This window comes from Notolabrus celidotus, chromosome 6, assembly GCF_009762535.1.
Source record: "Notolabrus celidotus isolate fNotCel1 chromosome 6, fNotCel1.pri, whole genome shotgun sequence".
NCBI lineage: Eukaryota > Metazoa > Chordata > Actinopteri > Labriformes > Labridae > Notolabrus > Notolabrus celidotus.
This window is the reverse complement of record NC_048277.1, coordinates 13485054-13629232: the sequence shown is the minus strand read 5'-3', so window position 1 is coordinate 13629232 and position 144179 is coordinate 13485054. Positions and strand designations below refer to the sequence as shown.

The 144179-nt window shown below is 39.5% G+C and overlaps 7 protein-coding genes, 1 long non-coding RNA gene and 1 other non-coding gene across 12 annotated transcripts in view; 2 read left to right on the top strand and 7 right to left on the bottom strand.

Annotated features, from left to right (window-relative positions):
• washc4 (WASH complex subunit 4) overlaps positions 1-74 on the bottom strand; it is a 14028-nt gene extending 13954 nt beyond the window's left edge. Inside the window, exon 1 of the mRNA XM_034686686.1 lies at positions 1-74. This exon is cut by the window's left edge and continues 64 nt beyond it. The gene's annotated coding sequence lies outside the window, so the exon portion shown is untranslated.
• A 2109-nt stretch (positions 75-2183) lies between these two features.
• On the top strand, positions 2184-11459 carry slc41a2a (solute carrier family 41 member 2a). Of its 2 annotated transcripts, none has more exons than XM_034685663.1 (12): positions 2184-2305; positions 5114-5544; positions 6142-6249; positions 7006-7077; positions 7205-7349; positions 8009-8155; positions 8332-8479; positions 9253-9332; positions 9660-9791; positions 9949-10097; positions 10180-10373; positions 10489-11459. In XM_034685663.1, the coding sequence occupies exons 2-11, from the start codon at positions 5173-5175 to the stop codon at positions 10354-10356; spliced, it is 1530 nt and encodes a 509-aa protein (XP_034541554.1). In that variant the 5' UTR covers positions 2184-2305; positions 5114-5172; the 3' UTR covers positions 10357-10373; positions 10489-11459. The 2 variants fall into 2 exon arrangements, with proteins under 2 accessions (XP_034541554.1, XP_034541552.1); XM_034685661.1 differs by having other exon boundaries at positions 2193-2305; positions 10520-11459.
• Positions 6382-10597, bottom strand: LOC117814377. Of its 2 annotated transcripts, XR_004631568.1 has the most exons (6): positions 10456-10597; positions 10267-10360; positions 9994-10088; positions 8355-8508; positions 7988-8147; positions 6382-6603 (listed from the first exon to the last, which is right to left on the bottom strand). It is a non-coding gene; the product is annotated as an uncharacterized LOC117814377 (long non-coding RNA). The 2 variants fall into 2 exon arrangements; XR_004631567.1 differs by having other exon boundaries at positions 9994-10360.
• A 201-nt stretch (positions 11460-11660) lies between the features above and the next one.
• On the bottom strand, positions 11661-19319 carry tmem170a (transmembrane protein 170A). The gene is made up of 3 exons (XM_034685664.1): positions 19046-19319; positions 17155-17325; positions 11661-16207 (listed from the first exon to the last, which is right to left on the bottom strand). Exons 1-3 carry the CDS (start codon positions 19158-19160, stop codon positions 16077-16079), a joined length of 417 nt encoding a protein of 138 aa, XP_034541555.1. The 5' UTR covers positions 19161-19319; the 3' UTR covers positions 11661-16076.
• Positions 19320-23142: 3823 nt separating this feature from the next.
• Positions 23143-46972, bottom strand: ppp6r3 (protein phosphatase 6, regulatory subunit 3). The gene is given in 26 exon segments (XM_034685660.1): positions 23143-24092; positions 24433-24507; positions 26568-26672; positions 29173-29368; positions 29520-29617; positions 29707-29923; positions 30338-30453; positions 30876-31006; positions 31769-31823; positions 33837-33934; positions 35391-35477; positions 35688-35773; positions 36170-36285; positions 36513-36577; positions 36986-37135; positions 37676-37828; positions 38035-38161; positions 38450-38528; positions 38531-38562; positions 38850-38962; positions 39888-39953; positions 41031-41168; positions 41354-41540; positions 42589-42822; positions 42945-43111; positions 46763-46972. Coding segments are annotated over 24 exon segments (2766 nt in total). The 5' UTR covers positions 42816-42822; positions 42945-43111; positions 46763-46972; the 3' UTR covers positions 23143-24043.
• Positions 26137-26263, bottom strand: LOC117815141. The gene has a single exon (XR_004631720.1). It is a non-coding gene; the product is annotated as a small nucleolar RNA SNORA71 (small nucleolar RNA).
• A 6476-nt stretch (positions 46973-53448) lies between the features above and the next one.
• On the top strand, positions 53449-70192 carry ric8a (RIC8 guanine nucleotide exchange factor A). The gene is made up of 15 exons (XM_034685924.1): positions 53449-53718; positions 58776-58823; positions 61590-61803; positions 62034-62170; positions 62444-62524; positions 62840-62939; positions 63623-63810; positions 64019-64113; positions 64643-64793; positions 66176-66271; positions 66382-66526; positions 66643-66787; positions 67061-67180; positions 68520-68678; positions 69602-70192. Exons 1-14 carry the CDS (start codon positions 53623-53625, stop codon positions 68659-68661), a joined length of 1758 nt encoding a protein of 585 aa, XP_034541815.1. The 5' UTR covers positions 53449-53622; the 3' UTR covers positions 68662-68678; positions 69602-70192.
• A 1057-nt stretch (positions 70193-71249) lies between these two features.
• Positions 71250-127681, bottom strand: carmil2 (capping protein regulator and myosin 1 linker 2). Its single transcript, XM_034686627.1, has 41 exons — positions 127410-127681; positions 126709-126809; positions 125166-125216; positions 124996-125055; positions 124697-124818; positions 123379-123476; positions 123209-123279; positions 123020-123093; positions 122854-122929; positions 122017-122105; positions 120782-120876; positions 120612-120698; positions 120368-120477; positions 120149-120226; positions 119582-119658; positions 118931-119035; positions 113462-113531; positions 113217-113298; positions 112569-112665; positions 112195-112249; positions 111824-111996; positions 110370-110438; positions 109252-109345; positions 108850-108936; positions 105284-105412; positions 104776-104892; positions 103532-103707; positions 101447-101534; positions 101054-101140; positions 100890-100941; positions 98072-98574; positions 85923-86026; positions 82163-83048; positions 80584-80688; positions 80457-80493; positions 79502-79570; positions 78114-78367; positions 77080-77215; positions 76560-76649; positions 75177-75299; positions 71250-75060 (listed from the first exon to the last, which is right to left on the bottom strand). Exons 1-41 carry the CDS (start codon positions 127435-127437, stop codon positions 74516-74518), a joined length of 5550 nt encoding a protein of 1849 aa, XP_034542518.1. The 5' UTR covers positions 127438-127681; the 3' UTR covers positions 71250-74515.
• A 2128-nt stretch (positions 127682-129809) lies between these two features.
• Positions 129810-143438, bottom strand: ctcf (CCCTC-binding factor (zinc finger protein)). 2 transcript variants are annotated; one of them, XM_034686232.1, is made up of 18 exons: positions 143232-143438; positions 140441-140472; positions 140193-140326; positions 137942-138122; positions 137709-137827; positions 137442-137555; positions 137161-137340; positions 136680-136887; positions 136408-136572; positions 135881-136051; positions 134682-134815; positions 134443-134563; positions 134166-134315; positions 133902-134062; positions 133537-133719; positions 133304-133436; positions 132954-133193; positions 129810-132784 (listed from the first exon to the last, which is right to left on the bottom strand). In XM_034686232.1, the coding sequence occupies exons 3-18, from the start codon at positions 140223-140225 to the stop codon at positions 132537-132539; spliced, it is 2541 nt and encodes an 846-aa protein (XP_034542123.1). In that variant the 5' UTR covers positions 140226-140326; positions 140441-140472; positions 143232-143438; the 3' UTR covers positions 129810-132536. The 2 variants fall into 2 exon arrangements, with proteins under 2 accessions (XP_034542123.1, XP_034542124.1); XM_034686233.1 differs by lacking the exons at positions 140193-140326; positions 140441-140472.
• Between the last annotated feature and the right edge of the window lie 741 nt (positions 143439-144179).

The window sequence follows — 144179 nt, the reverse complement described above, 5'->3', positions numbered from 1 at the left end:
TGCCAGGAATACTGACCCAAAACCCTGCTGCTAAAAAGTGGAGCAATACAGTCCCATGATGGGTCTCATGATTTGAGGAAGACCGCTAGTGCTCATGGGAAATGGAGTCCGGAGGAGATATCGATTGCTTATGCTTCAGAACCTTTTTATTTACAGTCTATGTTCAGAACAGACAGGCAGACAGAGAGAGAGAGACAGACAGACAGACAGACAGACAGACAGACAGACAGACAGACAGACAGACAGACAGATCTATGCAGGTTGCAGGTTGGGTTGATCATAGAATTATTTTACAATAGGACAAGTTATTGGAGGGAAACCACTTGTACACACAGGGCCTCAATACTGGATCCTCCTTTAGGATGCATCCCCTCACATCTAGACATGGGCACAACTTCAACACCACCTTTATTAGGCTGAACTATCTGACATAAAATAAGTATCTGACATAAAACAAGTCAAGGAGAAATCTATGTTGTTTCAGACTCTCAGGGACATTTAGATAGAGACCCCTCTCCTGTTTTGTGACCTTATTTACAGTCTGTTTGTGACTTGCAGGGACACGTTTTGGTGACCCTTAAGTCAGCAGAGCTGAAGGACAGTATAATAAACGACCAGATGTTAAGATAAGTTTGCGCTCTGTAGTAGGCTGTCACTGGCTCTCAGACCCATAAAGGGTGTTGGTCAACAACAGCCTTCTGGGAGTCAGCAGATTTGCAGAGCTGTTCTCCCAAGCATTCCAGGTGCTTGTTCAATACTGGTTTTGATTCTTGTAATAAACATATTGCTATGCAAGCAAGCCAGTGTCAAGAAGATTCCTTCTGCAGCTACACATCATGGGCGGTCAAGAAACGACAGGGCTCATATCTGGTAGAACTACATCTGAGATATGGACAATTTGATGACCTGGTTGCAGTCTTAACAACTTGGAGATCAGTGCTGCTAAGACATTATAGAGGAAATAGCACACTCACCACTCTCTGTGATTTAAGTTATCACTCAGGAGTCCTTTTACTTACTGAAAAGTCTGATATTTCACAAATTAAAAAAAACATCATAAAGGGTTCAAGTTCAACCTTCCAAATGTGCAGGCCCAGTTGGTTTTTAGTATTTTAGGTAAAACGTTAAAGTGTGATGTGATCTTATTCAATCTGGAGCATGTGTTTAAAGCGCATAACAAGATGATTACATCATGTATTTGTTTTCTATAAAAACTACTTGCACCTTCCAGCACTAACACACCCAGAACAACGTCATTAGCACATGTGTGATCACCTTTCTGAAGTTGGGTAACCACAGCTTTCTCTTACGTTATTGGCCTTAAGTGTATATTTGCAGCAACATATGTTCTCAAGTGTATGTGTATGAAAGGAGTCATGAAGTAAACAAATTAAATGCACACATTTATTTTTGAAACATTAGAAAAATGACTGTGAGCAGGCTTTTTCAACGTAATGTGTTTGAACCTGTTAATGATGATTGAGGTTTTTATATGGAACATTTTGTTCTATTTGGGCTTTAAAATCAAACTAATGAAGCATCTCTTGCTCTATGTGAAGATGGCTGATGGTGCTCTACATCCCTATAATTGAATCCAACCTCACCTCCACCACCATAATCTGGTGTGCTGGGCAAGACACACAAAGCCACTGTGTCCTAATAGTTTGTATAGTTGATTCTCAACTTCATATAATAACCCACATTTTTTCCATATTTTACTTTTTAATGCACAAACACTCACAGCAGTAATACTTTTTCTGATTATTACTTGTTTTTCTGTTTGATTCCTCATATTTATCTCCAAAATAGCCTCATTTTGGCACTAGTGCTGCAACAAGTATAGGCCCATAAGTACTCTGGTATATGCCATTAAATATAAAAACAAACACCTTGTTAGACAAGAGTGACAATAACAACTAATTGACAGTAATACAGTGAGCAGCAGTCGGCTGCTGTTACCAAAAAGGTGTCAAATATGTGAGCGTATCCTGCTGTCTGTCTGATTCAGGCTACATGCAGGCTGTCTCTGTGTTTGAATATGCACGCACAAGACATGATAGAGGTTGGGAGGGCTGTGTGTGTGTGTGTGTGTGTGTGTGTGTGTGTGTGTGTGTGTGTGTGTGTGTGTGTGTGTGTGTGTGTGTGTGTGTGTGTGTGTGTGTGTGTGTTTTGCAGTGTTAAGTAATGTCACAGTGGAGACTCAGCTCACCATTCAGAGGACGACAGAAGCTTCGAGGAAGAGTCACGGTTGGCGGTGGAGTGTGAGAAAAAACGCCAGTACCTCTCTTATGCTTTCATAACAAGGGTAAGGCACTTTTTTATTTGTCGAGTTTAGAACAGATTAAGAATTGTTGCTGAAAATATCACATTTGTATGTGTATATAAATTAATGACACTGGTTGTAGCATTTGTGTAGAGATGTTGGAGAAACAGAGACAGAGAGAAACTAGGCATTGCAAACTAACTGAAACGAGTTGAAACTCCCTCTGGAGATGTATTTTGATTCCACTCTATGACTATGAAGTTAGAGAATTTGATTATTTGTATTATGAACTGTTTGTTCAGCTTACCATGCTCTGCTTTAGATAATCTGGTGCATCTTTCAGCTTTAGAGAAAATTATTATGTTTACATTTAAGACTTAGCTTTATGTGATGTGTTTTTTACTCTAGTCAATATGGTACTTCAACTTTTCTGACTATCATGAGGGTTTGAAGGTTTGAGGATTTGAGGATGCGTATTCAATCATCACTCTGAATACTAATCACAATTTAATAATGTGTAGAACCATCAACATTTCTGATACCAAGTGTTAAATTACACACAGCTCAGACTGTAGTTCATATAAAAAATAAATTACTTTCCATAAAGCTGTTTTGAATTTTTTTATATACTATAGTATAGACACATCTTGGATTATGCACCAAATATAACAGCTTGTATTCAAAAATAATTTAGACATTTTGTGCAGAGTCTTGCTGACTTCACTTAAGTACCTGATCATCTCTTAGGAATCTTAAATGAGGGTCATTGTCTCGGTCAGACAACGCAGCCTCAGTGTTGCTGATGGGAATCAGGCATGAAGAATGATAATGTAGCAATCTGAGGCATCAGATGACTCGGACGAGCCAGGCTCCATACATACCAAACACAAACACTTCATTTCTCATGGGAGTAACTTCAGAATCAGAATCAGAAAAATACTTTATTTATCCCGGGGAGAAAACATAAGACATATAATATCTCAAGACTTCTAACAAACCCTAAAGAAATGCTGACCTTTGAAATGTTACTTCAGTGGGGTTTTATGCAGACGATAGCCCAGGAAAAAAGTAAAGAAAGCTATAAGTTTGGACATCTTTTGGTGTGTTGGTATACTACTTTAGACTCTATGAAGTGTACTATAATCATTTATATACAGTGGATATCAAAATTCTACACACCCTTGTTAAAGTGCCAGATTTTGTGATGTAAAAAATGGAGACCAAGATAAATTATGTCAGAACTTTTTCCACCTTTAAAGTGAAAAAGAAAATCTTTTAGGGGGAAGAATAAAAAAAAATAAAAATTAAAAAAATGTGGTTGCATAATTGTACACACCCTTCAACTAATAATTGTTTGAAGCACCTTTTGATTTCATTACAGCACTCTGGTTTTTTTTGTAGGAGTCTATTAGCATGGCACATCTTGACGTGGCAATATTTGCCCATTCTTCTTTACAAAAAAAGCTCCAAATCCATCAGATAGTGAGGGCATCTCCTGTGCACAGCCCTCTTCAGATCCCCCCACAGATATTCAACTGGATTCAGGTCTGGGCTCAGGCTGGGCCTTTCTAAAACTTTAATCTTCTTCTGGTGAAGCCATGCTTTTGTTGATTTGGATGTATGCTTTGGTTTGTTGTCCTCACCATCTTCAGCTTTCCAACGGAGGCCTTGAGGTTTTGTGCCAAAACTGACGGGTTTTTGTAACTGTTCATATTTCCCTTCACCTTGACTAAGGCCAGATGGTTCCAGATGAAGTAAAACCTCCCCAAAGCATGATGCTGCCCCCACCATGCTTCTCTGTGGGTATGGTGTTCTTTATGTGCAGTGTTGTTTTTATGACAAACAAACTTCTTGAAATTATGGCCAAAAAGTTCAACCTTGGTTTCATCAGACCATAAAACATTTGCCACATGCTTTTGGGAGACTTCATGTATGTTTTTGAAAAATGTTGCCCGGCTTGGATGTTTTTCTTCAGAAGAAACAGCTTCCATCTTGCCACCCTACCCATAGCCGAAACATATGAAGAATAAGAGAGATGTTGTCACATGTAGTACACAGCCAGTACTAGTCAGAAATCCCTGCAGCTCCTTTAATGTTGCTGTAGGCCTTTTGGAAGCCTCCCTGAACAGTTTTCTTCTTGTCTTTTCATCAGTTTTGGAGGGATGTCCAATTCTCTGAATGTCACTGTTGTGCCATATTTTCTCCACTTGATGATGACTGTCCTCACTGTGTTCCATGGTATATCTCGTATGTACGTTGCTTTGGATAAAAGCGTCCGGTAAATGACATTGTAACATTGTAACATATCTAATGCCTTGGACATTTATTTGTACCCTTCTCCTGACTGATACCTTTCAACAATGAGATCCCTTTGCTGCTTTGGAAGCTCTCTGTGGACCGTGGATTTTGCTGTAAGATGCAACTGAGGAAATGTCATGAAAATCCTCCTAGAACAGCTGACCTTTATTGGGATTAATCAAAGTCACTTTAAATTATGACAGGTGGATACTGACTACGTTGTGTCATGAGTTTGAATGTGATTGGTTTATTCTGAACACAGCCACATCCCCAGTTATAAGATGGTGTGTACACTTATGTAACCATATTATTTAATTTTTAAATGTTTTATTTCCCCCAAAAGATTTCTTTTTTTTCAATTGAATTCTTCATGTTATAGGTCACATTAAAGGTGGAAAAAGTTCTGACATGATTTATCTTGGTCTCATTTTTTTTTACATCACAAAACCTGGCTTTTTATCAAGGGTGTGTAGACTTTCGCTATCCACTGTATGTATAGGAACACGCTCCATAGAAAATGTAACTGAGGTAATCTTTCTCTGACCGATGCAGGTGCAGCTGTTTCTCAGGAGCAGCAGGAAACACATCCTGCCAAATCCAAACTTTTAACCATGATGGTCCCAGGCTCACAAGATGAGCACCTACACCCCAATGGATCAGCCAGCAGAGGCAATAGAAAAGAGTATGGATCCAATCAGTCCTTATCTCAACACTGTGGAGCTCATCTCAGCTCTGATGGGAATATTTCACCAGCTGAAACCAGTCCCCATTTGGAGCCACAGGAGTACACAGAGACGGACTATCTGCTGCCAGATAAACTCTATGGCAGATCGAGACTCAGTGCATCCACAAGGTCAAATGCTGCTTGTGGATCGGATGCACCAACAGAGACAGTCTGCTCCATGGTGCTGCAGATCCTGGTGCCATTTCTGCTGTCCGGCCTTGGGACGGTCTCTGCTGGGATGCTGCTAGATGTTGTTCAGGTGAAGAAATAAAGACTGAGCAAGACAAAAATGCAGCTCAGAGTTTGGTTGAACTAATAAGTTCTCATCAATTTACATCCCTCCAGAACACTAGAAGGTAGTCCAAAAACACTCTCATTTGTCAGGAAGTAAAAAGATAAGTAGAGGGTGATTTGTGACTACTTGAAGAAAAATCTCCTATCTCTGACTTGTTAAATGTAAAACGAGGAGAAAGAGATCAAATTAAAAATAATTTTAAGAGTTTTTAGCTAGCTATAAAACACATCCAAATTATTTCCTCACAGAAGCTTTTGGTTGGTACCACACGAAGAGGAAAATTGAGACAGACATTTTTAGGATGTGGTGTACAAAGGTGAAAAGAGGACAGGAACTCTGTCAGGACAGGATGCCATCCTGAGGATGGGGTTTGGCAAGTATGTTGATGATGTAAAAATTACAAATAGACCAAAGGTCATTTAACTGTCATTGTCTTTTGTTATAACTACAAGAGCAAATCACCTGGACAGAAAACAAAGATGACATTGTATGAGTTTGTGGTGTTGGTTTTGGTGGTGAATGAAATTGAAGTTTGTATTTGTGTGTATGTTTTCATGTCAGAATTGGGACGTGTTCCAGGAAGTCACAGAGCTCTTCATCCTGGTCCCTGCTGTGCTAGGCATGAAGGGCAACCTAGAAATGACTCTAGCCTCAAGACTGTCAACTGCAGTGAGTGTGTTGTTATTACTCACACAAACAAACAAACAAACAAACACACACACACACACACACACACACCCACCCACACACACACACACGATGTACACACAAAGTGACCTCTGGTCAGTGATCTATGTATAGTTTAATGAATAAATTGAATGAATGAAAAAATGTTGACCGAGTTGGGAAGCTGAGTTGACATGGGGTGAGAGTGAATATTACAAAGCTTGTTCACAGGGTACCTACAACCTCTTTCTCAGAATAATATTTTTGCTCTCTTACACCAGGGGCCTCTGTCTCTGTGTGAAACTCCTCACAGACCTGTGAACAATGCAGCTGCAGATGAACTTGCGATGCAATATCCTGCAGAGACAAAACAGTACAACAGGCCAACATTATATTATTTAAGATGCTGTTTTTTCTAAAAGGGGGAGGGTATAATGATTATTGATTCACCATAATTATGATACATGTATTTAAAAAAATGCCATAGAACTCTTTTTTTAGTCCAAAAGCCATTAATAATAGCAAATTTCTCCAATGCTATGAAAATTAACAATCGTTGTTGAATTTGAGGATCCATACATTTTTCTACCATGACATTGAAGGTTTGTGTACATAATATGTGAGTATGTTAACAGTGTGAGAAACTAGCTTCAACACAAATGTGCAACATTGTCATCAGTACTTCTGAAAGCTTTTCTGATATTTGGTATGAATTAGACCATGGGAAGCTTGGAGTTAATGTGTATTTGATGGTTTCAGGTGAATTCAGGAAAAATGGGGTCCACCAAAGAGATGTGGATGTTGATTGTTGGGAACTTGGCGCTCAAACAGGTACTTGTTTGAAAGCAACTTATTTAAAATGAAATGTAATCTTCTAGTGAACCATTTCTGTATCATCATCTGTTTTTCTGTATGCTTTTTAGAAATATTTCATGGTGCTTTATTTTTCTTACATCAGCTACAGGCCACAGTGCTCGGTCTGTTAGCCTCTCTGATGGCGACTTTGTTGGGCTGGATGGCAGAGGGAAAGATGCCCTTAAATCACATTATGCTCTTGTGTTCAAGCAGTGTTTCTACCGCCTTCATGGCTTCACTGCTACAAGGTAACAGCACATCATGAAGGCACCTTGAACCACCTTCTTAAAGCTTTTCATGAGTGTAAAAAGATTAGGTGTATCACACATACATAATATGTAAGGAATAATGTATAGTGAATGCAAATTAGAATTCAGCAGGGTGAGAAAGGCCCTGAAGCAGAGGAGTCTTGTCACAGACAACAGGATCCTGCTCCACTTTTTCCTATCAGAGATGATTGGGGCCCTGCAGCTCCTCAAGCTGCTCTGACATCTGTGCCCGGTAACTATTTTGTGACTCTCAAGACCAGCCTCAAACAGAAACGAAATGTTTTGCCACAATGTCAACAGGCAGAGGTGATATGTGCCAGATCTTCTTTCCCTAGATTGATTTAATATGAATTGGGTGATCAAGTATGTGATTGCTCTTGTTATTTGATTAATCGCTGTTTAGATGGGTTTTCGACCAATCAGATTCAAGTATTTAACAGAGGCAGGTATTAAGTAAGAAAGCACGCTTATATACTTAGAGAAAAAGTTAGGGGTAATTCAGGTTGGCATCAAGGTAAGGTTTAAGTTAAACAGTTCACAAGTTTCTAATTTATTATCAAATGATTAAATACCCTCAGGACTCAAACCCACGCTACATCCTAGAGTAAGTGCTTCACCTTGTTGTTCCCACTCTCCAGGTATTATTATGGTGGGAGTGATTTTTGGCTCCAAGCGGATGGGGATCAACCCTGACAACGTGGCCACACCCATGGCAGCCAGCTTTGGGGACCTCATCACTCTCGCTCTGCTGGCCTGCTTCAGTCAGTGGTTCTTCTCCTTCATAGGTAAAGACAGAAATGAGGACAACAAGAAGGTCTGGTTTAATATTGCTTATCGTCCTAGGATGGTACTAGAGAAGATAAAGAAGTTATACATACATAAATATGAGGACGATAATATAGTTTAAGACTGATTTGCTGTTTGAAAATAACTACATAAATCACATCTGTTCTCTTGGCAGACATGTATCCCTATGTGCTGTACCTGGCGGATCTGTTATTACTGTGTTTGATTCCTCTCTGGGTGATCATCGCCTCCAAACATTCAGCCAGTCTCATCCTGCTCCGCACAGGCTGGGAACCCATCATTACAGCCATGATCATCAGCAGGTGCTCACCAACACTCACTTGTTCACAGTCTGTCACACGTGGATTGGCTAGCTGAACAAATGGATCGCTTACAGTTGGCAAATAACAACCCCAATACAATACTAAGAAAGGAATGTTGAATGTTTTTCAATCTAAAATTGCATCTACATTACAAAATATCAATAAAGATTTATCTCTATGAGAAAAGACAAGGGTAACAACCAATACTGGATGGCTGTTATATTGCCCTCAGGTGGCACTGCATTGAAAACAGATATGACTCTGCAGTGGAAATCACTGCATGTGCTCAAAATCAGTTCCAAAAACCACTGTCTGTGATCACAGTTTTGTCACTGCATCCACCAAAGCAAGTTAAAACTGCAGCATGCAAAGAAGGAACCATATACTAAACATGATTGATATGTTGGCTTTTCTATATTTCAATTAACTATGGGGTTTAAAGGATTTGTAAACCAAATTCTGTCTAATTAACATTTTATACTGCAACAAATCTTTTTTTGAATTGGGGTTGTATTTTTATCAGCCGAGTTTATGAAGCAAGTAATACTAGATTCATGCAAGAGTGTATTTAAAGTAGTTGCAGGATGTGTTAATTAATTTTGCCATCAATAAATTATGTAGAATAAACAATGTTTAATAGAGTCTCTTTTTATTTGAGCTGGAGCTTTTAGAATTCTCTGTCATCTCAGAAATAAGTTTATTTTTTATTTTTACAGATTGTTCTGTTTATTGTGATATTTTTAAGAGCTCGTTTTTGGTTTTCTGTGTTCTAGTATTGGCGGCCTTATTCTGGATAAGACCATGTCTGATCCAAACCTGGCAGGAATCATAGTTTATGCTCCTGTCATCAATGGTAGGTTGTCCTTTTCATCTTCTCTTCCTCTGCTTTAAGGTTTTTTCAGGTTTCATATCGATGAAGTCATGGAAAAAACTTAAAGTCTGTAATGTCTCAATGATTTCCTTTGATGCAGAACGTACTTAAGCCTTCAAATACTGAGCTGATATCAACATGCTTGTGTGACTAGAAAAACTATTACACAAAAGCTTCCAGCTCAAAGTTTTAGTTCGATATTGCATTTATACATTAAAATCTTTAAAATCACATTTTAAAGTATAGTTTCCTCTTCTAGTAATAGTTTTTTTTAATCCAGCCTTCCCTCATCGTTTCTTTCCTGTTCAGGTATAGGAGGAAACCTGGTCTCCATACAATCCAGTCGTATCTCCACCAGTTTGCATTTAAATTACCCTCCTAGAGAGGTTCCCGAGGACCGTCCGAGCTGCTACAACCCTTGTCGAACTTTCTTTGGTACAGGTAAAGATCAAAAGTTACACACACACACACACACACACACACACACACACACACACACACACACACACACACACACACACACACACACACACACACACACACACACACACACACACACACACACACAATAATCTTCAATTTTTTTCTGCCATTGCAGGAGCAAACCATCGGTCAGCTCAGGTTTTGCTTCTCTTGGTCATACCTGGTCAGCTGGTCTTTATATACGCCATCCACCTGATAAAAGGAGGCCACACTCTGCCCAGTCCTCTCTTCATTGTCACCTTCCTGTCTGCTTGTCTGATTCAGGTGAATCAGAGGTGTGGTCATTTAATCTCTCCAGACTCCAACACTGTTCATCTCTATCACTCCTGTCCTGTGTCTCTCTCAGGTCTCCTCCCTGCTGCTTATAGCTGACTGCATGGTGCACTTTCTGTGGCGGAGGGGTAAAGACCCGGACAGTTATTCAATACCTTACCTCACAGCCCTTGGAGACCTGCTGGGGACCGCTCTGCTCGCTCTGTCATTCCTCATACTGTGGTGTGTTGGGGACTCAGGCAGTGTGTAGCTTCCTGCCAAAACAAGGTTTGAGGGAATATAAACACAACAAAAATCACTTCAAACAGTATGAAAATAACTACATGAGCAAAGAAATTTGACACTTTACATTTATTTACTCTTTTTTCACGTCTGTCATCAGTTTCCAGCTAAAGCTGCTTCTCTACCAACAGACCTGAGACTTTTAGTCACAGCGAACCCTTTTTAAAAGGTTCCACCAGCCCATTGCTGTCTGCATGTCCACCTCAAGGTCAAGGGACTGTGAAGATAAGGAAAACTAGTCAACCAATGTGTGAAAGACTCTTCTGAATAACGAGTTTGAGGAGTCTTCAGCTGTGTAATCAGAGATGCTCAGCACTACAAAGTCCACCCCAAACTCCCTGAACTTTCAGTAAGAACTTCTTCTCTTGCATGGACCCAGGACTTTATCTGCAGCATCCAGTGCTCTCTATTCTTGACAAGTGCATTATGTGCGTGTTGGTGGGACTTAAGTTTTCTTATTTTTTAGTACCATTATCTGTTATGTTTTACAACTTGAGTACACAATTTGTATCTCAGAGGACACATTTGTGAAAGTTTCTCAAAACATTTCCAACATAACTGGATACTTACGCTTCCACAGCCTTCTGATGAGTAAAACTCAATATTTATTTAAGTTATTTTTGGGCCATTTTTGCAGCTAAGGAGAGACAGGAAATGTCTGGAGCAGAGAGAATGGAAGGTCAAGCAGCAAAGGGTTGCGGCCATGAATTGAACGAGCGACCACTGGGACAAGGACTATAGCCTCTGTATATGGGCCCCCCCTTAAACCGCTTGCTCAACCAGCAGCCCTAAAACTCAAACTTTTCAATACTTAAACATTTTCTGTGCCCATCTCATTTTTTTTTATAAAGGAATGTCAAAAAGTTTCCCTGAATGGAGGAACAGTATAATGTAGTATAAATAAATAAATAAATCACATGGCACTTGTAAAGCTTTGACATTTTGTACAGTTTTCTGAAAATAAAATATCTCTTTACATGGGTGATGTGCAAAATATTAAACATTGTTTTCAGTGTGTTTTAAAAAATCTATATCGATTTCATTGTTTAAATAAACACAGCTTTCTCATAAGCAGCTTTCTATCTCGTGAGATGTTCACATATTCATTTGACTGTTTATTCCCAAAGCTAGTACAACTCTGAAAATGCATGTTCATTTTTCATTACTAAAGGATGATGCTTTCACATATTGTTACTTCATGCATGCAGTATTGTTTAAGCTCCCACTGACCACCACTAGAGGACAACAAAAATCATGAAGAAGACACCTCGGTATAGTTGAAACATTTTTATTCCATGAAAATATTAACCATTGGCACTTAATTTACTCTGTTAAAATCAACATTTAAATGATTTTTAACCATGAAAAATAAACAAAATCAGTCCAGGAACGTTGGACCAAACCAAACGGTTCTGTTACAGCAGATCATCTGATCACCTTGACATTTGGGTTTCTACTGATATTTACTTTGCCTGCTGCTTGTGTGGCAGTCCACCAGAGAGGATAATAAATCTGACATGTCTGCATTGAAATCAGACCGATGTTTGTACTGGTCATAAATGAAGGCTCATTTCTGCCTGAGAAATAGACAGAAATGTAAAACTGATGCAAATTCTCATGAAAAATCCTGTTTGTGATAGAAAGTTAAATTTGTAAGAACGACTTTTCCCGTTATGATCTAGTTGTATTTCAAAATCTATGGAGATCATCTCTACAAATGTCCAAATTGTAGAAACAGTTTGATTAGTTTGGTTGTTTACACCTCTCAAAACAGTATCTCATTTGGGTCAATCATTAACAAGTAAGTCCACTCAAGCTTAACTTTAGAAAACTAATTCAACTGAACTGCTGGATTTCACCGTAGCAGGCACGTGCAGCTACTTTCCTTAACCTTTACTCTTTTTTTTAGTTCAGATTAGCATTTTTGTGAATCAACACGTAACTACAGTTAACACTAATCTGCTCAGTGGCTCCAAGAACACAATACAATCCCATGTAAAGGGTTTGTCCTGAACAGTCCAGTCTGTGTGTTTAAGCATTTAAAGGTGTCTCTAACAAATACAATTAAGAAATAATACCCAATGATTACCCAAGAACATGGGAATGATTTAATCGTTTTTAACAAGGGCCAGGGTAATGAACTGATTCCACAAAGTCAAAGAAATAAAAGTGCTGAAAGCTCAGAAATCTAATCGTTTTGTTTTCAACTGTGTATCAGGGCTAAATTAGTTAAATTAACACATGGATTAAAAAATTAAACAAATAAATAATCAATGCCAAGGTGTTAAAAGTAAGTGCTGCTGTACCAGAACCAGAGAGCACACACAAACAGTGAAATTACACAACCATAAAAAAATAAACATTCTCCAAATTGTACAGCATAAAAGCAAGGCTGAGGGCTCGACAACAGTTCATCCAAACAAGGCTCATTTGTTTCAGCGACAGCCAGACTGCAATTCAATGAGATGCTGATTTTCCACCGCATCATCAAACATATATGTATACTTTCATTTATGTCTGCTTAAATAAGTACACCTCACAACATATATGCACAGTGCAATGCCACACACTGAATTTTTACACTGAAGAAAACTGAAATGTTCACTGACATTAAAGCTCCAATGATTCATCCGCTAGTGAGCAAGCTTTATATTCATTGTGAACTATTCTGGTAATCTGTAAGATTTGATTTATTAGATAATAATTTCTCTGCTGACGTATTTTTTCAAAACACCTCTCAACATCTCTAACCACTTTAAAGCCCAAACAATAAATCGATTAATCCAGAGAGCTCTGGTTTTGATTGGATGCAGTAGTTTGGTGAGGGATTATATCTGGAGGCTTCAAAAGTCGACTCACAGTTAAAATGTGTCTACAAGGAGTGGGTGCCGAACTTGTGTACACTTTGTTTACAATCTGTGTACGCTCTCATCAAAGTCAACTCATTACAGTATGAACGTGACCTTCCCTCTTTGTATACATTTTAATTCCCGTCTTCATCTAAGCCTACAACTGGACATTCAAGCTTCGATCAGATTTGTTGCATATTTACAAACGCTTTAGAGAGAATTGCTATAGATGTTACACAACTGAAGTGTAGCTTGTGGAGTACACAAAGAAGAATTCAAGCCATCTTTGGTTTGGAGGGTTAGATAAATTCTTCACAGGGATTATGAGGAAAAAAACAGTGAGTTCAGATTACATGTGTGCTGTGAATATTAACACATTTAACATTTACTGGCCCACCAGCTTCCAGGAAACTGGTTTCACTGACAAATGAATGAAGATGAAGCTGCAGCTCAGAGGGTGATAAAGAGACTTCAATGCATTCAGGGTTGCAGGCATATCTGGTCATGTTGGGGCACTATCATAGTGTGTGAGTATTACAGTGGAGGGAGAAACATAAAGGAAAATATTGTAGTTGGAATGTCGGGTAGAAACCAAATTTTAAAAAAAACTCCAAGAAAAGTTATTAACGCTCAATTCAGCATTAAAATGTGTGGTAGATAGGAAAAGCTTGGCCCAGATATATTTTGAGTTAAAATGTCTTTTAGGTAGAAAAAATGTGTCTAAAATGTCTCCAGTATAATGCTTCAGCAAGAAGCAAGGATTTGGGCTGAGAGAGCAGGAGTTGTTGGTCCCCAGCTGATTGGATAGATGACATAAATATTGTGTTTGCTTAAAGTCACACAATACAAACAAATTAACCAATATACAAAGGCTCTGATTAACACAGCATTTATGAAATAAACACTGACAGAAAAAAACTCTCACTGATGGAAGCAGGGGAGACAATCAACCTGTGTCCTCAGTCCTGTAGCTTTAAAAAGAGAGTGCAGCTTTGTCTGATTTAAAAAGAATTAAAAGCCTTGTTTCTGTTGGGATCCTTTCTGCTCTGCTTTCGGATACCAAGAGTGTCGGTGCTGAAAACAAGCACTTTGTTTCAGTGGCTAATTGGGCAGATTACAGGTATTACTTTGCTGTCATTAGACCAAATTAAGGTGCTGCAAACTTAAGCCTTCGAATTGAATTGAGCCTTTCAAAAATTGTTGTACCTGATAGACCCCAAAATATTAAACATGTAAGTAGTAAAAATACAGGGATCTCATTTCAAGTATAGAGGCTGATTTTAATTCAATCTAAATTCAAAGCCCCTTCTTGTTAAAGAACTTTGTGTCACCTTTTTAATTTGACTTCTTGTGATATTAGAGTGACAGGGGTAATATTTAAGCTCAAAACTTGGGGAATCCTGGGTTTCAGAGCTTACTGCTGCCCCTGGACCTCCTGAAAGTGGATCTAACTCTGACAATAAAGAGGAAACTGTCCGAACAAAAACCAGCGTGAATGGAGCTGAATCATGTCAGGCTGATGGCAGAATTATTTCATGTTGTTTGTAATGAAACCGAGGCAGCTTTTTACCGTGTCAAAGTTAAAAAGAAATAAAATCAAAACTTAATGGTGACTCCTGCAAACAATAAGGAGTTTTAACATTTAAAAATATATATATGCAAGTTTCCCATCAGAAACTAATTAAAAGCACTTGTCAATCACCAAAAGCAACTAAACTAATTCAGCCAGAGAAGACTGAAGAATTTGATGAGCCCATAAAAACAATGAGGGAGTGCACTTCTGTTCAAACATTGTTTCCACATTGTGCGCAGAAAAATCAAAAAGAAGTTCATGTTTGGTCTTAAAGATAAAAAAGCTACAAAGACCTGGAAATAATTTAGAATATATACAAATGTCACATCATGACACATCAGTAAAACAAACTATCATTCATAGAGATTTTTAAAAAAATCAAAGGTTCCCGTATTTGGGTTTGTTCAGTAATCGTAGCACATTGATGCCCAGTGTTCAATCCTCTGATCTGCTCAGAAACAAACAAGAGATGAGAAAGAAAACATAAAACGTTCTCTAAAACCTACATCTACGTCTGCAAACCCCTCCTTAGTCGTGTCCTCATAAAGCTTGAAGGGAACGTGTTTCAGGTGCTTCAAACTAATTTGGAATTTTAAAAAAAACACACAGGCAGTTGGACTTTAACTCATTTGAACTAAAAAAAACGAGGAAGAACAAAAAGAGCAGCAAGAGACAGCCCTGAAGATAAAAACCACTTTGGAAGTTAGAAAATAGAAATTAAGGCCTCCAAGGGAAACAGCCAGATTCTTGCATAAAACCATCATCCTCCTGTTTTCTGTCTCTCTGCAGTCATTGCATGGAGTCGAACCATCAGTGACAGAGACAAAAACACACAAACACACAGATCCCCTGAGAAAGGTTAGTGTCATCCTGCTGCTAACCTGTAACCACAGCGTCCTGCTGCCTTCACATCAGGGAACGTTATTAAATCATGACTATTCACGTTTTTTCTTCACTTTGGAATCAACTGAGGACATCGTTTTAAGCAGTGATGTGAACGCAGCATTGTGCTGTCCTGCAGTGGACATCATAATGTCAGAAGGCTTAGTGCTGCTTACACAACAAGTGTGAAAAGTCTTGTCTGGTCCTCATCCATGAGTTGGAAATGACATCATGTCCTGGCCTGACTGGTTTCCATCTTTCCCAGGGTTTGACAGGAATCAAGTCTTGTTACCATGATAAACTCAGGTCATGTTCGGGAGAAGGTGCAACTGCTGTCAGACTGAGCTGGCAGGATCTGAGCCAGACAGGCTGGCCTCCGTGCTGCTAAAGGGTGGCAAGTACCCTGAGGAAGGAGATGACCAGGACACAAAACGACTGTCCGACACCGAATACAAGAGCCTCCAGAGAGATCATCTTCTTCCCCGCTGCTTTGTACACTCCTGCTATGGCTGCACCTGAAGAGAGAGGGTTAAACACATCAGCATTAAGCAGCAGCTTGGACTGATTGTGGAAAAAGATTTGCAGTCATTCAGTTGAGGTGCATTTCGACCAAGAGTTCTGGGGTCTTTTAGCCCCCAGAACTACTTTCCCCCGGAACTAAAAGGTTCCTGTGCCCCCATTGTTGTCTGCGTTTCGACCGCGAGCTGAAGTCCTGATTGTGCGAATCAGGCCAGTGACGTATGGAGAGAAAAAAAAATGTAATAATATTTTGATTTTTATATCTTAATAAAAAAACTAAACTAGTATGCATTCCCCTCTGTATGGAACTCCCTCTGTGTTTCAACAACTGTGTAAACTTCACAAACACCGTTACGTTCAAGCGAAAGTCCCAGGACCTTTAAAAAGTACTACCCCCCAAGCAGGGGCTTTTCAGTGGAGAGATTATCTACCCCTGAACTAAATTTAGACCCTGGTTCCTCCGGTCGAAACGCACATAGTTCAGGGGTAAAGTCCCTAGTTCCGGGGTAGAGTTCCTGCAGTCGAAAAACGCCTTTGTATGCAGTTCCTGGAAAATTATTATAATAAGAAGGATCTACGTTACATATCAAGTGGACTAAGTTATATCTTAGAAGCTTCATATTTAGGATTTATAATCTGAATGATGACTACAGAGGTTAATGAGCTGGAGCCCAAGAGAAAGGGACAGAACCACTAAGATGGTTTTGAAGCAGCAGATGAGATTGTAGCAGACACATTTATTAGCAAGATTACTGTTATTTGTTCCCTAGTTTATTGAACAGCCTCCTCACAAACACTGATCTTTGAATGAACCATCTTCCATCATTTAACCGTGTCATATAGATCAGTAAGTAAGATCATAAGTATTGGATTGGCCTTGGTCTTGGCACACACCCCATACTTGGGGAACTTAGAAAGTAAACATGATTTGCACAAGACTTACTGGTCAGGACTCCCCCAAAGATTGGTCCAACAATGCCCATTAGTAGGATGGCAAGGGGCATGAAGCGAGCCATCTTGTGCTGTCGCAGTGTAGCAAGGGAGAGCAGAGCAGCAGGTAGGTGGAAGACCAGAGAGGAGACGGCCGCCCACAGAAACACTCCATACCACATCTCTGGACAAACACACAACAACACAGTTACACATCAAGTACAGTTCCATAGTTTGAAAAGCTTCATGTAAATACAAAAAGAAGTCAAATGCTTCCATACAGGGGTAACTGACTCACTTTGCTGTTTGAGAAGCATCAAAATGCAGTGACTCGTCCATCACTATAGTTCCTACAGTCATGAAATCTCCACTCAAAGAAACCAATCCTTCCCTTCTGACTTCTGCACTGATTGAACATTAAAAAGCTGCTAAATCAGTGCAAAGGTGGGATACTATTATTTTGATATTACTCTGCAAAGATACTTTGAAGTTTGCTTTCTTAAAACCATAAACTTTTTTTTTTTAATTTGCAACCGTCTTTGGGACAAGGTTAACAACTTCCAGTGTTAACCATCGTCTGATCAGCTGTTTTACTCTGTCACAGAGACCGGTAACTCAAGTAAAATCGACTGAGCAATTGCACTGTGCAGAACAAATGTGGAAAAGTTTCTAAACATACCCCTCAATCATCTTCTGCAATATATTTATGTAAAAAAAAAAAAAAAAAGTGTTCATTTAATCTAAGCAGACAAAAGAAAATGTAAACTTAAATACTGATTTCAAAGTCAGGCTCAATCAACACCTGTGTCAGTACGCCAGACTGAAACTTGTCTGGAGGGTCCTCTGTTTCTCTACTGTAAACATTTAACGTGCAGAATGTCTCATTTAGAAGCTGTGAAACCACAAGCTATAAATATAGTAACAGTATAATTTGTAGATGCTATATTCTACAGATGTTGATAAAAGCTCCTGGGAGGAGAGTTTAGCTGGTAACGAAACAGACTGAAATTGCAGGAGAAGATCAGCAAAGAGGTCAGAGGTATCACTTTGTCTACAGTGGGTACCAACATCAACCCAAATAGAAAGTTCCTCACATGAACTTTAAATGTAACATCTTTGGACGATTCTTTGTCATTAAGTTTACTTTATAACCTTCTGTAGCTGATCTTTTTGTCAGAAAGATATTGTATCAGAGTTACAGGATTAATTTCTAGATGGTATACTTGTATCAATTCGTACAATGTAGGAAAAATTCAAAGCAGACAAAGTGAAGCAACAGCAAGTTACAGAGTCAGAGTATAGAGAGCAGTGCTATTAAAATGAATTATATTCATCTGTTGGTGCTGTTGTGTCACACTGGATCTTATATAACATCAAACACTAATCTGTAGTTTTTCCACTGACAAAGCTATAACGTAATGTAATGGCAGAAAGTAAAGCTTTAGGACGTTTTATCGATCAAAGACTGGATTAACTCGTTCCCTTTATCCCGATTACAAACAACAGACATTTAACACCTTCCGAGAGTACTCAGTCGTTGATCATCAAACACAGCCTTAACAAAATTACACTAATCTCATCCTTTGTGTCAAACCTGGTTTGATATTGTCTCCTTATGTTTTAGTATCTCACATTGCTGGGAAAACACTCGTTTAGATGAAGCAGGAAGTGAGCTAGCTAACGTTAGCTTCACTGATGTCCCTGCACGAAGCTAACTGAAACAAGCCTTACAGAACTCCTCTGACGGTTAGGAGACACATTTGATCATAAACACGTCTTTCTTTGATTCTCATGGTGGTGAAAATAAAACACTACGGGGGAAAGTGTCCAGGTTTAAAAAGTTGACATAATTTGAGCAACAGAAATGAACAACATAGCTTACGAGCCTCCAAACATTAGCCCACCTGAGAAGTCGCTGAGAGATGTGTCGTTTCCTCGGTATGTACCATTTTTTCTCGGCACAAAATTCAAACCGTGTATTTGCTGGGCAAAACCTAGATCACTAAACCTGTCCTGCATGTCTCACACTTGTAGTAAACTCCACATGAATGAAAGATGGCCAACGGACGGGGAAAACCATCAGTGTCTGTCGGTGAGGGATTTGCCTTGACGCAAGACCAACTAGCATCGGGGTATCTGTGCTAGCTGTCAACACAACTTCTAGTGACGTCAGAAAGGAGACAGTTTTACCCCCGTGCTTTGACTGACAGGCAGCATGGAAGGGCTACAGTGATCCTGAGCAATGACTGACAGGCAGCAGGGAGAGGAGCCGGCTACAGTAACCCAGTAATAGCTCTCCACTGTAGCGCTGTGGGGGCAGTGATTCTGAGCGGGGAACAGCTAATGAAGACCTGGATTGCACTAAAAAAGTAGGAAAGTAAGAGGAAAGAAACCCTTTACAATATTTCACGCAACATGAGCTGAAAATGTCGATACAATCATCAATGCAGTTACCTTTTTTGTGATATACATTGCTTTATTTATTCAGAACCATAATTTACAAATCCCTCATGCGACAAAAAAATTACAAATAATCTTGAAAGAATAAGCTAAAATAAAAAATAAAACAGTTGGCATTAAAGCTGCTGTTGGTAGTCCTGGAATAAACAACAGTTCAGTGGGAAGTTGTGAATGTCAACCCTGTAAGCCCTGCCCACAAACAGATCATAGTGCATGCTCAATCAGGACGATGTAGAAGGACCAATTGGGAGAGTGACTTTGATTGGTCAGAGCTGACGGGAGCGATTGGAATTTATAGATTGCTGGAGACAGAGGCATAGAAATATACAGAGATCTCGCCAATTTCTCAAAATACCTCATTTATTGATGGCCTTTGATGAGTGTTATGACTTTTTTGTGAAACACAGTACGAAATAGGAACAGTTTTTTTCCCCCAATCCTACCAACTGCAGCTTTAAATTGAAAAGAAGTGACAAAATTAGACTTGTATCAATGTAAGTATTTCTCTTTGTATCAAATCCCCTAATGTTTTGTACAATATATTATTTGCCTTTGTTTTACTGTAAATACCATAGACTGTATAAAATAGGTAAATACATGCTTTTGTTTTCATTCATTATCTATTCTTAAACTGTTTTTTCTATTTAGGGGAACAGGCAAATGGTGGATTAATTTTCTATTAATTGTTACTAAAAAGAGAATAAAATTGAACTGTAATACTGTTCACAAAGACTAAAATTATTCTTTGAGGTGCATTTTCAAGAACACTTCTGAGCAGGTGTTACAGCTATTTAATGAGGCAAGATTCTCATTCACATTGAAGTAACCATCTTTACCCACAGTAAAACATGTCAGAATGTACTTGTACTTCTTTGCACTAAAACTAAGGGAAACATTTGGAGTTTTTGTTATTTATAGGTTATTATGTTATGATTTTACTGCTCCGGCCCACTTGAGATCAAATTGGGCTGAATGTGGCCTCTGAACTGAAATGAGTTTGACACCCCTGCTCTAACCTGTGAAGATCCTTTAATGCAATATTTACAAAATATATTGTTGCAATCCAAAAAATACCACCACAAACAAGTGCCTCTGATCTATAAAAGTTGTCAACTACTGGCTTGTTTAAAGATGCACCAACTGAGGTAGAAAAAACTGCCTCTAGTGTTGTCTGTTCAGGTGCTAGTACACCTGAGGAGCAGAGGGATCTTAGTTCTTTGCAAATATTAAGGATCTATCACTAAAGGCTAATAATCATATACTTACTTTAAATTACAAAAAAAATACAAGATAGATCAAGCATCAGTAGGTTTTAACCTTTTCAGGAAGTTCCTCAAACATTCTTCACTTCACTTTGATTAAAGTAATGAAAGTAAAAAAAGTTACTGACCTTTTCCAAGTTTTCCAGAATTGAACCACTGAGGACATCAGCTCTCTTTATGGCCACCATTCAATCCATACCAGCCTCTGATAACCGCTCACATCAAATGTAAATTCAGAAGCCAGTGAAATATTAAATCTCTTAAAATGGAATAAAGGAGTAAAGGATTATTAAAAGGGGAAGTAATGCAAACGCTGGACTTTTAGGAGTGTTAATGAAACACCTTTTTAAAGGTAAGTCTGGTGCGTCGGGACATAGGCCTCAATAAACCTCAGATAGAGGACTGGATAAAACAGCCCAATTCAGAGAAAGTTGAATTAAAAATTATACATTAGGTTTCAAAATTGATTTCTTTGGACCCAAATACCAAACACATGATATAAAATATATTTCCACCATCTAATAATGAGGCGGGAAGAAAAGCGAAGAAAGGCTGCTGGAAAGTGAGTTCTTGTGACATGTCTGCATCTGTACCTGGAACATTTAGGGCTCAAAGTTAACACTGATGTTCACAGTTATCAGGTGGCAAAGTTACAACAGATCTGCTGCCGGTCAGACTTAAGTTATGTTTTCTTTTTGCATTTTTCCACCACTACAATTGGTCCTCTTCTCTATAATGGCTACCCACATGGCATTTTAAAACAGAGATTATTTTCTCATGTAGTGATAGAGACCAAACCAAAGCCAATGACTGAGAACATGTGTGACAGTCTCTTTAAAAAGTGATATCTAAACAGGTTACACACCTTCTGTAGGAGGATGTTTAAGAGCTGTAGAACAATAATGTGTTCAGTTTGACAATAGATCCTCAAACTTCAAACATAAATATTCTACCTAACCAAGACTTCCTAGATCAACATTCACTGTTAAATATCCAGGTCTGGTACGGTGTTTTGTTTTAGTCACTACTGAGAAGATAAATACAAACAGGCTGAAAGTTTTAGTCGAACTGTTAGGACCCCTCACAGAGCACCGCTTATTGTGAACAAGGATTTCCAGTGGCGGAGTTCTACCATTCACTGCACTAAATAATGAACCAGCAACATCTGTAGTTTTTGTCTCGCCCTCTTTTTTGGCTGATCTTATAACACAATTTTGAACTGAAAGAAGTGGTTGTCTGTTTAAACAGCCAAACATTAAACACCCATGGTTTTAACTTGGTCAGCAGCGGGCATCACCACTGTCCAAACTTCTCATATTAAGATCTCACCGGATAAATTATGATTATGTGACAGAATCACATCAGGCTCATAAAGACTGGCTCATCTTTCAGGTTTCTCTTCCAAATAAATGTTCCTACATGTTGATTGTATTGCATGGCTCTCTGTTGTAGCTACTTAAAGATGAACCACAGTACTTTTTCAACCTGGATCATATTCCTACATATTTTGTGGTATAAATGACAACTGGGTACATAACGTTTTGGAATTTCCTCTCCAGATTGTTCCCCACCAGCAACAGTGAAAATGGGCTGTAATGGCTACTACACATAATCCCTCAAATCAAAGTAAATCAATCAAAAGTGCTTGTTTTTGCCAACAACATTTGTGCTGTCTTTGTGTTGTACTGCATCACAGTCAAGCCTTAAAACACAACAGCCACAAGAACATAGACAAAGTGACCTATCAGGTTAGTGGTAGACTATAACTGTTTTTCAGGGTTAAATTACTATTTTTGTTAGTTCATTTTTTTGAGACTTTGAGTACAGCGCTGCAACTGCTGTTTCTATTTCTAAGAGAAGGATCTAAGTCATAAATAGCACTGTCTCTGTAGGGATCTTTTCTTTGAAGCTGTCTAACACTTTGAATGACAATCTGGGCCTGGCTGTTGCAAAAACAAAACACTTTTAAGCAGAAGTACTTTCATTTGGGCAATTTGCCCTGAAAGGTTTAGTTACAGCCAATTCAGCCTTCTTTGGTGGATACCAGCTTAAGTGATCTACTGATGCAATTCCAAAATTCAATGTACCCATTAGGCATGAGGACCATGTAATATGAAAAATAGGGCACAGGTAAAAAAAATTGACTGTTTCCCTGAAAATCAGTGATCCCCACGTCAGAAAGCATCTTCACTGTGCGTATAGAACAAACCCTGACCAGTCAGCTGGTCCATGGAGCAGTTCAGATGTTAAAAGAGTGTTGGGAAAAAGAAGAGGACGGGTGGTTCTGAATAAGTTTAGTTGGGACTAAAAACACAAGCTCAAAATGCATTTACAGCTCCCAGTTTAGGCCGCGTGACGCCGTACTGGATCTCTCCCATAAAGCCTTCTAGCTGCGAGGTAAGAACCCAGTTAGCATGAATGCAGCCTGCTAGAAGGGGAGAGGGCGTGTTGGTATGGCTCTTTAGTAACAAAACATCATCTTACTTTCATAATAAATAAAAAAATTATATCAGAAAAGGCTTGTCAAATCTTACTCAATGCATAAGAATACAAGAGAAAAAACATTTACAAATAATACCTGCAGCAAAATAAAACTTTAAGTGGGATTTAAAAACGTGGTTCAATCATGGGAGCAGCTCCGCTCAGAGACACAGACCAATGGTGAGTGAGGATTTAAATAAAGCAACTGCTGTATTAAGTGTCAGACTGTTGTATGCAGAATAACAGATCCAGCAGGAGACAACAGCTCAGTGGTCAGCTGGGTGACCAATTAGCTCATCCTGTGGTGAGTCATCTTATGTTTCTGTATACATTTTTCTTTTTATAAAATATTTTATTCATACAATCATTTCTTTAACTATAGCAACATTACTATTTTAATTTTGAGTGGCAAGTTATCAGTCGCACGTCACCTCATAATAACAATAGTATATAAACAAATGCTGAAAAAAATTATTCTGTATCCGTTTGGGTACATTTTGCAGTTCCTTCTGTGTCTGTACACCTGTTTGTCTGTCTGTCTGTCTGTCTGTGATGAGCTGAAGGGGGTATTGCTGGTCCTGATGGGGGGTTGGGGTTCATGTGATTGGTACAGCTCTGAGCAGTCATCTCCGCTGGCTGGTCAGGAGGAGAGCCCTGCATGGCAGAACAGGCTGGCTATTAGCTGGCTTTCGGTGACCCTCACGCCGGCCCGTTTACAGCTGGCTCTGACACGGCACTCTGGTCCAGTCTGCATGAAACACGAAGACGGAGATGAGGGGAGAAAGAAGAAGAAAAAACATGTTACAATGATAGGTCAGTAAGATGTGGCTTTAATTATGATTAAACAATCTAGGTGGAGTTTGCACCTTTAAAAATCTTATAAAGTAAATAACGTCACTGCGCAGTTTTTGGAAAAGCTTTTTTTAAGCATCTCTTTAAAATGAAAGTGGACATGTTGGTCAGTTAATTCCATCACAGCAAAGATGATCTCTGCAATTAGGTGGAAGATGTATGAGCAAATAAGTCGCGCCCTAGAACATTTTTAGATCTATCTGTAACACAAAGAGCTTGAGGGCAGTGAGACTTACTTGGCCTCCTCTACGGCTGACATATCCTCGAGAGGACCATTGGGAAGCTCCACAGCAGGCCGACACTTGTCACTGCTGACATAACAAAAAGGAAAGGAGAGAGAGAAGTTCACAGACCAGCACGACTGAAACCATTATGAAACATGACTAGTTGGGTCACATTCAGAGCAGGGATGGAACAATATAAAACACAGTAATGCCATTTTGTGAGATAGAAGTTGTGATTGTTTTAGCTCATATAGTTTAACCTAAGCCTTTCAATCATCGGCGTTTGCAGAAATGTTAACAGGCTGCCTGTAGTCCCGCCCCTCTTCAGAGTAGGCTCAATTTTAGAAACCTCATCTTGTGATCATGTGATGCTGATGTGCTAAAAGATTGGGTCAGTTATTTATGAAACCTGTGCAACAAGATGCTCCGTGTTCTTTTAGTTCATGTGGCTGCAGGCTGCACTTCAGATCTGTTCCTTTGAAATAACATAAAGCCAAACCATAACCTAAAAATAAGCTTTTATTTCTCATATATTTCCAGCTTTATTCTTGTACTATTACTTCTTTATTCTTGTACATGTATGACTTTAATCTCATATATTTACGGGTTTACCCTCAAAATCTTTTTTTTTCTATAATGTGGCCCTAAGACTACTTTGTACATTTTAAATCCTCAGCCGATTATATAAATCAATACTGAGAAGGACTTTTAAAGCACTTTACTGACTTTACTGTGGAGTCAAAAAGCTTCTTGTTGTAAATCCACCGCAGCAAACATCAAACCTGTGTTTAGTCCAAAAGCAAAGAACATTTTTGCAGCTGGTTATATGTGCCAGCTAAATGACAGAACCATCGGTAGGACTTTTTAAATTTACATTAGTTTAACCAACCCACTAATGTCCACCCTTTAGATACAGAGGAAAAGCTATCTCTGTCATCAGAAGACAGCCGAGCTAAATTCACTGGGAATTTTTTTTTTAGTTGGGACTAAAACTCTGAGTTCCCCCGTTGCGGGATGAATAAAGAAGTAGCTTATCTTATCGCTTACTTCTGGAACTGGGACTGGATTAACCTCCCTGCTGTTTCAAGCTACTTGATTCTGACCAGTGCCCAGATTGATGACTTGTTAGGATCAGTGTCAGGATTTCTCAGATGGACAACTATCAGCATTCTGTTCCAGACGCAGAGCACCGTCCATCTGTCCCTCCTGAGAGGCGTCAGTCTCCTGAGTGGAGTTTCACTTTGTTATGCAACTCACATGTCAGCTGAAATATAGCTTTCAAGCAGCAAGCACCAAAATACACAAAGTTTGCTCTGATTTAATTGTAATGGGTCAAAAGGGAGGTAGACCAGTGAAAAGAAAAAACTTCTGCAGGTCTGCCTGAAATACAAAAACACCAGTTTTTTTTTTTTAACATCAACAGGTTTTAGTAACAGCGACTTGCGGTTTCTTTTTTTCCTGCACAGGTACACACACAAGTGATTTCAGGATCAAGATGCTGTGTTTCCTCGTGTCAGTAAACTATTAAACAGTCCTTCAGTCACACCTCACACTTCTGGGATTAAACTCCAGCAAGATTAATTTATCACATCCCCAGAATAATCAGCTAGTTTGCTACAAATATAGCAGCATCTATGCACATTTGAGCAATCTGAAACTCCTTTAAAGAACACGAATAATGCTGAAAACAAAGCTTGGAGTGATGAGACTTCAGTTTGTATGAGAGCGCCAGGGTCTGATAGGAACAGGTGATCCTTCAAACACGGGAAAGGCTCTCAGGTTGATTTTCCTGTACTATCAATGACCTGACGATGAGGACGCCATGACCACTTTCGATACAGGAGGACTTGCAATTTTTTTATCTCTTGGCATTGAATTTGCATATATTTCAGCTGTATAGAGACATTTGCTTTGCTTTTGGTCAGAACAAGGCTGAGCAGATAAAGAAATGTAAACTTTTAACGTTCTAATTGTGGAATCTCATTTAATTTCAGCTACGGACACCAAGTATTCTCTACTTATTAAGACGAAGATAATACATTTTTGCTGAACGTTTGTGTTTGAGCAGCTGCACAACACATTTCACACAGGTATTATGTGTGTGTGTGTGTGTTGGGGAGTGTGTGTATCTGTGTGCTGTGTCTGACCCTGTTTTTGGACAGCAGGCTGTGGCTGAGCTGTTGAAGCCTGTTCTCTCGGATTCCGCACATTCAACTACGGCGTATTTCTCTGAAGAACTCTTCTCTTCGTCACTGTAACACAAACACAAACACAAATACCCACAGATATACATTAATAACGCGGTGGATCAAACCAACCTCTCTTCCCACAGAAACACACACACACAAAAACACAGTGAGGAGTGAAGAGTGACGCATGCTGAACTGACTGACAGAGCAAACAGTAAAACAAAGGATGGAGGTGTCGAGATGGAAAACTAGGACCGTTATGGAGGAAAAGCATCAAAATGTACAGCGAATGGAGAAAGTTTGAAAACTCTTTTAGTAACTTGGCTAAATGCTGTTTGTTCAGCGACAGAGCCGGCAGAAAGCAGGCAGGCATACAGATTTAAAACTGATTAGACCAAAATAGATTGTGCCAGCCGTCAGTCTTGCTTTGTCCCAGAGAACCACCAATAATCCTGATGAGGCCTCAATCAAAGCAAAACACCCACAAACATCCAAGAATGATCCAACATTTGAAGAGCAGCCTGACATTTACTAAGAACCTCTCTGTAATGTTGCTAACACGAGACATTTCCATTCCTACCCAATGCAGCATTATATCCTAAAATCCAGTATCCTAATGTAAAGTGAAAAGGAGCATTCTCAGTACCAAGAACTGAACATTAAACTTTAGAATTATAACACACAAGAGGCCTTGAATTTCTGCAAAGAGCTGTATTAAGTGGACCAAAGATGGGCTATAAATCAATTCTAAAACTCTCGCTGATTCATGGTTAAGGACAATTTTGGGATTAAAATCGATTTTCACTCTCACTGAGGTAATTACTGTCCTGAGCAGTCACTGCTGAAATGAACTCCTGCAGTTTATAGCAATGCAGAGCTCTCTTCAGATTCAGGTAAAAACACATGTACTAGTGTTTATTAGAGCAAGGAAATCACTCCCAAAGAAGTCTCTTAAATCATCTGGAAGTACATCATTCTCTGTCAGCTGTAAGGTCGTCCTTAGTCCATTGCATTCAAATACAGCAACAAAAATGTTTAATCAAGCACCTTAATACAGCAATACTGTTAGGTACAGAGGGCAATGGCAGGCCATAATCACCTGCCAAACAGCAGCTAACATTAGGCACCCAATCTGTTAAAGGCCTACATATAAATGTGAAGACCTAAGGTATTTCACCATAATCATTTTAACTTATTCTGTGGTCACAAAGCTGTGTACGCCAAACCTAATCTGAAACTAAAGACTAGATGGCGTGCTTTAATCAATCTCTGTGTTCAAACATTATCAAAATCTATTGTGTTTGTGTGATCCATCACCCAAACATCTCCAGCATCATGACTGTGTGCACATCTGAATTTACCAAGCAGTGACACCTCGAATTGTGCAGTTCAGTCTTAACTCACACACTTAAGACAGAGCTGATTGTATGAGGCCAAAGTCAAAATGAAAAGATGTGGGACACATACTTGACAGAAGTGTTTACACCTTATATAAATCCAACCATGGAGAGGTGAAGGCCTCTTACTTTCACCTCTGATAGTGTGGTCTTACATTTGTTCGCCCTCTTCACATAAAAGCCATTCGAAAAAACGGAATAAACTAAAAACTGCACTTGAACAAAAACACCTTTGGTAGAAAAACATGCAGAATGGAGATAATGAAATAAACAAACAAGGAGCTGAAACCAAAGAAGAAGAAGTTCAAAATTGGGAAAGAAAAGTTGGTGGTTGACGTGACAACAAGACTACATCACGGCTGCAGGCTGATCTCTGATTGGCTGTACATACCGATAAGATTTCAACACTCTGAAGGAGACCACACCCACAACGCACAGCAAGAGAGAGAGGGAAGCTCAGGTTGTAAGTGTCGCTCAGTTCATCAGACAGTTTGTTATTTACTCAGACAGACAGACAGACATCGTAATGCAGCATCAACGAGGGGACAGAAGGACAGGGGACAGGCAACTTAGAAATCGGATTCAAAAGTCTGCAGCTTGTTTATTTGTAGGCTACAGATAGGACTATAAACTGATGTTTCACTTTATATTGAAGCTACCCAAACCTCTTCTGTAACACTCCTTTAAAGAATCCTGCAACGCAAGGGCTTCTTCCAGTGTGCCACCCTGTTAACAGAACGCAGGCTTCTGTTTCACTGAACATCCTTCAGATTCAAACATAAAACCTGACGAGACCAGAGCAGAGACTACTCTGAGACCAAGACAGAATCAGCAATACAAATGTGCTGTCAAAAGGGGTCAGCTGTTCTGTCATGCACATCTTATCTTTTAATAATAAACCATAATAAACCATTCTTTGTAGTAAAGATTCAAGTATGTAGGCTTTTGTTAGAAGTGTTGGAGCACCTCCACAATGTGCCTTATTTTCACGTCATTCAGTCAGTCTGTGTCTGTCCTGTATGACGGAGCAGTTGCTCAGAATTATAAACAGGAACTAGATTAAAAAAGGACTGATATTGTATTTATGTATTATCTTAGTGGATTTTTTTAATGGATGTTTCTCTCGTCCCTAATAATGTGAAAAGATTTCGATGTCTTTGTCGAACCTCTTGAAGACGGCGGTCTCAGTTTTGGCGTCAACAGTGAGACTGACTGTTTCTTTCATGGAGCCGTTGATAACCGTCTCTGTGATGCTGCGCTGCTCAGAACAGGCCGTTTCCTCTGCTGCTTTGGTTCTCCCGCAGTCCTTTGGTGTGGTGGAGGAGGGAGAAGCCTCACCTGTACCCAACCAGCCGTCGCAGTCTGAAGGGCGTTAAGAAAGGCGACAGAAGGCGTCAGATAAGACCTCTTCACGATCACTTCAAATCAAAGTGTGTTAAGCTCGTCACACAAGAGTTTGGGCCACAGATACATTAGACAGAGCCTGTACACGCTATGTATGCACACATCTCACCTTCAGGCTGCATAGGTGCATTAACCCCTAGAGGGTCCATTGCCTCTATGCTTGTTTCCATAGCAACAGGAGAGTTGCACCTCAGAGGGTCTTTTGGACTACAAGAGAATAAATTCAATTAAAGAGAGACTTCCTCAGATATATAAATAGTAACAGTTTAAGCAGTGACAGTCATGTGAGGTTCTACCTGACGGGGGTGAAGTTGGAGAAATCTGCCCAGCCTGTTTCAGAGTTGGAAGCTGCACCAGGAGAGGAGCTCCAGGATGGCTCAGGGGGGGCTTCTGTGGAGGATGGGGGCGAGGCCAGAGGAGATGGGGCAGTAGGGTTGTTGGGGCTGGAGGCTGGAGCTGTGGATGTACCTGTGTCCATGGGGATGTCATCAAAGTTGGCCGTCCAAACTGGCCCTGATAGATTATCACAGATAGACGAAATGTCTAAATTTAAGTCCTAGTTTTATGCTATGACTATGGTTAGCCTATGTGCTATTTTGGAGGGACAGATTAGAAGAGCAGCCTGCCGCTGGCCCATTTTAAATTAGGAGCGCAGAGCATCTTTTAAAGTTCTACTTAAATATACATTTAAGGGGCTCACCTAGTACACAAACATGCATTCATCGGCCTGATCGCAACATGATAAGATTTACAGCAGCAAACTATAAGCCTTTGATGACTTTCCTTATAAAGGAAGATGGTACTGAAGTGTAAATGTTGACAAGTACTGATTGTTGTAGTTAAGAGCAGAGAGGTACAACTCTTAGTTTAGTCCACTAACCAGTTGGTGTGTCCTATGGTTGACATTTAAGACTTGGGTCTACAAACCTGTGTCGACTTCCATTCTGTCATCTGTGATGGGGTTGGAGGCTTCAAATGGATCTCTCTTCACATCCTCCTCCTCTGAGTCTGTGCTCTCCTCACTGTCTGTGCTGCCTGAGCTCCTGAGGAGGACACACACAGCTTTCTTCAACCAGCATTGACAGAGCTCAATCACTCTTTACACTGAGAAATACAATACATGGAGAGCTCCAGAGGTAAGACCATATGAATACGGCTCAGCCGTTAGGGCCCCAGCTACAAAGTGACAAGTAGTGCTGGCCATCCAGATTCTTTTAGTGTCAGTTCATGTCAACTGAGAAGACAACACAAAGTAAGCCAATGACTGTGTTGATTATTCAGATTGGTTTTACAGCAACCTTCTGTTTGGTTGCACAGGGAAAATTTAATGTAGATTTAACAATAGAAAATTATTAGTTGAAGGTGTAGTCACAACACAAGTCTTCTATTGAGAATAAAAAAAGATGAGCTCCTTTAAAAACTGTATAAAAAAAGACAAGAACGTTTGTTTATGTGAGCAGCTGACCTGGGGCGTCTCTGTGCCTCTGGTGCGAAGGTGATATCTTTTTCATCCCAGATATCCTCCTCGTCCGAACCAGCATCTTCAAACTGCTGGATTTTCTCCTTACAGCGAGCCTCAAACAAAGCTATATTCGCCTGGAAGAAACACACACACGCAACATATTAAATTAAACAATATCTACCTTAAATACATAGAAACATAAAATGAGGCCAAACAAACAGAAGATTTTTGGAATCATGTCTATTCTTCTTGAATGAATCTGCCATGATGTGGTGCTTCACAGGTAAGAGGTGAGGAGAGACTGTTTTCTTTAAGACAGGGGCTCTGACACGAGTCTAGGTATGTGGAGCTGAACACAAGCATTCTGTTTGCAGAGCATGAAGTTATACTCAAATGTTAAAAGATCAGCTGTTCTCTAAGATCATGATCTTACATTTTTCTCCATACAAAGCTCTATTGATGGGTATTTTGTAATTAACATTATACAGTTTTATGGTTGGTAACTTATTTTTTCCATTTTACCAGTCAGTAACAGAAAGACCATACACAAACTGGATGTATGTATACATTTACACATGAAAACACGCACACACGCACACACACACACACCATGATGTACACACAAAGTGACCTCTGTAGCACAGCACTGTTGACACATTTTAAACCAATGGCACAATGTTTGATAAAATCAGGTTTGTGTGTTGATATATTTTTTTTCATCTAGGAGCATTCTGCTCAATATTTATCAGAAAGTATGTAGCGCTAAATGAAAATGTAAAACGTCTCATCAATAAAATTATACATTTTCTGATGTTTTCCTTTCCTCGTCTTATCTTTGTGTACACTATCTGGAAATTTTTGTGTGTGAGATCAAGATTAATAATTAAAGTACTTACACTTTCATTTGTATTCAGTGAAAAATTGATGTCTGATATTCTATCAAAGGGAATACTGCAATGTTAAAGAGAACAGAGTTTAGTTTAGTTAGAGTCGTTAGGCATTCACATATATTGCAACTCACAGGCAAACAGGCTCTAGCACATAGCTTTAACACTTCCAATTAAAAACACTTTCTTATCCCATGCCAGGATCATGACAACAGAAATACACTGATGACAAACATGGCTTCTTTCTTCTACACATGCACGTTAAAGTTTGTAACCTGGTCAAAGAAAGCTAAGAACAATACATCATTTGAAGAGACTGTGATTCTAACATGGAAATAAAATGGTTCCCCAAACATTATTATTAACCTGATATTTTAGATATTCATCAACCAAACACCTGTTTGCCTTCTTACCCAAAGTTAGATAAGATCAACATGGAGTCAAGACTTAGCCTAGCTTAGCACAGACTGGGAACAGAGGGAAACTAGAGGCCTTAATCCAAAGATATAGAACAAAGACATTCCATCTTACATGAAGAGCCTTTAAGTCTTTAAGTAATGACAGCTTTTTGCTACCATCTTGATAAACATGTGAGGAAGGTATTTTTCCAAAGTTAACTTTAATGCATGAGCAGTGTCCCTCTGCCTCTAGTTTAAGCACTGAGCAACGCCAATGACCTCAGGGCTTCACTGAGTTCAAATAAACTACCTATCTGCCGATCTGGATAGTTTCCTTTTAATCCAACTTGTCATTGTTAATTAGGTGATTGAGACCAGGTCAGATTAACAGTAAGCTTTAACACAAATTTACTTTACAATTCACATTCAGCTAATTACTGTCAACAAACCCAAATTGTTCAATCAAACCCCCTGATTATTTGATTTTCTCTACTCCACTGCGGTAGGGCCGCTGTAAACCTGTTCAAACTGGTTTGATATGAAGTTCAATCTCAGACCTGACAGACATGGTTTCACATGTTCACTTGTCCAGCTACAAATAAGTATTGATAATATTGTTTGTGTTTTACTCATGCAAAACATTTGTCATTAAGCCGACTTAGGGCACTTTCAAGTTTGCAAAAAATTATTATTATGACAAATGCTGGTTCAGCAAGATTCCATGAAATCAAACCAGTTTAAGCGTGTACACCAGACCTAACCAACATGTAGGCATGAAGCACTTCTATAACCCTGCTACCATAACACAAGCTTAATAATTGGAAAAGGAGATGGGAAATATAGAAGATAAGGCAATTATGTATCCCAAAGTACTTTATCATTAACTCTACCTACCAGCGGTACACTCATGATAACAGTACCTGACCTGCACAGATTTTTCTGGTTGAGACTCAATTATTCTCAATTTTTAATCATGAATGATTTGTGACATTTTCAAGACATCCAGTCTTCCTTTTTCGTAATCAGAATCAACTGCAGATTAATGGTATCCTGGTGAATACTTTATGTATTGTAAACTTTAAATGATTTCAAGATTTTTAGGAACAGATTTTGACCAACCAATTAGAAAGGTTTTCTTCACAGTCTGATTAACCCAAGTCAAAGATATATGTAGACAAATGCTCTAATTCACCACATTGTAAATAACTACTACCAGCTATCCTTCAGCCCACAATCTTTGCACATTAGCAAACCCCCTGCCCCGACCCCCAGCAAGCTTGTGTATAGACTAAGTGACAGCACACGACAATACAAAAGCTGGATATGGTTTCTCCTCTTAAATTTGTATTTTGTCTTAATTAATGCAGCCATAAAAAAAGGGACTTCATGCATATCTTGGTAGTAACGGCATTAGTTTTAGCCATTGCTTTGCAGAAGTAATGGGTGTCCAATCCAATCATAAGGGCTTTCTTTTTTAAGTAGCATTTGCATTTTATTGTCAATACATGTTTGTGTAATGACATGCAACGTGGAAGCATTTTCATTTTATGTTATAATTAAATGAATGAAGGCACTATCCCTCCATCCACCCTACCAGCTTTGTTATGTCTGTACTGCCACATCCCTTCAGTGTTACACAGTAAGACAGCAAGTCCAGTCATGCATGGATGAGTACTCACTCCACAACATCGTCCTGATCAGCAAACTCTTCGTCATTGAAGCCGAACTGCTCAATAAAATTGGACGTCATTTGTTGCATCTGATAATCAGAAAAGGCCTGGCAAACCCAGGACCAACGATAATGATATAGTCTTGGAGCTACACAAATCTTGTCATTACTTGCAGTACAGAAAATGGCAAACGAATAAACTGAGCAGTAAAAACAAAAACTGTTTCACATGTAGACTAGACAGGTTAATGACTTGGAGAAAAAAAGCACAAACATGCATTTGCAGGCAAACGCCAAATGCTTTATCATTAGTTCATTTGATTTTAAGTAGCTATAATGTTTACAAAATAACATTAGTAGTTCAGTTACTCGTAATAATACATGGTAAAAATGTTTGATGTTGTTACTGTGCAGGACCCATAGTCACTAAATACATAGAGATGTATAGCTTTAAGGACAACGAGGGGACTGCTTACATCCTAACACACCTTAGCCGTTTATCAGTTATAAAGGCGAGAGCAAAACAGGCCAGTGTTTTTGTAACAATAATTCAAGATACGAAGCCCAAAACTTCTAAAAGAGGTCATCGTAAGACCTCACATTCTTATGGACAGATAGATATTTCTATGAATCGTATGTGCTTTGGCAACAACATGTCTTTGTTCATGCCAATAAAGCAAATTGAATTGAATTGATAGTTTTTAATTTGTTGGTCTTTTGGGCAACCCCAGTTAACCCTCCTGTTATGTTGCGAGTCAAATTGACCCTTTTTAAAGTCTATTTTAGGCAATATATGCCTTCCAAACCAGCTAAATAAAAAGGCATACAAATCTGGGCAGCATGTGACAGAAGAGTTGTGTTAATTTATCAACATCACTAAAAAATTTAAATGTAAAATTATATAAACAAAAATCCATGTCATGTAAAACTATTGCATTTATATGTAGGGATTTCCAATGTACATAAAAAAAAAGGTTTAACAAGAATGTAATGTAAACGAGTGAGTTATCCTCATTGAACCATGATCTGAGAATTAAGGAACACCAATGGACTAAATCTTGATTTAAATGTTAGTAATGGAGTTAAAAATAAGATTTAAAAAAATGTGTATTGGGATTTATTAGGGTTCTGACACTTTTGGATAATTGAATATGTCCTGGGTCAAATTGACCCAGGACCATTACTGCTGTTCCAGAGAAACGAACATAACAGGCAGGTTAAATAATATAGAATTTGCACTTTGGCTGTTGTTAGACAAGAACTGTTTGATCCTCACTTCAGTATTTTCAGGGACAGGCTTTAAAAGAAAGCTGGTGATGGCAAATTTCTGTTCATGCTGGATTCAGAGTTATTTTGTCTCACACTGACCGATGAGAAATACTGCCCACTTGTACAGCTTAAAAGATTTCTTTCAATGGATTTCCTCAATTAGACTAAAAGAGCTTCTGTTTAAAACCACCATCAACAGAGTGGTAAATATTCGTCCATCAGCTAGGTTTGCGTGGCTATGGGCCTGCTTTATGTGCATGTTTGTGGTCGTGGTGTTAGTGTGTTTGCCTCTTACTTGTTGTAGAGAGGAGTCCTGGTGGAAGCCACTGTCTTTAAAGTCCACCTCATCATCACTTGAAGAATGGATGTGGTGTGTGTTCACCTAAAGAAGAACACATTTTAGTGAAGAGGAGGCTAAAAAAAGGTCAACTGTCTCATTGAGCATTTCACACCAAACTACTGAGCGGGCGTGTAACTGAGCACGTATTGAGTTAGATCTGAACGATGTGACTCAGAACAATGCATCGTACATACGGCATGTGAAGTTAAATAAATATGAAAGCATGACATCAGTGTTTAGGAGGCTACTCACCAGGTCGACAGTGTTTCTCTTGTTTGTGTCGGCCAGCTGCACAGAAATAAAGGCCTCCCATTTCTCTCTGTCTTCTGCTGGAAGATCTGTTACCCATACAAATACAGAACATGTGAACTCTGTCTTGTACATTAACATTGAGTAGATGGAAACTTCCCTCAACAGTTATACTAATGTATATTTTAGCATTTTTGCCCCTCTGCAGTCTGGCAAGCAACAGAATCATATGCCAAGGTCCAACTAGACTGCAGAGCTACTCCTGTCTTCAGTCAACTTGTCCACAGTATTTCAACGAATAAAAACAATGCTTTTCTTGCGACTAGAAAGGGACCACAAGCTGTAGTTTGTTGTGTAACCCCATGATAAAGCCTGAATTAAGCTACCAAGTACTGTGATAGTATCATATTGGAAAACAAGCAATGTATTAAGTGTAACTAAGAAGAAGAACCTTTAAGAGGCCACGTAAAAAGGAAAGTACTTACCAGAGATGAGCTGCTGTATCTGTGGTCCATTAGGGCCTTTGTCACAGTTGTGAACTATTGAATTTGCTATTCTGGTCAGGTGACCCATGTAGCCTCTTCGTCGTCCACCTTCCGCCCTAAAAACAAACAGACACATTGATACAAATGTGAGGCCCTATAGTATGAGCAATGACTAATTGGTATTCCCCTCTTGACTAATGTGAAATGTGACCAGTAAAGATCATAGGAAAGGAATAAAGGAGTGTGAGTGTTGCTGACTTTGCATTCTACTAAATGACAAAACATTACAAACACTGTCACACCCTAATGAAATGACTCGAATGCAGCAGAGCAGAATACTCACTGTTCTTTTTCGTTGGAGCTCCAGGCCTCTACGATTCTCTGTATAAACTGGCACTTTTGAAACAACTGGTGGAGAAAATAAAGGAAATTACATACAACTTATTAACTATGCACATGATGTAGTGGGTCGATGACTTAAACCCCTTTGAGTATTTCAATGCAAAGCCTTCACTCACTGACATATTTGGCCCAAAGTGAGGTTTGCCTTTCACAAGGCATCAAAACATACATGAACCTAGCCATGAAAGTCAACTGATTATGCAAGAAGTTCAGCAGATTGCCAGTAAAAATGTGATATTGTATTTACTTGCCACAAACAGTTGTCAATACTACTACATCTGTCCAACTAAATAAATCAGAAATAGTGGTGTGGGGGGGTATTCAGGACTAATTGCTCTTTTATTATGAGTGGGAATCTTCAGCCTCATTTTGGTTAAATCGATGTAATATCAGTCCCTCATATTCAGAACTTACATGTTTGATAAGAATGCTCTCCCTTGCGTGTTCTTGCTCTGTGTCTGGCTGGGGGTCAGTGGGGGCAGGGGGCATTGCCAGGATCATGGCTGTACAGATCTCCACCTGAATGTGGAGGAAGTTGTTCCAGATGTATTTGAAATACATATCCTGTGGAGAAAACAAAACAAATTAATGAAGGCGTCCTTCACATAAGTAATAGTCACATTCTCTCTGTTATTTTGCTGCCTATATCTGCGGTTCATGGTGACAAACAGCCTTGTTCTTATTCATTGAAGTCAGCAGCTTTAGTGATAACTTCTATAAATTAAAAAAGTAACTGAGCTGCTTAAGTTACAGCCTTACGCTACACTTTGACCAAACTCATAATGACGATCGAACATAAAGACTTGAACGATTTGTACAAGGTAGATAACATGTCAGATGTGACATGTTGAAGTTAAAGCAGCATTCACGTCTGTTTTGCGAGCATATGCAAATGTTCTAATAAATAAGACTATTATATGATTCCATTTTAAAATATATCACATTATAATATACAATTTCACCATTATCCTAGATACAAGTATTTTAATCTGCCAGTTTCAGCGGTGTGATGACTGTACTGATGTTAGGTTGGAATGGGGCATTGAGAGGCAGGAAAACTAAGGATCTGTGAGTATGAATACAAAACCACAGTTGAGTACTCACTAGTATGACTCCCAGTGTGTTGAGGTTGATGAGTTCTGTGTTGATGCTGTGTGTGTTGCTCTGCAACAAGCTGGCCACCAGTCTGACCACATTGAGCCTTGTGTTTCCCACAGGGGGGTCCAGTACCCCCCACGTTGTCTTCATCATGTTCCTCTGTTGGTAGAGAATCAGAAATTCACAGCTGACTGGGATTGTTGCATACTTAATACAAACCACTAATTGTGGTTATATTATGTTGCATCAATCAATTTGCTATTAAGAAGATAAAATAATGCCATGCTGACCACAACTGTATGCATTTGATCGACCAGATACTTCATCATTAAGTAATCACTGACAAATGTCAGACTGGTTGTTACCTTTGGGGGTTCCAGTAGCAGCTGGTGAAAGTCTTTGAGTCGGGGTCTTACAGCCTCTAGGATGCTGTGGTTGACTGAGAATGAAGGGTGGGACATCCCAGGGGGGCACTCCATGTGACCCTCAAACCTAAAGCAGGATGAGCATGATCATATGAACTAGCTCAACAAACATAATGCGGTCTTTCAAGGATACAAATTATTATTATATTTCATTACAAAATACTGTCACTAAATAGTTGTAATGCTTAAGATACCTCAGCAAGCAGTATAAAATCTGTCTCTTAAAGTTTTATGTAAAATATATACTCATAAGTTTAACACCTATTTGCTTCAAATCCTCCTATAATATCAGCATCTCCTTTATATCTAATGTAAAATGAAATAATATAAAAGAGGCAGAGGCCACAGGACATACGCTGGTCTTCTGGTCTCAAACAATGTGAGGAGAATCTGGATAACACTGACAATTGCAGATTCATTTTTCTCCTTGTCAAGATATTAGCCAGCAGCTGCTCCACCGTCTCCTGCCTGAGAAGAACACACAAGGAAATGATGAGACAATAATCTTCAAGGCTATTATTGATCTTCAAGGCACATGTTGTCATAACTAGCTAAATGTATTATCACACAAACATACAAAAGAGGTGGGCTATTAAAAGATACACATCTGATGTTATAAGCCACATACCACATGCTGCAAGCCTAAGAACCTAAATAGATTTGAAGGGTAAGGTAATGTCCAAAACACTACGGAAATGAGGTTCATTCTGTTTCGTATTGACTTTAAGAACTCTTGTAGATTAACACATGCATACTTTTCAAGTGTGGCTAGAAGTGGGTCTGGCTCTGAGCAGCCCTGGACCTGGAACATCTGGTCTCTGCTCAGTCTGATGATCTCACAAAGAGACTGGGAGGCATTGGAGTGTCTCTGTCAAGAAAAGAAGATAAAAAGAAGAAATTAGACAATTTACCTAAAGCCCGCCATCTTTAAACTTTACTTTTTAAAATTTTGCAATTTCAATCCTGTATTAGAAGTCTTTATGTCCATTAAGATGCTTACAATATGTTATGAATATGACTTGGGGATGTGATTGGCAAAGGTCAAAAACACAGGGAGACGGTACCAAGCACGGAGCTGGGTGCATAAGTTTCAACTGCGCAATTATATGACCAACAAATTATGTTCAAATGTCACAATATCTTCATATACAGCTCAATCTGTTTGGTGAATGCCAGTAAGAAGTTGGTTTCATCTAGTTAAATGATGTACAGCCATCCAGCACAGGGAACATAGAGTAAGTTGGGGTCTGGGGGGGTCCTTCCCCTGAACATTTGGGCCATTTAGGTAAATTCTTACACACCAACTTTTGGTTTTTATGCATTTTTTTCTAAAGTTCTCTTTTTTCCTTGTTGAACATTTTGTTTGTATTTATGATCTTTCATCTTTGCAGAGCTATATTGTCATGTTTAATAAGGTAATAATAGCCTAAGTGTGTAACTCGGCCAAGTCATTAATGGCAACGACAATCTTTGTTATTGAAATAACTGAAACACAGCGCCTATCAATATGTCAACACTACAACTTCACCTCTGTCCTTTTAAAACCAGCAGGTTTAGTTTGCGCTAAATACCAACTGACATCCTAATGGATATCTAAAGTCTGGAGGTTCAACTTTTCAGGTCGGAAAATTCATAATTGTAAATAAATCTGGAAGAATCACAAACCTGATTACTGCATGTATGCACGCCACGGGTTTAATGTAAACAGAAGGTTTACTGGTTGTCAAGCTCACAGATGACTTTTACTTTCTCCCGACTATTGAATGAAGTTTTGATATATATTTGGTACTCACGTCCTCGTCTTGACTTGGTTGCACCATGTCCACCAGCCTCTGAATCACCTTTTCCTCATTTAGCCACTGAAAGACCAGAGAGAAGAAGAGGTGAGGACAACACAAAATATAATAAAGAAAATGAACCGAACAAGACAATCAATTTAAAGAAAACAGAGAATACTTATTACTTTATGTATTAAAACCTGTTACAAATACTAAGTCCATTTAAATGTTCCCTGTTAAGAATCCATCATTTGAGTTTCCAGTTTTAATGTAGCCGCTCATCCTCTGCTGTCCAAAACTACTTCACTAGTTCGTTCATCCATCCTGCTCATCTTGTAAAACAAACATGACGTTCCCCAATGACACGGCTGTACATCTCATCACTTTTCTGATCATGACCTGAACAAGAAACCTCAATCTGATTTCTTTTAACTCACTCATTATTAATATTTTCCATGAAAAATGTAAACCAAGACCGTTTCAGCAACATGTTGTCAAGTGCCTTGTCTGACATCTACTGGGTAGCAGCAGTTTTAGGCATAAAAACAGTTGTATAGAAATAGTCCAGAATCTACCAGATGGTCTGGTTGGAATTTGTATGTCAAAAAGAATCATCAGTATTTATTTCAGTCTGTTTTATGTTTTATGACCTGTTAAAACCTCCTCCAGGTTTATAATGAGGCATCCTCTGCTTTTAAATTTTGACTTTTGATTTTAGTCACACTATTATTCCTGACTAAAGGCTGTAGTGATGGCAGGTAGCAGTGCCTTGACCTGACTAACACAGATGATACTTATTACGAGTAATGCATGACTCAGCATTTGCTGAGTGTTTTTTCTCCCTAAAAATATAAATAGTAACACTAGAGAGTGGATACTAAGAACAACTTCTACTAAATAGTACCTTTCATTTTTGAAAAACAGAAACACTCTAGAAACTATTCGTCTTATCCAAGTAGAGAGGCTTCACTTGATGATGTGTCAGTGAAGAGCAGAAGCAGACAGCACCCACTTAATGTTAATAGTGCTCTGAAAATGTTTCCTGAGCCATGCCAGATCACGGTGAGCAAAATCAAATTAGTTGGCCTGTTGCTTTGGTTTGTAATGGTCTAAGAAACCATTTTTAGCACAGCCTGGAAGTGTTGTTCTGCTACTCACATTCAGAACGTCCTGCCGTAGCTGCTGTGGTTCGATGCAGGTGAGCATTCTGAGCAGCATGTCCATGATGGCAGATGTCCCTATGTGTTTGATCATTAAGTCTACAAAGTCCTCCCTCTTCCGCAGGAATTCCACAATCTGTATGAAATAAAAACAAACACATTAAACAGGGCCGAACAACACCTATACAGAGAATAAACTGCTGTGTCAGGAGGGTCTCAAATTTAAGATTTGATCAAGGAAATTTTTTTTACGAGTGATTGTTTTGGATTTACTTTATTCAAACTCTCAGACATACAGCACCCTGGCTTAGCTTTACATACCTGTTCCGGTTTGCGTCCTATCAGAATGGAGAGCACCTTGGAGAAGAAGCTGGCCAGGAGCGGGTTGAGAGGCGGCTCATTCTGGAGGAAGCCGTACAGTTTCATCAGCAGTTTTTCATCTTCTCCCAGTCTGTCGTTGATCTGGCCCACATCTGATGTAAGCAGCTCACAGGATATGTTGGGATACCTTGAAGACAACAAAAATTGCTCTTTTTACTTAACGATACAAAATGTGCAAAGCTGCAATACAGTGCCATGATTATTTGATTGTAAATACTCCACCTACAAACTGCTATTGTATTCATTTGATGTATGTGACCAGCTCTGAAAGGCCCAAAAAAAAAATTTCCTCCAATATTGTGCTGAAACTAATGTCAAGTTAAGATCTGCCTAATTTACATGCCGAAGCAACTTGCAATGAATGGACATGAATATGGTCTGTGAATGTCTAAACTCTATACTGTGCTTGAGTTGACAAATTCCCAACACACAACTGTTTCTACTGATGAACTTTCAATTGATTCTTTTGTGGACTAGCGGCCATTACCAAGTGCCTGTGCAATCATCATAATACGATAACAACTTGGTAAAAAAAAAAGACTTCTTTTACATTTGATTTACTCTTTTAAATATTTACCATTAGCTCAGATATCAGAGCTGCTGTGCTGTAAATACAGTTAACATCATAACAACACACACATTTTGTTTGTGTGTTAAATTTGTGTTGTCTTCTAATATTCTAAAGTGTTACTGACCAATTCTCATGGTATTAACAGGCAAGCACATACTGTATGTAGCCTGTAGATAGGGATGTGGAAACAAACTGAAATGTCAAACAGGAGTCATAAGCTCTAACTTAGTTCCTATGGCTCTGTAGTTTCCATAGCCTTTTTGGTCCAAACAGCAGAAGACCAAAGGCTGAAATGACCCTCCACTACAATGTAAAGCTTTCATTTTTCACTGCAGTAAGCCATAAGAGGACCTTTTCTTAACCGTTTCATTTATTTGAAATATTTAATATCCTCCAAGAAAATCTGCAGTTTTACTCTGTTTTCTGTGAGCTAACATAACCATTAACAACACATTGCAGTTACAGTAAAGTAGCAAACATAAGAGCTGCGTTACAGCACAAAGAAAAGAGAGGCACAGTTGCCAACATGTCAGCATCCAATATCTCCTAAAATATGACAATGCAGGTCGTTCAGTTTGATTTCTCCAGCACAGTTGTCTCTTACTTGTATTTAACCTTTTCTTCAACATCTGTATTGGGTTCCTGTGTGATGTATGTGACCAGGTCCTCCATACACTGTGGTCTCAGCAGGAAGTCGACCAGTTTATGGTTCTGGGCCTTGCACTCCTGCAGGACGTCGTCCTCATCCATCACCTCCGTCAGCGTCACATCCTCCTTCTCTAACAGCGTGTCGATGTGCGACGTGGTATGGAGGTCAAACTTCCAAAACATTTTGGCTCTAAAACAAACAACGCAGGTCGTTAAAATATATACAAAATGGAAACTTTCCACCAGAGGCCATCAGATCTTATAAAAGATGACATCAATGATTAACTGAGGGAGTATTCTTCCTCTCTGTACCTGTGGGTATACTGGAGTCCAAAGGGTGGAGCTCAGGTTATAAAGAGGTGTGTTTTAGTCTTTGGGAGTTGTGGCCCATTCCAGGCTAGCCGGACGGACAGACAGGCAGACAGCGGTGATGGACAGACTGGCAAGCAGCAAACATACAGCAGTTCAACAGCAAACACCTGTGAGGGGCGGACAAAGACACACATGGAGACAGTGTTAAAGGATGGGTTCACTGTTTTCCTTCGCATATTAAAGCCAGTTATTGCCTGTAATTACAAACGGCATAAATCACTGACAAGAAAATTGAGCTACTGCTGCCTGCCTAATACAGGGTCAGTGCTGGTTGATGCAGATACAAACAAAGCACCGGTCTCAACTGCGGACAGGTTTTTAAATATGTAGGAACTAAATTATCAACTTGATAATGGCCAGGGATTAAAGATATATAACATATTTAATGTGATATATCCATAAAGGAGCAATGCTAACATTTTTAATTGTAACACTATAAATCTAATATGGCAGAAAAATCACCTGCAACAACAGCAGGTGATTAAAAAACAATTTTAGACTGCGTACAACTGTACCGTGAGATGACATGATGTAAATGTCAGATCACTTCCTCTCTGAAATGTTCAGAGATACAGCTTCTTTACATGCAGGTATTCTATCACTCTTTGTTTCAACAGACAACTTATGAGTGCTGAGGAGCATAAAATTAAGGTATGAATATACTTTTCTGCAAAAATCTCTCTCACTGTCATAGAGTGAGGGGTGAGGAGGGAGACAAGAGTTTAAGAATCTTCTGATATGCATTTGAAGCTCTACAGATTCAGATTGATCACAGCCAAGCTGTGTATATCTAAAGCTACAGATAACCTCAGGACATGTTCACAAGCTTTTAAAATACGAGAACGTTCCTCTTAGGGTTCGCCGGCAATTTATTATTAAAGCGATCGACTCAACAAGCATGTTGGTCAGTAAATACGGAAGAAAATAAGGAAGTAGAGCATTCTGAGCAGTTTCAATATTAGTTATTACATTTTATCAACAGAATACTTGAGCACTCATAAAAAGGAAGCACTGGTTTAACACCATATTAGTCACAAACAGCACTGACGTGGGCTGCTGTGCAATCAGCAGTGCCGGTCAGTGACTGCTATAGTAGTTTGTACTCTGGCTCAACAAACATCATCAGTTAGTGGAAGATTTGTTCATCCAGAGAGTTTAACAGGACCAAATCTCAAGTCAACATTTTCATGAGGAGCGAGTTAATCTTCTCTGCCCTACCCAACACAGCATGCCAACACTGGGAGCAAAGGAGCTGATTAAGGATCCCCTATCATCTGTTTCCTCCATGTTCTACTTGTGCTTGATAAATGGTTAATCATTGAACTACTGGTCTCATGTTAACACTTTACTGTCACACAGTTTGAACTGCACATTAATTTTGTTTACTTTGTCCAAAAAATTTCAAACATCAGCGTGAAGCCTGCTGGTTAACATGCCGCCATGTTGGGTGAAGGGGTGTCTCACTGAAAACACTTGTGTACCGAGCAGCAGCTTGGATTTATCTTCCTAAATGAATCTGTGAAGACTTACAGAGATATTTTACATTATGTTCAGAATTCTGAGCTTTTGATCACATAGCAGGGTCAGTTATACATTATAAGTATATTACATCACTCTATCCACTTTATGATTACTATTGACCAAAAAGGTGCATGTATGACTCGTGCCCACCCTTAGCAAATATCAAAACAAGATAGATAAAACTACTCACAGCAACGCAACAGCTCTTCAACCATGGTAAGAGACTATATCAATTCATACTTAACACATTGCAAAGGTTTTTGCATTTTATAGGACCATCTATTCACATCTATTTTGTGCTCTACAGATGCAGATACAGTCACATAGGCAGAAAGTCAAATGTGTCACTTTTGATCCGGAATCACAACTTAACTTGTTGTAGAAGGGGAGGAAACGACCTCAACATTCAAACCAGTAAACAAATTAAAGACAGTATTTGCAGCCTTAAGCAGCAACACAAATTATAACGACTAAGCTTCGCGAGAAAATACTTGACGTGAAGCGTGGATTCTTTCATTAGAGCCAGTGTGAGCAATCAGCGTGAGGGATTAAGTGAATCCCAGTAAATACGGCTAGACTTCAACGGGAGAAACGCAATTTCTTAGACAAGCTCATGGGATCTTCTACAAGAACGGGAGGGTAAAAATGTAGAATAAAAGAGATGTGGTCACTCAAATCTTTTACTCAATCGTGACAAGCCAAAACAGGACTTGTAAATGTATCCAAAGACATATTGTATTCCAGTCTTAAACCCCAAACAGAATTACATAAATCATCTGTTTGCTCTGCAGCCTCATTCAACAAATACCCCAGTTTAAAAAAAAAAACCTTTGAAGTTTGATGAAAATCGTATTACTGACAGGTTCATTGACTTTATGCAACGCAGGTTACGAAAACGTGTCAAAATCTGGTCTTAGACTTTCATCTGGAGACAGATTTCTATTTCCTTTGCTGGTGTTTGTAAACACAGGGATTTTCTATCCACAGCATGTGGACATGAGGGGGTGCTCCAGTGCATAAGCCACATTCCTATTTATATTAAAGAAGAATAAGATGGTGTTGCAGTCATTCCTCAGTCATAACAGAAGCCAGCTGCTGCAGGATCCACACCAGCTAGATTTATTTCGTTTTTAGTTTGTCTTTGTTTTGACCCATACATTTCCTCCCCCCCTGAGGCAAAAGTATTTAACCGGAGATATTTTCATGAACATCATCATGCAGAGTCGAGGGTTTCTTTCAGGAAGGATCGAAGTGATACCTTCGTTTGAAAGAGTGACACCGCAGAGGCTAAAAGCAGCGAAATACTCACAGAAGGAAAGCTAACTTTTGCACAGACCTGATATACCCAGACCTGAGCCGCTGTCACGAGACCCAAAATAACATAAAACTCGACATTCAGCAATTAAGACAGTTCAGTTTACCTAAATTATCACCTTCCAGTCCTGATATTTAGCCTCAGTCCACGTAGAAGGAGAAAAACCTTTAGTTACGTAAATTGCTAGAGCTGTGTTAGCACATAAACACCGATTCAAACGATAATACGATTCAGATGCTTCGTCTGAAACAGAGGCTCTGTAAAAGAAGCAATTATCTCTAGAATGTGGTAACTGAGCAACCTCTAATTACATTGATTACTTTCGTTATTTTTCAGCTTTAAACGCGTATATTAACCCGGAATAATCGTGACATTTTGTAAACCTAACAACGTCAGATTATTAGGTGCGTTAACATCATTTTAACGCAGGCTAGCTATTAGAACATCATGAGGTTCAATGTACGATCAAATGCTTACATAAACTAACACAGACTTACGTTATTTGCCCACAGAATCCTACGTCCCCAGTAACGTTAGACCGTTTACATACCAGGGCCCAAAACACGGCTAACACCAGAAACACACCGGCTCAGAGAGACTGGCTAACGTCACTAGCTATTGTTAGCTAACCTGGTCCCTTAAAATCCGGATCAAACTAACGTTAGGGACCAGGTAGGTTTGACCGGTGTCAGTGGGATATGAGACTACCAATTAATCAGTCAGCCAAACAACGCCATAGCCTCCACACTGATATTAGATGGTAGCGTTTCCCCTCCACAGGCTAGAGGTGCACCAACACTGTCTGACAGGATAAGATGGCCAAGTCTGCTTCTTGATAGCCTGCTAACGTTAGCCGGCTACTGAAGACTGCTGGCTAATCTTCAGCACCAACCAAGAGCAGAGGTTGGCTTAGTGTACCTACCGATAGACTACGGTAAACGGCGAGTCTCCAGCATGTAGCTTATCTTGCCATCAGCCCCAGGCCTTGACAAAAACGTACACAGAAATAACACGAAAATCCGGAAAGGAAAAGAAAGCGTTTAAAACTGATTCTGACAGGCGCGAAAAGGCAGATCATCGGAGGGCACTTTTCAAGATGGCGGTTCCGTCAACTTCAGCGACCCCTTCCCCCACTACAGCTACAGCGCCTGTCACTCAAACTGTCAGAGCGCGCTGATTGGCTGGAATCCCATCGCTCAAGGCGGGCCCAGAGACGTGATTGGCTACTGACTGTGTCACTTTGCAGTGCAGTTCGATCGAGGTTATTGTATCTTGTGGCCAGGAAGAGCGGAGTTTATACAGATTTATTAATTACATGGTGACATCAAAAGTGAGGTGTTAATAGAAGTAGTGTGAATTGATTGAAGTATGTGTAGCTTGTTCTTTGATCGTTTTTTAATTAAATTTGGTCGACTTTAAGTATTAACCCCATCTCTAGGTTTGTTATGTAGTATGAATCGAACATACACATATAGTATGAGCACGCCCTTAGTTAATCGAGAAACGCCCATTTTACTAAATGTGGTGGATTCTGGGTGGATTACAGGCAGTAGAAGTGAGGATGTATAACACGTTTGACCAATTCTGTACAGCATATCAGTCCCCTTCTCTTGAAATGATTAATGTATTAATATCCTTGTCGCAGTAAGTGTTAAACACAAAGAAATTCATGGTTGTAATTATGATTCTGGTTTGTTATTTTGACAACACAACAGCTCATGTTATATAAAAGACCATAATTGATACAATAATATCATTTTTCAATAAAATACGCTCCAGTGAAATGCCACCCTCGTTTTGACCTGAATATAAACGTGGCAGGGGATTTTTTCTGACTGTGTCAACAAAAGCTGGTAAACAAGCTTTTTGAAACCGAGTCATGGCAGAGCTCTTCTCATCATGTTAGATAGCAGAAAACCAAGTGACTTTTATTGTCCCTTGGAAAAACTTGTCTTAGATATTAATGTTGCATACATTTGGTCTCTTCCAATCCAGTTAAATTTGTTGTTTTTATTTTCTATTTATTTATTTAACCTATATTTTACCAGGAATATTCCCATTGAGATACAGAGTCTGTTTTACAAGGGAGTCCTGGCCAAGATAGCAGCATCAAACGTTTTACAAAGAGAACAAGACAAAGTAAAATGCAAGAAGAAGTAACCATTACGTCAATTACTAAATTAGCAGTGTTAAGCAGTAAAACATGCACAAGTTGATGAGATGATCCTTTATCCTAGTTTTAAAATCCTCCAATACAATTAAAAAAGAAGGAGTAACATACAAGCAAAGTGTATGCTACACTACTCATTACACATACAAATTACAAATATTCCACCTCATAGCATGCACTGTACTGCAGCCTATATAGACACTTTAGAAATATATTATTGGAACATCTATTCCAAATTCTTTAGTGTTCAACAACTATCATGTACATCAAGGATGTTCAGTACTGATGTAAGAGACAACACCACCAATAAGCTATGTACTGAAGCCACTGGGAAACTGTTGTATACAGGACAAGTACCTGCTAAATAAGTAAATGTAATACGTGTAAAATAAAAAAAACTGTGATCATGTTCTGAATACATTTAAAATAATTTCTCAAAGCCACTATCTGTGCATGCCAAAAACCTGTTCTATTCTGGGTGCGTGTCTATTTTCACATTTCAAGGCAGTGGTCCAATTCAAGTCCAGAGAAAGTGATCTTTGGCAGAAGCTGTGTGCATTTCAAAGATTTTGGAGTGGATGGACATCTGATGTGTCTGAAAATGACTGAACATCTAATCCGTTAGCTTTGGATTCTTACAAAGCTGTTGTAGGAAGAGGAAAGAAGTGGACCACAATCATGACACTGGTGTACGTACAGTGAAAGTTCATACTCCTTCACTTTTTCTACATTTTGTTATGTTACAGCATTATTCCAAAATGGATTAATTTTTTTCCCTCAGCATTCTACACACAATACCCCATAATGACAAAGTGAAAAATGTTTTGTAGAAATTAATTAAAAATTAAACACTCAAATATTGCATGTACATAAGTATTCACACCCTTTGCTTTTAAACTCAAAATTGATCTCAGGTGCATCCTGTTTCCACTGATCATGCTTGAAATGTTTCTAAAACTTGATTGGAGTCCACCTATGGTAAATTCGATTGATTGGACATGATTTGGAAAGGCACACACCAGTCTATATAAGATCCCACAGTTGACAGTGCATGTCAGAACACAAACCAAGCAATGTAGTCAAAGGAATTGTCTTTAGACCTCAGACACAGGATTGTATTTGGCACAGATCTAGGGAAAGGTACAGAAAAGATTCTGCTGCATTGAATATCCCAAAGTGCACAGTGGTCTCCATCACCTATCAATGGAAGAAGTTCGGAACCACCAGGACTCTTCCTAGAGCTGGCTGGCTGGCCAAAATGAGCGATCGGGGGAGAAGGGCCTTGATCAGGGAGGTGACCATAACCTGTCCTACAGTGCTCTGGACCTCAGACTGTGACAAAGGTTCACCTTCCAACAGGACAACAACCCTGAGCCCAGAGGCAAGATGTGTCTTCGGGACAAGTCTCTGAATGTCCTTGAGTGGCCCAGCCAGAGCCCGGACTTGAACCTGATTGAACAACTCTGGAAAGACATGAAAATAGCTGTGCACTGACGCTTCCCAGGTGTGCTAAGCCTGGGGCATCATACCCAAGAAGACTGGAGGCTGTAATCGCTGCCAAAGGTGCTTCAGCAAAGTATTGAGTAAAGGGTGTGAATACTTACAGTATGTACATGCTGAAGTATCTGACATGAAACCATATAAGATGAAGTCTATGTTTAGAATGATTCTAGGAAATAATTAGAAGGGGGCTCCTCTACTTTAATGTGATTGTTGTGACAGTTACACCTTTAGGTATGCAGCCCCTATGTCTGCAGAGCTGGGGTCCTGTAATAATGCAAATCACATGACAAGAGAAGATCAAGTTGGTAGGAGAAGACCTGATGATAAGAGAAGTCCCTGTGTGTTTGTGCCTGTGTTATGTCGACAGCTTCAACCTATAAGAAGGCTGTGTCCAGCAGCCTTTGAGGAGAAAAGACAAAGATTGGCAAGTCGTCCTCCTAAGCATTCCGCAGTGCTTGTTTGATTTGGTCTGCTGGGGAAGCAGCATCTCTGCTGCTGACAGGAAGAAGCTGAACAGACTGGTGAAGAAGGCCAGCTCTGTCCTGGGCTGCCCGCTGTGGAGGTGGTGGCTGACAGGAGGATGACAGCAAAGCTATCTTCTCTGATGGACAACACGTCACACCCCCTCCAGGAGACCATAACAACACTAAGTAGCTCGTTCAGTGACAGACTTTTTCACTTGGGGTGTCTCACGGAGAGATACCGCAGGTCTTTTCTTCCTGCAGTGATCAGACTCTATAACCAATAAAATATATATATATGTGTGTAAGATATGCTTATTTTTTACCTCTTTAATTTTAATTTTAATTGCTCATAACTTTTTAATAATTGTTACTTCATAGGCTATTGTTTGCTTTATTTTTATTTTTTGCACTGTCTACTCTTTTACTGTGACACTTGAATTTCCTCGTTGTGGGACAAGTAAAGGACTATCTTATCTTATCTTATACTGGTGTTGTTTATTATAATAAACGTATTAAAAGCAAGCCAGTGTCACAAAGTTTCTTCTACATCTGCACATCATGGACAATCAAGATACAACAAGTTGGCGTTGTATAGAATGCTGAGGGAAAAAAATAACTTTATCCATTTTGGAATAAGGCTGTAACATAACAAAATGTAGTAAAAGTGAAGGGGTATGACTTTTGCGGATGCACTGTATATTATCCCTTGATTGTATCACTATCACCTGAAGCATCAACATATTTCATCCTTAAGGGGAAAAGCCTGTGTGTACCATAAGTGAATATGTTCATACTTGCAGTTACACATTTGAGTTTACATTCACAGTAAAGATGACCTGGTATAATTACAGTGCATAAAGTGAAGAAATAAATATTTTTTCACAAGTAAATACAATTTGATAAACACTATGAAAACTTCACTACTGAACTCTGGAAAATATAAAATTAGAGCATATCACGTGACCAAACACAAACTTTTTTCACCAAGCACAACAACATTTCATAGGATTTCTTTGCTTGTGATCAAATACAACCTAGTTTATAGTGGGACATAAACTCTGCATACCATTAGGTTCAGAGGTTCCAGAGCTCAAAGTCTTTAATAGTTCTGCTGACAGGAGAGAAAAAGACTCAGTTATAAACGGTGCTTAGTGTTGTCATTTTGTTGTCATGGTTGCTTAAAATGGAAATCGTATGGAATGGTTATCTGATATCTAAGATTCTTGACATTTGACCAAATTTGGTCTTGCAGCATTAAGAACTATCAGCGCACTGTACTTGGAGAAGACTAAACTAAAAACCAAGGCCACACAAAATGTTATAACTCTGCAAAGGGCACAGCTTACCAAATCTTGGTAGACGTCTTCATTGACTTCAAAAAAGGTTAGCAAGAAATGATCACAGATGCACTCTCAGAAATATTACCCGTATAGGGGGAACTATCAATACCAAAAACATGAACTTCTAGGTCAGCAAAATTTCACCTATGCTTTAGCAAACGTTAAGAGAGCAAATATTAACCATATCTGTAGTTTCATATAATATACTTTAGCATGTAGGTGTTGTCTGTATCATCTTGTGTGTCTAATGTTGTAGCTAAATTTGCTGTATTACTACACATATCTAACTTATTTATTTAACTGAGACCAATCTTTCAACATCAACCCCTGTAGTTTTGACATATCAAAAGTGTTTGGTAAAAATGTCCACAATGTTACTCAAGGCAGAAAAATAGCCACTGACGTATTCGGGCTTCAAATGTACAAAATTACAAAAGTAAATGGGACAGTTTAATAAAATAAAATGTCAGAGACGGTCATTGAATTGTAGACATTAGAAAAATACTTCAAGACTCCAAGACACACAAACTGAATCATATATAAGACAAAATGTGAAATCATGTTATAGGAAGTTAATTAATTGCTGGAAAGAAGTGGGAAGGTTCCTTCGGTGGTGAAAGGGCTGCTGCTGACATCACATGAATAGACATGCAGACAGAAGCTAATGAGGAACACAAGGAGCAATATTATTTTTATGCAACTAATAAGTAAATGGAAGAGATCAGTAGGTATACATACACAGTCATATTGAATTTGAGTGGCCCCCATATAAAGTGAGCACTTTTTTCAGTAGAAATGAACCCTGTGGTGGAAATGTTGAAATTACTTCATTTGCTTTATTACATTGAAATAAAGTATTAAACAAAGAAATGACTTCAAAATGTTGACTGTTCTTAGAGAAATGTGAAATACTGAGTCAAATATTTGAAGTAAGTCTGCAGTAAGTTTTATGTAAACAAATATAAAATGCAAGTCATAACTTTGACTTACTTTCTTTTTTAAAACGTTAACTTAAAACAAAACTAGCTAGGGCTTTGAATAGGCCAATGTTTTCTCCCATGCAACTCTTTTATAAACTAAGATAGGTTGACTCCCCAAGTGTCAAAGTTTTAAAAAACGTTTTTTTTTGTTCTTTGAGTTGCATGAAAGGTGGATTGAATCGAAAAAGTGATCCCGGGTATTGGCAGGGCCGGCCCGTGGCATAGGCAAATGCTAGGGGCGCCGGCCATCCATAAGGAACGCTGCTAAATGAGTGAGGAAGAAAATTTGAAGATAATATGAAAAACAATATTGTTTTATCTAATTTAATTTTGGATTAAATTGCTTAGTGATGCCATTAACATTTAAAAGTTTGTGAATCACTTTTGGTTTTTAAAATAATCATATTCAAATCCGTTTTTGAAATGTTCATGATTATCTGTATTTGTTTTGTTGTTGTTGTTTTCTTTACACTTTGGAAGCTGTTAGCTTAATTAGATAGAAATGTAGACTACGCTTAAATAAGCATTTTGCTTCTGCCTTTTCAGTCATCACTTAATACATTACTGTTGCTTTGTTGAAAGTGTCTGCACTGTGAAAATTATTGTGTTATGTAATGACTGCATAAATTCTACTACTATTACTTTATGTATTTTGAAATTGTTTATTCTCCTGCTAAATATCAGTGTTATTACCATTTTTTTAATGTTCTTTTAGAGGTCATTTTTATTTTAAAACAAAGAAAACCTGTAAAACATAAAGCTGGATGTCAGTTGTCTTTCAGTGTATATGTGATGTGACTGTTGGAGTTGGTTACAATAAAAGGGGCACCAGTTAAAATTTTGCCTAGAGCACCAAGTCGGTTAGGGGCGGCTCTGGGAATACTGATTTAAACTTTGCACTATACTCAAGAAATGTCTGTAATAATATAAAACCTTTCAATGCAACTCACTCAGTTAATAACAGCTGAGTTGCCTGAGAGATGGATTGAATCAAAAAAGTGATCCCGGGTTTCAATTTTGGTTTAATAACCTATCAATTGAAACCTGAGATCAAAAGCACTTCCTCCTGACGGTCTTTCCCCGGGACACCTGAACGCAGCACTTGGCTCACACAAATCCTCTCGGTTAATCGCCTCTCGCGGCTGGTGGGAATTCAGACATCATGCAGTCAGTTGCGGGTGGTGACGAACCATAACCTAAACTGTATCTGACTGTCAAATAGATATACTAACATACACAAACACGCACACACAGATCCACACAGATCCACACATACAGAAGCCCGTGGTGTGACGGTGATTCAGGAGGAAGCAGCACAGAGATAAATGGCGATGAAGATGGATTTAAATGTCACCATAGAGCAAATGGAGACAGGAGAGCAGGACGCTGCCCTGACAGCTCTTCAGAGCTTCAACAAGGAGGTAAACGTCAGCTTAAAAGAATGAATGCAAATATGAAGTTTTCCATGCTCTGTAATTGTAATTGCTATGTTCTTATCTAGGCTACTGTTCAAGCGTTAAGCTAACTACAAACACAATTCAGATGATGCTGGAACTATCTGCTGTGATATCTATTAATAACATCTCCAGAAAGCTTCTTCATTGCGTCACCTCTGATAACTAGCGATGGCTTAAGAGAGAGAGCTAGTGAGCTGTTGGTGGGCTGATCATGTAGGACACAGTTTGCCCTGAAATTTCAACATATGATGTATCATACACGAGAAAACTGAGGTATTAAATATTAAACTTTTAATATTAAAACTACACCACTTTTAAAGCTGCATTATTATTATTTTCAGCTGGGGGCAGCAGAACGAATTGCAAACATAACCCACCTTTTAAAACTAATTTAAAATCTTGTGCAAAAACGTGTACATTTTTAGTACCTTTCAGCATGTATGTTAAAACTACTGTAAAGTTAAATCTATTAGTTAACTCAGCACTACATGGAGCCTGAAGTCCCCACACTTCACACTGAGACTAAGGTAGAATATTGTCTCTGTTGTTTCCTCAAGTGATTTTTCCTATCCCATTTGTAAACACACGTGCAGGCCCAACAGTTAAAAAAGTATCTGATTTTATAGCTGTATTAAAAAAAAAAAAAAAAAAGATAACCAAGTGTATTTCAGGGAATTGTGCCTTTATTTCAGGTAGTGACAGGAAGGTGAACAGGAGAGGTAGTGTAAGGTAGAGGAGCAAAGAGCAAATGACCCAGGCCAGAATCAAGCCTGCAGGATAGAAGGACAAAGCAGGGCCCATATATCCAGAGCTGCATCGGATTTGTCAAACGTTTGTTCTCTTAGTAAATAATAATAATAATAATGATAATAATAATAATAACAATAATAATAATAATAATAATAATAATAATAATAACTTTATTTATATAGCACCTTTCAAAACAAATTACAAAGCAATTTACAAACCATTTTTAAAAAGCAGTAGGCAGTAATTAAGAACATATCATTATCCAGCAGTAGTATTAAAAAAAGCATCAAAGCAATAAACCATAAAATCCATAAAAAGCAAGTCTAAATAGTGAGTTTTTAAAAGTGACTTAAAAGACAACAGTGTGTTAGCTCCCCTGATATCCTCCAGCAGCTCATTCCACAGCCTAGAGGCCCGAACAGAAAATGTTCAATCACCTTTTGTTTTTCTGTTTGAGCCTACAATAGTTAGTAATGAGCTACCGGAGGAAATGCATTGCATGTGAATTAAACATGTTAATACTCATTATATAGCTTATTGAGGGAGTGTTTCAGCAGTGTACTGCATATGTTAGTATTGTTAAGGCATTAAAAATTTGATTTATTGTGCAGCCCTTGTCAGATTATAGAGCTGGATCACTGCAGTGAGGACTCAGTTTCAGCATATAGTCCTTATTTCACCAGTCATGTTCTAAAATGAAGCACCAAGTGTTCAGGAATAACACTGTTAAAGTCACTGCATTTCATTTCAAGGGATGTTTGATTATACTGAGGACATTTGACATTATTGTCTTGGTTTATTACAACTTTAAGTCCTGTTTTATGATTTAAGCCTTCTACCGATGATAACAAACAAAACACTTACTTTCTTCTGGTAATGTGCTGACAAAGCAACCAAAGATCAACCAGGCAGTTTGATTTGGACAATACATACATTTTGTTCATTAGCTGACCTATTTGGTTGAAGATGTTTGAAAAATTAATTTCATTTTCACTTGATTAATACAGTTGAGAGCTCAATCCTGAACCCCTGCAGTTCATATGAGCCTGAGTTATAATTATCTAATTAATAAATAATGATAATGAATAATTAAGAGCCACAGGTTAAATGTCAAATTACATAAGTGTATAAAGTGAATAAAAGTAAATAGTTCTATGCAGTGGGTATGGGGGAGTGCACAGCCCTCCAGTTTTGAAATGTGGTCAAAAGGACTTGTGTGTGCACACTGCCTCACAAATGCATCCCAGACTACCTCTGTATGTGGCTTGAGGGATCTCATCTCAATGTGTCCTGAGTGTGTTTACAGTAAAGACTGTCCGCTTGAGATCAGATCACCCAGGAGGCCAGATGACACCCGGTATAAACGGGGCTTCTAATATGCAACTTTCTTCTTTTTTTTTCTATGCCACATTTACAGCTCAACATAAGCTAGAAATGTTTGAGCTGCAACTGTGTCTCAACTAACCTTGAGACAATCAGACAAAATATGGTTTTGTGAGTCTAGTATTCAATGTCTGAATATTCCAAATCACTCTTGAGCCTTGTCCACCATTACTGAGGACCATAGACTGTATAAAATATGGATGTAGTATCCGTGACGTCACCCATCTGTTTCTGAAAAGCTGTTTTGAGGCCAATCGTCGGCGGGAGCCATATTGCTGCTGTCGAGTGATTGTGACGTAAAGAGGCGTGCTTTGAGCCTGGAAAGTTGTTCTCCAGTTATTTCATAGTTGGCAGCTAGACAGAAGAAACATAAATAAGTGATGCTGACCTCTAACATGACAGTTTGTTCTGTAGGATGTCTAGTGACTTAATCTTAAAAAAAGCAGTCATGACAGGATCAGTTATGTTCATTTTGTGCAGAAAACAACAGATTTTCAGTAGTAGTAGTCCTCGCTGCTTAGTTGAACATCAAATTAGATTTTTCTGTCATGATGGGGAACAACTGAGAAGGACCCATGTGCAGAAAATAAAGACTTAATCATAAAAGAACAAAAGGTTCAAACAAACTTACTAAAATGTCCAAGAAAATGAGTTCAAAAGAAAACACTAGAAACACTGGGATAAGGAAACACTAGGAACACAAGGAAGACTAACACTAGGAACACAAGAAAGATGTACAATGATCCAACACAGGACAGGGGGAACAGAGGAACTAAATACACAGAGTAATTAACACAGGTGTGGAACACAGGACACAGGTTAAACTAATTAGGGTAATCAAAAAAGGAGGGAAACACAAGGGCAGGAAGTACAACTAGACTGCAAACATGGGGATTCAGAACTACAAAATAAAACAAGACTAAGAAACACAAGGAAATACAACACAAGACATGGATCACTAAACATATAAGGGAGACAAAGGATAACTTATAATACAGAATATACATAGGGAGAAACCAAGGCAAGAAACAAGGAAAAAACAAAAAAACTCATGACATTTTCTTTGTTATTTCTTCAACATTGTCAACGTCCATGTTTGTAGGTTACAAAGGCATTTATAACAGATTGATCCATGAAACATTCTTCATCACTTAAAACCTCTTTTTCTATTTGAGAATCTCTTCAAGGACTCTGCAGTCACGTCAGTCACCCCCTGTCCCTTTTCCAAAACACTAACTGTGACAACAACTTTTTGCTCCATCTTTAGAACAAATCTGGCTAAAGCTTCCAACAATTTTAACTGCAAAACAGGAACATGTAATGCTGTGAGGAACAGCATGGTAAGGTAGAGGTTGTCACAGTCACATTTTAAATGTTAAAAAAAAGAAAAAAGTTGATTTAAACATTAACATATTTCCAACTTTTTTCAAGTACACTGTGAAGATTGAGTCAACTAGTTAGTTTCCAAATTATCTGCAATTGTTCATGCTTGTAAAACAAATCTAACTTGACTCCAAATTTTTTTTCAAACATTTAAATAATAGAACACAAACTAAACTAACATTATGTTTTGCTTCCATTTCTGGTACCATGGCTGTGTGTAACTGGTTGCATCATTATGAAATACTCTGACCACCATCTGATTTTTGTAGTGTTTTATCTGCAAAACACTCCTAAACTATCATTTTGACGGGGCAGGGAGAAGCTTGTGTTCAAGTTGTAGTTATGATAAAGAGCCTGTAGTCTCAGTGTAGGTGGGCTCAGTTTCTCTAAATTGGCATTTGAGCTTTACCACTTACTGTTTTAGCATCACTGCTGTGAGGTTCTCTCTGCTTCACAGACTTTTAGCTGTGTGGGAGTTGATCATGAAGGCAATAGGATTAGATTGAGTGATACACAAATAGAGTCTGCTACAGCCCAGTCAAATCCTACTGTACTTCAGAGCTCTCGGAGAAGAGGAGCTTAGTGCTGCAGAGACTGTGCCTCTTAATCTTCACCTTTACACCTGCCTCAGTATGTTCAGGTTTTCATCTGCTGTTAGATCACAGAGGCAAAAATGCACATTTTACTCACCAATACCAGAAGTCAAGCATAAAATGAACAGAGACTAAATATACGTGAAATTAAATGACTCTTAACTTACAAATTGTTAAAACTGTTAATTACTTTTTTCTATTTGTATCCTCGCCAACCTAAAAACAACAGTAGTTAGAAGAGTCCTGATGCTAAACTGGCCTGTCTGTAGTCATGACTTGTCATCCATTGAAAACATTTGAAGCATCTTGAAGGGATTTAAAAGACCCTGAACTGTTGAGCTGCTAAAATCCTATGTCAGGCAAGAATGGAAAACTTTCACTTTAAAAACTCCAGAAACTGGTCTCTTCAGTTCCCAAACGTTTTCAGATTGTTGTTAAAGGAAGAGGTTATACAACGCAATAGTAAACATGCCCCAGTCCCAACTTTCTGAGACATGTTGCTGGCATCAGATTTAAAATGAGCATACATTTTCCATAGATAAATAAAAGTTGTCAGTTTTGATGTTTGATACCGCCATATTCTTTATGTTATGCTGCATGCTGGTTGATGTGAACTGCAGTTTCTAGAGTAAAAATTTGACTTGAAAAGTCAATGCTTTACAATGACCTCATTGGTCAGAAGTTTTGAAACACAAACACCAGTCTTCTCCTTTCTTATTATTAGCTTAGCGTTCATTTAATAGCCATTTAACCTGTTTTAACAAGTGACATTATGCTCTTCAAGACAACTTGTGCATAATGAATTCTTTGTCTGCCTCTCTGTTTCTCTCGTTCATTGACGTCCCACCACCAAGATTAACTGTGTTTTTTATTTACACCACTCTTCTTACTGTCTTTTCCTCCTTCCTTCAGATGAACCAGTGCTTCACATTCGGCAAGGAAGAGGAGCAGGAAAGAGAGGTATCAACCTTGAGATTGACTTCCTTTCACTTTGCTTCTGTTGGTCCATAAAAATCTTTGAAATCTTTTAAATTTCTCCTGAAGGTTCGTGTGTATTATCATAGTTAGGTTGGGCAAGGCTTGTTTCCCCCAAAAACATACTTGTGAGAAAAACAACAATAAATTAATGAACTGTTGATTCAACAGGTCATGCAATTGATTGAATAGAAAGCCACATCTCTCAAAAGAAACACACAAAGCAAGGTAACAGAGACAAAAGAAAGCTGTCAGAAAGACTTACTAACACTTAGTTAAAGTTGTGTTAAGGGTCTTTTTTAACCCAAACCCTGTTTTCCTTGAATCCAAACACATGGTCCAAATCTTAAGAAATCAAAAGTTCTTTACATTACAAGTCAAAACTGGCATGAGGGTCTTACATAGTGCCATTTCAAGGCGGGATATTTACACGTTGTAACAAAGGAGGAATGAGGGGATGATGGTGGCGCTGTGTGTGTGTGTGTGTCGTCTGCATGTGTAAGTGGTGGACGAGCTGTCATGAGTGACGAAAGGAGGGGAAGGACCCAGGTGCAGATTCAAAATAAAAAGGATTTAATAAACTTGAACTGATTGAAAACAAAAACTTACTGCAAGCAACAAAAACTCTGGAAACACTAGAACGCAGAAAACAACATCCCAGAACACAGACAAACACACGTCACAAGCACAATGAACAGACACAGAAGGGCGGAAGCACAGAGACTAAGGCTATGTTCACACTGCAGGCAAAAGTGGCCCAAATCCAATTTTTTGGGGGTCAAGTGACCAGGTCAGATATTTTAGAGGCAGTGTGAACACTCAAATCTGGCCCAAATCAGACTTTTTCAAATCAGATTTAGACCGCTTCCATATGTGGTCCTGAATCAGATACAGATCAGATTTTTTTCAATGCGACCTCAGTGTGAATGGCCAAGGCGGATTTGATGCACATTTGATACTTTCACATCACTTTTTAGCGACACGAGTCACAATACTGCGCGGCGGTAGCATTAAAAAATGGAGGGGAGCAACGATGGAGCAAGTCAATGGAGGGACAGAGAGGTCTTGGACCTTATAAATATATGGGGTGACACTTCCATACAAGCAAAGCTTGAGGGTTCATACCATAACCGGTCTAAGTTTGAAAGTATATCGAAAGAACTTGCTGAACGGGGGCACAGAAGATTGTGGCTGCAGTGATAAAAAATAAACGAAAATGCTGACTTCCTCCATGTTTACGTTTGTGAAACAACTGCATGTGACGTCATTGTTACTGTTCCTTAGCGCATGCAGGGCAGTTAGGCACCGCAAACAGTTCACACTGGAATCAGATACAGGTCACATTATAGATGGTAATGTGAACAGGCAAACAAAAAATCGGATCTGAGCAAAAAATCGGAATTGAGCATTAAGCCTTGCAGTGTGAATGTAGCCTAAATAGACACACTTGGTAACGAGTAAGGACACTCAGGTGAGGATAACAAGGCACAAGTGAAGATAATCACAAAGGCGGGAAAACACAGGTAGTAAAAGTAAACTTGATACACAAGACTGTTCTACAAAATAAAACACTGAAAACCACCTCAAGACCACAGGAAATCACACAGGGAGTTACAAGACAAAATACTAAATACACAAGAGCACAAAAAGGGTAACAAATAAAACACAGAACATGAATCACTAAAACAAAACACTGGGAAGACACAAGGATAACTATGAAGTGAAACAAGAAATCAAAGTCAGGACATTACAAAGAAAATACAAAACATAAGCAACCCATGACACCAGCTATGGGTTAACAAGCGGTGCCTATCGTGCCTCCACAACTCCATGTGAAATCCCACACAGGGGCACCAATATAATGCCATTGCGAAAGTGTCCGGGAGCTGCCCTTCCATTGGAGGAAAACTGTTCCTCAGACAGTGTGTGTCCAATGGTTTGAGTCTAGAGGCAAAAAAGCTTGCTAAGTATCTTTCAGGGTTATGTTTAGTTCAGTTGCAGCTTATGTGCCTTTGCGTGCTTTCGTTATCCTACAGACATGCATGCATACTGAGCATATATCTGCACTCTGACTGCAGAGAGGCGTTATGCAAGGTTGCTCAACACACCATTTAATAGTGACAGTTTGAGCTGACTGCAGCTGGGCACCACATCAGCCAGAAGACACATCTCCAAATGTTTCGAATGTTTCTTTTAATGACAGGGTCACTAGGGTGTTTATGAAACAGGAAGATTTCAAAGTTCTATTTTAAGCCTCAAATCTTCCTCTCATGAGCTCCTCTGTCATAGAGAATTCTTAATATATGTAAAATAGTGAGACATGGAGCAGATGAAATGCAGCTTAAACACTACAGCTGCTGCAGGGAAGAATTATGCTTCATGTCAGGAGATTAAAACTCACACTTTCATACCTGCTGCAAGTTTTATTACTTATGAACACATTTTGACCGGCAACGGTGGTGTTTTATAATTTTTCAGTGTTGCACCAAAGACTGTAGTATAAAAACAGAAGTTTATTTTATATTTTAGGCTAAGCTAAATGCTACACAGCATTAATTTAGCATTTGTCATCAATAAATAAGCCTCTAATAGCTTAGGATTTCACCGTTGCCACGACATTTATATATGTATTATATATATTTTGTATAAAATCTCCTGTACCTAAAGCAATAACATAAGAAGTTTATATCCATCCATATGTTGTGATGGATACACCCAGGTCTAACCTGATGTATTTCTTGTGTGCCACAGTGTCTTGGAGAATTGGTGATGGGTTTCTTGAACAGGGAGTTGCAGCCTTCCTGTCTGCTGGCCTGTCTAGAAACAGTCCGAATCCTGTCCAGAGACAAAAACTGCTTGAGTCCCTTTATCACCCACTCTGCCATGACCACCCTTGCCCGCTATGCAGGCATTGCTGTGGCTGGTGCGGCTTCATCTGAGTGCTGCCAACAGGAGGAGGGTCAAAGTGAGTCTCAAAGCTTTGACTGTACTCTGAGTTTGAATGTGTGTGTTCCTGTTAAGTTGTTTATCCCATGAAATAAAACACTTAAATTCAATGTCTTTGTTCAAAGTATGTATCCTAAATTCAGCAAACATTTTGAATGAGTCCATTAGCAGTCTAAAAGGGTCTTATTATAGGCTGAATGGCCTACTTCACTTCACTTCACTCCACTCTGTTGGTTCTCTTCTCCTCAGGTGAGGGAGGAGAGGCAGCAGAAGTATCTAATGAGGTGACGAAGGAAGTCTCTCCTTCAGAAAACGCTGACCAGGAAGTGATCACTGAGGCTCTCAAGTCCATCTGTAACATCCTGCTGCACAACCTTAGGGGACAGGTCTGTCTGTGAAGGATCAGTCATTTAATTTCATCCATCCATTATCTTGACCGCTTATCCCGTTAGGGGTCACGGGGCGCTGGAGCCTATTCCTGCTGGCTTCAGGCGGAAGGCAGGGTACACCCTGGACAGGTCGCCAACCTATCACAGGGCTCCAACCTATCAATGATTGCCAATACATAGATATACCAATTTATGCAAAAATAGATGAATTGATTGACTGATGGTTGTATGTATGGACTGATTGATTGATGGATGTTGTCTGGATGGTAGGTGGTGGCAGCAGATCTGCAGCTGATAAAGGGCGTGGCAGAGAGGCTGAAGCAGAGTCATGATCCCACCTGGAAACATGAGGTATGGACGCATATTTCCTTAAGATGATGTTTAAATGAGCATTTCAAGTAAGTAAAGTGAGAGTTAAAGAAGTATACCTTTAATCAAATACATTTATGTAAATACAGAGACAACTCAAAACAGGGAAACAAGAACATACAGTCAAAATAGTTTTTAGTGGGGCACTGGTTTGGCTCAACGATTAGATTGTGGCAACCCGGGGAATGAACACAAAAATGTCTTTCAGTACACAAAAGTATGTAATTAAATACCTATTAATGCTCAGTGTCTGTCCTTACACAGAAAGGGATAAAGTGTCTGCTCTCTCTGTTGCAGGTGCGTTTCTTTGACCTACGCCTCACCTTCCTGATGACAGCCGTGACAGTTGAAACGAGGGCACAGCTGGCTCAGGAGCTTCACGGCATCAGGCTGCTAGGTATATGATTTCCAGTGTATCTTCTTACCTAAAAAACAAACCTCAGCTCTTTAGGTCACTAGTCTCAAAGGAAACCAACGTAGAGAGGAAACAGACCTTCTAACTCACCAATGTCTGTTTGGCCAAGGATGTCCTGAAGTCTAAAAACCTCATCATGAATCTGTCATAGTTTGAAGAACATTGAAACATTTCAAGATATTTCCAGGAAATGCAGGATTTTTGTAAACAAGAGTTATAAATGCAGTATGCTCAAGAACACATGTATGGTATAATGCATAGTAAGTGGGTTATTATAGCAGATTTGAACCCTGACAGGGTGATGAGGTTCTCTTCTTCTTCTATAAAAATGTATCACTAAACATCAGGGTCAGGGTCAAGGTTACCTTATTTTATCCGTTGGTAGATTAAATTAACAGTGAGTGAGTCTGCCTCCTTTTACCCATAAAAACAGCACAGGACAAGACATGGTGGACAAAGTGATGACCCTTATGTAAAAACACAATAACAATAAGCTATCAGTAAAAACAAGGCAAGTGAAAACAAATGAAATATAGCATGAGTCAATAAAAACATGCTAAATAAAGCAGGCTAATATGAGCCATCAGTAAAGTGACCAATCAGAATCAAGTATGAAACACAGCTGTGCAGTATTATTTTTTTTTTACTTTCTGTGTGTTTTCTAGCCAACCAGTTGGATGCCACACTGGGTGTCTCATGGCCAGATACACTGGAGACGGCCCGTGCCGGATTTGAGGGTGTCCCGCCTGAAGACGTGCCCCTACTGAGCCGGGAGCAGACAGAACTAGCCATGGAGAGCCTGAAGATACTGTTCAATATCACGTTCGACACAAGCAGACGCAAAGTTGACGAGGTACTCGGACAATACACAGTATTTCTTATAAGTTCAGTCTTAATCAATCAATACTTTGCAAACTATTGTGAGTTGTACGCATTTCAGTCTTAGCGTGTATCTGTTCTACAGTAAACCATTAATTTGACAATGTGCTGTGACACATTTACACAAATGAGTGATCCCTTTATAACATGCAAACAACATGTGTGTGTCCTTCAATGTGCAGGAGGAGGCAGCAGAGTACAGACATTTAGGAGCCATTATGAGACACTGTCTGATGAGCCAAGCTGACGGAGAGGAGAGGACTGAGGAGTTCCACAGGTAGGACCAACACAGTCTGTCTGTCTGTCTGTCTGTCTGTCTGTCTGTCTGTCTGTCTGTCTGTCTGCCTGCCTGCCTGCCTGCCTGCCTGTCTGCCTCCCTGCCTCCCTGCCTGTCTGTCTGTCTGTCTGTCTGTCTGTCTGTCTGTCTGTCTGTCTGTCTGTCTGCCTGCCTGCCTGCCTGCCTGTCTGCCTCCCTGCCTCCCTGCCTCCCTGCCTGCCTGTCTGTCTGTCTGTTTGTCTATCTCTCTGTCTATCTGTCTATCAGTCTGTCTGCTTGCCTGCCTGCCTACCTGCCTGCCTGCCTGCCTGTCTGTCTGCCTACCTGCCTACCTGCCTGCCTGCCTGCCTGCCTGCCTGTCTGTCTGCCTACCTGCCTGCCTGCCTGCCTGCCTGTCTGTCTGCCTGCCTGCCTGCCTGCCTGCCTGCCTGCCTGCCTGCCTGCCTGTTTGTCTGCCTGTCTGTCTGCCTGTCTCACTTCTCTTTGAAGTATCTGCTCGACACAATCCCTTCTTTCTTTTCCTTTTCAGTCATACTGTAAACCTGCTAGGTAACCTCCCTCTACCCTGTCTGGATGTCCTGCTGGTGCCCAAAGTACAACAAGGCTCCATCGAATACATGGGGGTCAACATGGACGCTGTCAACATGCTGATGGACTTCATGGAGAAAAGACTGGACCGGGTAGGACATTACTCTGCATATGTAGGGGCATCAAGGGGTGGCATGAGCCCCCCTTGAAACCTGTTCCAGGTGCTGCCCCAAAATCCTTAATTATGATTGGCTGTTTGGACTTATGATCAACAGGCTGCTAGCTGTCTTTGCATTTAAACATGGAACATTTTCTTACGTTGGTACTTTGAATTGTACAAAATTACATAAAAGGGAAGAAAACTAGCAATGTCAACTACAATATGCTGAGGATTCTCTTGCACACCAGGGGGAGCTGTTTGTTAAATGATGAAGGAATGTTGTAGCAGAGTTACAATACTTTGGTGGAATTTGAACGCTACTGACTTCTTATCAAAACTCAGAAACATAATTTGTAAAAAAATTAACTGACTTTTTATGAATACAGATGACTCATTTATATGTAATAGCAATAATAATCAGTGCTTAACTACTGAAAAATACAACTAAACAGGTGAATCGTGGTTAAGTACCAATACATGGCAGTAGATGTTTAAAACTTCCTTTAAATGTATACTTAGATATTTAGATATCCAGATTGTTCACAAAAATTTGATGATCCGAAAATCCATGAATAACATATAGACATACAGCGCACTTAGCATTAATAAAAACACAACTTTATTCTGTTGCCCTGATATGACTCTGCAGGATACTGCTGCCTTCTTAACCCTCTTGTTATGTTCATTTCTCTGGAACAGCATTAATGTTCCCGGGTCAATTTGACCCGGTGCATATTCAATATCCAAAAGTGTCAGAAACCCAAAAAATCCCAATTCACATTTTTTTTAATCTAATTTTTAACTCTATTACTAACCATTTAAATCAAGATTTGGTCCTTTGGTGTTCTTTAATTCTCAGATCATGGTTCAATGAGGATAACTCACTCGTTTTTCATTAGAAATTAATGTTGAAACTTTTTTTAATGTAAATTGGAAAGGCCTAAATCTAAATACAATAGTTTTACATGACATAGATTTTTGTTTATTTTATTTTACAACTTGAATTTTTTATTTTATAAAATGATGTTGATAAATAAACACGACTTCTCTTCTGTCACGTGCTGCCCATATTTTTATGCTGCATTTAGCTGGTTTGGAAGGCATTTATTGCCTAAAATAGACTTTAAAAAGGGTCAATTTGACCCGCAACATAACAGGATGGTTAAACAAACAACTTTATTCAGAATATTTATCATTATTATAAATTATTACTTAAATTAGTTTATATCAAAAAATTATAAATACCATTTGGTTGATCTTTATTCACACTTATTTGACATTGATGTATTTGACAACACTGACCTACATATTGCAGTCCAGCTTACAGGCTGCATTTATTATAAATTTATAAAAGTATGTTTGTCCACTTTGCAGGGAAACAAACTGAGGGAGACTCTCCTCCCTTCGCTGAACCTGCTGACTGAGAGCGCCCGCATCCATCGAGAGACCAGGAAATTCCTCAGGTCAAAGGTCAGCGCTGGGCTGAAGAAAAACTAACCCATGATGCAGAAATTTATAATGAACACTGATGGTGTTTTGAAGGCTCAGGTATCATGTATGCATGTTTTGTGTGTGTTAAGGTGCTGCCCCCTTTGCGTGATGTGGTGAACAGGCCCGAGGTGGGTGACACTCTGAGGAACAAACTGGTCCGTCTGATGACACACATTGACACTGACGTCAAGGACTGTGCTGCTGAATTTTTGTTTGTCCTCTGCAAAGAAAGCGGTGAGTTTGTAGATTTATTTTGTATGATGTAAACAGATTTTTATACCAGACGTCAAAACCAATGCTTACTAAATCAACCAAACTTCCATATCAACAGTCATTTATTCTCTATCCAGTTTCAAGGTTCATTAAGTACACCGGGTACGGAAATGCTGCCGGTCTGCTGGCTGCCAGAGGACTACTGAGGGGCGGCAGAGACTCCGGGATTTACTCTGAGGATGAAGACTCTGAGACAGAGGAGTACAGAGAGGCCAAGAACCAGTGAGAACCACAAATACACTGAGTCTACTTTACAACAGTGACTGTTTAGACTCCAAAATATGTAAAAACAAGGACAAGTTTAAAAACACCAGAATTTCCCTCTAACTTTGAAAAGTTATGTAGATTTCTTTAGTTAATATTAATGCAAATGTATTTAAATTAAAAGTACACATTTAGTCTCTCTCTCTCTCTCTCTCACTCTCTCTCTCTCTATCTCTCTTTCTCTCTCTCTCTCTCTCTCTCTCTCTCTCTCTCTGTCTCTGTTGTCTGCAGTATAAATCCGATCACAGGCGTTGTAGAAGAAGAGCAGCCTAATCCCATGGAGGGAATGACTGAGGAGCAGAAAGAATATGAAGCCATGAAGTTGGTCAGCATGTTTGACAAACTGTCAAGGTAATTGAAACTAGCGCGCACGCACGCACGCACGCACGCACGCACGCACGCACGCACACACACACACATTATGCAAAACACATGCTGGGGGGGCTTGCTCAGGCCCCTAAATCTTCAAATACTGCAGCTTGTTTAGTCACCTAAACTCTGACGCTGTTGATTTGCCTCTAAAGTGATGTCTTGGTGCTGTCCTCTAGCTCAGTGTTTTGATGTGTCATTGAATTGATGTGGCGTAGCATAAGACAACTAAGAGTGGAGGACGAGGGACCATTGACAGCAGCTTTTTTTTTGTCGCCATGAACTTGACTACTTAGTTTTGAAAGTCTGAACGGATGTTGCATGTTTATTATTGTTCACTTGACCATTTAGCCCGGTACGAGTTAAATGGTCTTGTACTTAAAAAGCACTCTCTGGTCTTTCTGACCACTCAAAACGATCTTACACTACTTGCCACATTTATCTGGTCACACCACATTCACACACTGATGGCAGAGGGTGTTTGTGGAAAATCAGTATTATCTAATTCCATTCATGCACACCCACACAGTAATTGGGATCAAACCCCCAACTTTCAGTTTGAGAGATAACCAACTCTATCACTGAGCCACAGCTGCCCCACGTGCAGAACTAGTGCTGAAGCATTTCTTTGATCTTTAAAATTGAAGCCTTGGGTCACAACAGGCTGCCATATTGGAAAAGTTAGGAATGAGAAAGTGTTGAATGTTAATTTTAAAGTGATCCACAGAAAACTTTGAATCATTTCAGAATTGTCTAAGTCCATAAAAGAAAGCTTAATTATATTAAATTAAAACATATATGAATTATAAAAACTTTATTTATATAGCACCTTTAAAAACAAATGTTTACAAAGTGCTTTGACAAACAAAGCATGGTTCAAATAACAAAGTAAACCTTGTGACAAACAGGGAGGAGGAATTTTTACAATGCAAAACAAAATACAACGCCAGGTTAAAAAGAATACACGTAATTTGGACAGAATGAAGTGGTGTGGTAATAGACCAATATATCAATGTTTAAGAGGTTTTTCAAAGATAAATGAATAAAATAAATAAATAAATAAAGATAAGTAAGTACATATTGACAAGTAAATAAAAGAATTAAAAGGACGATAAAAGAGGTTTTCAGAATAAGAGGACAACATAGGAGGAATTAACTACAACCACTACTGCATTTATTAAAAAGTGTTTTGTTTAAAAGTGGAATTTTTTTGACTGAAAAAATAAAATAGGAAGTTGAAAAGGCTAAGCACAACTTCAGTTTTTCACACTGCAGCAGACTGAATTCAGATTTTACTCAAACAATGTATTCCCTCCTATAGGAACAACCTGATCCAGCCCATGCAGCTCAGTATGGACGGGAAGATGCGAGAGGTGACCCCGGACGACCTGGAAAATCTCGTCAAAAATCCTGTGTTCCAGCCAGAGGGGCCGCATAACTCAGAGAGTGAAGATGAAGCTTAGAAAACTGAAACATCAAGGTGACAGGAGGAGGAAATGTTTCTTCATTTAAGTATTCACATCACACAGTCCAAACTATTGTTTATTTATTCAGACAGGAGTCAAATATGGAGAGCTTGGATAAGTTCAAAGCGATAACAGTATGGAGTAAATGGAGACAGCTTAAAGGACCATGTTTGTCTGACTGTCTGTCTGTCTGGTTTAGAATGAGCTTTCCTGTCACCACCATTTCACCAGTACTATGACCACTTTTCAAAGAACACCATCAGCCTGCAGCTGTTTGTTTTATTTCTCTTCAGGACATAAAAAAATCATTCACCACCTGTGTTTATGAAACCTCAACCTCATATGCTTCACAAAGGTAGTGTGAGTTTAATAGGCCTTATTATGTGCATGTTTAAAAGGACTAATGATTACTGCACTCAATTATGTCATGCAGTTCTGAAATACAACAACTGGCTGAATGGAGAGTCATAGGGGTGCTATAAAAATATCTTTGGTATGATGAGAGGAAAAATGTGAAAATGAATTAGAAAATAACAGTAATGAGAATGTATTTATTACACTTAATTATTGTATTTATGTGTATTTAAAGAGCTAATATGTTTGCACATAGTACTTTTATGTCTTTAATTTAATTTATATATATAATTTATATTATTTATGTTTAAATTGTATTTATTGTTGTTGTGATGTAAGTTCAAGCTTCCAATCTGCTGACCAATGACAGGTCTGTTCCTGTAAATTTAATTTAAAAAATGAAAACACAAATTGTAAAGTTGATATTGAGCAAGAGCAGGAAATAAAATTATAAATTTTAAGACAGAAAAAGAAAGAAAAATATTTTAACAACATTTCTATATAAATAAATTGACATTTATTGTTAAAGTTGAATTCACTTATTTAAAAAATAATATATTTACTCATTTTTCTCCTTTAACAGATTTGTTTTCTGGCACTCCTTTGATTCTCAAGCTGAGGTCTAAACAGGTGTAATCTCATGGATTTGATTTGGTTTGATTGCTTAGAGGTTAAGTTTGGTTTTTGATCCAGAACGTTTTGAAAATTAGGTTTAAAAACCACATCAGTGTCACACTCCAGAAACTTTCTCTTCATGTCTGTAACTCAGGATAATGATCCTCAGACCTCGCTATCGACAATTTGCATTGAAAACAGTTTACAGCGCTGTGGAAACTAGTCTGTCTCTGTTTGAACTTAGCAGCAGCATTTTGAGATAAAGATGAGAGTCACTTCTACCTTTAATGAGTGCAGGTGAAAATATGTGAAAGCTAGCCAAAGAGCTGTTTGAGATGATAAAATATTTTTTAAATAATGAATTTTAGATGCCTGTTGTTTTTCATAAAGCCTTCAGATGTTTTATTTTTAGAAGTGTAAAACTGCAGAGAAGGTAACATTTTAAGAAGGAAAATAAAGATTCTATAATCTGAAGCATTATATATTCAATGTATACTCCTTTATATAGCTGCCAACTTTGTCATGGACGGTATTATACATTAAAGGTATTTCAATGACAGAGGTGGCTTGTGTGTGTGTTTGTTTTATTAAGGCAGGTTCTCAGTGGGTAAAGTCTTTTATATATCAATCGCAAGGTTGGGGGTTCAATCCCCGCTCCGGCCGTCACATGCCGAAGTGTCCTTGGGCAAGATACTAAACCCCAAATTGCTCCTGCTGTTGTTCAGCGGTGTGTGAATGTGTACAGATGATATTAACAAATACTGATGGACCCTTACTATATAGCAGCCTCTACCATCAGTGAATGGGTGAATGTGACGAGTAGTGTAAAAGCACTTTGAGTGGTCAGTAAGACTAGAAAAGTGCTATTTAAGTACAAGTCCATTTACCATTTACCATAATATGATGAGTTCCACGTTGTCTATGCACAATCAGTGATCTGTTTTAACTACACCATGCATCTGTACCTGTTGAGAGCTCATCCAGCTTCAAACACTGGGGAAATATGCTATTTTTATTATATTCCATTGTGTCTTTGAATTGTCTTTATTGTTTGAATCAGTCAACCTCTTTGCCTATTTCTTGCATGCAGTATTGACATTTATGACCACTGACTGTATATACTGTGTTAGCGGTGGTGGGTCCATGCCCCAAATGCACTTTGGCCCTGGGGTGTAAAGCATTTGACAAAACAAAACATAAAACACAGAACCTCATGGGAACATACTGCAAATTCAGAGACAAAAAATCAATCCATCAACAAAAGAGAAACTGTAACATCACATCATAGCTGGCAAATAAGCATTTGTGGTAAAACCGACTGACAATACCATACTCAAGTCAAATATGTCTTTATAAGGATTTTGAAAAATAATGAGGCCATTCATCTCAGCACCTTGCTCATTTTGAGTTTGTAATATTTATGGCCTAAATGAAAAGGAGAGCTGTGAAAGTTTTTGGCCTCATCCAGAAGGCTGATCTCACTGCTCTGCATGAGGAGGGGCTAGGTTTCAATTACATTCGCTTGTGAACCTTAGCTAACTGTATGTGGAGCTTAGATAAGATGTAATGATACAAAAAATGTCTTTAAATTGGCAGGCAAATTAGCACACACATGTCAAGGCAGTAAGCTTTTTATTATCTTGAGTCTGAGTCTGAATCAATGTAACTATGACATCATCAGCTCCTCCATAGATGCAGGTGACTTCAAACAAAAGATCCAAAATAAAAACAAGAAAGCACAAACTTTTGACACAACTCATATTTTTAATAATTATTAACAAGTATAGGTATGGATTTACACTCTGTTCATAACTTTGTTTTTGTTTGCTTTCTGTAGTTTTGTACATATTTTGTGCGTGCAAGGCAAAGACAAACATGACTAGAAAATAAATTCTCCCCCGGGGATGAGACGGAGGATCGGGTGCAGACAGCACGGGAGCTGATCTGAGGTCTGCTCTTACAACACACACTCCATTCTGCACAACCACCCTGAGAGTTTGATAGACTGAAACGTTCTCTCACACAACAGCTGATCATATATTGTCTGATATTATTGTCTTATAGAGTAACTGAACCTGGGTTGATATGAATGTCACAGACGAATAGGATTTCACAGAAATATGTAGAAGCATGCAGAGCTTTTGTGTTCTGTGTGTCCATGTGTAAATCTGGAGATACTGAAAGGCTTTCAGTGAAAAGAAGGCAAAACAAATACTTCAAAAAAAAATTCAAACATTGAATGGAGCAATGGGACTGGGAACTTAGAGAAAACAGTAAAACACTTGGGTTTTTTTCTGTAATTGTAAAAGACCTACAAGATCTTAGATCCTCTGCAGCTCTATGCTGAAGTAAAATTTGTAAGAAAAATTGGAGGTAGCGTAAAAACTCTAAACATAAATGAAGACACAATCTTCATTTTTGTGTCAATAACTCTTAGCATTCCTCTATAGTCTTTCAAATTGGCATCCACATTTGAAATTTCAAAAGTCAAAGGTCTGCTGCAGACATAGTCCAAGACTTTACGAGTATAGATTCAGCTGAAAAAATGATCAAACAATCTTCTAACAACAGCCTCTAATATCTGGATTTATCGTCTGACCTCTGGAACACAAAAGGAAATATGTTCAGAGGTTAATGTTGGTTTTTTTACTTCAATTCATCATTATTGAAGGCCAAAGAAATAGCAGTGCCAGGGCTTTGGTACTGAGGTCCTGCAGTGATGTTACATCATCCAACATGCATAGCTGGACAAATGTATTAAGTCGTATGTAGTTATATGATTAATAGTCGGTCAGGTTCTTCCCTGACACTCTGTCTCACCTGAGCATTAAAGAACAAGACAAATACAGTGTAGTGAAAAGGAAAGCCCGGCCTCTAATTAGCTGTTACTGCTCATGTGCCTCCTCCTCATTCATGACTTCAGGTTTCTGTCCCTAAAGTCACATTCCTCAACTTGTTCATCCTTTCATTGACCCTTCAGTACTCAACTGATGACAAATTACATTTTGACCCAGTCACTGTGGTGGAAATGTAAGGTTCCTGATGTTCTTAGGCAAAATTCCTGCAGTGGAAATGAGGCGTTCTTTATCAGTTGTGACGACAGGAAATGTAACATCCTGCAACAAGACAGAATAAGTTACAAAAACACCAGTACACAGGAGTTTCTGGCACAGTCATACTTGTATATGGATATTGAAGACTGCACAAGCTCACTGTACATAAAATAATTATATACAGTGATCTCATAAGGGCAATAAAACAAAGTCACAAGTCATATAAAATAATAATTTCTAATTTCTGTGAACTCTGGTCCCTGAACTTTCATGTTGTTACCTCAGCTCTCTCTCTGAGCATGTCTTCTCTATTAACAGGAAATGGGTTGAAGAGTGTGACACTCACTGCAGGACCTTAGCACGTTTAATAAGTTGAAGGAGAATGCTTAATATGTCAAAATAAAAGATTCTGACATGTCAAACTTTTACATGATGATGCCAAAAACCTCCCAAACTACACCGCTGACAGATATAAGCCCCAGACTGAGGAACAGAAAAGCATATCAGACACAATAACGGAAAAAAAGTCAAATAAAAATAAGAAGTTGATTGAAACGCAGATTTAAACATTAAGCAACAGGGCTTCAAACTTTGACCAAAATAACCTTTATGTAAAATGAATAAGAGCAACTTGGCTTATGTGTTTAATGTTGATAAATCCTTAAAACTAAGTCATGATGATATCTGTGGATGTGGCTGAAGAGAACTTCTACTGAAACCTGGCAGTCTTCTGTAAGTGATGATAACCACACCCTCTCAGAAATCATAAATATAAAAGGTATGAGAAGGTGATATGTGTCAAAACTTGTTGGTATGGAGTCATTATTTTGTGAGAAGTGTAATATAAAGATTTCACAGCCACTAAGCTGAGGTTTTTATCAAAAGAGACAGGGAGCATCAAATTCTACCTGCACCAGAGGGAGAAACAGTTCATGACCTTCATTGACTTCATCCTGCCTCCCTGTCACTTTCCTCTGCTAGCAGATAACATAAAGAGCCTTAAGTCTGCAGTGTGATGGGATGCACTGCCAGCAGAGAAAATGAAAAAGGGATCAAGTTCACACAAACAGACATCTGAACAGTAGAACTGAACCTTAAAAAACAAAACAAAACATAAAGTAGATAGAGGCAACACAACGAGGCATCAGCAGGAAGAAAACGAAAACTCTGAATTTAGTCAGAAAAATCATCATGTTGGTATATTTTTCAGGAAAACATGGTAAGGTGAAGGGAACTGAGACAGAGCATCAATATTGAGTTGTAATGAAACCTTCCCTCTCTTGTAGCCACTGAGGGCTAAAATAATCCTTTGACAATGTGGAATCTGATGTTTACCTACCCACAGGCATGTAATTGGCATTTTGTGGCACTATTTGTTTTCCTCTCTTGTAGGTGTAGTTCCCAAAATGTCTCCAGCAAAATAACTGAATAAAGTTTTGAACACAGATTTCAGACCCACATGGTCAGTGCTTTTGTCGCTAGCTGGCCACAGCTAACGTCTGTACATCTGCTGTTTGGGGTGAATATCAGAGGATTATTGAGTCCCACACAAACTAAAACAGCTGGACGTTAAGTGAACTAAGACAGAAGAGTTAATTTTCAGATCTTAGCCCTCAAACAGGTTATACAGTTTGTCCAGGTACCTTGAAACATTGAATATTTAGACTTTTTCTTGAGTTATTTTGACCAAACACAAGCAGTACAGATGTTAGCTGTAGAGCAGCTGTTTCCCACAGGACTATCAAACAATCAAGCCCCTCTCAGACCTGATCTCAGTGATGTCACAGCCCCCCTCCCTCTTCTCTCTCCCAGGTGTCTCCTCAGGTGAGTCAGTCTGTTTTTTTTTCAGACAAGGGGGGCTCAGTTCTTTGGTCTGCTGGCTCTGCCTTCACTGTGTGCTGTTTAGAGACCGTCTCCTCCCACTCATGCGTGCTCTTTCTCAGATCTGTGCCCGGACCCTTCTCTTTGTGGGACTGAGGACTCTCTACTGGGGGTTCGGATGCAGCTGGGCTTGTGCTGGGGGTCTTTTCTTGAGGTGGTGGGGACACCAGCAGTTTTTCTAGAGTTTGGGTAAATGCAGGGGAGGTGCTGGGGCTTTTTTTCTGGGATGTGGGGGTCACTGGAGGTTTTTCCAGGGTTTGGGTTTGTGCCAGAGACCTCTCTAGGATGGACGGAGATTTGTCGAGTGTTGCCGCCGGACTAAAGAGTCGACTCGATGCTTCATGTTGAGCCTGAGCTGTGGAGGAGGGACACACAAAGCCGGGCGATCTCTCTTTTACAGGAGGAGGGTGCTGCTTGTTTTCAGCTACTGTCCCTGCCTCTTTTTGGACAGCCTTCTTCTGTTCTTCTGCTTTCTGTTTCCCTGTGTCACTGGCTGGGTGGAACAAAGGTAAACAAACACACAGAAGAATTTGTTTAAATCCAGGAAATGAAAAGGAAGTAAATGTAGAGTGTTAAGAAAATAAAGCTATGAACATGTTTGATGAACACCTTTTTTATCATCCTGAGCTCTTTGTGCTTCCTCTCCACTCGACGGATCTTCTGTGCAGGTGGGCAAATCAGCCCTGTTGCCCCTGAAGCGGATGGGTGACCTCTGTAACACGGCCTTCAGCTCTGAGTAAGAGACACAAAGAAACTGCTATAAACTGATTGGACACCAAGAGCTCCAACCATAGATGCTGTCTTAGCTGTGCTCATACCAAAGTGAAATAACTTGTCTTGAGCCAGTTCAATTTATTTTTTATTAGTTTAAACAAGAGCCACAAATCGCCCCTAATTGAATTTGTCTTAAAACCAAACACTGTTATTTTTGTGTTTGTGACATCATCAGGGGGCACACACAGCTCGGTTAATTCCCTTCTCCTGGAGCCGTGTCTTTCCTGCAGCTTCCAGCTATTTTAGGCAGAGCAGTGCTCGGTTTGATGACCTGTGAGCTTGGCTCAGTACCAGGTTTTCTCTGATGAACACTGACTGCTGGTGTTCTGTTTCTGCTGCAAAGCCCCAGTCTCTGTCTGGCTCTCAGTTTCTGTTTCAAGCAAGTCACACATTAGCCACAATCACACTGTGCTATACACCAAGATAAATAGGTTTACAATAAACCAGTCAAGAGGATGTAGCAATAACCACATCGGGTTTCAAATTTGTGCAAAGTCTGAACTTATGCTTTGACAGATCTGTCTGTCAGATGAGAATGAATGGACTTCTGATCTTTTTTTTCTTAAGCAGTGTCTGGACATCAGGAGAATCTCAACGTTGAAAGGCTCTCAAGATGGCCAGCGAAAATGTGTATCTTGGCAGTGGCTTTAAATGAGATGTGTGTTTACTTATCAGATATGATTTAAGTGATTATGAATGAAAGCTGGCTGGTTGGATCCCGCCCCCTCTTGGCTTGCAGTGTTTTCAATGTATGCAGCTACACAGCTTTAGACAGTTGCTGAAGCACACCACAGGTTTAAGCGTTAGTTAAGTCTGATGAAACTGTGTCACACTAAAGCCTTCTTCAGCTCCAGTAAGACCAAGACAGAAACGGCTATTATAAAAAGTGACTCCTGACTTTAGCAGTTCATTGACCGACCATTGACTAGCACAAATGTAACTGTGTCACAGAGATCTAGCCACCATCAGTACCAAATAAACTCATATGATGTGCTGTGACAGCTTAACGCTTCACAGTGCATCATAACATGAAGGTATTCATGCTGTAGCTCAACAGGTAAGGCAATGCAGATTGGACAACTGAGGGTGAATTACTCGACAAGTAATTAAGTAATTCATGTAACAGCTGTTGTATTGTTCTTAGCTTTAGGATTACTGTTTTGAGTACTGGATTTAGTTTTTCAGTTCCTCGTTATGAAACAAATAAAGTGTTCTTACCTTGTGTCATAGTTAGAGTGTCCTCGTGAACAGACACAGCTCTGCGCTGTGGGAGGGGCTTCAAGTGTTGGCGTGGCTTAGGAAGACTCTCTGAAAGTATGAAAAATACACACACAGCCAAAAGTACACACAAATTAAAAATCTAATATTTCAATTTAATTTGCTCAAAATCACCAAAACTTCAAAGGCTGTCGAAGACAGACAGATATAAAAATGATTAATCCCTGAGGTCATATTTTCTAATTTGTTAGTCAAAAGAATAAATTATTACATCTAAGCAAACCTGCATTCAAAAGGAATGCATCACTATGAAATGTGTGTTCATACTGTGGGATCAGATCACAATGAACCTCTCTGATGCACACAGAGTCTACAGCTGACTGTTTCTCTACCCTTACAAACACACCACACTGCAAGGACAACACCTCTCCTGATATCTGTGAGAGCTCCAAACCTCCAATTAGCTTCAATCTAGTTTATAAGAAACATTTTGTGTAATAGTGAAGTCTGTCAGGCGTACCGTCTGTCACTGATTGTGCTTTCTCGGAGCGATCCTGTGTACTGGGACCCCTCCATGGAGACGTAGCCGGAGGAAGCAGCTCTTTCCTAGGGGACAGGGCTGGGGCTACACCCCTGGGACCCTCCTGACTTCCATTCTAGTAAAAAAGATCAGAGAGGGCTCAGTGGGACATGAAAAACATGGGTGTAATGACAGATATGAGATGAGTCTCTGAAAGGTGTCTTATATTTTTGAAACTGGTAATAATAGGGATGTTTTAGGAGAGTGAAACTGTCACTGCAGACTGGATTACATCCTCCACCTTTCCTCTTGTCACAGAATAAAGAGCCGGAGTAGCTTTCTTTTTCCTTTTTCCTTTTTCCTTTTTTCTTCTTGGCTTAGAAAGTGGCAAGTGCATCTCTTCACTTATATCCACTTCTGTCTGGTTACTATACTGCTGTCTTCTTCTGCTATTTTGCTGTCAACCTCTTTTTCTTCCAATTTACTGCCAGCAGCGGGGTGAGTCAAATTGTAAGAGAAATGTTTAGAGTGCTGTATTTTTAGAAATGTAGCTAGTAAAATTTGTGCCGATGAATCAATAACTGTGTCACACAATTCAGGACAATAATATACTGCTGTATTGATACTTTGTCCCACCCCTGGTCTCTAATGGATCTGATCTTGGAGTCAGAGGAACAACAAGGTAATGTTAACAACCAATTAGGTTGCGGATGAGCTGGCTTATTTAGAGTTGACAAGAACACCAAAGAGAAGCCAAAATAGACCCACAGCAGGCATGTAGAATATATATGTAAATACTTAAGATAAGATAAGACAAGATACTTTTGCTCCCTCTACAAGGTCTGGTGGCAGTTTTAATCTTGGATATACACCCCCTCTTTAACTACTACTTACTATGCCACAATAACAAATCTATATCTAAAATATTTTTCACTCCTGCCTCCACTTGCAATATTTTCTATACCTGCGTTCTCATTACTTTTCTCTCTCTGCATATTTCCTGCTGTGAATACTTTTTTCAAGGTTAGTGTTACCTGTGCTGTAGTCTCTGCCGGCCTGCCTTCATGACTGAGCGATCTAAGCTGAACTCTCTCTGCTGAGCTGCTGGACGGAGGAGTAGAGGTGGGGCGAGCTCCTGGGGCACCTGGTGTAGGGAGGGGCGGCTTGGCTGCAACAGCTGGTTTGGGTGGCAGGGGGCCGACTGGGCGCTCAGGGAAGATGGGCTTTGGGTGAAGGGGAGGGTCTGGTCGCATAGGCTCTAGCACTCTTATTGGATGCCTTGGGTCTGCTATAAACAGAGGGTGATGGAGACAGTTAGGGTGTGTTTGACTTGTTTGCCTAAAAAAACATTGTACGCTTTTATACTTGTTTGTGAAATTGTGTGTGAGAAAATAACTCCATAATGTCCAACTACAACTGGTCGCATTTGACATTTTCAAGCCAGTGTATTTTTAGCATTTCCAACCCACACTCGGTGGTAGAACCATTCATCACATTGACTGGACCACAGAGGGAGCACACAGAAGAGGGAATTCACCAAGAATGGGTGAATTGCATCAAGAATTCCGCATCATTTGCCACCACTTTCTACTCCATCTCAAGATCTAACTCACAAAGCAGGTTCTACTAATGATATTCCAGCACAAAAATACGGACAAGGTATTTGTCCGTATTTTCCGTACCATTCGCTCACGTTTAGCATTTTATTGTGACCAAGATGAGCTGTCAGCAGCTCTACTCTCTGCTCTACAGGGCTGCGCTGTACGCTCTCATCCTGATTGCACAAAATTTGAGCCACATTGCAACTTGTATATAAAATTACCAGACTTCCTGTGCAGATATATTATTTCTAGGTCATCCAGAACTGGAATTGTTATTTTGATCGCTGAAGAGTTTGAAGCCTATTCTGCAACCAATAAATGCATTCTTGCTCATTTAAATTTATGTCAACAACACACGTGCACAGGGATGCTATTTGCTCTGCAGTACGGTTTGTGGAGCATGTAACCCTTTGAGACATATCTACTCTTAATAGTAGATGCAATCATCATTGTTAACATTTGACTGACTTAGTGCACCCATCCATTCATTATCTATATCACTTATTCTTTATCTGTCAACTGAGGCTGGAGCCAATCACAGCTGTCACTGGGCAAGAGGCAGGTTCCACCCCTGACAGGTTGCCACACAAACACAAGTCATTCAAACACACACATCTTAATTTAGATTTACCAATTAACCTATTGAGTGTGCTTGGACTGTAGGAGGAGACTGGAGTACCTGGAGAGAACCCACGCATGCACAGGGAGAAATAAACCACAGAGAAAGGTTTCTGCCAGCCCTGAGCTTTAACCAGGAACCTTCCAGCGACATGGGATTATCATTATTATTACCCAAATCTGAGCATTGATAACATTAATACCTGATGACGTAGACATTGTTCTGGGCTTCATGAAGGTCGGAGGTGGTACAGGTTTTTCCAGGATAGCACCTTAGGGATAGAAGCAGCAGACATTTTTACAGCAGAGGAATCCAAGCTGTACAAGTAATTAATGAATCTGAGCACTGGGCTCCACTCAAGCCTCTCTAATTAAGTCACAGAAGTGTAATTATACTGTAGGTCTACAAACAATTATAAGGAAGCATAGCTCGGCGTGTGTGTGACAAAAACAATTGGTTAAAAATCCAGACAGAAGGACAAAAACAGACCAGGAAAACCAACAGGACTGAAACAGATTGAACCGCAAACATTAAGATACTAGATTTGTTTTTACAGGGCTGGTTTGGCCTCATACAACTTTAAAAATCCAACATCTATCATAAACTAATTACTTCCTAAATATATTTTAGCATTAAAGCACAAGCTAGCACGTCTGATATCACTTTTATTTATATGTGGGACTTTACTATTGCTACACAGCTGAGAAAATCAAAGAGTACTTATTTATAATGAATTTGTTCTCTCAAGCTCAGATTCAGTCATATTAGGAGACTCTCAAATTACTTTCAGAAATCACAACACGTACTTTAAGATTTAGAACCTGATTTAAGCTGTAAAGTAGACGTGAATGTACTGTAATTTAACACTTTGTTTTCATTTTCACATTCAATACTTTTTAATTTGTAAACTTACTAAGCTAAAAATAGCTTCACAGTATTTACAGATAAAGCTCTGAACCCCCGGACAACGCTGACATACAGCTTGAGCATGTTCTATCCATACAGTCTGTATGAGAGGTTTATGATCATTCAAGTTACCTCTTCGACTTTGGTGAAACCAAAACAGATCTATAACTTTAGATAATTTCAGTTTAGATTTAATAAGAGATATAAACTGACTTTGGGTAGTTGTGATAGAAAATATGAAGTTTGGTTACCTTCAGAGTTGGCCTTTCTCAGCTCCTCATCTTTATTCTACAACAGACACATGGGACAGAAAGAAATAATATTTAATCACAAACATCCTGTTACGCTTTATAATCACTGATCTTGCGCTCGTCCTACCTGGCTTGTGTTGCCGTCAGCAGGTGGAGTTTTGACTACACCCATCCTGTGCAGCATCACCTGAAGCCTCTGTTCAAAACTGGGAGTACTCTCAGACACATGCTTCTAGAAGATGACAGGAGAAAATTTGAAGTAGGAAGTAAGAATATTAAAGCAGCAGAAAAATATTTGGCTGGTCAAACAGCCAACATATCTGGACACAAGGTTTACGCAGCTGCTGAGAGATTCAATCATTTTTATTTACGGATCAGTTCTTGACTCATGTTTCCTCTTTGAGAGTCTGTTCAGTGCTCAGTCTTTAGGTACTGTGTATGAGCAGTTTTCACATGTAGACCTTGCACTCATAAAAGAGAGTGAAAGTGGAACAAAAGGAGTAAAAATACGCTAGAGTGCATGACACATCAACATACAAAGAATAGTATTTATACATCTATGAGCCATGAAAAGAAATTTAAAAAAAAAAGACAAATATGTGTTTTTTTGAGTCACTGTCATTTACCATGAACTCAAAAATGTCCACTGCAGTAACATTTAATTATTTTACATATTTATTACATGACTATTGTAATACATTCACACACATGAATCAAACTAATGGCAGTGTCATTATCCTTAAAAAGGCCAGGAGCAGGTGTGCCTTCACCTGACACATTGCCCTTTCCTAATAGATGAGGTGTAGGCTGATATCCACTGTACCCACGTACTCACATAATCCACTCTCTGAAAACAACTGGAATTGGCGTCACACACGTGGGGGTGATACAGCTAAAGCAAAGGCAATGTGTTCATCTCTGAATCAACAGACCCTGAGCACACTTTTAAATGAGAGGCAGGAAATTTAACTTAATTAATTGTTTAATCCTCTGAAAAGCTGATAATATTAAATTTCTGTGTCCTATATAAAAAAATGCAGGTCTTGAATAATTATTTACTGATTGTAATTTCATTATTTATCAATATTCTCTGCTGCATATATAAGTTTACTTTACAGTCTGTATAAACTTTCAGGTATGTTTTTGTGGCACTAGTAGTAAGAATTGAGTTGTATGAATCTGATTAAGTGCACATCACCGATCAGTCACATCACGGTGTGGGTTAAAAGAATAACTCACTTTCCATTTCTTATGAGACTAAATCAGATGTGTTCTGGGTTTACATCCTGCTTTGATTGACCCAGTTATGACCCCTAGTATGCCATCCCAAGTATTATTATGTGTTTGTTCTAACCACTCCAGCATGCTGAGCAGCCAGGTCAGTTGCAGAGGTGTTACCATGGATTACACAAATACTATACTGGATTTAAACTCACCTTAAAATGCCGAAGTCATTAAACAACACAAGAAAACTGACAAGCTGAGAAGGTATGATCGATCAATCTTTGCAATAAGCCTGCATAAAAAGGGAGACGCTGCCCTAAAGGGTTTCAAACAAAGGCCTGTTTCTGATTAAATGTCAGGTTCTCAGCACTGTTCAGGAATCAGCCGGTGTTTGTTGAATTTTATACCCAGAGAGGAAAAGTTCCTCTCTGATGAGATTAAGACTTTGTGTTAGGATGTGTTTCGTTTGCTGTCAGACTTACCTTGTGTGCATCCTCCTTGTCATCAGGCTCTAGTCCTGTCAGCAGAATGAGACTCTGGCTCTTGCCCTCCCTAAGAGATCTCTTGGTCACCTTCAGTCTCCTCTCTCCAAACGGCGTCCCTCCAAACTTCATCTCCTGCTCCATCAGAGGGGGAGTGACCACAGGACTGGGGGTGTGATCTGGCGAGACAGGAGCTGCCTCTTCTTCCAGGTGGGTGAGGTCGGGGCTTGTGGTGATGGTGGGGTAAGAGGGAGTGGTCTCACTGGGAGGCGTCATCACGGGTAAAGTCTTGGCAGGCGCCATCGTTGCCCTCACGTTGCCTGCAAGACGCTCGCCGATGGCAGAGGTTCCTTCTGTGATGGCGGCATCATTAGAAACGTTAGCATCCTCCACTGACCTTGCCCCTCTCCCCTTCTCTCTCTCCCTCTCTCTCTCCCTTTCTTTGGCCTCGCGGAGGGGTCGGATGAGGTCTGCGATGGAGGTCCTTTTGACCTTCACCCCCTCTCCTCCTCCCTCTCCCCCTCCTGCCTTGGCTGCTCGGCCGGCTCGAGCTCTCTTGAAGGCAAAGAAGTCGCCAAACTTTTTCTTGATGTTTTTGGTGGGAAGTGGGGGGTTTGTGGTGGTGGTAGGAGTAGGGGTGGTGGTGGTGACAGAGGGAGGGGCAGGGGGAGTTGGGGAGGATGAAGGGAGGGGGGGTACATCAGTGGGTGTAGAGGATGTGTCAGTAGATGGTACAGAGGGGGAGGTGACAGTGGTGGTAGTAGTAGTGGTGGTAAAGGAGGTGATATTGTCAGACGAAGAAGAAAAGGGGGTTGAGGTTGAGGGGGTGGAGCTTGACTCTGAGGGAGTGGCTTGGGCAGGGTATGACTCCTCCCACCGGCCTTTTCTGCAGCGAGGAGACAGCAGAAAGAGCAACACACAAGAAGAGACACTCAGTACTACGACTACCACTACAGGACTCAAGACACATGCTCAGTTCAGGTACAGAACGCAAAAGATCATGCAAACAACACAAAAAGGGAAAATATATCTCAGAGAGTACGTTTATATGCTCGTCTAGAGGCCTGACATGTGTCAATCTGCTCAGCACTCAGGATCAGAGCAAAATAACTAGATGAGAAACTGGCATGATCACCATGAAAACAGAAAAAGGTATTCATTGTGCCAGAACAGTTAACTTCTGATGTTTTCATGCTGCATCACTGTCAAGTTTCTGCACAAACAACAAATACCTCAAAAGATATGCTAAAACTCATCCTTAAAGCTTGGTTTAAATGGCAGTGGTCTTAGTTGAACTCCACTGCTGTTCTACACAGTGTATCTAAAGTCTGTGTAACATTATGTGTAACAGCTTAGTTACAATTCAGAAAAGACCTGTGATCACAAGAGAATTACTCTAGTGTGTGGGGCTATTTTTCTGACTAAGGATCAGACTCAAAGAATGAAAGTTCAGTCAATCAACTCATAATTGTAAATGTTTAAAATGTTGATTGCAGCAGCAGAACAATGTTGTGTTTAATGTCTTAGGCTCTAACCTTGTCAAGAACTCTTCATTCCTTGCAGATTTGTTTCATATGCAGAAGTTTTAGGAGCAATGAGATTATATCTAGATGGAGCCTGCATGTGGATTCTGGGGGAGGTGGTGGGGCAGAAGGTTTGAGTGCAGTGCTGGTGCAGGAAAGATGTGGTGATGACAGAGCAGAAAGAAACATGGAGGCAGGAAGTCTTGCCTCTTAAATAGGCCGTCAAACTGGGAGAATACGTCTGTCTGCTTATTGTGGAGAATGACTCATGTGTGAACTTAGGGCAGCTTGAGTTGCCTGCCTGAATAAGCGCACAGGTGTTGCTCCATTAAAGTGGAGTACTATGGAGAAGCTGTTTGGCTTTAGAAACGCACTTTGTGGGGTCTGTAACACGTTAGGTAAAGAGGGATCAGACATTTTTACTTTCAAATCCAATCAGTCCAATCAGATCTTGGAATAAACTATTCTGGTTCATTCTGGTTCAGGCCCATCATTTTCCAAAGATCTCCAATGTCTTCACCACTGCCTGCCAGAACCTCACAAAATAAGCCCCCAATTTAATTTAACCTACCTATTTTGGTTACCCCTGATCCTGAACAAATACCTCAAAACTTAAAAGCTGAACCTCTGTGAAATTAGACTGAGCTGGTTCATGATGGCTGACCCGTAATCTTCACTGAACTCTGCATACATGACAACCACTTATCTAAAAGTAGATTGCTGTGATGTTTACATAGTGTACTCAGGCCTCCAGAGTGTTTAAACTCTTTGACTTCAGTCATTCAGTCATTCTGTTGAGAGTTTCAACTATCATTAGCTACGATTGAACCTCAAGGGAATATGGAATTCATGGTTTTGGGTTAATCCATGGACAGTATAAAACATAGTCCAAGTCTCGGGGATGTCATTCATAGGAGTCAGAAGCAGAGTTTTGAAGCAAGGCGATGGAGGTCGCCATATCGGAAATGCTGACACAACCTGACTTCCGGTTGATGTAGCAAAGCCCAATAAATACATCATTTCTAAATCAAAGTCATCCTTCAACACAGTTTTGAGTCAACTTGTTTATATCTTTAGTTGATAACCATGTATCAAGAGGGATAATGTATATGTTGGTGGTTATGTGGATTAAAATCCCAACAATGTGACATAAACCCTTACTTATACATCCACCTGTTATCATGTGATCAAACTAACAAAAGCAAAGAGCCGATATATGATGCTTTAAAATTAGATTATTTTGTAACACTTTAAACCAAATGCTCTGTGCCACTGCTCACACAGCTGTGAAGGAGACTGAAAATGCAATCTGGTGAAGACGCATCATGCAATGCACGCCTAACAAGAAACCACCTGACGTGAAGTAAGAGCCAGATTTGCTGAAGGAGTTATTTCTCAACAGCATTTGGCATTTTGTGTTCAGTTCACTATGAGTAAAGCTTGGACAGGTTGAGAAGATTAGTGGAGGGAAGGATATGCGTTTATGTGGCGTAAAACTGAAGGGACTCAGGTTTTTTTTTTTTTTAACACTACAAACATTCACACACTTAAACAAAGAGCAGCTTTCAAGAGGTTGGTGTAAAGTTTGATGCTCTGGGTTTTTAAATGTCTCAATGAGAGCTACCTGCACCAACATTAGTCAAGGCTGTCTGTCTTTGACTTTTCCACATATCCGTTGTCCGCTGAGATGATCACTTTTATTCTGTCTGCAAAGCTTGTAAGTATGTTATGCCACCAAGGTAAACCAACAACCGTGAGTTTCCTGTCACAAGCTGCTGCAAATCTAATTTATGACTTATTGATGTTTTGTACTTTATCATCTTTTTTATGTGTTTTAGGAAATATGTAGGTAATTAAAGCAAGTGATGCAGGTTTTGTAAGTGTAGTGAATGATCGCTATGAAAGCACAATAAACAAGTCATAAAAATAAATCTTACAGCTCCCTCAGCACCTTTTAAGAAAATAAATCGTTGATTTGATTGTTTCGGAGGGAAAATAATATTTACTTTAAAGCTGACATATTTGTCAACGTCAAAAAATCAACAACAAGATCAATGATTCGCCCAGACTGGCTCCCACAATCAGTCTGTTCTTCCTCTCTTTTCTGTGTCGAAGAGAAGTATCTTTTCTGTATTTATTTGTCTTTGTGTCTTTTTTGTGTTTTCTTATAAACTGCCGCATAATGTGTGGGTGTGTGTGTGTGTGTTTGTGAGCGTGCATGTGAAAATGCAACTCACAGTGCATAGTCAGGGATGATTTTCTTGGTGAAGAACTCTTCTACTCCTTCGTCCACTCGGCCCATCCCCTCACTGGCCTCATTCTCTACCTTTGACACAGGCTCCTGAAACAGAGAACACAATATGATTAATCATATGCATAGATTTAACAAGAGCGTGTTTGTTTGTTTGTTTGTTAGTGGGACTTTTACAGCAAAACCAAAATGTAAGATTCAACAAGATATATTTGAAGTTATTTTTATATATATTGGATCATTTGGATTGTTGTTCCAAGCCAAGAACAGACTTATAATTCTACTAAGATAAGATGTACCTCACATGGAGAACATAAGTACCACACAGTACATCATCAGGACTGAGTCTCAAAGACAACAGACAGTGGGTAGAAAGGAGCTCTTATTTAAAAGAGGAGTTACATTTTGTCAGAGTAGTTTTATATAATTTATTGTCTAAATTACTTGGCTACAAAAGCTTTTTGAATTTCTGTAGCAGAATGGTTCATCAGATGATGCTATCTATGCTGCAGGTTACTTCCTTTTATTTCGCTGTGTATTTGGATATTTTAAATGGTACGTTTGTGAGTTACAAGATACACAAAAACAAAAATGAACTGCTCTTTACAGCAGAAGACCAGCAACTCTCATTTTCTCTTTAAAAATGTCACTGGTTCAATTTTTTTCATTCTTCTGTAAGTCTATCAGTGTTTAAGTTTATTGTCAGATTCCTTATATGAGTTGATTTGGCCAATGAAGCAAGTTCTGATAACCATGATGATAGACAATGCTTCCAATATGGATGTCACTGCAAAGAAGCTACAGTGTCTGGACATTTCTCACAACTTTAAGCTATTAGCACAGAAAATCTAACATCAACACAGCTTATATGTGTGCACCAAAGATCAGAGCTACAATCAGGGTAACATCAAATGGTTGTAGAACATCATGATGTCATAGTGAAGTTGACCTTTGACCTCTTGGGTAGATATTTTATTAGACTCTCTTGACTTAGTGTCATGATTAGCTTATAAATCATTGAGTCATAGTACATTCAGTAACATGCTAATAAGCTTCCTTGAGCCTTATCCTGGACTTCTTCTTTTCAAAAATGAAGCAGCAACCTCAGATCTAAAAATATGAGTCCAATGCAGAAGTGCAAAAACCTGCAGTTCGTCGAGGATCCGCTTGAGGCTAGCTCCGGAAGTACCGGAAACCACATACACACCAATTCATAAAAGCCGATCTTTACAGCAAAAATAAACATGTTTACAATCTGGTACAAAAGACGAGTGTAGTCTGGATAGCTCATTTCTTGATCTGCACACACTGTTCGGGGGGTGAATTTTTTTCTAACGCAGCAATTTCGAAGATATTGAGGTCACGAGTCTTTCAATGAGAGGCACAGCTGACTGCGGGAACACTGTAGCTGTTGGCGAGGAGGTTCAAAGCCTGCCTCTTTACGTCACACTGGCTCCACAGCAGCAACATGGCTACCGCCGACGATTGGCCTCAAAAGAGCTGTTCAGAAACAGATGGATGACGTCACGGATCCTACATCCATATTTTATACAGTCTATGGTCAACACTGAATATGAGAAAGGTGATAATACATATCCCTGCATACAATAAAAACAGTACAGTGGTTTCTGATAATCTGTGTGTTTTGATTTCTCACCGACTCATCCACAATGTTCTGTACCAACTAAAAATGATGAGAAACCTGGAGAAAGTGTTATCATCTGACCCTGACCTTTGACCCCATGGTCCAATCAGTTCATCCTTGAGTACAAATTGATGTTTGTACCAAGTTTTAAGAAATGCTCCTCAGGTGTTCCTCAGACATCACATTCACGAATAAGGGTCAGACAGAGAAAAAAAGGACAACCTAAGAATGGCTATAGCTATCCCTGCTGGGAGGAAATTATATTAAAGATTACTTTCCAGACTCAGCTGCTTTGCCACTGAAACTGACATCCACCAAAATGTTTTGAGTAGTGGTTTTCAAAGTGGTGCCCAAGGTTTCAGGAGGCTCCCCCCCAAAATATTTTTTGTTATAATTCCATTCATAGGTAACACAACGAAAGAGTGTATGACTCTTTCAGTAATGAACACTGTTTCTAATAAGATGACTTATAGAATTGACCAATGGTTTTCCTCAAAATATACCGGAAAAGGTGGGACCATCTTATAATATGGGTTTAGTAATTAAATGTCAATATTGTTTACAAGGGACAGCACCACTCATCTGTGAAGTGAGTGTACCTCTCGTGTCTGACCCCAGCTGTGACTAGTCGCTGAGGTGCCAGAGGGGATGAAAGATGTCTTTAGAAAACAATTATCAGTGCAGTATAAACTCTAAACAACTACCAAGAAATATGGCGCCAGCAGTGCCGTCATCCATCCAATAGACTGCAGGTCATTTAAAATGTTATAGTTGTAAATACTGATACAATAAGTGCTTCATTTAAACATTATTACATTATATTTCATTTAAATGTCACCATTTAATGTTAAAAGATTATTGCCAATTAAAATTGTTTTCTTCACCGTTTTTAAAAAAAAGATTTGATCTTCAAAATATCTTTTTTCCAAGAATTAGTCTTGAAATTGGGGGTACTCTTATAATCAAGTTCATCTTATATTTAGGCCGATACAGTATATGGATGAGGACTGTGGGACATTTAATCAAATGGGGGGGGTCTGTGTTGTGATTTGCATAAGTTTAGGGGTTCCTAACAGAGATAAACCAATTAATCAGGCCTATTATTGACATTTTGACATAATCAGCATTGGCCAATGACTGCACTCACGTGGCTGATTTAAAACATACAATGTCTGCAGACACTGCAGGCAGCCTCTTCAGTGTGGCTGCTGTCGAGCCATGTTAGTGTTCCCCTTGTGTCCATTCGGCCTGCATTCTACTGGCAGAGCTCAGGTGCTGTGGAATTGTGGGAAACGCTAAATTTGAAATGATGTTACCTAAGTAAAAACGATAAGAATTAATACCTTTACTGGAGCTTTTCAAGCTTAATATGGACGGAATCAAGAAGTCCCTTGTAGCATATTTTTATGAGCAAACACCATTGATTTAAAAAAAAATTCATTGAAGTTCAGCAATTTTGGTTGGGATTTTATTGTTTTATTGTTGTATTTTATCAAATGCAAACCAACAACAAAAATGTGATATTGGCATTATAAATAGGTTATCTGATCCATAGACTGTATAAAATCTGGACGTAGTATCCGTGACATCACCCATCTGTTCCTGAGCGCTGTTTTGGAGCCAATCGACGGCGGCAGCCATATTGGAAATGCGGAACTCAACCAGGCATAGTGTGACGTAAAGAGGCGGAGTTTGAGCCTCCTAGCCAACAGCTATGTGTTCCCATTCAGGAGTCAATTTAGTCATGTCCTTATTTGTGCAAAAACTAGTAATCGTAATATCTTCTGAACCGTCCTGTTAGGAAAAAAATTGCCCCCGTACAGTGTGTGCCGATAGAGAAATTAGCTACGTAGAGCCAAGCTGTTTTTTGAACCAGGCTGTAAACATGTTTATTAATGCTGCAAAGATTTTTTGAATTGGTGTGTTTGTGGTTTCCGTGTTTTTCTGCAGCCAGCCTCAAGCGGATTCTCGATGAATTGCAGTTTATAACACAACCTTTGACCCCAAGGCCCAAACTGATATCAGCCGACTAAGTTCCTATCCTTAAAAATGTTCAATAACCACTGGGTAAGAAAACATCTCAAAATGTGGTTGCTTTTTAAGAGATAAAAGTCAAACCTGTTGTAATTCTCAGTACGACTCCAAGTGCAAAGAAAAATATCAATCAGTGAGATATAAAGCTCTTATCATCAGATTATAGCTGGTTATCAAACAGACAGTAAAGAGCTATGTCTCTATATGATCTAAGCAAAAGAGAGCTGCAGTAAGAAGCCTGTAATGGTTGCCACCTGTCCTGTTTCAGACAAGGTGAATAACAGATTGCTGCCAAAGCAGGCTTCGTTTACATTCTTCATGGGCAAAGATCCCCAGTGAGTGATACGTCTGAATGTTAAAGGAAGCAGGGTGAGATTTTCAGTCAGAGAACATAATTTTCATGTGCACAGGACAAGATCACCAAAGAGATAAGAGTTACCCTTCTGCTCAGAGGACTCACCGAGATCAAAACAAAATGAAAGTTACTGTCAGAAGCTCTGAGGTGAGGCTTTTAGTGAAATTGGATCACACCGAGGGTGCTGATGTACATTTCCATCCTGTTAAAAAATGGAATCTCAAATATATTCAATACCCCTTACAAAGCAACTTCTTTGGTGTCATTTAATGCAATTTAGCATTTTGACAGAGAGACCCTGTGAATTTATAATTTTTCAATCTAGCTTGACTCTAACAGTTTTATCTTACAGGAGATCAAAAGCATGCCAGTGAGTTTTAAAATGGACCTGCTCAAGCAGCTGTGGACTGAGCAATAAGGAGCTCCAGTTCAGGACAGTTGTCCTGTGTAAGCATTATTCTAACTGGGTCAAGCATAGTCTGCAGAAACACACATTAGCCTACTGGAGCTGCTATTGTGAAGATACAAGGCCTTCTGCTAACCCTTTACACAATGTTGCTTCCCACTGTTTAATGTTACTGTTACTATACAGCAACATTAACAGACTTGTTAACTAATCTGCGATTGTCCCGTTTCAAGGAAAGGACATGGCATTTGTTTCTGGACGGGACCTAAATACTGAAATAAATAACTCACAGACAGATATTTTGGCAAGACCTTGACAGATCTGATCATCTCTTTAAATACTTTTAGGATTATGAGGGGAAATGTGATGTTTGGTTCAATTTTTGTGTTGGCAAATGTCACTCTTAAGAGGTTAAAACATGTGAAAGTACTCTGATTTGAAAGAACTCATCAAGGCTCTTCATGTTTGTGTGTGATAAAATTTCTGCCTAATGTGATATATTCATCTCTTTTGTTGTTGTTCTGCATATTTCTACCTTTACACTGAATCCGCTTTGAGTGTCTTTGTTATTAAAAATTGAGAGAACTACACTGAATGAAATAAGGTGGAGGCAAAGTCAAGACGGTTATGCACACAGAAGGACACCCGCATCACCTTCCACAGGAACAACCTTCAACCCTCACAGATTGAATTTCTTGTTGATAAAAACAGCTGAGAGGACAAAACTGTTCATGAAAACCTCTGAGTCTTAATTATGTGTTGAAGATGCAGCTTAGGAAGTTTCTGTACACAAATTCATTCTTCTTTGTCAGCATTAAATGCAATACTGACTGTATAACCATGAATGCAGCTAATAAGTGGGTGTTATGAAGTAAAGCCACTTTATAAATTATTGCTTGTTGGCATCTTAAATGTGGTGATTTACTGCATTTTGTCATGTGTGGTAGTTTATTTGATTTATTGAACTCCTTCGGAGATTAAGAAACAATCAAGAGAATATCAATGGGTTCTTTGATGATTGCAATAGTTTTTAATGTAGTACTAGTTTGTTGTTCTTGTAGCAATTACTACATTTACACATAAGAAAAGCTAATCTCCATGTGGTGACTAGAGGCGGGCAGTGGGAGTAACTATCTCCAAATCTGTGGGCTCTTAAAAATCGCAGTTTCAAGGTGGGATATTAGCGCCCCCTGTTACGCCTCTACAATGTGTAGCACAGGGAGGCCTTAAGGTGGGGCAAAGTCGTTCCGCCTCTGATCCTCCCTTGGAGATAGTAACAGAGGCACAATGCTGGGAAGATGGTGGGCATGTGTAGTGTCGGAGCTGGCAACGTGGAACAGCGCTGTGTGTTTGTGCATGTCTGAGTGTGCGTATGTGGCCATCCTGCTGTGCCTTTCTCTTGCGCAATGTCGTAATGCGATTTGTAATCTGGGACACCAATCGTATGCCTTTTTGCTGTGCAATGTGTAAGAGCAAAGATGTGTGATGACGGAAATTTGCCCCAGTCGGGAGTCGCAGTATTTAAGAGACTAAAACGACGACCACTCCATGAAACACGAACAAAAACTTCACAGAAAGTAAATAAAAACTTTAGACATGACTGACTAGTTACCTTACCTTTCAATATTACAGTACTGCTCTCTATCACAATTCAAGGAGATTACATGCTGTCTCTTTTGACAGATGCTTGCTGTAATGGCATGATAGTTAACGTGAACTTGGCTTCAGAGCCGTACACACCTCCTGGGGCTGGAAACTGTGTTTTAAACGTAATCTAGAAGTATTTCTAAGAACAACACGTATAGCCATGAGAGCTTTAGGATTTAAAATGTCGGCCACAAATCATACCAACATGTTACTCCCATCTCTTATCACTCTCCCCTCATTTATCTGTTCTTATCTATCAATAATTGGATATATTGAAATCAGGAAATGCATTTTTTAAAGCCCATTTTAGAGAATATTTTTTATCTTTACTAAAACTAACAATGACCAAATGGCTAATATTTGCAAAAAACGCATTTAGCCAAAAGTGAGAAGACTTAAACTAAACAAAAAGTCAGGTGCCAGAATTCCTCCTCATGAATGCAGTGTTTGTCTCCATCTCTCAGGCTTTCCCATCTATCATCCAGTGGAAATACTGTGCCTCTCTTTCATTCTCTGCCACCTCCTTTACAGCCACCTGTCTCTATGAGCTACATGCCAGCATGGCACACAATTGTTGGCATACACACTCTCTCTCACTCCCATGCACAGACTCTCACATAAACTCATACACTTGTTACTAAGGGGCAACAGATCTGTCTCTATTAAATGGATATGTGGAGTGTATGTGGAGTGTATGTGGATGTTCATACACACAGCAGGCTGTAACACCTGAAACGTCTTCGATCAGCCTCATAGTTCCAGTCAGAGGTTTTTACAGTTTGAACTGGTCAGAGGAAGCAAATGTTGATACAGTTTGATTCACCCTTGATGAAGCTGTTCTTTGCTTGACAGCAAGCATGCAAACACACAGCTCCTCCCTTGGGTGGGAAATAGCACACTGCAAATACTGCAGGCCTGACTGGGCAGACTGGAGCAGGTGGAAGAGAAGCTTTACCAAGCAGCAGATGGGTGGGAGAAGTAGCTGTGGCAGGAAGCATAGGAAAGATTGTTGATTACAACACACCATCTTGTTGTGAAGATAATCGACTGTACTTCAGCTGGTCCATAATGCTGCAGCACATGTACTCACAAGAAGCAGGAATAAGATCAATTTTCTCCCATACTAGATCCTTTCCACATCAAATCCGGACAAAATTGTAAAATACTTCTCCTGACCAGCAAAGCTCTTAATGGCCAGGCACCATCATGTCCTACAGAACTCACGGCGCCCCACTGCCCCTCTAAAACACTGAGCTTAGGGAATGCATGCTTTTTTTCAGGAGCTTAAGTTTCAAAAAGTAGCATGGGCGGTAGTGCCGTCTGTACTCCTTTGGGACCACCTAAAACATGGCATCTCACCTGGGGGTGTTGCTTTAAGTGTTGCTTTATATAGGTTGTTATGTGCCTGATGAAGGTTCCCTCCTTTTCATATCTGACTGATAGTATAAAATAGTATGTTATATATGCTGTATATGCTGTATTTCTGTTACAAATGAGACACATAGGTCCCCCCATTAAAGCCTAACAAACATCTTTAATATGACAGTCACAAATCTCAAAGAGGTGTGCACTGCTACATCCTTTCAAAACCACAACCATTAGAGCAAAAACACCACTTCCTGTCCTCCTTTATGTTGTTTCTGTAATTTCCACAGCTAGTGGTAACACCCGAGTCCTGTACACTGACTGCATGTTCTGCCTCTGAGAATCACCTGATTTCTCCATGTGTAATGAGGGACCTTCCTCATGGCTCCTGTGTGTTCGTTTATAGGTCCACAGTACATCCACAGTACAGTGTGAAGGTTTCCTCATGCACTGCCAGATCCTGACATGTTGCCTTGTGTTCGGACCATCTGTCACCTTCCCTGTCTCTTTCCTTATAATGAACACCCTAAGCATGTTTGTTAAGCGATTGTTCTCACTTTAACCAATCTCACTGCTCTGTCATAAGGGACAAGATTCCTAAAATACATTTGCAAGAGGACTTAACTTCCTGGAAGTGCTCATGGGTACATTGTGGGGAGACACCAAGCCCCAAGGATTTGGCATGGTTCTGACATGGTGGCAGACCACTTTGCTCTAAGTTGATGCACACTTTCCCATAAATAGCATCTTTTTAAAGCCACCTGTTCAAACACTTGAATAGCTTTTACTTACATAATTGAGTCTTTAAGTTATGAGATTCTGAATCCAGCCCTTCCCTTGGCATAATGCATCCCAGCCACAGAGATTGTGAGGTGGGTCAGAGGCGATGGTGTGTGGTTGCTTAATGGACCAAACTGTGTGAAAACTTGTTGCAGATAAATAAGTCCTTGCTTTCACAAGCAGGGCCTTGAGTCTAAGGCTGTAGCCATGTACATAGAATATAGACATACATGAAAGATCTCCAATCCATCACATCCACAAAGAAGAAAGTCTTTTGATTTTAACAGTGTATCTCTGCTTTCATACCAGAAGGTCTGATTTGGACAAGATGTAGCATTATGAACATTTTGTGCTGTACCGGAACAAAATCAAATGAACATGCCAAAATTACTCACGTTTGGAACTAACTGGGAAACGCACTGGACCACTGCACCCCACCCACTATGCCCCACAATGCAAAGCTCTGAAACAGTCACGACAACTATTTATATGGATGGCTTAACCATACCAGCTTGGCCACTAAGACGAAAGAAAATCAGCACTTTTTAGTAAAAACACCAAGTATGGATTAATTAAAACAACAATAAAGATGATGCAACCATTCAAATGATCCAGGAACACTGGATCAAGCTTGCTTTCTGTTTGTGTTGAAATGAAAAAAGAGTAGATATGACCAATAAATTGGTAACAGGGACTACAAGAAGGTAAAGGAAGTGGCCAGGGGGAAAAATATAAAAAATGAAACAATTTTCCTCTCCAAATATTATCTGATAAAAATAAACTTAAAATGTTTTTAAAGTACGTATGTATGCATCATTCTGTTGTTATTCAAGTCAGAAAACAAGTTCAATTTCAAGCATCAACTATGTATATTTATGTACTCAAGGATCCTCACTTGACTGTTTGACCTTTACTCAAAGTTCAGAGGAGCTGCTGAGCAAAGCTGGCTACAGCTGATAATTGGGTTAGAAAATATCTATTGTAATTAAAACGCAAAAAAAACCCAAAACAATTATGAACTTAATGGATGAACCCTATAGATAAGGGGAAGCCAATGTGTATTTATGTAGAATCTACACTTTTTTTCTATCAAATCCATCGTTTTCTGATTTTGTTGAAACACAGTTGCTATGTTTGTTGTCTCAAACTCACAGAGCAGAAACTCATCTGTTTTCAACCTTTAAAGCTCAGGTAATGAAAACAAACAATGTTTGTAGACAGTCTATGCTGCTGCTGATTGAGGAAACACAGGAGGGACATGTTTATGATGACATGACATATTAGCTGGACGAAACATTTTTCTTCATGTTTTGAAGAAATCTTGAAACGTGGGAAAGTAAAGCTTTCAGACACGAACAGCACGATATAACGTACCATTTATCCTTTTATAATTAAATGTATGGAATACATTGGAACATACAGTATCTGTTCTATAATATAAATATATATATTTAGAAAGCTTCATGTTATGATGCTAATGCCAGCCCCATTAAAGAAACAGGCTACTGCCGCGCTAATGTTTGCATGTCCTCACTAAAGCTAGTATGCTAACATGATTATGCTAGCCCCTCTTAAATCAATCTAGTTGTAACGTCAGTCCCACGGCTATGCTAGCCAGATCGCTTCTGGGTTTGCCTTGGCTCAACCAGGGAAACATGTCAGCTCCCATCAATGTGGGCGGTATTTTATCTTCATTTCTCACAGACAGTGTCCATATTAATCTTTAGTCAATGCTTATTAGTTGAACTGGCTAACAGCAATAGCATTGTCCACAGCTAATAAGTTATCTACCCCTTCATCATCCTATATTACATTTAAAAAATGTAGAGTCTCAGTCTTACACCCACTATATCAATTTTCAGTCATTTCAAGTATTTTAGATTTTTGCTGAAATTAAGCACTAGTTCACAGTAGCCTTGCATGATATTAGAAAATGACACAATGTGTGATTTCATGTTTAATATTGCAATTGAGATGAGATCTGAATGGTAAACGATCACTAATGAATGCATGTTAGGTATAACTCAGTTTCTAAGTCTATTTATTGTTCTTTATGTTACAACACCTGTATTTGTGTACCCAAAGCATAGACTGCATAGAATATGGACGTAGTATCTGTGATGTCACCCATCTGTTTCTGAAGAGCTGTTTTGAGGCCAATCGTCGGAGGCAGCCATATTGCTGCTGTCGAGCAATTGTGATGTAAAGAGGCGGGCTTTGAGCCTCCTAGTTAACAGCTACAGTGTTCCCGTCTGTCAATCAAGTCAGCTTTGCCTCTCATTGGAAGACTCATAATCTCAATATCTTCGAAATTGCCATTTTAGAAAAAATCCCCCCCCCCCATGTATGTGGTTTCTGGTACTTCCGGAGCCAGCCTCAAGTGGATCAACTGCAGTTTTCAGCACTTCCGCATTGGACTCATATTTATAGACTGGAGGTTGCCGCTTGACTCAAAGCTTTATTTTCATAATTAAACCTGCACTGATTTATCTGATGGAGGCTGATATTTAGCTTGAGCCTCATCTGACTGAAACAAAATGATGTGAAAGAATGGCTATTCTACCCAGGCCTCTATCCAGTATTCCAAATATATACATGCTGAGTGAGACAGCATTGCAAAAATACATGTTTTTAATATATAATGCAATACATTTGGATTTTTTTGATGTGTTTATTGGTAATGGTCATATCTAGATATGATTAAATTGTAATGAATTGTGGAGCCCAAGTCACAGGATTGACCAATCCATGCCAAAGTGTTCAGTACATGATCTACTTCAGTCATTTTTCTGACAGCACTAACACTAATGTGACACTAAAATAACACAAGCTTAAAGTGACACCTACAAACACAAATGTGTCTCTCTAAAAAAAATAAGAAGTCAAACAATTTACACACATGCAAGGTCACTACAGATGAAGAGAAATCCTCTGTTTCCATTAACACACTGACAGCACAGAGAGAGAGAGACCCCCATTAATGGGAAAACATGAATAATTGAGTTAGTAAAAGCATTCCCAGGAGAGAGAGGGAGAGAGAGAAATCAGCTCTGGGAACAACCCAGGGAACACCACTCCCAAAATGCATGGGCCTATTCTCTCTCTCTCTCTCTCTCTCTCTCTCTCTCACACACACACACACGCACACACACACACACACACACACACACACACACACACACACACACACACACACACATACACACACACACACACACACACACACACACACACACGCACACACACTGAGCACGACTACATGTAAAAAGAGAGCGCAAAGATGAAGATGGCTACCATAATTACAACAGCATTATAGAAATTAGATAGATAGATAGATAGATAGATAGATAGATAGATAGATAGATAGATAGATAGATAGATAGATAGATAGATAGATAGATAGATAGATAGATAGATAGATAGATAGACTGAAGGATTGGATTGGATAGATGGATAAATGGATGGACAGAAAGAATGTGGCTATTATGCTGCAAGAACCTCCTCTCCTCTCTTTACTTTGCCTGTTTTCTTGACGGTTGTTTTCTATTCTACATTTCTGTCATTTTCTCCTTGGGGATCCCTCTGTAGTCGTGCAATTAGATTCTTGCTTCGTCTCCCCTTGCTGCTATCCACTCATCCATCTATCTTTCCCTTCTATCCGTCATCTTCCGGACGGGAGGATGAGAATCCTGCATCCTGTTTTCTACCTTTCACGATGGCAGCGTTTCCCTGACAGAGATGTCTGTGTGAAGCACATTTTGTATGCAAATGAATCGTTGAGTGTGGTAATGTAAAAATGCTAATTGGGGGTGATTTCTGCATGACCATATACATATGTATGTACGTGTGTGTATGTGTTTGGTCATTGGTGAGTATTTCGTGTGCATGTGTGTGTGTTCTTACCTGAGGCCTGAAGGAGGGGGGCTGTGTGTGTGTGCGTCGCGGCCGCGGTCGGGAGGCAGTGTAGTGCCTTAGAGTCTGGCCCTGGGTGGGTAGAGGCTCCATGGGAGAAGCAGGGGAACCAGAGCCGGGGAGGGGGCCTGGGCTTGGAGCCTCTCGTCTGGGTAAGCCTCCGTGGCCGGCAGCCTCCTCCTGTGGAGCTCGAGCCGAGATGGAGTAAAGGAGGGGGAGACCGGGAGAGGGAATGAACGATGCTCCTCTAGCTCCTGATATTGCTGCTGCAGCATCCACTGCTGCCACCTCCCCCTCCCTCCGCCTCCTCCCCCTCCATCCTGAGGGGGATGGGGGCGGGGAAGTGAAAGGGGAAAGGGAGGGGCTTGAGCTTGTGACTGACAGGGTGGTTGCTGATGGCAACCGAGGAAGGCCACACCTTCCCCCTGCTCCTCCTCCTTCTTGCTCTGCTCCTCTGTCCCTCATCTGCTGCTCCCAGTCTACATCCAGGAGACCTGAGAATGATTAATATGAGTGATGAGAGGGGAGGAACAAGGAGGGAGGATAAAAGAGAGAGACAGAGAGGAGAGAGGGAGGAAGGGAGGGAAAGATGGGGAATCCAGCCCTTGCACAGGTTCATTTTTGCTGGCATGTACTGTACTGTAGGTATGTCCATATATGTGGGGCAGGGAGAATAGCACTGTAGGGTAAAGAAACTGGAGAACAGAGAGACAAAAATGTAAAAACAGAAGGAAGATTTGTTGATGGAAAGAAAAACATGGAGGACAAAGGAGGGAGAGCAGAGCATGGAGAGAGGAATAATCAGTTAAGCTCAGATATGCAGAGAGAAGGCAGAGCAGCAGATGGATGCGGCAGTTGCACAGTGCTGCACATTTATCAGCCTGTCACACGGAGCTAACATAGTAATGCACACACCACAAGGTGGAATCTGAAAGGGTTAAACCTACAGCGTTACACTGCAGTCACAGCTGATCCTGATATTTTCAAGTTTTTTTATGCATGTGCATTTAAAAAGCTCAAATGATAATTCTTTTTAAAAACCTGTCATATAATTCTGACCTAATTCTTTTTTGACCTACATCTGCCAAACACAAACACAACATTATCATTTCATGTGTTTGCTTTATCATTACTTTCATTTAAAGCCTTATATTCCACATCAAACAATGGGAGCGGGGGTTGGGTGTTATGAACCTCACCGCCCCCCAAATCCCTCCCTTGTTTCCTCTTCTTCCATCACACCCCTCCTCCATCTTCTCCCCATCTCATCTCCTCCATGGTGGAAGTCACTGGTGTGAAAGTAAACGGGCCATGCTCCAATTAGCCAAACAGAGCTGTCTGCACAGAGTGGTTCAGCATGGCAGAGCTCACACGAGGAGCACAATGGGACGAGGTAGAATAGATGGCACTAGGTTAAACATGATCTCAGAGGTGTAGAAGCACAACAGATTTTGAAAAGTTGGGTGGATGTAAATCCATCACATTTATTTACAAAATCATGATCACTTACTTTATAAGCATGGCAAATTTTTCAAAGAAGAGGCCTTAATTCATATCATCTTCGTTACCATTTTAAACCCTGTGTATTTTATTAATCATCAAATGTGTTTTCAATTAAAATCTAGGGAAAGCTTTGGAGGTAATCTTAACTATGAAGTGTAACAGAAAACCTTTCCTATCTCAAAATATTAATGAATGCAAGTTATAGCTTTTAATTTATATTATATGATGTCAAACTGGTTAAACTGTGTTATTTCATAATCAAGACTTGCTGTCTGTCTATGTGACAAGTTGTCCTACATGCATCAGCGAAACCGTCCTTGCTGGTTTCCTAAAGATGCACTGGATGTTTTGGGCTGTTAACTCCTGGCTAATTGGGCCCACTGCCAAAGTTGTGTTAAAGTAAAAGCTATACTTACCCCAAACTGTGGGCCTGTTGGTGTGATGTCATTATAATAAGGTATGTTCAGAGGGATTTTATTTTGCTAATGGGGGGATTTATTAACTCTGCAGAAAAAAAAATCCCTCTACAACTTGGGAACGGGAGAAGAGTGTCTGATTGTCTTAGTTAATGATGTGCCAAAAACATGCCAGTTCACAGACTTGACACAACTGATGCGCTTGTTATGCCCGTTGTGTACCCAGATGGACATGCCCTTAATCTATAGGCTATCACTTCAGATGACATGCCATAGATCATTCAAATGGTTTTGTGGCTGTAATTACTTCGTTTGTGCTCTCAAATCATTAGCAGATAATGTTAAATGATCTAATTTGTGCCCTCTAATTTCTTAATTGATGCTCTTAATTATGATAAAGGATTGGATTTAGTTTTTGTTGGCACCTGGATACTAAATTGCAACTGCTAGCCTCCTACTTACTTAATAACACATGGCTGCAGGGGTAATTATGTCTTATGGTGCCTGAAAATAATCAATTTCCTTATACTTATATTGATAGCTTATCCCATTTGTTATTTTCTCCACGATACTCTATTTTCTAGTTTGTATGCAACATTGAAGGTAACTTCAGCAATCCTATATGGCACAATTAGCTCTTCGCTTCACACACAGGATACTTCTGTGTAACTTTATGCATAATAGATGAAAAGTATGACCATATGACCATCGATAACTTCACCTAAAAAGGCTGCTTGGGTTCAACATAGTATTTTGTCATTTGATGGCTCCCATAAGTAAAGCACTTGCACACACATGAAACAGATCAAAGCTTAACTGAGTGTAGAATTAGACAGACAGAAATAGAGAGACATTATTGGATCTCATTGCAAGAGTGGTTATTTTCTTACTCTTAATTGAAGGTGCAGGCCTCAAGGTGTTTCTCCAAATTGCTGGACTGTACTGATGTTGTGCAGTGAAAGAGGAACAACAAAAATAGAAAATCCAACACATGAATGCATGAATCACAAAAAAGCTGGCTTGACGGATGGATGGATTGGTGTGAGTCACTTACATCATCGGTTGGAAAGTCACTTTCCAGTTGCAGCTCTGGGATAACGAGTTTCTGAACAATGCAAGAGTTTTCTTTGGTGAGGCAATCCTGAATAGTAAATGAAGAGGAACATGGTGAAAATAGGAACACAGCATTAGAAAGACACAAAGTGCATGATTAAATATCATATGTGATATTAAAAATATGCAAGATAAAATCAGAAATAATGCAGTACGTCAACAAATTAAGTGTCGCTGAGAAGAAGTTTCTGATCTATAGTAAGATTTCTGTTTCCACTAATGAGGGAGCTACTGCTGCACTTTCCCTGTCCCCAGTCCCTGTGCTAAGCTCAGATAAACACATCCTACACTCATCTCTGATCTTCAACTTGTACTCCATTTGCCACATGTTTACCATTTTTTCTTGTGTCGTTGTCAGATCCTGTAAGACCTGTTCAATGATGCTCTCAGCCAGAGACACACTCAGACTGTGTTTCAGTTCACTGGATGGAAACAGAGAACGCAGGAAATGTATAAGAGTGATACCAATTAGCAAAGAGTACTGACAACACTTAAACAGATTCAATCAGTTATTTACATTAAAAAAACATTTCAATGGATAATCAATAAACCTATTATGTATCCTCTTCCACTCCAATATGTCATATACATGCATCACATTTAAAAGTCTTTCTTTCATATAAGTTTAACTCTTCTTACCCAAATAAAGTTTTGTTAGATTCATTCATCAAGGATGTGATTGGCATCAGACAAAAATCAGGAACCACCTCCCCACCCCCTTATATTTAACAACAAGTGTAACAACAGATGTTACAATTCAAGGTAATGTGAGATGATAATCTTTTCTTTAGAGCACATAACATTTTCATATGGCATGTTTTCACATCATTTTAATTAATACAAAACCCTGTTTTACACTGCAGAAATCTTAAAGCTGTAGTCTGCAAAGAAGTAGGCTATGAATAGTTTCTATGTAGTTTCGCATAATATGACTTTTAAGTTGTGATTTTGGGGCTTTTTATACCTGTATTGGAGAAGAAGGGACCCTGGATTAGCAGGAAATGGGAGAGCGACATGCAGGAAAGATTCAAACCCTGGCCGCCTGTTAGAGGACTAAAGCCTCCGTACATGGGGCACCTAACTTAGCTACTCGGCAATTTAAAACAACAATATGAGAAGTTTTAAGCCTGATTTTGACATTTTGACAATTGCATATTGGTTCTGACTTTTGCTGTGTCCAGAAGTAACCATATTTGTATCAAATGGTGGAGTTTTAAAAGATTGCTAGCTCAGTGAGCTAGATGCAACTGTAATTTATGGTATCTGTGACTAAGATTGGGATGATAATTTTGGCTTAATCATACTGTCAGCAAGTTTACAAACGATAAACAGCTGACATCTCTAAGTATTAGCACCAAGCGACAACCTCCGGTTTCAAAATATGAAGCCCATGCAGAAGTGTTATAAACTGCAATTCATCGAGAATCCGCTTGAGGCTGGCTGCAGAAACACCGGAAACCACATACACACCAATTCAAAAAAGACGATCTTTGCAGCATTAATAAACATGTTTACAGCCTGGTTCAAAAAATGGCTTGGCTCTACGTTGCTAATTTCTCTATCAGCACACGTACGGGGGTGAATTTTTTTTTAACGTGATGGTTCAGAAGATATTAACATTACGAGTTTTTGCCCAAATAAGGACATGACTGACTTGACTCCCAGACGGGAACACGTAGCTGTTGGCTAGGAGGCTCAAACTCTGCCTCTTTACGTCACACTATGCCTGGTTGAGTTCCGCATTTCTAATATGACTGCCACCGTCGATTTGGCTTCAAAACAGAGCTAAGGAACAGACGGGTGACGTCACGGATACTACGTCCATATTTATACAGTCTATGGTTGTCACAAGCAGACACTGAGCATAACATTTTAAATATGACTTGATGGTTTCCACTCCCTAATGTGTACACATTTTATTGTCTATTTAAATCTTAAGAAATTGACCTCAGTTGGTCATCAGAAAGAGTGCAGGTTTTAGATGCTTCCATTTTTACATACAGAAACTACATCCACTTATCATATGCGATTGATCAATAGATTGCAATCCATTGTTCATGATCAGTCTCCACCCTTCTATGTAAGTTACTTAATAATAGCAACACTTTTCCAGTACTGCTGGAAGGGTGAATTAAATCATTTTGAAGATATGATAAAAAAGTCCTTTACTCGTCCCACAACGGGGAAATTCAAGAAGAGCCTTTCAGCTTTAAACGATTCATAGTTTTTGTCAATGTTATGGTTTATATAATATGCTGACCAGCGTTTCATGGTCCCCACTGGAATTGTCCTGCACACTCTCCTCCTCACAAGCTTTTTATCAGTCAGTCAGCTCAAACAGTGTCAAATGTGATTACACGGTGTAAATGAGGTTAATTAAACCAACTGGAAGGACAGAGTCTTACATAAATGTCACTACCTCAGTTTGCTGCTGATGACTGGCCCTGTGTTCTCCAGCAGAGTGCTTCTCAGGAAAGTGTGTGTCTGTCTGACTTTTCTGGACACACACTCTGAAAGACTTTCGCACACACTCCACCGCTGAACAACCCTTGGACACACTGCCTCTGCACTCCTTGTCAGGCCCTGAGCCAACTCCTGCAACACACAGAGAAGGAGTTTCACTGTATTGTTAAGTCAAAGTCAGTTTTGAATAGGATATAACCGGCACTAAAGGATCTTCTGTTATTTCAGAGATTCAATAAGGACTTCCTCCTGGGATATCAAAGTGTAACAGGAAAGGCAAAATTACATTGCTTGTCATTCAAAGTCAATTATGTGCACAAACCAGGCAGTTTCACACAGCTTCTGTTGAAATCACTGTTAAAAAAATTCCTATGTGGAAATCCTGTGTATGGCCACCACTCAACTGACTTTCCCGTGTTTGGTACTATCTCAGCTGACCTGCTCAGTATTCCTGTGTTAACCACAAGGAAAGACTGCCATTCTGTTATTGTCATTGTTTCAATGTTGATGCAATAATGTTGTGGTCATTTTGTGAATATCTGATAGACCACACTGTCTGAAACTGTTAAAGGATAGCCACATTTAAAAGAGAAGGATGCTCACAACCAGATGGCAACTCAGCCTCTAACAATCACAGCACTTCCACCCTGGAGCATAGGTGTAGTTTGGGTTTTCACAAAAATAGAGAAAGTGTGATGATTTAACAGTGCCAGAGTGATGCAATTTTGCGAGAATCACATCTCACACTACCACAGAAACCAAACTTGTACTTGCAAAATCAAAATCGGATAATAAAGCAGATACTGTACATATCCTCAGCTGTTAGCATTTCTCCAGAGATGAGCCTTGCATGGCTGTTAAAAGGCAAACCTATGGTACCTATAAACCTTAGCAGCTCTGCCAAGACTTAACTTTAGATGTGCAATGTCACCAACTTCACTCACAATAAAACTAATAACACTAACATAACTAGCCTACTCATTGTAACCCAGAGCACAATCTGTTCCATTCATAGCCAAGAGACTATCTATTAACCAAACTAAGCATGACAAACAGGATCCACAGCCCTCATCTAATCCAGGTTTTTAATTAAACATCTTGTCATTAATGATAAAGTTCAACTAGCATAAAGGTCAATGATGCAACTCTGTACCTGGCCTTGTATGGTTAGACATACAGTGGGTGTATTAAATGGTGTACCTGTATGCTTCTGTTGAACTCATTAGTCAGTGCAGTAGCGGTGTCAGTCAGGATGCAGTTCACCATGTTGCCATCAGAGGTGCACATCTTCTCTGCTTCATACAGAGAGGGGAGCAGCTACACAAAAATAGTAAGAACATTAGAGGTATAAAATATCACTTTTTTTTTATATTAGCATACACCTTCACAATCGTATGCAAACTAGTACAGCAGATGTGCCACATACTGCACTTTTAAGGATTGATTCAACTTTTCCAAAGGAGTTGTTTGAACTATCCAAAAGGTCGAAGTGGTGCTGGCACTACTACATCACGTAAAAATGTGTTTGTAGTATTCTTACCCTCTTGTGTTTGGAAAAGAGATAGGCTCAACACAACAAACACCTCATCATCAATAATAAAACTATAATTTAAATTTAATCAAAACCGAGCATCTTACAAGCCTGATTATTTTGGCCTATAACGACATAATTCATAGAGGAAATCAAAACTCATCTGAGCTCCGGTACCTTGAAGGACCCTCTGGCATTGTGCAGCACCTCATGTGCATTCAGGATGTCAGCCTGCACCTGCTGAGTGTTGCAGTGGTTTAAACGTTGAAGGCTGTCCTCCAGCTGCCGACACAAACCTTGGACCAACTACAACAGAAGACACGCCAGATGGATAGAGGTAGAGATACAGAACTAGAAAAGAATAGGAACTGAGCTTTATGTACCACTAATTTAAGAAAGTTTGAATCATTCTAGTAGATTGCTTCGGCCAGCAACTGAAAACTGACTTTAATGACTGCAGTGTAACATGCCTTTTTTTGGCAATTGTCCCGATCACATTGCCCAAATTAAGTTCTTGTTTTTACCTGTTTTTTTAACCTGTTTTAAGCTTTTACCCTACTTATTTCAAATCCAATGGACTCCAGAGTCAAAACATTGATTTTTCTTGACAAAGCATTGGAGGTGTTGGTTAAGCATTTCCTCATATGGCTTGATTGTTTTTGTTATTCTGTGAGCACAATATCTGTTTGGGGCAGAAGTAGACTGATATGTCCCATTTTTTGCAAGGTTAGATTACTACTTTTGGTCAATGGATTCTGGTGCCTTTGAAGACAGTGAATTAACAGATGTTTCTAGTCTACAAAAAAGCACCCAAATCATGATAAAATAACAATATGAACCCGTCAGTGGAAAAAGCTAGTAGCTTTGGTTGCACTGACATTTTTTTGATGTTGCATGCACTGGACAGAATCTGATTAACTGGAGAACTGTTGGTCGCTGCTGCATCATCCTCTACCAGCTTTGGCTCTGCTCTGCTTGAGAGCAGCTTTAGATCATTCAATCCTAATGGGGATGAGTGTGCAATGTTCCATGCGTTGGATCCATATTGTTCCTTTATACTCTACTCTGTTAGAATTGATACAGTATTCCAATAGAAGTAAAACACATGGGAGTGTGAAACCCAAAAGTATACCTTCAGATGCAGATTTTTAAATTGAGGTCAAATGTTTATATTTTTCACCAAATCATAGCAGATTATTAAGTGGGTTGTTTTAAGTGGGTTCTACCTTATCAATTGTTTTTTTTTACTCTAACCTAAATCAGTAGGACACAGTTCTACTTGCAGGAAAAATCAAAAGACTGAGGAAATAAAATAAAAATAAAAAATTGACAAAACTGTACTAAAGCAAATCAGACTAACACCTGCTTCACACAGGAAGCATGTTGGCTGCCTGTTGATGCTTTCATGTGTTATACAGGTGTTGGGTAGGTCTTGTTAAGAAACAATCTTATTACATTATAAACAGGTGCTTAATTTGCACACAAACACCAGCTGAGCAAAGAGAGGGGCAGACAGATAGATGCAGAGGAGAGGGAGATTACATCAGCTGATTCGTTCCCCGTTATTGTTGATTGTTTTAATTAACACAGTTTACCTGCAGCCAATGTGATATGATAGCAGAGACTCAAAAAAGAACTTTACAAGTTACCTTCTTTACCAAATAACCTTCCTGGACACAATTTCAGATTAAAAGCATTGTGTGCAAACAAGTGTGTTTCCACAGAAGGACCAGTTTGGGCTTTTGCTTTGAAAAGCTTTCCGGAAGTTCTACGATACGATATCTTATATGCTTGTGACATAAAAGTAGCTGATACAAAACTGTGGATCCCTCAACTTATATTTTTTCTGATATTTGTGCATGGCTTGCAGAAAAAAGAGGAAAGCTTTCTATTTGCTAGATTTGCTGTTGCTGCCAGTGGTCTGAACGGTCTTATCTGTAAATATGCATGCTGTAATGAACATCAAGCCGTTCCACAGCAGTCATGTAACCAACACACTTCCTGTGTGAAGCACCGTAATAGTCAATAATTATGTGAAATTACCTTCAATTATATATATATATACACTACCGTTTAAAAGTTTGGGGTCACCCAGACAATTTTGTGTTTTTCATGAAAACTCACACTTTTATTTATCAAATGAGTTACAAAATGAATAGAAAATATAGTCAAGACATTGAGAATGTTAGAAATAATGATTTTTAGTTGAAATAATAATTTTGTCCTTCAAACTTTGCTTTCATCAAAGAATGCTCCCTTTGCAGCAATTACAGCATTGCAGACCTTTGGCATTCTAGCTGTTAATTTGTTGAGGGAATCTGAAGAAATTTCACCCCACGCTTCCTGAAGCACCTCCCACAAGTTGGATTGGCTTGATGGGCACTTCTTACGTACCATACGGTCAAGCTGCTCCCACAACACCTCAATGGGGTTGAGATCTGGTGACTGCGCTGTCCACTCCATTATAGACAGAATACCAGCTGCCTGCTTCTTCCCTAAATAGTTCTTGCATAATTTTGAAGTGTGCTTTGGGTCATTGTCCTGTTGTAGGAGGAAATTGGCTCCAATCAAGCGCTGTCCACAGGGTATGGCATGGCGTTGCAAAATTGAGTGATAGCCTTCATTATTCAAAATACCTTTTATCTTTTACAAATCTCCCACTTTACCAGCACCAAAGCAGCCCCAGCCCATCACATTACCTCCACCATGCTTAACAGATTGCATCAGGCACTCTTCCAGCATCTTTTCACTTGTTCTGCATCTCACTAATCTTCTTCTGTGTGATCCAAACACCTCAAACTTTGATTTGTCTGTCCATAACACTTTTTTCCAATCTTCCTCTGTCTAATGTCTGTGTTCTTTTGCCCATATTAATCTTTTCCTTTTATTGGCCAACTATTGGCCTTTTATTATATATCTCAGATATGGTCTTTTCTTTGCCGCTCTGCCTAGAAGGCCAGCATCCCGGAGTCGCCTCTTCACTGTAGATGTTGACACTGGCATTTTGCAGGTACCATTTAATGAAGCTGCCAGTTCAGGACCTGTGAGGTGTCTATTTCTCAAACTAGAGACTCTACTGTACTTGTCTTCTTGTTCAGTTGTGCACCGGGGCCTCCCACTTCTCTTTCTACTCTGGTTAGAGCCTGTTTCTGCTGTTCTCTGAAGGGAGTAGTACACACTGTTGTAGGAAATGTTCAGTTTCTTGGAAATTTCTCGCATGGAATAGCCTTCATTTCTAAGAACAAGAATAGACTGTGGAGTTTCATATGAAAGTTCTCTTTTTCTGGCCATTCTGAGAGTATAATCGAACCCACAAATGTGATGCTCCAGATGCTCAACTAGCTCAAAGAAAGGCCAGTTTTATAGCTTCTCTAACCAGCAGAACCGTTTTCAGCTGTGCTAACGTAACTGCACAAGGGTTTTCAAGATGTTTCTAATCATCCATTAGTTTTCTAACGCGTTTAGCAAACACAATGTACCATTAGAACACTGGAGAGATGGTTGCTGGAAATGAGCCTCTATACACCTATGTAGATATTCCATTAGAAACAGACGTTTGCAGCTAGAATAGTCATTTACAGCATTAACAATGTAGAGTGTATTTCTGATTAATTTAATTTTATCTTCATTGAAAAAAACAGTGCTTTTCTTTAAAAAATAAGGACATTTCTAAGTGACCCCAAACTTTTGAACGGTAGTGTATATATATATATATATATTATTCCTATTCTTCTTCTTCTTACCTTTTCAGTGTGATGAGCTCTGAACACTTGCTTCAATTCCTCTCTCTCAGACTGTCTCTTATTGTTTCTGTCTAAGCACTGCTGAATCTGCAAAAATAAGTGCAAACATCAAAACAAACAGACTATCAATCAAACACAGGTCGTTGAATGAAAAATAAGAGACACAAAGATGCAGAATAAAAACAGCCCTGCTATGAAAATGCAAATACTCATATTTTTAACAGTGACCTCTCAATGATGGAGAAAGGAGCATCTTGAAGAAAATTGAATATGAGAGATAATAGATGCATTGTTTCTACAGTCTGTTTTAGCTCTTTTCAATATTCTCCACACTACAGTATAATAAATAGTTTTCAAAAGTCACAACTTTCAGCACACTGATGAATTGCTCGGCACTCTGACCTTGTGCAGAGCCTCACTTGTTCTCTCAGGGTTGCTGCGGTAACTCTGTGTGATGTCAGCCAGCGGGAGAGACACCTGCTGCAGAGTGAAGTTCCTGTAAAACACACAACAGTAAGATGCACTCAACACACATCACTTGACATTTCCATCAACCTGAGCTGTATTTGGAGCCTGGAGCCTCTCAGTAATTGCTCTCATTCTAACAGGATAAAGTAATAGGGCAAACAACAGTGAAAATTAAACCAACAGAACATCAGCTAGGTAATCATTTTCAATGTGAGCTGTGTTGGCTGTAAGTGTTGCAGTTCAAAGCACTGCTGCTCCTTATTGCAGCCCTTCAGAGCCACTTGTACAAATACTGTAGACTCCCAGCCTAACAAACTCTTCTTGGTTTCATTTGTTTTCAGATGGTGTTTACTGTGTGGTTCCAGGTGTCCTCAAGATAATTATTTAACTTCTGTGCTGCTTTACAGAAAAGCAAATGAACAGTGTAGTGGCTTGCTTTCGCCAATAAAAACAAAACCTATAAGCCACTGAGGGGCTGCTTTACCGGGACTCAGAGTTGACATGTGTCCTCGTTCAGGATGAATGAATGACGTCCAAACTCCGTGCATTGACACCAGCAGGTTTATTTTGCAACAACACACAATAAAGGCTCAGCGGATCAATCCGCTGAGCCTTTATTGTGGGTTATTGCAAAATAAACCTGCTGGTGTCAACACTTACATCCACTATGAACTTGCAGAATTGACAGGCATAAAGCTATTGTGCACGAAACGATGACAAAGATAATGAAGACAGCGGGCAAAAACTGTTTGCTACCCGGTAGGCAGCTCACCTGCCACTAATTGGGTCTTCTTTGCTATATGCTTTCTACTCCTGGCTTGACACACCCGCCACCTAGTGTGTACACAAGTGCATCAAACAAAGTAAAACAGTCCACACATAATATTGACACACATATGGCTCTAACAAACAGCTTCTAAGTTATCAACTGCAGCTTCCACGCTGCTATCTTTTCAGGATTAATTAAGTTTCACTGTTGTGTGAATTTAAGTCCCTTGGCTTGTGTATATCTGTAATATACACTAGAAGGAATTTATGTGTGTATGTCAGACCTCTCCAAGGAATCAGCCACGTCCTGGAAGCCTCTGGCAGTCACGTTGTTTCTGTCCCATGCAAGACTCCTTGAAAAAGAGAGAGTTGAATTAGAACAGCTCCAACTCAGTCTGGTTCAACATGGGGCACAATGATCGTCATAAGAGCGTACTTGAGAGTGAGAGTGGTGCTTGATTGATAGGTTATCATACCAAAAGAATACAAAAATAATGATGTAGTTGCCCCATGTCAAATAGTACATCAATTTTAAGCAGTATTTTCTTGGAGTAAAAATTCAGGAACTTAATGAGTCAAAAATGTGACAAAAGCAAGCCTGTCCCAGCTGTATTCACCACTTCTCTCCTTTGAGCAGATTGAATGTGTATTTTCAGACTAAGTCTAGCCTTATAAGGATCTATGCTAAAAAGCTGACAGGTGCCTCCCCCAAGTGCTTGTAATGCTAAATTACACTAGTAGGTGGTTATTCTGCATATTATTCCATTAGGTAATCAAGTGATTGGAGAAGAAATACTTCTGCTTTATTGACTAGCACTAGTAATTGTAGAAAAAATAAGAGAGGTGCGTTAAAGTGAATTCATATTCATGACTTTTAAAAAAATATCAACATTTCTATTGCTGCAATTGCAAACAATATCAGCTACCTAAGCTTAATACACGTTTTTAATTTCAATACAATAAAAATACCCCTCCAAAAACTGCACTTATTTTCTATCCACCACTGTGTGCGCTTTAACCTTTAATCTTTTCTTAGAAGTGGATTGAAACCAAATTTTGTGATCCCATCCAAAGTGATGCTTAACAATTCAACAACTCAAACCTTTAAATTGAATATGGAGCTCTTTAAAGCCAATCATTCAACAAATTTAATTTTCAAATAAGGAAATTACGGGATACAACGGCGAACATCAAACCCACTGTTAAAAGTAGAAGAGATACGAAAGGCAGTAATCAGTGACATCACTCATCTGTTTCTGAAGCGTTGTTTAGAGGCCAATCGGCGGCGGCAGCCATATTGCTGCTGTCGAGCGAGTGTGACGTAAATAGGCGGGCTTTGAGCCTCCTAGCAAACAGCTACAGTGTTCCCGCCTGTCAATCAAGTCAGCTGTGCCTCTCATTGGAAGACTCGTAATCTCAATATCTTTGAAATTGCCGCGTTAGAAAAAAATTCACCCCCGTACAGTGAGTGCAGATCGAGAAATGAGCTATCCAGACTACACTTGTCTTTTGTACCAGGCTGTAAACATGTTTATTTCTGCTGTAAAGATCAGCTTTTTTGAATTAGTGTGTATGTGGTTTCCGGTACTTCCGGAGCCAGCCTCAAGCAGATCCTCAATGAAATGCAATAAATGAATGTATAGACGCTTCATGTGTTCAGCTGTGTTGACATAAAGTTGGGCAGCCTCCATGAAAATGTGTCACAGAAACAGCTGCAGCCATGACGTGGCGTCTGCACCTCAGTCTGGTGTTATTCATCAGAGCTTTGGCCAACATTTTGGCTCCGGTGTCGCCGATGCCATTCCCACTGATGTCGACCTCAGCAAGAGCAGCATGGCCGCCCAGGGCGCTCAGCAGGATGTTTATCCCTGTCTTTAGCTTAGAGTCACACACCGAGAGAGACTGTAGAGGCTACCCACACACCCACAAACACACACACACAAACAAATATAAAAAATGTTGGCACTTAATGAAGTTCATCATTTAGAAAAATTCAATTCAATTGAAAATACTATTGAAATATGGGATTTGATTGTTTTGAGCAATCCTCAAATGGAGAGCCAATATTAATAATCAAGAGTGAGTAAAATGAAATGGATTGCCACTCACACACTCTTCATCCTGGATGAGCTGAGCTATACGATGAAGAACATCAGTGAGAGCTCTAGAGGACAGACAGAGAAATTAATATAAGATGGTATGAAGGAAAGGAGAGTGAAAGAAAAGAGAAGACATGAAACATAAAGGCAGTTCATGTAAACATGTCAGCTACATCTAAGATATCCTGGACTCAGTTAAAGTGTAAAGTGTATTAGAGAGCAGAGGTCTGTTTAAAACACGTATGTACACCACAATAGAAAAAGACATACATAATAACAGCTCATGTGTGCTTATCGTGCATTTTCAGAGATTTGCACACTTCAAGCTTGTTAGCTTGGGTAAACAGCTCATATACAGTTGAGCTTGTATTATGTTCCCCTGACCTGGATTTCATGGCAAAGTTTCCCCCCAAGGCAAGGTGTTGAAGAGAGCGACATCGGCCAACAGAAAGAACCAGAGTCACCATGTCGTTCTCAAAACCTGCAGCCAGACAGAAGGAGAAGAGAGAGCTCAATCAACATTCAACATTCACTCCAGTAACATGAAAAACTTCCATCGTTGTAAGGATTAAAATGATGAAGGTCGTCAAGTAGCAGAGCTTGGTCATGGTGGCTCATTCAGACACACAAGGTTCTGTCTGTTTAAAGCTTTTTCTTTTCTCATCCTTCAACGCATGGTGAGGTCTGCTTTAAGATTCCCTTAAGGGTACACTCACACTAAGCAATCTGTACCATGCCCAAGCATATTTCACTCCCCAATTCCATTTTCTTTTACTAGTGTGAGTGCTGTGTACAGTGCTCAGGCACAGTACACCTCCTTTGCCCTGGTATGGTTTAAAGGTAGTGAAATTCAACAAATACCACAAGACAAGGCTGGGGCGATCTGCAGCACACTTGATAGGAACCGTCAGAGGAAGTGATATTTTCCCCCTGAAATACATCTGTAAAAGTGTGATCGACTTTTCTAGGTCTACACTACCTTTAATTACTATGTGTTTGTATTTGTGTGTCTATGTGTGTGGTTTAGCATACCGTTGTCAGAGATGTCCAGACTTCTGATCACTGTAGCTTCAGAGATATGTTCTTGTATCACCTGGGCCCCTGCTGAACGAAGCTACACACACCCAAACACACACCAAAACATGCACACACACACACACACACACACACACACACACACACACACACACACACACACACACACAATAGTATATCAACTGCAGCTTGTTGTGTTTTGTTCTCACAAATGTTTGTTTGTGTGTGAGTGTGTATTTTACCTCACAGCTACTGACATCCAGCTTCAGCCCAATGAGACGAGTGTTGGTAGCCAGACCCTGCAGTAATAACCTAATCTCAAAACAAAACATATTCAATCACACTTGTAGTGATTATAGTCTGCAAACTATATAGCAGCATGTTCATATGGCCTGACAATAGGGCTGGGTGATAATTCGATAACGATAATTATCCCGATATGATTTTTCTCGATATAAATATTAAACATTTTAGATAAAAATTTGATACAAATAAACATGTAATTACACCCCCCCCGGTCATTTAAAATGGAGGGGGCGCTAATGAGCCTTAGACGCTAGTTGCCGCCCAACATTTGACAGAAGAAGAAGACATTGAACAGCCAATCATGTCGTGGGGTGAGAGGGGTGCGGGACGGAATGTAAACACAGCTGAGACGAGGGAAAAAAATGACAGAATATTTGCAAAAAACAATAAAGTTAATCAGTTTGAACATTAAGTATTTTGTCTTTGTTGTGTAGTCAAGTGAATGTAGGTTGAAAAGGATTTGGATTTAAATTATAACACATCCCAAAATCACTACACTGACAATGAAAATGTGCTCTATTCAAAACTCTAAACTCTATAGTACAAATTCAGATCTGTAAATAAGGACAGGTTAGTACAGTATAGGGTTTGTACACTTTTTTCATGGTCAGATTCAAATACTTTTCAAGGACTTTTAAGGTCAATTTTCAAACTTTTCAAGTACTGTAAGCAGTTGTAGATTGCATAATGTGATAGAATTGTATGCACACACAAAATGGCAATTTTACCTTTTTATTAAAGCTGCGATGAGGAACTTTTGATTTATATCATTTTTGGCGCCCAATTGTGGACAAAGTGATACCTCTTATCTCTTGTTCTTTACATGCAAAAGTTGTTTTTTCAACAAAAACCTCACCCTGCTGTCTTTTAACAGCAAGATGTATCACTCAATGTGATTATTTGCCATGAAAACAGCCGAAAAAGGATGTTTCTAAAGTCAAATGTCAATCATGTGGTCTAACACCTACCCCCACTGAGTGGTATAAGGCATTAAAAATGACAACAGAGAAGGTATCAGTTTTGTTGTTTATGGTTTTGTTTGCTTTTTGAAGGTCATAAAGAGGCATCAGTGTTGGTTTCAGTCTGTTTCTCAGCTGGTGGAAAAACTTCTCACAGTGCCTTTAACCAAACTAGGGATGAACATTTCATATCTATTTTACAATTAGGAGCAATCTGACTCAACAGATTGATTAAATGAAGAGAAATAAAATAGTCAAATCAGGGAGAGCTCTTTTTTTGTGGTTTTTTTTGTTTTTTTTTACATTTGACTGTTTTATTTCTCTCCATTTAATCAATCTGTTGAGTCAGATTGCTGTTAATTGTGAAATATATATGATTACAATTTCAAGCATTTTTCAAACCTTGAAAACACAATATTAAAATGCAAGCGTTTTCAAGGATTTCAAGAACCCGTACGAACTCTGACAGTAAATCAAAACTCTAACTCTGTTAATTGTTCACCCCGTAACAAGGATGTTAACTGCTGCAAGAGTAATCTATTAATTCTGTTCAAAATTAAAAGAAGTTAGCATTCATGCTAACATAAAAACCTGAGAGTCAGGCCCCTAATCTACAAAGGGTGTACCAAATATTCAGTGGCAATTCGTGATCGCCCTTGATCTATTGCTCAGTTTTATGCTGAAACTGGCAGTGTGCACTCATATGGGACATGTGAAAAAAGAGCTGTGTGGGAAAATTGACTTTGATTTGAATAGGAAATAATCCAACTTATTGAAATGTAAAGCATCATACCGTTACAACAAAATGACAAAGACCAAAAAGAGCGTCCACTTCCCACCAATTTTAAAGTCTCTGAATTGGCCTCCAGTATCTTTTAGATTTTAAGATTATTTTATTGGTTTTTAAATCTCTTAATGGTCTTGCTCCTTCTTATTTATCAGATTTGCTTTTATCACATGAGCCTGTGAGAGCCCTCAGGTTTTCAGGTAGTGGACTTTTAATTGTACCAAAAGTTAGAACAGAGACCAACGGTGAGGCATCTTTTTATTATCACGGCCCACGCCTGTGGAACACCCTACCTGAAGATCTGAGGGCTGCACAGAGCATCAACATTTTTAAAGGCAACTCAAGACCGACCTTTTTAGTCTCGCTTTTAACTCAGTTTTATTTATTTATTTATTTATTATATTTCAAATTTTAGTCACTTTTATTATATTTTATTTATTTATTATATTTCAAATGTAATTCACCTTTTTTCTATTGTATTTATTTATGTACTTATTTATTTATTTTAAGTATAGCATCTTATTTTTCTTTTAATAGTTTAATATTTGAGTGTTTTATTATTTTAGAAATGTATTTTATTTTGGTGAGTTTCATTTCCTGTGTTGAGTTTTAACATCTTATTTTACCTCCAGTGTTTCCTCATTAAGATATCATAAGAGCGTTTCCTCAGTTCGTTCAGCAACTTATTTTTTATTTATTTATTTATGTATTTTATTTGGATTGTTTTATTTCTATTGTTGCATATATTGTGTTCTTAACCTTAGGATAGTGGGGTGGGTTTGGAGTCGGGGCTGGGGGTGGGATCTTTTTCTTAATTTATTCTATTTTAAGTTGTTTATATATACAGCACTTTGTGTTACAATGTCATTGCAGGAAAAGCGCTTTATAAATAAAGTCTGATTGATATTGTTTCTAATCATTAAATTGCGCTGCATTGTAATTGGGGTTCTAATTGTATCATTTCACAGCAATAGTTGCTGCATAATGTATCTGTAACGTTGTGGATTGTTTACAGTGTATCGGGATGTATTGTCTGCTTCACACCAACATTAGGATCTGTTCTGCTGTGGACTGGACCAGCTGTGACCTCATGGAATGCCCCATGAGGTCACAATAGGATACAAAGAAAGGATGGAACGTAACCGTGGAAACTAGCCATTTAGAATGTAGAGATTTTACTATAAACCACGGACCGAGCTGACAAACCGTCATCGCTTAACAGATTCATCTCGAGAGCACCATCAGAGAGACCATTGAGACGTCAAACAATCCTCAGACAAGAGAGATGGAGAACACACAATCAAAGAGCTGGTATGATATAATGGTGATGGAGGAGTCAAATAATGAGACTCTTGAGAAGGTCAACAGCAGGCATTGCCGCTGGCCTGACCAGGACGAACCTCATCGACCATCCTACCAAAGACGCCCACCCCGACGGCAGGAGAGAGACCATGTCACCAAGAGCCACGTCCAAGAATTACAGGAGAAGCTGAGGGTGGAAAAACACCAAAGAATGGAGTGTGAAAAACAAAACGGGATCTTGAAAGAACAACTGCAAGACCTGGAGATCAAGTTGCATTATGCAAAGAAACCGAAAAAGGACCGCACACTGACTGTGAAAGTTGTGGTGTTGGAAAAACAGCTGGAGGAGAGTGAGAGCTGTAACCTCCAGCTGTCCTCAAAGATTACAGCTCAGGAGGAGGACAATGAAACCCTCCAGAAAGAGGTAGAGGACCTCAAGAAGCAGATCAAGACACAAATACTGAGGGATGACGGTCTGGTCCATAAAATCAAGAGCCTGCACGAAAAAAACATCAAAAATGACTTCCAAGTGGCGAAGGATTTCATAGGGCTCAAAAAACAGCTGGCAGAAATAACATCAAGTCACACTGAGCTGTCCTCAAAGGTTACAGCTCAGGAGGAGGACAATGTCAGACTGCAGAAGGAGATAGAGGACCTCAAGAAGCAAATGAAGATCCAAATGCTGAGGGATGACGGCCTGGTCCGAAAAATCAGGAGCCTGAATGAAAAAAACATCAAAAATGATTTCAAAGTGGCGAGGGACTTCATGGACCTGAAAAAACAGCTGAAGGAAGTTACAACAAGTCACACAGCACAAGAGGAGGCCAACAACCAACTGCAGAAGGAGGTAGAGGAACTCAGGAAGGAGAAGGTGGACCAAATGATGAGGGCTGATGGCCTCAGTAAAGAACTGGAGGAGGTCAGGCAGCAGCTTTCCAAGGCTACCAACATCGAGCATGTGCTGACTGAAGAGCCCATCCTTCCCGCCGATGAGCCTGACGCTGAAGACATCATTCAGACCTCTCGGAAGAAAAAGAGAAGGTTCCTACCTCCCTGCCTCCGACGATTCCTGCAGCGCAGGAAGCAGATGCTTGACAAGACGTGACAACCTCGCCACACGTGGCGTTTTCCCCCGGGTCTTTCCGGTTTTATCCCACACAAAGAAATGCAATAAAAATAAATTCTTGCAAATATATTATTTTCCTTATGGTTGGATTTCTGTATTTATCATATTGTTGTTTGTATGGAGGGTGTATGTGTAATAGAATCAAATACAGTGCTTTCAGAGTGTGTTTCAACCGGTCTAAATCAAAGTCTCTGAATGTGTCAACATTTTGAACATAGCAAAATACACCATGCACCAGAGTGATTGAAGTGTTCCTTTATCTGAGCAGGTTTTCTTCACATTCTAGAGATTTGGTTAACACAGACATCTTATATAAACCTATTTTATATGTGCAAATATGAGCAGCAAGAGGAATAACTGAGGTGTATTACAAAGAACACACAATTCTTATACATATATACACGTGTTGGACTTTAGAAAACAGAATTTTAACACACTTTGAAGCAGGTAGAGCCGTGGTAAAAGCTGTGTAAAATGATGATAATTCTGATTTTGATGCTTTGCAAATCATTTCAATCCTACATTAATCAAACACTGGAGGAACTGAAGTTTCCAGCACATCCACATTGGCTTCATAACAACATCAGAGGTTATCACTTGGTTTGTACAATCCAATAAACAAAGCCTGACTCAAAGCCTAATAATTTCCCTCAGGTACCACTGAAATAATAAAGTAATCAAGAACAAAGTAAGGTTTAAAAGGTGCCCTAATAATATTTTCAAAGCTACTGTAGCTTCCCCTTTATAAGTGTGACCAATGTGACTGCAGTTTCCAGGGCTGACAACAGGATCCAGTCAAGTACAGGAGAATTTTTTTTGCTGAATACCACTCATAAGCACATTAAATATAAGACCATAATATCTTTGTAACCTAGGCACAGCATTTGTTGAGGCCTGAATCAACTGCTGCTCAAACTCTCAATGTTTTCAGATTATGAGGCGAAAGAGTTTCAAGAAAGTTGACAAAATTTCTTGAAGTTTTCTTTGAGGTCTAAAAAGCACATTTAACTGGTGTTTTAAAATGTGCTCCCAGTTCCTAAAGGGACTAACAGGGACTCACATTAAGAACCTTTTGGTTGAAATGTTAGCATAGTAGTGTTAGCAACGTGTTACTAAAACTCAGAGACTTTGTGTGGTGGGAAACAAACCAGATAAATCAAACACTGGGGTTGTTTGATTTTTGACATTTCAAAATGTATTAAAATGGGTCATTCAATGGAAGTGAACACACCTGAGAGCTTTTGGAGGTAGTTTGGTTGCAGACAGGTTCACATATTTGAGCTCACAGCTTTGACTGAAGAACTCTCGAATACTCCTTGTCACCTCTCGCACCTTTCTGCACACACACACACACACACACACACACACACACACACACACACACACACACACACACACACACACACACACACACACACACACACACACACACATACAAATACAGAACAGACATACACACAAGCATCAGCTGTTTCTACGTTCATGCTGCTACAAACTTGGTTTGTGCACTCTCGGTGCTTCAGGAGGATTACAGTGTGCACAGGATAAGTGTGAAAAATTACATGGACTAATGACAAATCAGCCTCCAATGACCAGAGATAAAACAGACTTCACATGTTCATCATGTTAATAAGATGTTTCTGCACAAAAATGAATTAAACTAGCTTAATTAAATTAGCAGAAAACAGATAAATACTAAAAATAATAATGCAGGATGTTAATAAAAACAATATTATACAGGATACAGATTTATGCAGTCTACACCACTACATGTTTCTATTCTGTATCTGTTATGGTAACTCAATGAGGTCTTACACTGGATGTGCAGATGAAATGTGTCTATGGGTACAACATGAGGACTATAAATATATAGAGAGCTTACCTGTGGCTGAAAGGATTCCTGGACAGATTCAGGTGCATCAGTTTGTAACAACATCCGGCCGACAGAGACACAAATAACTGAGAGAGGAAGCTTGAATCAGCAAGTGTAACGTACAGAAACACCGACCATGGTATCTGAATGACCATGACCATGACTAGAACAATATTTTCTTTTAGACACATTAACCAGTTTGTTCACAAATCCTTTGAGCAAACAGTAAACATTCATTATAAAAAGTATTAAGTGTTGTAGATAAAAACAAAATTCAGGCAGCATACTACAGCCCCAAAGCAAAACTTTGGTGGTAAATATTCAACAATTAACTATAATTGTCTCAGCCCAGAACACACTGCACTTGATAGCTACAGCTAAATACTGACGTGTGTCTTTATTTGGCGCAATACAAATAATTGATTGATTTATTGATTGATTAATTGATTGATTGATTGATTGATTGATTGATTAAATGACGGAATAACTTTTGGAGTTGGCAAAGAAGGCTGAACTTGCTTCAAAGCACAGCTCACTACAACCTGAATCAGACTAAATTTTGATTGTACTACTGACCGTATCCAGAGGACAGGATGTATCGCTGAGGTCCAGATGAGACAGAGAGTTAGTGCTAGACAGGAACTTGAAGAGAAACTGCAAACACACACGTACACACACAAACACATAATGTAAACATTTTCAGCACAGTATGGCGTGATAAGTTAAGTCTTGCTGCACATCAACTTGTACAGCACAAACACACACACACAAACACACTCTATGAACATAGTATACCGTGGCCTCTTCAGTAACCAGGCTGCTGAGGTTACCAGATAGATCCAGGTGAGTCAGAGTCACTGAGAACAGCTGAGTAGAAGATAACAACTGACTCAGATAGCCGACACCTGGAGACAGATCAGAATGGGTTTAAAGGCTGTTTTGTAAAGGAATTGAATTGAATGAATGGAGAAGTGTAACGTTAGAAGTCAAAGGAAGAGGAGGTGAGTGCTTAAAATAGGCATATGATGTCATGTCTTACCTCTAGCAGTCATTGATACCCGTGACAGAGAAAGCTGCTTCAGCCCTTCAGGAAGATTCCCCAACTCCTGACTCAGAGCTATAACACCTGAAACACACACACATTCACAAAGTAAATACAACCCACTGAGAGTATTTAAACATGTGTGATGTGGTATTTAAAAAGGCCACCTTTGTCTTCAATTGGATTTCCTGAAAGGTTGATGGATTGCAGGGTAGAGGAGGTGTTTTCTCGTAGGGCAGAGGCCATTTTGATTGCAAAGTCACTGCAGCAGAATAAAAAGGTTACTTTTCAATCTCAGTCAGTCCCAGAGCCCAGTCTTTAAAACACATTTCTACAACCACCTCAGTAGATGAACAGATTCGTCATGTGAACAGTGTCCTCCAACTTTTTTTAGGTATATTTACCTCAGTAAAAGCTAACCCTGTTAATCAGCGTTGCTTGTTCTATCCAGCAATGTGAACATCCAAATCCGCAGGAAACAAAAAAAAAAAACGACTGCTGACCTTCCCCCCAAAAAACACACAACATATTACTGATTTCTGGCATTTAATTCTAAAGTGATATTCGTTTTGAGAGAGAAGAAAAATTTCTGGGAGAGGGAATCATGCAACACATGATGAAGATCAGCACCATGGACAGTTACAGTGGCTCACTCTGGACTCTGATTTCAAAGTGGTCAGTTAAGTCTAAGAATAACCCAGTTCCTAGTTTATCACAAAGACAGATTAAAATTAACATCATGGGGGGCGAGGGGTGTACTGGTTTCTATACTGTCACCGGTGTCATATTCTGCTACAATGTGGATCTTTGGAACATGACAGTGATTTGAGATCGACAACAATGTAGACTGAATCTCCTTCTCCTGACTGTTCCGCTCTAACACCTCAGACTCTTCAGAACAGAGCCATACTCGCTAACCAAGGGGCACCATCTCCTCCTCGTGTCAAAGTGAGTGTTATTGTTTGCAGTGAAAGTGAACTGTGACACAGCCAACAGGTAAAGTTGTGTTCTTGTCTCGCCAAGTTTGACATCGGCAAGGAACAGTGCTGCTGGGATTTGTGTCTGTTGAAATGTGTGTACGTGCTTGAAAGAGGGTTTCCACAGATGACTCAGTTGTCTTAAGTCAAAGATGATTAAAAGAAGCAGACTGTGGTCAAAGGAGTAGCAGTAAATACTGTTCCCCCAAGTTGGGGAAAAAAAAGTTTCTTTCAATAGCTTGAAGAATCATTGCTCACCTCTATTATAGTCTACAAATTTAAAGGCAGCTGGTGGAAAGTTTAACCTGTGTTGAAATGCACCTTTAAAAACCCTTATTTAGTTAAGTATTTGTTAACCATGCCTGCCTGCTTTGTGTGTAAATTATCCACCTATCTGAGTAGAGTAGCTCCACACACACACTCACAATTTGAGTCCACAGGTCTCCAGTGACAGCTCTTCCAGACCAGGAGACCTGGACAGCAGGAAGGTCAGCTGTTGTTGGACATCGACTGTCTGAAAAGACAGAAAAACAGACAGACACTCTGAAACTAATGTTAATGCCTCACAGTGCCAATATTTATTTTCATGCTTCCATGCAATGAGTGAAAACTGTTGAGTGAAGAGAACTGTAAAGATACATCTGTCCTACATTCACAATATGCATGAATCAAGGAAGCAGGCAGGGATAACGCTTTAAACCTGTGACCTCTTCTTTTTCCTGTGAATGTGCCCTGTCTTATTCAATTTCAAACACTTCACAGTCCAGCAGGGCAAGACTAAGTGGGTCCAACTTGCCCTGACGCTGCAGTCCTCAGCTCTGCACAAACTAACAGAGATACTGGGTGTTTCTAGTTTAGAGGACAAAATCAGATATTTTCAAGTACTGTATATCACTCTTTCTCTGTGCTACTATACACAGAGGACAAGTGTTGAAAATGGATCTTCACGAGGAACATCTAAATGTGGTGTTACAGAATTTACTATCTAATACGATCATAAGAGTTTAATTATTTATGTGTCTGCCAACACCTGCTCCCCTTTAATCAAGGACATGTAAACCCTCCCTTCAGACGTCCTCCAGTAACTACATTCATGGACGAGCCCTGTCAAGGTAATGACCCTCACAACTCACCAATAATAATAACAATATGGTAAATCTGAGCATCTGCTGTTGGAGGGTAAGCAATAAGTTGATTTTCTTTGACATCAAGTTCCTTTTCTAACTCCCTTTTGATGTGATAAGATTGTTGAAAGAAGTTACCAATTTGAGTTCTTTGCAGTAGATCTTTGTAAACCAATGGTTGAAAGACAGAGCTGCAACTGCTAATGCCAAGTCCCTGAGAGGAGAGGAGAGGAGAAATGTCATAAACAAGGAGACAGATTGGATTAAGTAAACCTGAATAAAACAGTAGTGTTCTGCATTTCACCTGCTGTCTAAGTGGCTGAAATCCTGCAGGTTGAAGTGTCTCAAGTTATTGGTGTGGTAGATATTGTCAACATCCTGCCAAAACAGGACAACATGTTTCAATGTTTGCATGTCGGGATATTAAAATAAACTGTCAAGTTTAGTACACATGGCATAATAACATGTTTATTGTACCATTATAGTGACCTACCCACTGAATCTCCTCTCTAAAAGGCATCTCATTGAAATCACATAAAGCAGCGTAGCTATCAGAAAACCCTCCTGTGAAACACACATTAACACAATGTTAGACTAACAAATGGGAATACCGACCTTGTTCATTAAGCCTTCAATCTGAATTTTAAAAGTAAAAGCACATACCACAGGGTCCAGGCTGACTGCTGAGCTGCTGCTCTATAACACCTGTCAGTGAAAGGAGTTTGTGCTGCAGATCAGGAGGAACCACCTTTAACAGCTTTCTGGGGATTTAAAAAATAGTCACCACTGCTGTTAACTGGTGGACTGATTAACGGACAAGGTGCATTAGCATATTAAATTCATTGAGTGTCTACATTGCTTTGTATGATGAATGTAGCCTTCAGCACTGGACAGGTAAGCAAATGCAGAGGGTATCAAAAATCTGCATGATTTCTGTTGGCCAGCAGTGGGGAAACTTCAGTCAGACTGTATAGAAGTCTGAGAAATTGAGCCTAATGGCTTACTAATCAGAAGGTTTTTTAATATTGCATTTTCTTGTGTCTTGATCATATATCTATTATGACCTGTGATGCTCACCTCTGGCCAGGTTACCCTTGTGAAAGAGATCTCGATCTCAATTGGTTATCATCTGGTTAAATAAAGGTTGAATAAATATATAAATTATGTTATCAATTATCAGCTTCAGGTCTTGTTATATGGCACAATGTTTCTTTTGTAACTTATTGCCCATTTTAGAGGAAAACTGGCAAACCTTCACTGAGTGAAACTGAAAATGTCTCCTTCTGCTTCTGGTTGTCATAGCCTATAAAAGATACTCTGAAATATCACTTTAGCTGTAACGTTTTGCTTAAGTATTTTCTTGCTAGCCAAAATAAGTATAACAACCTATTTTATACAATCTATGAAAACAACTTATAACTTGGGTAGTTTAGAGTTAGCTAATTGATTCATTTGCTAACCTGTTACCTTCTATCCCAGTTTAACACACCTGGTAAGGAATTAATTATCCTCACAACAATAAAAAAAAAGATGTCGGCCGTGCTTTTCCTGAACTAGGAGCTCTTAACTACTTCAATTAGTTTCCCGAATACAAACATCACAGAAGCTGTGACCATTTCTATATTCCCTTTTAACCTAAATGTATATGACAAGCCACATTTACAGACTGAATATCTTAAAACAAGCAACAGAATAAAGGTGCACATCAGGCTTTCATAACATTCGCGATTTCATGATGCCTTCAATTTCCCCTCGTTAATTTTTGTAAGGAAGGTTAAGGTTGTTGAAGATGGGAAAAGTTTGTCTTTAGTTTATTTCCTTACTCAGAAGTATTTTGAATAACTAAATACGTGGATCATAAAACTACATGTACAACAACTACTGCATGTTTATCAAAAGAATAGATGATTATATGAGTGCACACATTAGTGTACTGAGACCATAGACTGAGACATACAGCAGGGGGTGAACAGAGACTCACAGTGGAGAGGAATCAGGGAAGATCCTCTTCAGTGAGGCGGTCATGTGACTGACTATGGCCTCTAGATCCTCAGCTTGTAAAACACTCAAAGACAGAGCCTGCCTGTCTATCTCCAGCACAAACTGCAACACAAACAGCATGTCAAACATGACGATTACTGCAAAAGTTTCAGTGACTGTAACATTTAATCTCACAATAATGCACATTTATTCATCTTTCTCTTTGAATGGGATCTTGTGCTTTACTAAATAAAATAGTACGGTTTAAAATAGCTCACTTAAAACAATATAACGAGTTACCTCTGTGTGACTGTGAATGTTGATAGAGGAAATCTCCAGGTAGCTGAAAGTACTCTCCACCTGTATATGTGAAATGGATATTTTTGAAGGCAAGAGCATCCAACCTATGAATTTTTAACCTTTTTATATAATTAGCACATTTTTGTTGGTGTGGTTGATTTGTGATTTACCCTGAGAGGCTGTTTGTAAGTAATCAGGTAACCTCTCCACAGACTCAGCACCTAAACACAAAGAAAAACATTTAAGTCTTGTAACAGACATACAGCGCCCCCTGCTGGTTAAATCTGACTGCTGATGTTGCATTTAACAGACTGCCTGGGATATTATGCTTCTGATAGTTTGTGTTAAATGTCTTATAAAAATGTAATCTTTTTTTGTTTTTGTTTTATTATTTTTATTTTATTTTATATGCAACAGTGCGGAGACATAAAAGTGCTCGATATTAAAAAGAACATAAAAGAAAATAAAAGGCAGTTTTTGAAAGCAATAATCAAATAAAATTATCCGGTATAGACTACCTTACACAAAAAAGAGTTTAGAGAAAGGAAAAAAAGAAGAAGAAAGGAAAGGGTTGTACTATGAATGACGATCACAAAACAAACAAGACAAAACAAAACAGAACAAAACAAAAGAATAGAATGTAATAGAAGGGAGTAAAACTAATACTCAGTTATATTGTCAAGAAAGAGAAAAGAGAAAGACACAACAGAAAGAGAAGATAAAGACTAAAAGAGAGAAAACAGGAGGAAGAAGAGATATTTGTGAAGGGGGATTCTGAATGTGTGTATGCAGTTATATGAGTGTTGGTGTTTATGAGCATGTTGTAGTTTGATAGGTAGTACACGGTATTAATATGTGGACTTTAGGAAGCTTTTGGTCTGCCACCACAGATGAGGTTAGGTGGAGGGAGGAGCTGTGGGTACCAACAGGGTGGTATTTGTCAGGCCCGGTTCTGCAAAGGTAGCCCCCAGACCCTTGGGAGGAGACTTGCAATTCGCAGAGCCAGGCCCCATTCAGGTGCATACATTTGGGGGGGCCACCAGACCTAAGGGAGGAAGCCCCCCCTCATGTGATGCACATAGTATGACTGATGATGAGACAGCTGTTATGTATGCCCAAAAACAGATAGGGGTGGCAGAGGAGATCCCAGTTTTATTTGATGAAAAGTCCTTTTATGTTTGCGTGTGTTTGTGTGTTTCTGTTTTAATGATGGAGGTGATGGGGTGCCGTTATGTCATGGGGATGAAGAGAAGGGAAAGAAAGCAGAGGGAAGAGCATGAGAAAGAAAATCAGAGAAGTAATAGCAGAAACCACAGAAAATAAATAAATATAACAAATACTAATTAAAAAATGTAATCTAATAGAAGGCCCCTCAGGATTAGATGACTACAGGTGAAACATCAAGTCCTTAAACCTGCATACTCTGAAAAAAATACAAACTGTGAGGGTGAGGCTTACAGAGCCCTGAGGATCTGAGGGTGGATGCATACTTTGTGTGTTTGGTAATCATCTTGTCTTGAAGGATTCAAATAAAACAAAAAATATGTACAAGGACATATAGCGCTGACCCAACAGGAGAGGATTAGTATGTTTATTTATCTGATTCCTTCTCATTCAGTGAGATTAAAAAAGATCTACATTCCCTTTAAAAAAATATAATATAAAAGAATAAAGACCTTTCTTATCCCAGGTGGTATCTTGTCCATCACTCACCACAAACCTGTTGGTTGATCTCCCAAATGGCTGACTGGAGTTCAGAACAACAGGTGTCACCACACAGACTCTGTGAGGCTTCAGCAGCTCTGAGATCTGATCTGCTCACAGAAAAACATGGCATTCTGGTATTTACCGTATACTAGAGAATATGCAAAGAGTTGTAAACCTAAAGGGTCAACATTACATCGAGTTAAGTGAGGCAGCTGGGTCAGAGAGGGTAACCTCCAGGACAACTGGGACTCTACTTGAGGGCGACACTTCCTGTACGAAGAGTTTTAACGAGCCTCTCAGAGGTCACAATGTGTAACAATCACTTTAATGCAACTTTCTTGAAACTGGTAAGAAACTAAACTACACAAACTACAGGAATGTTGTTTACACCTCATGTTAACCATAATTTAAATAAATAGAGAGAAGAATCAAAATATCGGGGACACTTTTCAGTGAAACATAACATTTCAGCAGAAGTACGTAACTAAACTCTAATCTCGAAAACAGAACAGAAATATACAGCTAGGATGTTAAACAGGGCTGTTGCAAAAGCTTTCATCAATCTGAACTGCTTTGAAACTACATTATGCCACCACCTCAGGTTGCTGGCGGTGTTTTAAAGATACTCTCTCTTTCAAAACTTTAAACGGCCACTGAGGTAAAAAAAAAATGAAGGTGATGCTGCAGATGAGGGAAGAACATCTTACCCTGCAGGTTCTGAGAGACAGAGTCCATCCTGTCCACTTTAATGAAACGCTGTTATTGTTCTAAGAGTGCACAGAGCTGGGCTGTGATGATCTGCTGCTCCTCCAGTGTCACTGGTCAGGTGAAGAATCTCACTGCACATAATCACTGAAAAAGAATAATGTAGCAGGAACATGTGTACACACACAGACTTTGAGGGGATCAGTCCCAACACATTTACACACAAGAGCAATCACCACTTTTCTCTGTAATGGATGTACGTCTGCATACAACCCCTTTTATCTTTTCCACTTGAGCATACATGCACGCACTGACACGTCACTTTTTCTTGCTCTTGTACACACATTTTCACTCTCAAACCCTGACATCCTGTTCCATGCAGTGAGTCACTTTTGTAGTGAGCTTATAGAGAACAGCAAGCTGCCAGGAACCCTTCACCGCCTTACCGCCTACACTAGAAATCACCACACTCAGGAAACCTGCACTTTCACACATATTGTCTGAATCAGTTAGAAGATGTGTCAAGATATTATGATGTACAGGGGCTTGTCCACTTTTTTTTGTGGCTGGGGTGGAAAATCTGGGGCCCTGACTTTTACAGGGGTGACATAAAGTATGTGAGGTCACATACATATATGAACTGCCTTTATCAACCCTTGCTATGTCCTCTCATCATAACTTCTGACTAATATCAATATAACAAAAGTCTGATATTCCTTTGCATTTTTACTTTAAAAAGTAACCTAACAGAGCAGTGATATCAAAGTCTTACTGGCTTAAATCTTTCAGGGCTTTAGGATATGTTATGCAAAGTTTGATTCAAATTATCAGCAAATAAGGAAATTTGGCAAATTGAAATCTAAGGAAGCATCTAACTGTCTGTTGCAACAGAGCCCAAACTGTTTATTTCAATATAAGCCTTGCCTCTAATAAGGGAACTAGCCAATCATAGTCTAGGATTTTGGGGTGGCCAATCTTATTTTGAAGGATGCCGTGGCCACTCCTTGACACCCCTTGGTCATGTGATCATAAAAAGTAGAAAACATAAATGTAACAGAGAATAGAAATATTGGGAGACTTTCAAATAAAATCTGATCTCAAAGACATACAGTTTTACAGTTTTTCTCAGTTGCTTTGGTACATGTCTCAGGTCAGAATTGAAATTCTCAAAACTACATGTTCAATCTTCACATCATTGCGTCACTTGTGCACATCAAAAAAGCAGTTTCTCATTTCTTTGAACAAGTTGCAAATGCTTTGGTACATCCGTGCAAATGATTATGTACAATGCTCTGCTGTTTCCTAGATTATCAACTGCTTATGTCATGTTGATCAAAATGTATTATAATGGGTCTCTGTTGAATAGACTCACCCTCCACAATATTTAGGCATTAGTTCATCGCATAAGTCTTCACATGCAAAATGATTGAACATGTTCGATTTGTAATTGGTAAATTGCTCCCAGGTGAATCTTGACTTTCTCTAACGAAGGCCCATCAGACAGGAACGTCAGGAGGTGTAGGAAGACTGCACTGCACTGTAATTCCTACAGCACTGCATCTACAGTTTCCCCAATGTTCACATTTCTACTTTTTTTCTTTGTGCTATTCACATTATGTCTTTTTATTTCTGTATTGCAATGACATGGTCTGTCAACAAATTAAAGTACAAACAGTAAAAGCGTAAATGTGAATCTTGTCCAGTCTCTTGCAATCAAAACTTTAGCCATGGTTTACATCAGAACGTCCCTCCAGAGTACACTGTTATATTGACAACATGACTAAGCAATTTGACTGTCTTATCCGTACACGATGACAGAAGGATTTGTTCTTCTGATGGCACTGACATGTTCATTGACACAGATATTTACTTTTGAGAGATGAAGTAAGGATTTTGAGCAAGATACTGGCTTTTGCAGGTAATCCATGGTGTTTTGCTATTTGTACGAATTCTTTTGAGAAATGGACTTACTGTTTTGCAAATGTCGAGGATGATTTGAGAAATGTACCAACGACTGAGAAAAACTGTAAAATTACAAACATAAATACTGTGGTACAGGCAAAGACAGTGGATGGCTGTTTCACACACTCCTGATCACTAGAGGGCGCCATTACATATAGTGAAAATGATAAATATGTAGAAACATTCAGTATGTAAGCAGTAAGCACCAGTAATGCAGTAAGTGTTGTGATCAAGTTCAAGGAACAATTTGAATAATCTATCAGAATATCAGCCCAGAGTTCAGAAGGTGATTAACTCCACTAACAATACTTCAATAGTAAATATACTAGCAGGTTATTATTATTATTATTATTATTATTATTATTATTTCTTATCCACAGGGTCCAGCTTTAACAGGTAGTTTCAGGCTACTTGATGAAAAGAAAAGATGCACGCAGCGATCATGGGCTCATAAGGATGATTTTATTTTTCATCAGCTGTACAGTGTGTCACTTTCAGAAATGACAGGACGAACGTTTTCCTGGTTTTAAAACAGGGATGCATTTCATACAATCTTTGAACTATTCTCTCAAATCTTCTGCTGAAACAAACAAGTGAAGTGCAAACCAAAAAACACTTTACTGCAGTCAAACATCTTTCCATTCAATTGCCTCAACATGATAAACTGATGACACATTTTCTTTTTCCTTGTTTTACAGTCACAGGTTTAGTATTTCTGAATGATTCATAGAAAACGTGATCATTTGATGGATGAACATTAGTTTCTATTTAAGGTCTGTGTTTGTGGTTCTTTACAGCAAATTTGTATCACATCTTATTCGTTTTAATACAAAAAAAAATCTGTTTTGTTGAAATAAAAGAACAGGAAACTTCACCAGCATCAGTCAAACTTCAGAGCTCATGGGTGATTTTTGGACATCAAGGATGAACTTTTGCAACTTGAACAAATAAATGTCCTTCTTGTTTTTCACAGAGCTGTTCTTGATTACCAAAATAAGATGCATTATAAAGCACAACAAAATACACAGCCTCCAAAACCTGACATCCTTCAAATAAAAATTAAAAGCCTGTTAGAAAAAGGAGCAAGACAGCTAATTTGTCTTTCAGCATATATTAAGGTAAAACTCTCCTCACACCTTTAGGGCACAAGCAAATCAAAACCGGACCGGGCCAACCGCAGAAAGGAGCAGTCTCAGAAAGGCAGCTAGAACATGGCCAGAATCAAGAAGTGTTCAGAACAGTATCAGAGCAGAGACGTAACACAGCCATGAGCAACAGGAAACAGCCTGGTTAATATTCAGTTTGGGTGGTTAAGAGGGGCTCATGTGTGGAAACAAAGCATGATGATCCAGAGTATCCGTTATGGCACCAGACATGAAAACCTCATCATCAGTTTGAACCAACACGTCTCCAAATTAGCCGCTAAAAGCTTTAAAAGGTTCACAAAAGCAAGAGGGGTTAAAACATGTATTTACATGCAAGACACCTGCCACAGTTGTTATGGTTGATATTTCTTTTTTACAGGGGGATGAAGAGCAGCTGGTTTCATCCGACAAAGCAGTGTTTGAAGCTGCTGATTTAAATTAACGCATTTCAATGTTGGCTCAATTATTTACACATTTTGGGGGGGGGCTTAATGACTTACTGGTGCAAAAGAAATGTGAAATCAGGGAGGAGGCTTTCTTCAGCCAGAAGCCATTAAACATGCTGTAATGACTGCAAATGAATCCTCAGTGGACAGTATGTCACGGGACGGTTTGTTCAAGCGTTCCACGAGCTGTGATTGTTGTTACAAGACCTTTAAAGGTGCGATGTGAAAGCGGTTTCTGGCTTTAAAGAAAGGGGTCTTCACCTGGCAAAGAGGTCAGTCTCTGTGGGGGTCATTTCTGTGATACTGTCAGACACTTCAGTTGACAATCTGCCTCATCATTAACAAAAATCAACAATTTTAGTGTATATACTCTGATTGGGGGATTACATTACAGTCAATACAATCTGGTTCACAGATCCCAGTTGAATCAATCAACTAGAGCAAATTTAAAAGTTTTAACTTCCAAAATAAGGATTAAATAGGGCCCAAGTCTTAAAATACCACATTAACCCTGTGGTTTAAATAAAAGGAATGTACAAAATCAACAACATAGTACAAAGTTTTAGCAACTGAAGCCGGTCTGAGAGGATTCCCCTACTGACAGGGATCAATCAGTTTATGTGATGGAGAACAATCTACAGGAGGAGGAAGAACATCAGCTATCAGAGTCATACAGTATACTTTCAAACAGTGATTAAGAAGAAAAAAAAGGAAATAGAACTTCATCTTGAGCCATGTTAGCAATCGGAAACTAGATGATCATCTATTTCAATCATGTAGTTTGCACCAGTCTTTCCGTCAGAACAATGTTGGGTGCTGAAAGCAGAGATGTGAAACAGAGGAAGTCGATGCTGACTCCTGTTCATTTGACCCCGTCTGCTTGAGCCCACTGGCCCACTTGTTAAAGAATCCTCCATGTAAAAACTAATACAATTGTAACAAGTTCGGTGTTTCACAGGCAAGGAATCCAAACATCATGTGACCGAGAACAGGTACCATATACTACGCCTCATAAGGATTACTACAGTTTTCTATATATACACATATGAAGGCTTGATGAGCGAAGTCAAGTAGTTGCAAGAGGAGCAAGCAGGAAATCAAAGTGAAAAGTGAAGGTAGATGTTTTAGTGTCTCCTTTTGGCAGAGCAGAGAGGAGCGGAACATTAGCTGCAGAGTGTGTGGGCAGGGACTGACACAGGAAGCGGCTGTGGGTAGAAACAAGTAGCAAAATACACAATGATTCATTTAGAAGACATTCAGACCGAAACAAGCGTTAAAGAGCAGAGAAAAGTCTGTCATTAGCTCAGACCACGTCTGTTTATGATGAGGGAGAATACTCAAGCGTGCGTGCGTGTGTGTGTGTGTGTGTGTGTGTTGAAATGTGTGGATGTGGAGTTGCTGTGTGGAAGTATTTACATGTGGCTTCCCTTCTTTGTGCATGGTTATTTTTGCAGTAACTTCCATGGAGGCAACATGGCCGCCATGTGGATCATCAGGTGAAGGCCAAAGACTTGGAAATGTTAGTGTGTATTTGCCAATTGTACTCAAAGTCCGGCTGTGTGTCTGTGTGGGGTGTTCACCGGTCCATCATGCTCAGGATCATCTCTGGTGTCAGATCTCCATTGGCAGCAGTGACCGCTGTTTCCTCGTTGACAGCCAGCTCGACAGTCTCTACCCCCTCGCCATCTAGCCCCACCCCCTCCACGGTGAGAGCCACACCCTCCTCCAGGGTAGCCGCTGCAGAGATGTCTCCGTCCTCCTTCTTCACTATGATGTTCTCCACTGCTCCAGTGCTCTCATCCTCCACCTGGATGATGGCAGCAGCTACACGACACAACAGAGACACACTTGAGTGCTGCGCAACTCTTGATGAACAACATCTTCTCAACATTCGTCTGCAACAGTCTCACTTGCTAAATCACATGTTACATCCATGCAAAGTGCTTTTAATCATGACATTAACATCAAATCTGAATGATAGAAGTGTTCTTACTAGCAGCAGTTGTCTTGGCAGCCACTCTGACAGACTTGCTGGGTGTTGGAGGTTTTGGGGCATTCTTTGGGGGTCTTCCTCGTTTTCTCTTCACTGGGGGCTCATCTGGAGCCGGCACTGGGATGGCAGCAGGGGCCTGGTCCAGTTCCATACTATCTCCCTCTTCCTCTTCCTGTAACAGTGATGCTTCCTCCTCACCCTCCCCTTCTTCATCATCATCTAGGTCAGCATGATCCTCATCTGAATATCACACAGAAACAACAAAGATAGATGTCAGACCAAAAAATGTCCCCATCCCAGATCAGACCAAATCATCATGTCCATACTGGCATACAAAAATGGATCCTCACCACTGTCTTCCCCATCTCTCCTGCTCCTCATCTTCCTCTTTCTTCCCCTCCTTCCTTTCTTTGGGGTTGTGGCTCCATTCTCGGCCTCCTCTATCTCACCGTTGCAGTTCTCAGAGTGGCGAGCCATGGTGTTCTGCAAAAACCCATGGGATAGTTGCGGTTTAATACTCTAGTCATAACCCTATGTTGGAGATCACACAAGGTCGGCCAAATTGAAAGTGGGGCTTCCTTACCCTGCGAGTGAAGGTCTTACTACACTTGGGACAGACAAAGGCAGTGGGAACAAAGTTGGGGTCGTGGTAGCGTTTGAAGTGCATATCGAGCAGCTGCTTCTGTCTGAAGGTCTTCTCACACTGACTGCAGGCGTACGGTTTCTCTCCTGTGTGAGTGCGGCGGTGCATCACCATGTGGCGCTCCTGGACACAGAAGCATGTAATGCAATTTTAAAACCGTGTGATGACATTCTTAGCACATTCTACGATATCCCATAGATTCCAATGTCCAGGATATCTGCTTTGGTGACACATCTAGATAAAATAACTCATTGTCAACTAACAGAAACCACGTTTAATTTAAAACTGTATTTGTGAACACTGACCTGGCGGCAGCAGTAGTCACACATATCACATTTGAACCTCTTCTCGTTCTTATGAGACTTCTGGTGCTGGATCAGAGCGTAGCGCTCGTGGAAAACAGCATCACAGTAACGACACTTCTTTCCAGTTTCTATAAACGAGTGCTGCTTTCTGAGATGAACGCCTGCAGAACAGAGAAAAACAGAAAAAAACACATCAGTAGAGCCAAACAACAAAGCAAAGTAAGCTTTCTGATCTATGTGATCATTTTGCTCTGTTTGTGTTACCCAGGTCACTCTTGCGTGCTATTACTGTGTCGCAGTGTGGGCAGTGAAATTTAGCCACATTCTCCGTGTGTTTCTGCAGGATGTGCATCTTCATGGTTCCACTCTGGGTGAAGCGAGCGTGGCAGATGTAGCACTCGTACGGTTTCTCTCCTACAAAGAGGATTAAATATTAAGACACTGCAGCCATCCATACTTGTGACATTTCTAGGAGTTGAAATACAGGACTAGAATACAAATGTTTTCTATGATTAATATTCAAACTTAGGGTCACTTTTACCTGAGTGTGTCCTCATGTGTCTCTTTAGCTTGTATGTGTCTCTGCTAGCGTAGCTGCAGAGGCTGCACTGGAATGGACGCTCGCCAGTGTGGGAACGAATATGACGCTTCAGTTTGCTCACCTGCACAGAAACACACAGTGACACTTTATTATAATCTCTCTCTCTCTCTCTCTGTCTCTGTCTCTGTCTCTGTCTCTGTCTTAACAAAAAAAACCTCTAAGAACATCAAAAGTCTTACCTCCACACTGGCATAGTCACACATGGAGCATTTAAAGGGTTTCTCATGTGTGTGTTTGTAGCGACGATGACGAACCAGCTCTCCACTCGTCACAAAAGCCATGTCACAATCTGTGCACTTGTGTGGACGAGTTCCTTGAAAAGAACAAGAAAAACAAGCATGTAAACAACCGATACTGTTCTGGTCTAACCTTGATGTGAGGATGTGAAGCCAGGTACACGGAAGATAATCAAGGGCCTGATTTCCCCCCTCCAGTAAAAGTTAGCAAAGACCCACTTAACAGCTGGTTCTAAAGATTATCTGGCCAGATCCTCCTGTCGTCTGGAGGTGTGTTAAGAGTGATTTTATCTCCCTGATCTGCTCAGAAGATGATCAGGCAACCCTCACTCCAAATTAGGGATGTAAACAATTAATCGAGTATTGATTAATTGATTGTTAAAAACTTACTCGAAACACGCATTTTTGTTTTAAATTTTCCGTCATCATGACAAAAGTGACAAACATCATGTGGTCTCATATGACATTCATCTATCAGGGAGGTGTTTTAAGTTTGAAGCATATTTCCATGTGAATCAGCTGTTAAAGGTGTTGCGCACTGGGCTGTGCGTCAGGTCTCCACATGCGCTTTTTAAAGAGGATCAATACGCAACTGCTGCCAACAACGACACGGACACGAAGGTTGACAACTTTGAAGAGGACATTTCCCCACCTTTGGATACAAAGACAACAGACTGGTGGGAATTGCTAGAATGTTATGTTTGCAGGCCAGCAACATCAGAGCCGTCTGGGCTTTTCTGTAGCTGGACTGATTATGACCCGGTTGTGCTCCCGGCTGACACCTGACCAAATACACATGTTTATTTTTCTCAATAAGAACGAGGAGACAGAGAACTGAACACTGAGTGTCTGAAGTACTTTTCTGTTAGTATTATGAGCCTTCACTTTAAAAGACTGTATGTCCGCAGAGAATATTTTTATGAGCCGGCTTGTTGAAATTCAGCGTGTTCAACATGTCGTACCCGTATTCAATACTGTCAGTTAAATGCATTTTGTTGCTGTGGAAAATATAATTTAAGAGAAAAACAACGTATTTGGCCTTGTTTTTGACGGAAGAAAACTCAGTGCACATTTTTAAATTGGTTAAGATTATAAAAATCTTTTAGTGTGAAACAGGCTCAGTTAGTTAGTTAGTTAGTTACCAGTGTGTGTGTTGAGATGGTTCCTCAGCAGTGTGACAGTCCTGAAAGCTCTTCCACACAGGTGACACTTGTGAGGTCTCTCGTCTGTGTGGCTCTTCATGTGTCTGTCCAGGTTGGAGCGTCGGGGACATGTGTAGCTGCACAGCTCGCACTGGAACGTCTTCTTCACTCCTGAAACACAGTAATGACACCAACGTCTTACTCCCAATAACATCAGCTGTCTCAGGATAAACAAGGGTGTTCTTTTGTCAAATACAAACACTCATGTCATCCTCTAAGTATTCCTTTATGAGTGATGCATATAGTTGGTTATTGCGCCTGTGGTTTGTTATATGTCGAGTTCACTTCATTAAATGAGCTTAAGAGTAACTAGTGTATGGCTTGAGTATTTATACTAGTTTACTTTATCACACTATTTCCTGTTACTCATCATACTTTCAGGAGGCAATGAAAATCAAAATTGACAAACTATGAATAACAATGTGTTTCCCATCAAGCCAAAGTTCCAGCAGAGATCATCTTCTCACCTTTCTTCTTAATCTTGGTGGGTTTGGGGGGTTTCATGTTGCCCACCACTTTCTCAGCGTTGACCTCAGACAGAAGGCCCTCCTGCTGTTCCTCCTCAAAGTCATACACACTGACATCCATGTCTTTATCTCCTTCAGCGTAGCGCAGACGACTCTTTTTACCCTACAGACCCAGAGAGTCATTAGACTTTATGACAGAGATGACTGTCAACATACTATTAGGGTTCAGTTCCATCACAAGGGCTGTTTCCCATCCAAACAACGATCTTACCTTTTGAACCTTTTGATGGCTCCAGTTGGAGGCTGATAGTCCGGGTCCTTTGCCCAGGCTGGGTCTTCGTTTGGAGGCTGCATGGGCTCCTCGTCTCCTTCCAGCAGCTGGCTTCCAACCTCCTCTTCCACCTCCCCAGGGTGGGCAACTCCTCCCTCTTCCTCCTGCTCCACTGTCTCCACCTCACCATTGGCACCAACCTTAACTACCTACAAAATAAAGGTTTTCATTTTTATCAGCACAAAATATTTTTGGGTGATAAGAAAACAAGGTCTTATTGATTTAGAGGTTAACAGATATAACAGACATGAACTGAAATAATGCCTTATCCTAACACAATATAACTCAAACTTTAATGACATGAGGACTTCTGGAATGATGTACTTTGAGTTACAAGTAGCAAGTAATGAAATCAATCACTTTTAGCTGCTGTTTCACTTTAGGTTTTTGGGTTAAAGGGACCCCAATAAGTATATGTGTACCTGAAAGCCCTCAGGCAGTGGCAGGGTGTGGCAGATGACCGGGTCTCCGTCCTTTGGCATAGCTGTAGTATCTACATAAGTGCCTTGCTGCAGCGCTTCAACTGTAGTGGCAGAAACAGGCACCTGGACCAGCTGCAACTCCCCTAAACCCAGAGCGGCCTGCTCCTCCATGTTGACCACCTGCGGACAGACAGAGACCTCAGGTCAGCCCACGTTTCCAGGGCAACTACAGGGTATCAGTGAAACAAACCAATGTAAAATGTATTCACAAAGGTACCTACCTGAAGTGTGATGATTTGTGTCTGGTCCACTGTTGTAACAGTTGCTTGGTGGGCTTGGTGGCCTCCAACAACACCCACTGTGGTTGTGGATCCCCCCACTGTGGCATCAATCACCTGAAAATGTACGTGGTTTTAATGGACTGATCACCCTGCACGTATACATGCAGTAGTCTTAGTTGTAGCTTATTTCATTTCTAAAACAGACTTACATCTTTCTGCAACTGCATCATGACAAACTAGTCAGACAACCTGTAATGGTGAGCTTACCTCTGTCTTCATCTGTAACAAGGTCGGATCCAGGGAGTCCATAACCATCATTTCAACCCCAGCTCCACCATCAACCCCCACCCCTGCTTCCATCAACTGATGTTGGGCTTCTCCATGACCTGAACAAAAAACACAACAAAGCGGAGAGTCAAAGATTTGACCACAAACGTGTCTACACAAAATGCAAACATAAAGACATGGATGCTACTTTTAATCAAGTGATCAGTACTAACCTTGTTCTAGGATGACTCCAGCTTGTCCCTCCACCACACCTCCAGCCTCTGCAGCCTGCTGGAGGAGGTCAGCCACCATGGCATCCTGACTGTGAACGGTCTGGATGGAGGGGAAGTCTTTGGAGGGGATCTCCACCACCCCTACACCCTCTGTTGGCCCTCCGTCCATGCTGGGCAGGAACTGAAATATGGAGTGTAGAAAAATATGTGATCACCATGAGACCCCGGCATCACCATTAGACTCAGGCTGGTTCAGAGGTCACTGGAAGCAGCTTTTCTTTGTGAAAGAACAGATTTTAACTGCAACTCAAAACAAAACCACTGACTATTACAAAATCAGGAAGGAATAAAGTGAATGATGTGAACTTTCCTTGGTATCTTATCACAACTGAGCAGAGCTCAAACTAACTGATGATTAGCAACTTACAGAGGTACAAGGATTTGCACTTTTTGGTAGAACTGGGAGCCACACCAGCAAAAACTATGCTCAGAAATCATCATGCCATACAAATATTACTTACAGGTTTGTAAAGCTTGAGATTATTCACATGTTGAAAATGGTTAGAGGCACTCTTAAAAAGTCAGAGTGAATGCAAATCAAAGATCATTGAGCTCAGGGTGAAGTCTGTCAGTGGAGTTTGACACTTGTAGAAGTAGAGTTGGGGATTTTGGCACAACTTCTCCTACCTTGCAGCTGCTGCAAGCAACATTACTAAGAAATGAGAGACACCTTCAGTGGTGTTTATATCCACAGGTTTGAGTGAAATGTAAAGCAGGCTTTTATTCTTTCAGGTCAGCTTTAAATATATGATATGAAAAGAAAGCCGACTAATTTATTACCATGTTGTCATCAAACACACATACATGTGCAGAATACATACAGATTTTATTCATGTAAAATGAACAAACAAATAAAATCAATTATTTTATTAAAATGTCATCTCATTTATGAGTCACTCATTTTCATTTAAGGTTATTTTAAGCAGCACAGCACTTTTAGTTATTGAAATTAATTTTAGTGCTGTGACTATGAATCTGTATCTGGTATGGACCCAGTTATACTCCATGGTAATGGGAAAATATTAAATAAAAGCCCAGATAAACATACTAAATATAGTAGAGCATTGCCCACACATTTATCAACCTCACTGTATTTCTTTTAATCTAAAATATGAATAGAAAATGACAATGCAACTAGGGATGTACACAATTAATCAATTATCGATTAATCGATTGTTAAGACATTACTCGAAACACGAGTATTCCTGTCAAGTGGAACAAACATCATGTGGTCTCATATTTCGTTCAGCTATTGGGGAGGTGTTTTAAGTTTAAAGTATGTTTTGATGTGAATCAGCTGACTGCGTACAGCAGAGACGCTCAGCTGCAGCTGAGTGTCAGGACTCCACGAGTGCTTTTTAAAGAGGATCAATACGCAACTGCTGCCAACAACGACACGGACACGAAGGTTAAACACGTTGAACAGGACATTTCTCCACCTTTAGATACAAAGACAACAGACTGGTGGGAATTGCTCATATGCTATGTTTGCAGACCAGCATCATCAGAGCCGTCTGGGCTTTTCTGCAGCTGGACTGATTATGACCTGGTTGCGGCTGACACCTGATCAAATACACATGTTAATTTTTCTCAATAAGAACAAGTTGGCAGAAAACTGGACACTGTGAGTCTGAAATACTTCTCTGTTACTATTATGAGCCTTCACATTATAAGACTATGTCCACGGAGAATATTTTTATGAGCCTGATCGTTGATAATCAGTGTTAAACGTGTACCCGTATTCAGTACCATCAGTTATATGCATTTTGTTGATGTAGAAAATATAACTTTGGTGGAAAAAATCACAGAAAATACTTAAAAATGACATCCCTTATTGCAACACAAATATCTTTAAAGTGACCCCTTATCACCGACAGTTTAAAACTCTAAGGAAATAATATAAATATTAATTAAACCCAAGAATTCACCATGTGGATTTTTTGGCGTCTGAACACAAAAAGGGTTGTAGAAGCTTGATTCATATAAAACTTAAAGAAAAGTGAAACCTCAGTCACATGAATGACATCCCTCGTACCCTTTTCCACATAAAGTAACCATTGCTACACTGCTGACTTCTGACCCAAGACTTAGGTCACACAGACACGTCTACAGGGTGAATCTGTTGCAGATGTATCTTATTCAAACAATCTGTTGTTGTACAACAGTTGTCACTTAACACTATGGGTGTTACCTGGAACAGCATGGCTAAATTGACTGATATCATGATTTCTGTACACTGGGCTGCAGTCTGCAGGGTTGTGATTGCTGCTGAGATCCCTGAGCTGTGCTGATTCAGATGTCTGCTACCTCACTGTCCCTGCCAAGCTGAAGGGGGGGAAGAGGGACAGGTTACGCATTTACACATACAGACATAAGAGCTGTGACAGGCTGCACATTTATCATAATGTGAACTGTTCTATTCAAGACCTCTCTGCTCACCTGAGGATTCAGGCTGCGACCTGACTGTCAACCTGGAAGAGGGGAGGGGGAGCAGGTGAGGGTGATGGGACAACTTTCACTCTTAAAAGGTTGGTAAGTGCTCCCATGAAATAAAGGACAAAAATATCTTCTTATCACTGTTTCAATTTTAGTCCATCCAACCTAATTAGACCATCTTTTGAGGCTAGACAACGAAAAAACAATTCATCAAATTTGTTTGTTTTAATAAATCCCTTATAACTCGCCTTCCATGGCCGAAGAGAAATCTGATGTCCAGTTGTCGTTTTCAATTTGACATGAGTTGGTGTTTTAGATCTTGCACTTGATTATCTGAGAGTTAAACTAAGGCAGTAAAATATAGAAAATCTGACAGAGCTGGCAGATCTAATCAACAGCTCATTGAAAAATAAATAAAGGGTGTAACACATGACCCAGTCGTACTTCTGGACCCTCTGTTAGCCCAGCGGCTGACTGATGTGCTCCCTACTCTGCTCACTTCAAGATACCGGACTGTTGTTACAGCTCAAAACTTAATTTAAGAAGGATTAATTCATGAATCTGATATATACACTTTTAAAACTTATTCATTAGAAAATAATGAAAGAAGAGCGGAATAAATTGTAATTTTAGTTTCTGATTATTTTCTGATTAATTGATAAAATGTTTGGTTGTTGTGACGACATCATAAAAAGTTTCAAAATGTCTAATAAATGTTACATATTTAAGAAGTAAAAACCAACCAATGTTATAAATTAATATTGTAGCTTTAATCATCTCAATACCGCCTAAAAATTCAAAGTAATTAAATGCTTAACAAATATTCTCCCTTTAAAGATGAATATCTTCTCACTGTTATTTGATTAATTGTTCTTATGCATCCTAAACTGTGGAACAGTCTGCTGGAGGATCTGAGAGGAGCTGACAGAGATATTGAGACTTTTAAACTAAAAACGTATTTATTGTCTGGTTTTCATGTAGGGTTTAACAATTGTATTACTTTTATTGTAATATTGATTTAAATGTTGCTTTACTATTTTAGTTATTTTAACTGTAATCTTATTCTATTTTTATTTCTTTGTATTTATCTACTAAGTTGTATTGATATTTCTAGCCTTAGTTTTATTTTCAGCTCTTACCCCTTTTAAATCTATTTATTTTAACTATTTGTATTCCTAATTCTGATGCTTTAACTTATTTTAATTAAACATATTTTATTGTTGGTGTGCATTAGTCTCTATTTTCTTTTATTCTAATTTGTATTATTATTCTTATTATTTTCCCCTAATATGTTATATACGCTTAAAGCACTTTGGGTTGCATTTGATTTGTATGAAAGGTGCTATATAAATAAAGCTTGATTGATTGATTGATACTGATTTAAAATAGGTGTTTGTTAATAAGTTGAAACTTAATGGCTCTATATTATCTTGGATGATGGGGTTATTTTAGATTAGGAACTAAAACAACAAGAGAGATGGACTTTGAACCTCGCATGATGTCAAATAGTCTCTAAACATCAACTCATTCAAATTAATCAGAGCTCAACTCTTTACCATCTTAATACTGATGATGTGATCAATGTATGTTTGATCACTGTCATCTGCATGATCAATTCAGAGACCGCTCCTAACATTCCCTTGATTGTTCCCTTGTGTTGATGTTGACAAACATGTAGGAGACACAGAGGCTGCAAAATAAGGCCTCAAAATATCTGACTTACATTAAAGATTTCCTCAACATGGCAATGACACTAAAGCAAGAAGACGAGCAGCTGTTGCCTCCTCGCACAGCGGTATTTTTGTAGCTCTCCAAGCCGAATCGTAGAGGGAGCTCTCTGCTATAATATATATCTGTGGCTATGATGCTCGAGGTGGGCTTAGAATAAGAGACAAGCGGGCGAAGGGTGCAACAACAACTGCTTATACTGACCGCGATGACAGGCGAAAAGAAGACAAATGCGATTCTCCTCTAATGAAGATGGCTGATTTTTGGATACCACAAAGCGTGTATTTGGTGTTGGAGAATCAGTGGAGGATCGTTTTACTGTGAATGCTTCGACATTCTCGTTTGTTGTTGGCCTCGGCGTTAGAGTCGATGTATGCGTCGCTGCTTTAGTCGACCTGAAACCTCCACAGAGGAGATTTAAAACTTTGTATACAGCTGAATTAAAAACGAAAACCAACAAATACTCTGGTTACATTCGCGGATTGAACCACTTTGAGGAATAACGTGACTAAGAGCATTGGGTGGGGAAGGGCCTTTTCACTAGGCTAATGTTAGCTAACATAAGGTCTGACTTTAAGACACATCGTCTGTGTTTTCACCTTTACTGGGATGATTGATGAGTGTGTTATTTATATGTAATCCAGTAGTTCTATTATCGTGTGTGAAGGCCTGTTTGTTTTGTGATGTTGGCCTCGTATTCGTGCACACAAGCTAGCAGTAGCACTAAGTTAAACCCGCCAGTTTCCATGTCGTCAAGGCTGCAAAGACGGGAAACAAAGAAGCGAGAAAATGGACGCCTTGGCCTAAATTCTCCAACCAAATCCTCGAAGTTTTAGTAACTTATTCTCGACGATTATTCCGTGGATTCGCTTAAAACGCAATGGAGTGGGGATACATTTGTTAAAACTTGGTTTTTTAGGCGTATTTTGACGGGGTTTTCAATAACGATAGAGGGAGACAAACACTCTCCGACGAGTTGCCCGGACCCAGAGCCCCATCGTGACACCTAGAGGCCGATTAAAGATCCTGCAAACTCCCCCTTGTCAGAAAAGTAGTGCTACTTTACCTCTTATTAGGTGTTTCTCCTCCCGTTTAACTTGGCCGAGAGCACAGAGTCTGTGCTATAAAGTTAAACTTGCTGGTACAAACGCAGGCTTCTTCGCAGTTTGTTTTAATCCCTCTCCCGCTTTAGCAGAGTAGCCTCTGCCACAAAATGGCAGTTGTCAGCTCAGTGCGCCTGTGCGGCCGCTGGGGGGTGGTGTCGAAGCTGCTGCACACACCCTGATTGGCCAGGAGGGGCGCCCCGTTGGAATACATGGAAGCCCATTTATCACAATGTTAGGAAGAGGGCTGCTTTGAGGGCCCTCGGAGATACCACTTTTATTACAGAAAATAAACCAAAGAGAAGGAATTCTGTTTTAAACGGTGGTGGACAAAGTACACAGCTTCATTACTTAAGTCAAAGTGTAGATCCTCAATCTCAAACATTACTCCAATACAAGTGAACGTTTCTCTGTCAAATTATTACTTGAACTAAAGTACTGAAGTACTTGCTTTTTTAAAAATACTAAAGTACTTCTTAAAAAATCTCAAAAAGTTGTATTTTCACAATGCATAAATGCAGTCAAGAATACATAGGAGTACATTCGCTTACATTATGTTTATTTAGAAAACATTACTTGAATTCTCTAAAAACTACACCATGGAATAAAAACAGCAACTAAGTTACTCCATGCACAGACACTTTAGTTTGAAATGTTCATCTGGAATGAAACAAACATTACGTAGTTCAACACGCTTTCTCAGGTTGGACAGTGAATTTTTGTATGTTTGGGCAAAGTGGGAAACAAGGAGAACATTTCAAATGATACGTATCATTCTTCATTTCAAACACCTCTAACATGCGCTGAAGATATGGTCATGAGTGCTCAGGTGGAGAATTATAGCCATCATTACCACCTCTAAATGAACTGCCTGATCTGAGTTTTGCTCTGTGTTTGCTCCACGTTCAACC

What these genes read in the sequence shown, in the direction of transcription:
- slc41a2a (XM_034685663.1), top strand. Translation starts at nt 5,173, where the DNA reads ATGATGGTCCCAGGCTCACAAGATGAGCACCTACACCCCAATGGATCA. An exon ending in TGCTGCTAGATGTTGTTCAG is followed by an intron (nt 5,545 to 6,141) that starts GTGAAGAAATAA and finishes TTTTCATGTCAG; the next exon opens with AATTGGGACGTGTTCCAGGA. An exon ending in TTATGCTCCTGTCATCAATG is followed by an intron (nt 9,333 to 9,659) that starts GTAGGTTGTCCT and finishes TTTCCTGTTCAG; the next exon opens with GTATAGGAGGAAACCTGGTC.
- tmem170a (XM_034685664.1), bottom strand. Translation starts at nt 19,160, where the DNA reads ATGCAGGACAGGTTTAGTGATCTAGGTTTTGCCCAGCAAATACACGGT. An exon ending in ATCTCTCAGCGACTTCTCAG is followed by an intron (nt 17,326 to 19,045) that starts GTGGGCTAATGT and finishes GTGTTTGTCCAG; the next exon opens with AGATGTGGTATGGAGTGTTT. An exon ending in CTTTGGGGGAGTCCTGACCA is followed by an intron (nt 16,208 to 17,154) that starts GTAAGTCTTGTG and finishes CTCTCTCTTCAG; the next exon opens with GTGCAGCCATAGCAGGAGTG.
- ric8a (XM_034685924.1), top strand. Translation starts at nt 53,623, where the DNA reads ATGGCGATGAAGATGGATTTAAATGTCACCATAGAGCAAATGGAGACA. An exon ending in TCACGGCATCAGGCTGCTAG is followed by an intron (nt 62,940 to 63,622) that starts GTATATGATTTC and finishes TGTGTTTTCTAG; the next exon opens with CCAACCAGTTGGATGCCACA. An exon ending in TGTCCTCTGCAAAGAAAGCG is followed by an intron (nt 66,527 to 66,642) that starts GTGAGTTTGTAG and finishes TTCTCTATCCAG; the next exon opens with TTTCAAGGTTCATTAAGTAC.
- carmil2 (XM_034686627.1), bottom strand. Translation starts at nt 127,437, where the DNA reads ATGGACTCTGTCTCTCAGAACCTGCAGG. An exon ending in TTCAGCCACTTAGACAGCAG is followed by an intron (nt 122,930 to 123,019) that starts GTGAAATGCAGA and finishes CTCTCCTCTCAG; the next exon opens with GGACTTGGCATTAGCAGTTG. An exon ending in AACAATGTCTACGTCATCAG is followed by an intron (nt 78,368 to 79,501) that starts GTATTAATGTTA and finishes CTCTGTTTATAG; the next exon opens with CAGACCCAAGGCATCCAATA.
- ctcf (XM_034686232.1), bottom strand. Translation starts at nt 140,225, where the DNA reads ATGATATCAGTCAATTTAGCCATGCTGTTCCAG. An exon ending in AGCCATCAAAAGGTTCAAAA is followed by an intron (nt 136,573 to 136,679) that starts GGTAAGATCGTT and finishes CTCTGGGTCTGT; the next exon opens with AGGGTAAAAAGAGTCGTCTG. An exon ending in CACCAAGATTAAGAAGAAAG is followed by an intron (nt 136,052 to 136,407) that starts GTGAGAAGATGA and finishes ACTGTGTTTCAG; the next exon opens with GAGTGAAGAAGACGTTCCAG.